This window comes from Typha latifolia, chromosome 9 (assembly GCF_019914945.1).
Source record: "Typha latifolia isolate L0001 chromosome 9, TyphaL0001v2, whole genome shotgun sequence".
In the NCBI taxonomy this organism is placed as follows: domain Eukaryota; kingdom Viridiplantae; phylum Streptophyta; class Magnoliopsida; order Poales; family Typhaceae; genus Typha; species Typha latifolia.
Window position 1 is genome coordinate 9,543,236 of NC_133094.1, and position 128,375 is coordinate 9,671,610.

The 128,375-nt window shown below is 36.1% G+C and overlaps 7 protein-coding genes and 1 non-coding gene across 26 annotated transcripts; 7 read left to right on the plus strand and 1 right to left on the minus strand.

Moving 5' to 3' along the window:
* Positions 1-923: 923 nt before the first annotated feature.
* LOC140794642 (uncharacterized) lies at positions 924-7,137 on the plus strand. Of its 13 annotated transcripts, none has more exons than XM_073146752.1 (7): positions 924-1,230; positions 1,460-1,534; positions 2,007-2,095; positions 2,296-2,376; positions 2,476-2,580; positions 3,721-3,810; positions 6,620-7,137. In XM_073146752.1, the coding sequence occupies exons 2-7, from the start codon at positions 1,510-1,512 to the stop codon at positions 6,833-6,835; spliced, it is 606 nt and encodes a 201-aa protein (XP_073002853.1). In that variant the 5' UTR covers positions 924-1,230; positions 1,460-1,509; the 3' UTR covers positions 6,836-7,137. The 13 variants fall into 13 exon arrangements, with proteins under 13 accessions (XP_073002853.1, XP_073002851.1, XP_073002864.1 ...); XM_073146750.1 differs by having other exon boundaries at positions 959-1,230; positions 6,617-7,137; XM_073146763.1 differs by having other exon boundaries at positions 959-1,230; positions 2,016-2,095; positions 2,304-2,376.
* A 1,338-nt stretch (positions 7,138-8,475) lies between these two features.
* Positions 8,476-14,905, minus strand: LOC140795193 (uncharacterized). Of its 2 annotated transcripts, none has more exons than XM_073147626.1 (6): positions 14,775-14,905; positions 14,173-14,265; positions 13,778-14,083; positions 13,568-13,650; positions 9,012-9,093; positions 8,476-8,758 (listed from the first exon to the last, which is right to left on the minus strand). In XM_073147626.1, the coding sequence occupies exons 2-6, from the start codon at positions 14,228-14,230 to the stop codon at positions 8,628-8,630; spliced, it is 660 nt and encodes a 219-aa protein (XP_073003727.1). In that variant the 5' UTR covers positions 14,231-14,265; positions 14,775-14,905; the 3' UTR covers positions 8,476-8,627. The 2 variants fall into 2 exon arrangements, with proteins under 2 accessions (XP_073003727.1, XP_073003726.1); XM_073147625.1 differs by having other exon boundaries at positions 14,173-14,272.
* Positions 14,906-20,190: 5,285 nt separating this feature from the next.
* Positions 20,191-23,939, plus strand: LOC140795739 (uncharacterized). Its single transcript, XM_073148491.1, has 4 exons — positions 20,191-20,276; positions 20,621-20,695; positions 21,775-21,822; positions 21,902-23,939. Exons 3-4 carry the CDS (start codon positions 21,799-21,801, stop codon positions 23,318-23,320), a joined length of 1,443 nt encoding a protein of 480 aa, XP_073004592.1. The 5' UTR covers positions 20,191-20,276; positions 20,621-20,695; positions 21,775-21,798; the 3' UTR covers positions 23,321-23,939.
* An 8,349-nt stretch (positions 23,940-32,288) lies between these two features.
* On the plus strand, positions 32,289-37,450 carry LOC140795405 (uncharacterized). The gene is made up of 8 exons (XM_073147945.1): positions 32,289-32,574; positions 33,060-33,233; positions 33,694-33,756; positions 34,022-34,088; positions 34,173-34,273; positions 35,806-35,850; positions 35,982-36,455; positions 36,844-37,450. The coding sequence occupies exons 2-8, from the start codon at positions 33,099-33,101 to the stop codon at positions 37,012-37,014; spliced, it is 1,056 nt and encodes a 351-aa protein (XP_073004046.1). The 5' UTR covers positions 32,289-32,574; positions 33,060-33,098; the 3' UTR covers positions 37,015-37,450.
* A 2,556-nt stretch (positions 37,451-40,006) lies between these two features.
* On the plus strand, positions 40,007-99,870 carry LOC140794995 (eIF-2-alpha kinase GCN2). 4 transcript variants are annotated; one of them, XR_012110239.1, is made up of 31 exons: positions 40,010-40,367; positions 42,564-42,635; positions 42,733-42,792; positions 42,875-42,980; positions 43,494-43,598; positions 44,656-45,132; positions 46,429-46,557; positions 46,639-46,725; positions 46,816-46,902; positions 47,003-47,117; positions 52,429-52,546; positions 56,226-56,280; positions 61,403-61,569; positions 65,114-65,301; positions 65,982-66,130; positions 66,319-66,565; positions 70,778-71,057; positions 71,168-71,261; positions 73,063-73,143; positions 73,250-73,306; positions 76,492-76,623; positions 76,701-76,784; positions 77,622-77,730; positions 77,815-77,951; positions 79,102-79,206; positions 95,144-95,229; positions 95,340-95,442; positions 95,530-95,652; positions 97,108-97,248; positions 98,985-99,063; positions 99,514-99,870. XR_012110239.1 is itself a non-coding variant. In XM_073147351.1 (30 exons), the coding sequence occupies exons 1-29, from the start codon at positions 40,249-40,251 to the stop codon at positions 97,216-97,218; spliced, it is 3,783 nt and encodes a 1,260-aa protein (XP_073003452.1). In that variant the 5' UTR covers positions 40,011-40,248; the 3' UTR covers positions 97,219-97,248; positions 99,514-99,870. The 4 variants fall into 4 exon arrangements, 2 of the variants coding, with proteins under 2 accessions (XP_073003452.1, XP_073003453.1); XR_012110240.1 differs by lacking the exon at positions 98,985-99,063 and having other exon boundaries at positions 40,007-40,367; positions 77,622-77,746; XM_073147351.1 differs by lacking the exon at positions 98,985-99,063 and having other exon boundaries at positions 40,011-40,367.
* Positions 99,871-100,299: 429 nt separating this feature from the next.
* Positions 100,300-100,371, plus strand: TRNAT-UGU (transfer RNA threonine (anticodon UGU)). Its single transcript has one exon. It is a non-coding gene; the product is annotated as a tRNA-Thr (tRNA).
* Positions 100,372-104,027: 3,656 nt separating this feature from the next.
* On the plus strand, positions 104,028-105,071 carry LOC140795555 (calmodulin-like protein 3). The gene has a single exon (XM_073148199.1). The coding sequence runs from the start codon at positions 104,151-104,153 to the stop codon at positions 104,862-104,864; it is 714 nt and encodes a 237-aa protein (XP_073004300.1). The 5' UTR covers positions 104,028-104,150; the 3' UTR covers positions 104,865-105,071.
* Positions 105,072-107,239: 2,168 nt separating this feature from the next.
* On the plus strand, positions 107,240-112,559 carry LOC140795729 (uncharacterized CRM domain-containing protein At3g25440, chloroplastic). 3 transcript variants are annotated; one of them, XM_073148466.1, is made up of 5 exons: positions 107,240-107,349; positions 107,432-107,542; positions 108,340-108,655; positions 110,372-110,779; positions 111,412-112,559. In XM_073148466.1, the coding sequence occupies exons 1-5, from the start codon at positions 107,291-107,293 to the stop codon at positions 111,949-111,951; spliced, it is 1,434 nt and encodes a 477-aa protein (XP_073004567.1). In that variant the 5' UTR covers positions 107,240-107,290; the 3' UTR covers positions 111,952-112,559. The 3 variants fall into 3 exon arrangements, with proteins under 3 accessions (XP_073004567.1, XP_073004568.1, XP_073004569.1); XM_073148467.1 differs by having other exon boundaries at positions 108,343-108,655; XM_073148468.1 differs by having other exon boundaries at positions 107,243-107,349; positions 108,362-108,655.
* Positions 112,560-128,375: the final 15,816 nt, after the last annotated feature.

A 128,375-nucleotide genomic window follows, 5' to 3' on the forward strand; every position in this document is an offset into this window, starting at 1 on the left:
CAAGCAAACGGGGGAGAATGAAGAAGAAAAAGAGGAGGATGAGAGAGAAGATGAGAGAAAGTGGTGGCAGCAGCGGCGACCACGGGAGGAGGTGTTTGGGAGGAAGATGAAGAAAAATGATGGAGGGGGTATAGAGGTGAGACTATTTTAATAATTTGATTAATGTCAATTAGTTAAAATAACGTTATAGTGTTAAATAAAAATTATAGAAAAAAAATTAGGGATCGAATTACAAAATCGTGAATCACAAAATAAATAAAATGTAAGGTGTGATTTATAAAATTTTCTTTAATATATATAGGGGATGTTACAAATGCTAAGAATCAACTCATAAAATGCTAATGAGATAGAACTCAATAGGGAGCTCCTTTACTAGACTAGTCAGGTTCAAATTCTAGTTGTATTGATACTTAGCGAGTTGTTAACCAAATTAGACATGTTTTTAAATTTTTTTTCAAAATAGCTTACACTCCAGGCTTAATACTAAAGGGGTCAATTTCACTGTAGCTATAAATAAAAGTGCTAATTTTTAAGCGTTTTATCCAACCAAAAGTAAAATGCTAATCAGTAAGTATTTTTTAAAGTAAAATAATGTAATGATTGAACAGGTCGAAGATTTATTAGAAAAAGAGGATATACATAAAACACTAAAAAAATTAAATATTTTATTGTTAACAAAACTAATAAGAAAGATATAAATAAAAATATATAAAAAAAATTTGTGTATCAATTATCCATTTCAGTCATAAAAATGTCGTTACGAAGATACGAAAGATATATATAAAAAGACCATAGCTCTTTCAAAAAGAAATTTCTTCAATTTTGTCTAAGAAAACAATTAATATTTCAGTGTTTTATGTAGGGATATAGTGACTGAGACCCATTTTAGTATTAAGTTTAAGGTAGAATCTACTTGGAGAAATAAGTTTTAAAATAGAGCTAGTTTAGTCAAAATCTTGGTACACAGTTAGATTTTTCAGTTTTCTCTCAAAAAAAAAAAAAAAAAAAAAAAAAAAACCTTTCATTTGATGTACTTAAAAGTTCCTATAAGTTTTGTCGACGATCTTTAAGGTTCTTCGTCTTCACGTATCCGAGCTCTACTCTCCCTGTTATTAGGGTTTTACGTTCTCAGATCAGTTCTCTCGATTCGAACCAGCGCCGTCAGGGCTCGAAAGATACGATATTTTGGGACTACTCAAGGTCGAGGCCAATATCTTACCGACGTAAGTGGTAAGTAGTAAGTCTTTGGCGATCTGTAAGTTGTTAGCTTGTTATCATAGCTGCGGTTTTGCTCATCTTTATTGCGTTTATAACCTTATGCTGTGGTAGTTGTGGAAAGATTCTTGATCAGGAAATATATTTGAACAATCTCACTATTGTCCACTTTTTGGTATCTAACGTTTATTGGTTTGTATCATGTAGTGATTTGTTTACAAGTCTATGTTTTTGTGTTCTGTAGATCCAATTTTCTGGTTATATCTTGAACATATTTAAAAGCGGTAAACCGCGATGGGTGACAGAACTTTGATGAAGGGTATGTTTCTCTGAGTCTCTCAATTCTTAATTTGTTGCATCTGATACATGCATTAGAAATTGTTTTACAGTGTTCATTACTACTTTAATTTAAAAAAAATAGAAATCTTCTTGAATCCAAATCGTATGTTTTTTTAGATCTTTGATCGCACATAAGTGGCCAGTGTCAGTCTATGTTTGTGCTTTCTGTTGGGCCTCTGTGTCACTACCTTGCTTTGCTGTTGCATGTGCTAAGAAAGGAGATTAACAAGAAGTAAAGGTGACAAACATTTAAAGATATTGGAAACAAATTGCATTTTTTTGATTTCATTAATGTATCAATGCATGCCTATTATGTATATATTCTTATATGGTCCTTTATATGTATATCTGTATGTCTACTGTTATGCATAACATATGGTAGTTGTTTGATCGGCTCACCCAAAAATATCTGTTCTTTTCAATGTTTGATTGAAATCTGCATTTGGCTGTAGCTCTTGCAGGACTTTTCTCTGTTAGTGCATCTGCTCACAACTCGGAAGCTGATGAACTGGGGAGCTTTTCTGAAATTGATGATGTTGAGGTGTGTCATTTGGGACAAATTTTCTCATGCTGTTTTATCCCAATGAACTTCTGTCCTGTTTTCTCTGCGATGTCAGCCAATATTTTTTTCCTTCCATCCAGATATTCCTCCATCATTGCATGAAAGCAACCATATTCGTTCTCCTTTCCTTCTCTAATATTTAGAGTGTTGTTATGTGGCTAACATAGTGAAGTTTCTAGGTTGATAGGTACCTTTATACTAAGGAGGAAAAACATTACAGAAGAATAATCTGGGAAAAACTTAACAAGGAGTATCTTGAGGTGATTTTATTAGTGATTTAATTCTTTTGGTTGATAATTATTTATGTTCTCCTGATCATGGCAGTGCAGATTATTAATATTATTGTTGAATTCTCACAGGAACAAACAGCAAAGGAATCTTCTATAATAAGAGAAATCAAGTTTCTCAATAACTGTTCCAAAGATGCACAGCTGCATGCAACAGCTTCAACGAAAACCAGAAAGGTTATATTAGTTTACCATGCCCTAATTAACCTTGCCTTTTAGCTTGGTTATTTGGCTTAGGGTTTGATACTATGTTATTCTGGTGTCAAATTATTAATTATGTTTCTAGTATTCTTAGTAAGGACATGTTTGAGTATCCTGTACTTTCCTGTTCTTCCGTATGGCATGAACATCATTGAAGAATGTATTGTTTCTTAAGCATAAGTTGAATCCCTAACTCCCGAGCAACTCAAGCTTTAAGCTTGAATGAACTTAACATATGCAGATGAATACAATGTGTTTAGGTGATCAGCAGTTCGACTTCCTGAACTGATTGAAGGAACTTTGATTCTGGTGTCCATAATTGTTCACATCTGCAATCAAGTAGGGTTCAAAACAATCAGGTCCTTAACTCAAGATCAACAATATTAAGGGCCATTAAGAGGAAGAAGAACGTGAGCATTTTAGTTGCAGATGATTTAAAAATTTCCAGCTTGTTTCATTGTAGTCACATAAACGACCTTTATAAGGTTTTTGCATATATGAACTTGAAGAAGTGGTTATTTGGAGTGCTCAAATTTGCATACGTACCCCACGAAATGTCTGATTTTCATGTCTACCAACCTGAATTTCTGATATATATGCTGTACAATCCTTAAAAATTCTTCTTGCATATATATCCTTCAAAACCATGAATTTGTATATATATTCCCTTCAAATGTCTAAATTTGCATGTACACCCTTAAAGTCACATTTTCGCTTTTATGGTACATGATCAGTTAAACAATGTATATAATATTATATTGAAAAAAATATATATCAAGCTAATTCGAACCGAGCTCAAGTGAGCTCGATTAACTTTTCGAGCTAGAAAACCTAGTTTGGCTTAGCTCGTTTGGAGTCTGAGCCGAACTCTAAACGAGCTGATCTCATGCAAATCTATGTAGTCTTCACATAAATCCCACTCTTGCTATTTAAAATTATTGTGAAATGTGTGAAATGTGTTCCTTATACAAGTATTTAATGCAAATCTATGTGGTCTTCACATATGGAATTTCTTCGATTCTATGTGATTGTAGAGCCTCATAAGGTGTAGCTATTTGGACATATTATATCATACCTTTTTTTTTCTTCTTCTCACACTTAGATTTCATTTTCTAGGAAAGAAAGCGAAAACTTGCTGAAGAACCTAAGAACTTGATTCCAGTCCCAGCTCCTTTGGAAGCACCAAGAAACACGCTGATCCAAAAGGTCTTTTCTTCTTTTCCTGCATGTTTTGAACATCTAAATTCTACTATGTTTGCAATATCAATTACAAAAGTTTCTGTTTGATGCAAAATCTGGCTATTTGTGACCATATAACTATAAATCAAAAGCCAAGATACTAGAACTGGAGGAGTTATTTTGCAATTTTTTTTCATTGTCCACATTATTCCTTTTCCCCCTTTGTGCCCCACCTAAGGTAGTTGATTCTTCTGTGTTGTTATGTGATGATGACTTATTGTCATTGTGCACATCAATTATTGTTGCTTGTATTAAACTTATAATATCATGGGAATGCTTATTCTTGTTGACCATGTGATAGTACTGGCATCCCCTATTAATTGAACTATTTAATTTGAACTTGGTTTAATTACACTCACTTCCTGAACTATAGCCTAATATCAAAGTGACCTCCTAAAGTTTTGAAACACTATAACCAAACCCCCTAAACTATCAGGGGATGAGATGGAGTGGACAATGTTAATGGAAAATATTATATTACTCTTTTCTCCTTGTCCACGTGGCATTGTTCTGCATTTCTATTGGCTGTTATCGGAAGCTATAGAAATATTTGTTTTATTCTTCACATTTGTGGGATGGGATGTGGGCGAAGATGGCAGCAAGGCAACTTTCCTCTCTCCTAATCTCATCTCTTTTCTCTCGTTTCCATTTTCAAAAATTCTGCCCTAAAGTCTCCCATTGCTTCGTAAAAAAACCAAAGTGGAAAATCTTCTTTTCCTAAACATAAAGTGGATAAGAAAGAGCACAGTAAATAAACCAAGGAATGTTGAAAATGCTTCACTGGCATCTTGCTGTACCTAGAGGAGCTAAGGTGGAGGATAGGGAAATTTGGGAACTCAAGAGTTAGTTGCAAAAAAATATCAACTTGTTCTTGTGTTATTGCATTGTGCTGTGAAACATTTTGGTTAGTTTTCTAGATGTGTTTTGGACATTTTTATATTAAAAGTGTCTAATACATTGGAATGTTTTGGATGTTTTGTATTGGAGGTGTCTAATACATTAGAATTTTTGGATGTGTGAGACAATATTTTGGATTTGGTTAAGGATGTTCAATTAATAATGATACATTGGTAAATTTTGCAATGATGGAGGAAGGGTTTGAGTTTGAGTTGGGCTTGAGGAAGAAGAAAGGTCTCAGTTAGGGTTGTGGAAGAAGAAGAATTTGTGTTTAGTTTAGGAATGTAGAGGAAGAAGAAGAAGAAATGAAAGGTATTTCGATATAATTTAAAGTATTTTTTCTTCTAAAGGCACAGTAGTCACAAAAATAACTAACTAAAACACCTCATGTGCACCACATGTGACCATTTTTGGTCAGAAAGTGGGACACAGGTATAACGGAAGCGCAAACTGCAATGTCTAACTAATTTAGAGGTTCTAATTGTAACATTTTAAATTTTAGGGGGTTACTACGAGATTAGACCATAGTTTAGGGATTGCAAATGTAATTAAACCTTGAACTTTTATGCCATCAACATGCTGTCAATGGGTCATTCTTATTGATCATGGAGGCATAAGGAACCAAGGGTAGAGCTTTTCACGTTGAACCAATGTACTAATTTTCCTGAGTTCCTACTCACTGGTTTACTTGCTTCCTATTAGCTGTCCTTGATTCATTACTTATTCAAAAGCGATTTAAGTGGTCCTTTATTTTTAGATATCATTCAAGATTATTTGCTTGTGTTGGTGAAGTTATTTTTAGTAATTGGTTCAGTTTGGTCATTTTGGTATCGTGGAGAGAAGTTGAACCCTTTCTTCATTTGAACATTGATCAAGAGAAATAACATACATAGGTCCTTAATTTTTTAAACATTGATACAAAACTAAATTCCATACTTTTAAGATGAACAATTCCCTTTTGCAGCCATGGATTCTAGTTTCAACATTTATTTTTCCCTCTCAGTGCTACTTGGTTAAACTTAGTCAGTTTGTAAATGACATGGAGATCCAACATAGAAAATACAGGATTTTCCAACTAAGAGAAGTAAATTGTGATCCCACCTTATTTCCATACAATAAATCTTGCATAAGAGTAAAAAGGTACCTCATGTACGAGCATGCAGTGTTTCTTTATACTGGAGACTAGTCAATATTCTGGGGGAGGTAACAGCTTAGGTTTTTTTTTTGTAAGCATGGAACTGTCATTAATCAAAGAGCTTACTTTTTCTAAAAGCTAATATATCTTAGCAGTTCTGCAGTAGATGGCAACTGTTAACTTTTGTATGAAACACAGCTCTTTAGTAGTGCATGTGTTCCGAATATGGTCAGCTTCTTCAGCCAAAGTCTGATAAATAGTTATGACATGGCTTCTAATCTGGACATTTTAGAACTCTTTGATCAAATAAGGTAAATAGCAGATTCTGGATTTTTCTGTTGGCAAACTCTGCACCATGAAACAAGAAGTAGAGATAACTTTTATTCCCTATTGAATGTTTCAGATCTGTCTACAACCTATGGATAGAACAGTGAAAGCCTAGTCTGTTATTGCTCTACTAGTATATTTTGATAATTAAATCTTGGGAACAAACTCTTCAGAAATGAAGGTATTACTGCATACATTTTCGCTTACTAGACCTGTATAGACAGGAGCCAATTGTACCAGTTAGTCCTCTTCTTATCACACGGGTGATCTTGATCTTTTTATATTCACGATGCATATTTTAGGTCATCAATTGCATGAAGTTTTTGGTGACAGCTAAAGTGGCTTTAGATTTGCCAAACTTGTATAGTGATATAATTTTATTATGTTTCATTCTTACTCAATCCTCTATTCAAGAAGGATGTGAAGAAACAAAAGATTGAACCAAATGCTGCTGATGCTGGTAGTCACCTCAATGGTATTGTTGATAATGACAAAGAAGACGAGGAAGATGCAGAAAATTATGATGATCCCGAAACATTTCAAGATGATGGTTTTACTGAACCAGACTATGATGACTACTATGAGCATGGGGATGAAGACTACACATACAATGATGACTTTGACTTTGAATAGCAGCATAAGACAATTAAAAGCCAATCAGATTACTTGAATACATGCTGATGAGGTTTACTGCAGATGGCTATTTTACTGCTGAAAAAAGAGAGAACTCATTGAGCAGAGGAAAACAATCGATCCTACATTTGCGCTCTGCAAGATCTCATGGACCCATTGTTTACTGCAGTGTCTGAAGCTGGAGGATTGGAGCTCTTAAGTTTCCACTTTTTCTGCATTTGTCCCAGATATCTTCCTTCTATGTAATCCAGCAAGTGAAATGTAAACAGATTATAAGCTAAATAATTATTTACGTTACAGCAGAATGCGCGGATATATAGGTTATACATCTTCTGCTTTTCTATTCAAGTGTCTTAACTACTGCTGGTTTTCTTTATGACAATCACTATTAGCGGCATGTTTACTAGTGATGTAATGATTCTGAGGTTCATCAGAGAATTAGGGTAATGACTAGTCTATATGAGCAGCTCCCAGAAAGTTTTAATATGAACAATGCAGTATTACAAGTGTTACTCTGTCCTGCCAAAAACATTCTAAAATATGTATTCACCTATTGTAAGTATCAAGGTATTGGTGCTGAGCCATGCCAACTTCATATAGTCTGGTTCAAAGTTTCAGCTTATTATGGTGATTGTTCTAGTTATTCCCTCCCAATAGAGAGAATATTAATTGCTGTAGTATATTAAATGAGAAATCAAGTAAATAAAGTCTTAATATTTATTTTCTTTCCATTAAATGTTGAAAGAATATGTTTTTGGCATTCACTTAATTTAGGTGGATGAGCCCAACTCAGTCTTTAGAAATGATATTTTATAAGATCCATAAACTGAAAACTAGTTTTTATATAGCAAAGCCAAATTACCCTTTTGTGGCAGTGCTATCCTTATTTTATTTATAGAACTTTTTATTTTTCAAATAGATCCATAATTTTGACTCATTGTTTTGCTGATTTACTTTTTAGGGCTTTTTTTTGTGGCCTATATACTTTTCAAAAACCCCTAGAAGTTAACTAACTCTTAAATTTTGATTAATTTAAATGTGAAAAGATAAGAATATATTTATTCTAGTTTTTCAAATATTTCTTAGTTAAGGGTATTTTTTTTGTCTTTTTATTAAATTATCCAGACTTATCTGAGATTAAAAAAAAAACCGTTGACTATAATTGTGCATATTACTAGAGAGAGTGCTGCTTAGGTGCAATTTGTCATTAAGGGGGAGTTAATTCGCAAATAAGGAAGAAAGCTTATAAACTAACTAAACTAGGCCTGTAACAATAGTAAGCATTTCTTCTCATGAATAAAATGCTTAATTTCCACTATTCTTAGCACTGAAGATCACTCTGCGCGTGGAAAATGCAAATATTTCTTTATACACAAGAAGAAATGAGAATATTTCTTTGTAGTATACAAAGAAAAAGAAAACAGAGGTATTATAAGAAAATGAGAATGTAATAACTATAGGGAATTTGCAGATGGACAGTAAAAGTGATCAATATATATTAGTTTTCCCTGCTAAGTATCAAACTCAGAAACAAACATAGTAATAAGACAATGATCCTCAACAAGTCAGCAACATCTTCTGCACTCATCTTTCAGCTTGAATTCAATCAAATAATCAGATGTTATGCAGAAACCATAGTATAACATCAAAATGGTCCAGCATATATACAGAAGAAAAAGTTTACAGAAGAGGGAAATAGTCAACTAGCTATAACAGGAGGTACAACAATAAGGAACAGTTAAAATACTGGTTTTCCTTTCTAGGACTCAAACTCAGATACAAAAGAAAGAAACTAGAGATTTTTCCTCAAGTCAGCAACACCATCTGCACTCACATCATCTTTCAGCTTGAAGTCAACTGGATGCTCAAGAAGTTGGAATTCGTGAAGCTCAGCATCAATAAGATCATCAATCTGTCTGTCATCTGAAATCAAAGAACAACCGATAAAACAAAAGGAACACACAGATCAGAATTGATATTTCAGTTGCAAATGCAGCACAAAAAATGGAGATGTGGGTATATAATATAGTCTGATACTTCAGTGGAAGTATATATACATGGTTAGGAACCGGGCATTCAAGTGATTCTGTTGTGCTTGAGAGTGTGTGTGTGTGTGTGTGTGTGTGTGTGTGTGAGAGAGAGAGAGAGAGAGAGAGAGAGAGAGAGAGAGAGAGACTTGATCCCGAGAGTGCCTTGGGCATTTGAAGAACCTCTGGCTCCAACTCCATCTTTATGTCTTCAAAGTCCTTGGCAGCTTCCTGATTTAGATTAAAGAAGTCAAAAATCAACCAAATGTCACAAAAATGTATTCCACAAGGGATACAACAATAAGCATCTAACTGAAGTTAAAATCTACTGAGGATGACAAGAATATACTCCGACAACAATAAACAACTAAATAAAAATCCAACAAAAAGAATGCACATGCAGAAAAACATGCATTCTGAGTTGAGTATACATGTTTGGAAAAATTCTACGGTGCCACATTATGAATGATAGCCCATTTGATAAGAATTCACTCATGGTACATTCTGCATACTTACTAGGATCTCGAACAAGAAATGTTGATATCATGTATGCAACCTGCTATAAGTGTAATATATAAAATACCAAAATCCTTATTCGCCTGCAGCCACACAATAAACTCAAAGATCTAATGGATAGAGTCATGAAGATTAAAACCATTATTTTTTATTATAAAATAAAGTAAGTGTTTGCCACAAGAAATATCCTTACCGTTCATGTAACAACCCAAACCTAAAAAAAAAAAAAATTTGGGCACGACGTGTGGCCGGCCTCGTGCCCATGCAAGCTGCTCAGCTTGCGTGGTTGGGGTGCCATGTGCCCGATGCCGCTGCCGGAGCCAATGGGCTACGACCAGTTGGCCGCGGCGAGCCCCGACGCCGCCGCAACCCCTCCTCCACTGCCTTCCCTCTCTCTCTTTAAATCTCTCTCTATCTCTATCTCTCTCTCGGTCACTCTCTCACTCTATTCTCTCTACTCTCTCGCACTCTTTCCTCTCCTCATTGTCGACGTCAGCCCGCCGCCACCTTCCCGAAGCCGCCGGTGAGATCCCTCATTCCCCCACTCTTTCCTTTTCTCTCTCTCTCTCTCGCCCGAGCTCAGGCTCGTCGGAGCCGAGCTGTCGGCGAGAGGCCGACTGCTGGCTGGCCAGTAGCGACCAGTGCCCTCCCCGCCGGCCCGGGTCCGCAACCTCCTCTCTTTCTTCTCTTCCTCTTCTCCTCTTTTTCTTCTTCTTCTTCTTCATCTTCTTCTTCTTCTTTCTTTCTTTCTTTTTCTCCTTCCTCAGCTCCTCCTTCTTTATGCACAGTGCTGGGCTCAGCCCAGTACTGATGGCAGATTTAATTAATTAACTATTTATTTATTTATGTTATTTAGGTATTTTTCTTCTTAATTAATGCAAATAGATTATTTAGACATTAACTATTTTAATAATATTATATATTCTTCAATATAATTTTATTAATGATAATTTTTATTAGGTATAAATATAGGTAATACTTATATTTATTTATTTATTTATTTATATATCTATTAGATTAATAGATATATTTGTAAATTATAATTATTAGATTTATATTCTAATACCCTCATCATATATATTTTAAGTATTTCTATTAATTTTATGATTATTCTGCAACAAATAAAATACTAAGCTTATTTAGTTATTTATTTATTATTTTATCGAGTAAAGATTGCATTGTCCCTAATTAATCAAGATAGTGTATGAATTATAAAATTAATTATAATTAGATCTTGTCTATACTTATTTAGCTTTTTATTTTATTTTATAATTATATATTTAGAAATACTCTCATATAAAAGGAAACAGATCTCTTCTCCTTATGTTATAACTAACATTCTATAATAATAATATAATTATAGTATTTGAATCGTATCTATATTATAGACCTAGTTATGTAATCAAAAATAAATAAAAGTGATTCTAAACCTAATAAACCTTTATATTCTAATTAAATTAATTCTAATTAGATAAACGGCTAATATCATACTACTTAAATATTTTCAGATCCCGAACCCCCTTATGTGAGACCCTGTGGACCCTGACGATGAGTTGATGTTTGACTGACGGATGTGAGAGATACGTGGTTTGTGTCTTCTGATCAGACTGTGAGTAGTCTTATTCTCTAGATGCCTTTCTCAAATTAAGATATATTATATCTTATGTACAAGCATGTTTTAGCCTCCAGCATGATTATATGACTTTATATAGAAATGATTTCAGTCAAGCATATTTTATCATGCATTTGATTATGCTGATCTGAGTTATGAATACATTGGTGATACATATAAAGATGATTATACTGTTATGGTTTTATGTCGGAATGATCTCTATCATGAGTATGCATGTGATAGACTAGCAAAAGTATACATGTGTTAGATACAAAATTAGAGTCGACATTGCATCATTTTTCTCTTGACTTCTTTACCACCTAAATTCCTGAGTTGCATGATCTGTTGCAGTACTGAATATATGCATATAATTTATCATGTATAGGAAATTATAAAAATACATGTGTATGTGATGTGATGTAATATGATGTGATGGCTGGAACGGTATCTGGTCCGGACTAGTACTGGACATACTTTTAGCGTATGGCAGAATACAGTGATGACTGATAGTTGTACTCTTAGCGTATGACAGGGTACAACTATCATTGATATATCCTTAGCGTATGGCAGAGTATGATTACTTTCTTCTGAGATACCCTTAGCGTATGGCAAGGTATATGGCAGAGTATGATTTACTCTTAGCGTATAACAGGGTATGCTCTGAGCTTGTGACATGATGTGTATTGAGTTTGGGGCCGGATACCGTAGTCCAGTATGGTGGATGATATTCAAAGTTGAGACGGATGATTGTAATAGTGAGAGATATGTGGATTATATATGGCTCTGACATATACGATTATCTAGTGGTTGGCATGCATCATGTATCATCATTGATGTGACTAGTATCATTACATCATAATTGTTATACATGATATGTTGTTATATTTGGTGATGTTATTTGGTAATTTCATCATGTGATATATTTTTGGTTGAGGATATAATATGCTCATTCATATATATGTCATTGAGGATACATATATACATCCTTATACATGGCATCATGTTGCTTTCGATTCATATTATTCCAGTACATGATTTACTCTCTGTTTGGTATCACTAATTCGGGGTAAGGTCTAATCACTGAGCCTTTTGCTCATGACTCTCCTTATTTTTTTTCTAACCCCCACAAATAATATGATACGTGATACCAACTCGAAATATTCCGAGGAGATATTTTAGAAAGATGAGGTGAGCTATAGATGCGATATGGTATAGAAGATAGTTTAATCAGATATTGAGTTGTACCATTACTTTATATTTGTACTTCATTGTATAGACGATAATTGGTATAATACAGGTCAAATTATAGTGTACTCTTGTATCAGTTGTTTAGTTGTACCTTGATTGTTTGTTGTGGCCTGTGTGGGTCCTGCCAGATTAATCAGTAGTCTAGTGTATATATTATTGTGGACTTGAATATTCACATGTTATCAGGTTTATTTGGTTGATAGTATATTTTATTTGGTGTTGGATTATGTGAGTATGGATATGTTACCAGGTAGTATTTGATGATGTCATGATTGTATGTGCACAGGAAAGTATCTGTGCGTGACTGGCCCCGCTCAACATGTCGCGTGCCGTGTGGGCGCGTGGGCGTGCACATGCCCGTGCCGGGTGGGGGTGTTACAGTTCAATACTTCAACCTACTCCAATGACCACATAACACATGTACCTAGATATGCACCATACACACGAGAACAAATGGCACTACAGTACAACAACAGCCAACTAGTAGACAGATGATGGCATCATGATACAATGTAATGGAATAAAAGAAACCAAGTTTCAAATGCATCTATCTATCCAAGAGTATAAGTTATCTTTTTAAGGAGAATATATGTAACAACTACCCAACTTACTTATTTAACAAGTCCTGCCTACTAATATCAGAGAGAATTGTTAAAAATTGAATATCTAAATAATCTTTACAATCAAAGCGTCCACAAAATCACTTAATTGTTTGATACATGACGTTGCTACTTGCTATATATGCTTCAAACGGTAGCATGGTCAAGTAACAAGATTTAACAACAAGATATGGATCATGTTTAGTGCAAAATCACATACAAAAGAAAAAGCAAGTTGAACTTGCTTTTTTTTTCTGTCTTTATATACCTAAATTTTCTTTAGTTTCTTGAGTTAAATGCCAAACACAGTTGTTTTACATAGTGTAAATCAGATGGTAGAAAGTAGTTCCGCAGATGAGATGCATCAACCAGAGGGAGCTACTCCCCTTCCGGACGTACTAAATTGACAATGCTGAAATTTCCAAGTATTGAATGGTTTCCTGAAAGATCTTTTGGAGTATTCTAAAATTTCTCAATTGCAAAGAGGCCCAATGAAACATCAACCTAACACCTCTATAAGACTTGATTCAATCAACAAATGCAATAATTTTTGCAAACAGGGAAAATAGCATCTCTAGTCATCAAGTGGAAATATCAGGGTAATAAAAAGGCCCTCATTCATGACAATATGTCGCAACTCATGAAAAAGTTTTGAATTTTTGTTTGCATGTAAATAACATTTGGATTTCAGTATACATAATATGTAATCTCTACAGATTTCATTACATACCTCTACTCGATACCCAAGATCATAGATCGTACTTGACCATTCATGCAGGGCGGACATTACCTTATTGACTTTCTTCTTGATCCCTAAGTAGACAAGAGAAAAATGCATCCAAAATATTCACTCACTCTAGTAAAATAGTAAATGGAACAAAGAAATAAAACAAAAGGAAATAGGTGGAAGAATGGGCATTGAGCCTAAATAATAGCCTACTTTTTTCCATTTGATCCTTCTGGAGATTCTGTATGTCATTTCCTGTAAAGTGGGCTTGTTCAATTCCTTCCTTGGCCCATTCCTGGCATCTTTTAATCTCCTCATCAGTCAGGAAACTATGCTTTGGGACATTCTTGATGGCCTCACGGCCATATACCAGAGACTTCCCTTTCAGAGCAGAATCTTTTGTTGCACCAGAAACTGGAGGTTTCCCAGTGTTTGAAAGATCCCTCAGAGCTTTTCGCTCCTGACGCCCAGTTTTTGTTGGCTTTGGCAGATCAGCCTTCATCCCATCGACTCCCTTTCCTGAAAAAAGAATGTATTTTCTCTTATATCATCCAGTTTTTCACAACTAAATCGCAAATCAAAATACAATCACAATTACTGTCCCATACCTCTGTGCATGTGCAGATTTTCATTTTGAACAACAGCAACAGGAGTTCGAAAAGCCATGCTTCAGAATTATCCTTCTTTTGAAAACAGCGCAGCTGGTAACTTTTTCAACCAAAAATTAGATAGAAAATATAGAACAAAGAGGCAAGATAACTATCAAAGAACCAAAAGAAGCTACCAGGTAGAAAATTTGTCATAATATCTTCTTAAGTCTTAACAAGCATAACCAAAAACTAGTAACTTATTAACTTCCAAAGACTGAATAGAGATATTATGACAAAGACTACCCAAGAAACTGAGTAGATCCCATATGGAACACCTTATGTTGACTCAACCACCTCTCTCTTTTCTTCGCGAACCCTCCCAAATTTCCTAAATTGATAATAATATGACAGAAATGGTAAACTTTACATTTGAGGCGTCCTCATCTTCCTCTAAAACCCCACACACAAAAGACCCCAAATATTGTATCGAAAAAAAGAAGAAGAAATAATCGGACCTGAAACACATCCAGGAAAGAGAAACTCCAATACAGAACAAGGGATCGATCTTTGAGATCAAGAAACGTGGAAACGGATGAGGTTTGAGGAAGTTGAGGGCTTACCAGGGAGCGAATCGCGTCCGTTTGAAACCAACACTAGGGGATGGGATCGACCAGAGAAATCACCTTACAAAACCCTAACCCTAATCACCAGAGGAAATCTCTTTTTTGGGATCGGAGTGAATGCTAACGGTAAAATTTCGGAAGAGGGAAACGCCATTTTGAAATATGCGGTGTAAACGGGTCGGATGGACATTGCTACCCGTATCCACTTACCGTTGAGGAATAAGAATTACATAAAAATTGAGGGAAATTTTGAAATAACACCCTACATTTGAGTGATTTTGCGATTAACAAACTACCCTTAGTCCTATAATTTGGTTTATTTAACTCTGTTAATAAAGTTACAAAAATACCCTTGATGCACATTCTAACCTAACCCACATTAACCAAATTAACTAAATTATTACTGACAGACATATTTTTGAATAAATTCGAATATTTTAGAAGTTAAATAAAAGAAAAAAGAAAACAAAATTAGTATTTATATTTTTTTTATCATTCATGAGCCCGAAGGCTAGATTTGGGCTAGACAAAAGGCCAACCCTCTTAGATAAAAATGTATTTAGGCTCCACCAAGCTTTTAGCTACCTAGTCTAGACTTTAAGCCATAGCCGAGCCATCAACTAATTAAGCCAAGCCACTAAACCACCGGTCACTAAATAATTTCTCCACAATATTATTTGGTGCAAGATACTTACCAACTCTACTAGAGTTAGTTAGTAAATTAGTATTTATGTTATAAAACAAGAAGCTGATGTAATTAAGCATAAAAAGATTAGCCAAAAGAACAAAGTATTTTGTACCAGAATATGTGATTCTGCCACCGTTATGGTTGTATAATGTAACCCCCAAAGAGAAACCTGCAAAATTTTTAGTTTTTGAGAGAGTTACGATCTTTGTTTGATGCTCATATGGATTCTCCCACAAAATAAATATATCTTTTACCGTGAGGTACTTAGTTTTCATGATTTTGGGCTCTAATTTGCTAACCATTTATCAAATTGGTTTTATATTTTTACACATTTTTCATATGGTTTCTACCTTTTGTATTCTTTGTAAGAGATTTAAATGCTTACAAATTTTCGTCATGTTAATAACTAATTACTTTGAAAATTTATGTCATGTTAACTTTGTTATGAATCAGATCTGGAACGATCCGTTCATAAAGAAATTTAGGTGGAGGTAGCCTCGTGAGTTAGAGTTCTAATGGCTCTGGTTTCACCTAAATCGGATTCGGGATGAAAAGATAAAAATAAAATAGTGGAGTTAGGTCAGAGAGGGTAGAACGGTAATTTTTGACGTTGTGGCGATTGTCGGAGGGTGGTGGACGGCCGAGGGTGGTGGTGGATGGTCGTGCAGTAGGGTGGCTGCTGGAGGTAGGAGGTGGCTAGGGTATGGATGCTTGAAGGGGATCTACGGTTATGATCTACTCTTATGAAGATAAAGACAATCTAACGGCTAATGTAAAAAGATAATGATGAAAATAATAACTAGCTAGACTCATATTTCTCTCAATGATCAATGATAATTATCAACACATGTCCACCCCTATTTATAGGAGTGAAACCCCTAGCGGATCAAATCCACATGCGAATTATTCGATTTATTTAAATTTTAAAATAATAAGATAAAGCTAACTAACTTGACTCGACTTAACCCATGTGGTCGGATCGTAACAATCCACCACGCTTCTGACACCTTGTCCTTAAGGTGACTAGTCGTTTACGTCCTTATACTCATACAACTTGTCATGCCAATTAGTGGATTCGGGTTCGTTTCCTCGAGTCCGCCTAGGAACATGACGTGGGCTGACTAACGCTTGCATTTATGATCGGGGGTAAATCAGTCATCATAGCAAAAACACAAGCCTTTTCTTCGGCACTCTTCTAAGTCGTTGGGTACAAAGCAGCGCGTGATCATCTGTTGGTTAGGCTGAGTTAGGACAGATGCCGTCTCTAGTGGGCTATGGGCTTAGGCCGCCTTTCTTCTCTCCTCCTTGCGGATCTGGTTCAGCTGATCCAACTTGGACTCCATCAGAATAGCTAAAGAGAAGGCCTCGTCAGAAGTAGTGGGCCTCAAAGCCTTGACCTCAGCTTGAATGTCAGGCCTAAGCCCACTAATGAAGGTACTCTTTAGGGCCAAGTTAGACCAATTAGTGACTCGGTTGCATATCCGCTCGAGCTCCTCCCGGTAAGCTCGAATTGTTGTTGAATGAGTAAGTTTAGTCAACATGGCCTAAAAGTCCTCGTACTAGGTCGGATCGAACCGAGCCAAATCTCATCCGCAAAGTCTTGCCAAGACTTGAATGGTTGAGTCCGCTCATTCGACTAGTACCACCTAATCGCCAAGCCCTCCAAATGGAATGAGGCTAGTTGGACCTTCTGGTGGTCGAGTGTGCCATGGTACATGAAAAACTACTCCGCTAGGTAGGTCTAGTCTAGCGGGTCTCCTCCAGAAAATTTTGGGAAATCAAGCTTGACGGTCTAAGCTTGGATCCCAAAATGTGGTCTGCCATCACGGGCGAAGTGACCTTGAGGTCGAGGCTGGTCTCGTGGGTCATTGGCCCACGGGTTCGGCTCATGTCGCACTCGAACTGCACGCGGGCCCACCGATTCATTCCACCATTCTTCCTCGGGCTCGTACTCGTGCTTAGGGTCTTATTGATAGGTTCCAAACTGGTTCGGACAAGGTGGTCGAGCCGGTTCACGAAAATTTAGCCTACCTCAAAAATCGTGTGTTTTATCTCCTTCATTCCAATAACCTAACCCTAACCCTAAGGATGAATTTGAAATTCGGCCTAGGGGCGCCGCCACAGGGTGCATGGGGGGCGGCGGCTGGGTTCGGTCGGGGGTCACCGGCAGTCGACCCCTGGTTGGTCCTCGCGATAGTGGAAAGGCGGCGAGTGGCGATGGAGGGCCAAACTCAAGCTCAGGCTCGAGCTGGTGCAGCAACGATACTGGTGCTTCGCCGGCTGGTCCACCGCCCCCTGACAGCTACAGAAGGAACTAGTGGCCCCACTGTAGGGGAGTAGTGGCGACGGGAAACTACGGCGAAGCCACCCATTTGTAGGGGTAGCTTCCCGTGGCTGTGGTTGTCGGGTTCGGCCACCCAACAGTCGTCGGCAGCTGCAGCAGCCACCAATGGCCGACAGTCGGCCCGAGGAAGCCAGAAGTGGCCGCCGGTGGGCGTGGGAGCGTCGGACCCATGGCCACCGGCCGCGGATTTGCTACAGCACAAACCACCATGGCTGGCGGTCTTCCAGCCAGTGTCAGAGTGAAAGGAGGCCTGCGCTCTAGTGTGGGGGCCTTGTGGAAGAGACCGGTCGTGGTAGTATGGGACGTGAGCGTCTGGATGGCCGCCGGTGGGAAGCTAGGGGTTTGCGGTCATTGTTGTAGGCGGTTCCGGCGTGGCAGCGGCATCTAGGATGGTCTGCAGAGCAGGAGGGGTCCCCACTGCTGCTAGAGGAGGGGTTGAGGCCGAGATTTGGGCTGACTCATCCCCTCCCTCACGGGTTGGTAATGGTGGTTGCGATTGTCTAGTCCGGCCATGGCCGGCGGTGCTGGCGGCGCAAGGTGGCCGTGCTGAGTCAGGAGTGTTGTCGCCAAGGCTTGAATAGCCTTGTCCATCCTCTCGGCGCTCTCTGCAATGGATCTAGTGATCTCATTAGAAAAATCTTTAAAAATTGCCTTCTCCCATGCCGACGGCTCGTGGTCAACTATTAGTGGTGGTGGCGGGGGTACTAGATCAACTCCCACATAAACGGAGATGAGATCCTGGTCCTCCATGGTTGATCCCTCCTCACAGGTCTTGGATTGCGTGTTTAACATCTTCCGAGGAACGTCGGCTCTAATACCAAATATTACGAACCAGATCTAGAACGATCCGTTCATAAAAAAAATTATGGAAATTTAAATGGAGGTAGCCTCGTGAGTCAGAGTTCTAATGGCTCTAGTTTCACATAAATTAGATATCAGGATGAAAGGATAAAAATAAAATAGTGGAGTTAGGTCAGAGAGGGCAGAACGGTAATTTCTGACGTTGTGGCAGTCGTCGGAGGGTAGTGGATGGCCAAGGGTGGTGGTGGACGACCGTGTAGTATGGTGGCTGCTGGAGGTAGGAGGTGGCTAGGGTTTGGATACCTTAAAGGGATCTATAGTTATGATCTACTCCTATAAAGATAAAGACAATATAACGGCTAATGTAAAAAGATAAGGACGAAAATAATAACTGGCTAAACTCAGATTTATCTCAATGATCAATGATAATTATTAACACATGTCCACCCTTATTTATAGGAATGAAATTCTTAGCAGATTGAATCCACATGCGGATTATTCGATTTATTTGAAATTCAAAATAATAAGATAAAACTAACTAACTTGACTCAACTCGACTTAACCCATGTGATCGGATCATAACAAACTCACTGATTACTTTAAAAATTTAAGGCCCGTGTAATTTATGCCCAAAATTACGTTATTGTTCTATACTTAAAAAAGTTTCAAATTAATCTCTGTACTTGCGATTAAAAAGTTTCAAATTAATCTCCATTTTCAATTTTTATGGACAAAAATGTCCTTTCCTTCTTATATAAGTATTTCTTTCTTTTCAAAGAGGACCCGCATATTTTATTTTTCTTACTTTCTAAATTATGCTAACTATATAGTAAGTTCTATTAAACCTGATTTTTTATGAAATTTAATAGTTATATCACATCTATGAATAAAACAAATATGGGTTAAAAAATCTAATAAAAAAACTCATCTATTTTACTTAATAAACACTACGGGGGTATTTTAGTAATTTAGGCGTGCTCCATTAACTTTGACATATTAACTGAGGGTTTCACTTTTAGTCGTAAGTATAATGACTAGTTTGAGACTTTTTAAAATATATGATAGTAAAGTAATTTTAAACATAAATATAAGGGGGTAAATAATATTTAACCCAAAATTTAAACTCTTTTAGAGAGCAATCGTTTTTACATTTATACGTCCGAACATGAACGGAGTCTCATTTCTTAAAAAAAAGAAAGGAAAATTTGAAGCAAAAAGCGAAAATTCCACGAAGGGCAAATTGGGGAATTCAGCCTCTTCCACAGTCTCTTGTTGGGTCTGACGAGCCCACCACCTTCCGCCGAATACGACCTCACCGTCCACTACGAGGGATAACAAAAGATCTGACGGTCACAAACGACGTTAGGGCTTCCTAAATCTTTCGCAAGATCAAACGGTCACAAACGCATCACTCTTTCCTCTTCTCCATACGAAATTACGAATGTTGACCTCCGTCGCGTTCCATCTTGTATGGACCTAATATTACAAGTTGAGGGTATTTAGGTCATTACCGGATGGTTATGGAAAGTAACAATAACGACCAAGTCGGACGCGGGAAGTCCTTCTCGGACTTCGTTTCGGTGTCGGAGGAAAAGGGTATAAAGTTAGCAGCTTTAAACAACTACGGAAGAATGGCATACTCCAGTGGTCTCTTTTGTCGATTCAGGTACGCTTTCTTCTGTGCTTAAATTCTTGGAATTTATTCTTTGGGTCCTTGAGAAGAGTTTTTATTGAGGTTTTTCTTTGCTGGAAATTTACAAGAAGAATCATAGAACCTAAGTTTCTCTGTGTGGAATTAATAGGGGTGGATTCTTTTTGAACTGTTCTTTTTTTTTTTTTTTTTTGGCCTTCTTCGATGTGTTTGAACTATATTTCGTTCCTTAGTCTTTGGGATCAGGTTTCTAGATGGGTTCTCTTTTTGATAATTTTAGTATAAATAGGTATTCTCATTTGATCACTCTGCTGGTCAAAATGAAAGTAAATTTACTAACCTTTTTTATGGCATTGCAGAGTTCAAAATCACTCGAAAATTGCTGGGTTGCGTCCTCCCTTGCAAATAAGAGGAATTTATTGCTAAAAATTTATGTAATTTATCTTCTGTTCTGAGGGATCCCATAAGGGTTCTGAAACTTTCAGAACATAATTATGATGTTCTAAATCTTTCGTCTCATCTTTAATTTAATTCTCCGGATTCAAAAGAAAATGTTAAATTACTCCCACATGTAATTTCAAAGTTCGGGTTTAGGGGAAGTCGAATGTAAGTTTAGGTTGAAGCCTCTGTTTTTTTGGGGGGTACAAATTTGGGAATGGAGTGATGTTCACAGTGGTCAAATTGAGCTGATAGTATCATCTTTTGTATTGCATCTAGAAATTAGTATTTTTCTTGTTAGATATATACAAAAAGATTCATTCGAGCAACTACTACTTTGATAAGTGCTTCCTGATCCCTTTCCAAAATAGAGTTTGTAAAAAGTCACTATTAGTTTATACTGAAAATTATTTTTTTCTTATTTCTCTTTTGTACCCTTCCACAAAGTAAGTATTGTTAGGTCAGCTTCCATTTGGTAAGAATCGCGACTTCTTATAGGTTTCTCATTTCCTTATGTTGCACCTGTACCATTTTTGGATCCTTGAATTCCAAAGAGATAATTGCAGGAATGTACTTCTACTTAGTAAGGATTTAGAATGTCCTGGGGTTTAATATTTAATGATCTCAACTTACTCTCTCTTATCATACTTGAATCCTCGAAGTCCAAGGAAATAACTTTAGAAAATTGAATCTGACTTATTCCAGGATTATTCAATACTTTCTTTGTACGAGTGTAAAACAAATTGGATTTGAGTATTTGACGAAGAGTTTGGCTTTATCATATTCAATTATGGTATGGTTGTTGATGCAAGTTGATTAGTTCATAACCTGGATATTAAAGTCTGATAATATGTTAAGGCTGACCTTTTCATCCCTTTGCCTTTGTTTCACTAAGCTTTCCATACATCGGTCATCTTACTTGATTTTCTGTAATTATTTTGGTGCATGAGATCCAAATTAGTCATAGTAATTGGTGGCCCAAATTCAATTATTCTATTATCATATTTGGATCTGTAAGGTAATGACCTGTTCCTTGTTTTTGTTTGTTCTCGACATGGATTGAATTTTTATTTAGCTATCTGGAGGTGAAGTCGGACATATGGTCAGTGGCCCTCTGAAGTTAGTAAGTAAATCATCTTCCTTTTATCTTTCCATGTGACTATGTAAGTTATATGCCAACATCTTGACTGTTGAATTCCAAGAAAATGGGCTTCAGTAGCATAAGTGAATCATCAAGAGAAGCAGAAGATGTGTTACCTAGAAACCAATGTGCTATCGATTTCAAAGGTTCTCTGAAAGGCCATGTGGAACATGCAGATGAAATTTACAACTTAAAGGCTTCAAATATTTTTACAGAATCAGATATCGAAGGTGTCGATACTAAGCAGAAGATCAATTGCTCTAAAAGACCATCTGCTAGAAGTGACTGCATCTGGTTGATTTCAGATAACAACTCTCCTTCATTGCTTAGTTCTGATGATTCAGAGATTGATTGTGGTGTTTTGTCTTTGCATGATCAATTCTCTTCAACCTTATCCTTATCTGAAAGCTTTGGCTCTCTTCTGAAGGAGGACAAGGGTGATTCAAGTCTTTATGTGCCTAGAATGAGCTCCAACGATAAGGCATCTTGCCTTGCTAATGGACCATGTGAGATTGTCGAGGGCAAAGATTTGAACAATCAGAAAATTATACCATGGATACATGAAACAGTAGGAAATAAAATGAATGATTCTCCATTTGGATTGTTGGAGAGTGATGACTCTTCTCATGATAGGTCTGTCAGTGAGGACTCATCAGCTGTTAGTACTCCATCTACATCTGCTAATCTTCATGATGATAGACCTTTCAAAGATTTTGACAGAACAGACATATGGGTATCTTCATTGGATCTTAATGAGGATTCTGAGTTGATTGGATATAAAGAACAAGATTTTGACATGCTCTATACCGATTTCCCCAGCCCTTCTTTCTGTGCCACGAGAAATATCCAAATCAGTTCTTCCAACTCTAGTTTCGCAACACCTTTAAGTCAGACAGAGTCCAAGATTGTGTTGGAGGACAAGGATTCTGATGAGCCTATCTTCTGGCCATTGGATTATAGTTCATATAAGAATCCAGAATTTGATAAGTTTCTATGTTTGTCACCTCGCAAGGATATACAAAATGTTGGCCATCCAGGAGTTCGTCGATTGTATCCAATCAGGTCAAGACTTCATCCAAAGAACAGTTGCCAAGCAGACAAAGACACTAAAAAACCAAAGGTTACTGCTTCAGAGTGCAAATCCAGAGGTATTAACAATGGCTTCCAGATGATTGCTCCAATTCCTTCAAGGTTGAGCAGATCAATGAAATGTTCTTCCTTGCAGCAGCAACAGAAGCAGTCCAATGATCCCAAGAAAAGGAGACAGGTCCAGTTAAAAGTTAATGTGGACAAGCACATTGTTGATAAGGAATCATCAAACAAAATTTTGCAAGACCTTGAAGCATGTGATTCAAAGAACTTATTCGTGGACGGAACTTCGATCGAGGAATTACTTGGGCTGAATGAGTTTGATGGTCATGAAGGGATCAATGGGGATGCTAGGGATGATCTGTTTAAATTTTACGTGTCACCTCGATAGAATGTCAAGGTGATCCTTCAAGTAAGTGTTAGTAATCCATGAACAATGGTGGTGACCAAGATGCTCAAGTTCTACCATCAGCTGTGGTATAAAAGCTATCCCAAGGGAGATTATTCTTCAGTAGAGATGCTAATGATTCTTGTTTACACAAATGAATCTTGTTCTCCAGCCAACACCTCAAGAAGTTCTGTGATTGCTGATCGGAGGAATAAACTCGTCCAATCTGGGTCTTGATACCATCCTTAACTAGTTAAAATTTTCATTTCCAATAGCAATCAGCAGCTGATAATCACTTTCTTAGACCTTAGAGTAGCAAGAGCACACAAAGTAATCTGGTTCCATTCTAAAGTTTAGTACCATTACTACATTCCGGAGCCATTGGCTTGTGCGTTGTAATTAAGCATGGCTTACTGAGGATTTGCAAACAAGCAGGTAGCATATTTTACTTTCTTTTGGAACTGAACTACCAGTGCAAATTGGAGCAAAAGTTTTGGCATGTCTTCTAAAAGTATTTAAAAGGAATATTCATCTGAAATACAGTGAAGTTATGTCGTTTGATCTTTGATTCGGTAATCTCAGCAGTGTATATATCACATGAATGATATAAGATTTCCCAACATTATGTTCTTCCTGGATAGGCCTTTAAAGTGCAGTTTTCCATCATAGTATGGTAAACAATTTAATTTACTTAATCTTAGAATGTATTAATGTTACTTATCTATCTCTTTACATCCTTTTTCCTATAAAAATTAGATATAAATAGAAAATGCTGCGCTTGTTCATTAGCCCACTCTTAATTTACCTCCTCTAGCTTGTTTCCTTCATTTATTATCAATCCATTGCCTTTGGGTCAACTGTTTTCATGAATTCAAATGTAATATATGTTCATAATACCCTTGTAGGATTCTAAAATTACATCATTCATAGAGAAATTTTTGGTTCCCAAGTTTTAAGAAACGCTGTTTTCACAAAGCATGCCCACTAAACAACTACTCTAAAAGGCTTAAAGCTAGTAGAGCAATTTTCTATTTAATTGATAAGGTAGGTACGACTGAAGAACTCTTGACTTTCTGCTCTGATATCATGTTAATTTTATTTTAAAAAAACAGATAATTTGTATTACTTAAACAATTAAAAGCATTGTTAATGTTAGCAATCAAATATTGTATATCATGTATAGTTAATATCATATTAACTTATTAACTACTCTTAAAAATTAATTTAATAGAGGAAAAATACTCTTTAGCAAGAATTTCACATTTACAGGTACTGCACAAATTTTAGAGAAACAAAGTTCCAAATGTCGTGATCATGTTTGCATTACCATGACTCGAACCCAGCTAACTCGACTCAATTGCCTCCCCCTATACATAAGTATACTTGTGCCGATGAGAAGAATGGGATCATCTTGTTGTGCATAGCCTTAACACCAACTCTTGAAAGCATTCTTACTCCATGCATGTTCCGATCTCACCAAATAGTAGAAGAGAATAAACTAATTACAGTAAAGTTAGGCATAAGGATATACATGGAAAACTAGGACAATTATAAATCTATCATGCAAGATAAAGTACACGGATTTTAAAACATCGTGAATAGAATAACTTATCCAAAAATACACTTACTTGTGTACAACAAAACTCATACAAGATAGACCATGGAAAACTCTTTCTTATAGCATTTTTAATATTGTATGTATATTGATTTGGTACAAGTATTTATAGGCCATCACATCAGCACTCCGCGATCATCTCACACCGCACATCTCACACACTCTGTCCCTTTGTATGACTCTCTACTCGTTATCACATCTCATAGGGGTGTAAATGAGCCGCCGAGCCTAAGCAAGCCAACTCTGGCTTAGGCTCGGCTCAAAGTTAATTTTGAGCCTTAGAATTAGGCTTATGCTCGGCTTAGCTCAACTCAAGCAGAGTCGAGCCGAGCTCGAGTCTGAAATGAACCTATCATCAAGTCTCATTCAAGTTGAGCCAGATCGAGCCGGACCAAGATAGATTGAGCCCAAGTTGAGCCAAAGAAAAAGAAGAAGAAGGAGGAGGAGGAGGAGGTGGGGTACCGTAGTTGATTGTAGTTGTCGAAGGAGGAGGAGGTGACACCGCAGCGGCTTACCGCTGCCAAAGAAGAAGAAGAAGAAGAAGAAGGAGGAGGTGGCACCGCTATTGCAGAAGAAGAAGGAGGAGGAGGAGGAGGCGGGGCACTACGGTGGCTTCCCACTGCTGAAGGAGGAGGAGGCGGCATTGTGGTGGCTTGCCGCTGTCGAAGAAGGAGGAGGCGGCATTGCGGTGGCTTGTCGCTGTCGAAGGAGGAGGAGGCGGCACCGCGACTACAGAAGAAGAAGGAGGAGGAGGCAGCGGCACTGTGGCGGCTTGCCGCTGTCGAAGGAGGAGGAGGCAACACAACAACGATGGCTTAGTGAAAGAGGACGAGGCAACACTGGCGCACCATGGCAGAGGAGGAGGTGGGGATTTGAGGATTGGGGTTTATCTCATTCCTTTTATACCGACCCTATTGAGTCGAGCCTGAGCGAGCCGGCTCCAACTAAAGCTCAACTCGATATTTTTCGAGTCGGTTTTAGCGGCTCGACTTAGCTTTGATCAAGTCAAGCTGGACTTGAGCTTTAGCCGAGCCAAGTCGGACTTGAGCTTCAGCCGAGCCGAGCCCGAGCCAAGCCCGAGCCGCTCGTCAAGCTTGACAGCCCTACTCATATATGTCGCTTACTCGTCAACCATGGGTTTAATGTGTCTACCGTTGGTCTTTGTTTGCCCTACATAAGCCCTGCTCATTATCTAAAATGTTAGTTCTTCTATGTCTTTATATAGTTACCCAAAATCTCTATCATTTTTCTAGTAAAATAAAAATATACTCTTAGACCCACCACGAGATAATCTCCTAATTTAATTAAAAGAGCTCTCAACGTCTCCTACTTCATCAAGTAGACTAAAGAGATAGATAAACTAGATTTTCTATTCAGATTGGGACTTTGCATAATCCAACACATCTAACATTGATTAAATAAACCTAAATCTTGTGCATAGTGCTCGCATAGAATTCTACTATAACAGCCCCCTATGTCCAAGGTGGAACTAAGAACTTATAACCTCTATTTTGGATCACAAAATATTAACCATTTGGCAAAACCAGTTTTATTTGATAATATCTCATACATCATCCCCTTTTAGATTCTTTCAAGTTAAAAAGGCTATAATTTTTTGTTTTTTTAGTCAATATAAAAATCTCATTTGAATTTGTCAATGTAGACAATAAGACTTTCCACCGACCACTAGTTTGAAATTTTCTACACCTAAGACCATGGGAGAAAATATAACTTTCGCTAATTTATTATGAGATTAAGAGATAGAAATAGGAGTAGGAAGAAAAAAAAATAGCATTATAGAATTTATTATATGAAGGAAAAGATGAAGAAGATGAGTATAAATTTATTTTTCTCTCTTACGGTGTCACGTTAATATTTAATGAGGTACTAAATGACAAAAGAGAAAACTTAAAAAGAAAAAAAAGATTCGAGTGCAATAGAAACCTAAAATAAAACCAATCCATAAAATCGAAAATCAAGTGAATTTTTCATGTAAAAAAAATCTCATATATAAATTGTATGCATTCAATTATAATAAAATGTACATCTAGTGGAGAAAGTTTACTAATTAAAAGGAAGACTGCAAGAAAAAAAATCATGTGAAATTCTAATTTGATTGGATCACAAAAGTAAGTGCATATATCTTTTATAGTCATTACATATTTTATTATAATAGATTGTGTATATATACTAAAATTTATTATTATAAACTAAATACTAAATATAATTAAATTATAAAATCTCTAAATTCTAACACATGACCAATAACCAAGTCAATGGGAGGCCAAAACAAATTTTTTTTATCTAAATAAAATACTCCTCAAATTTATTATTAAATGAGGTATAATTCACTGTAGGTCCTAATAAAAATGCGAAACTGATCAACGTTTTTTCTTAGGCAAAAATGCTGATCAATTTAACATTTTATTTAGTTCGAGAAGTTAATGTAAAAAATTATCTGACGATAAAAATACCGAACTAATTATTATTTTTAAAAACTCTAACTAGTTTAGCATTTTTATTAAAGCTACGGTGAATTAAATCTCATTTGTAATAAATTTAAGCGGTAATTTATTTTAATAAAAAGAATATAAAATGGTTCTAATTTGGTCAAAGACTCCGTAAAGCCGCCCACCAAAACTGAAGTCAACTCCCACGTTGCCGCACGTTGCTTCATTTCTTTTGACCTTTTTATCCACCTCCACACGGTCACTTCCGCCAACCAACAGATACTTTTTTTCGTTTTACTCCCTTAAATATGTAAAATATCTTAATTGTGCATAGGCCCCTCTCAATTTGATATTTACTTTATAGCTCCAATTTAAACACCTCTTTCTTATTCGCGTGTCTCCCTAGAATCCTAGTTATTTACGTATGTATAAAGTTCCATTTAATAGCATAAATTAGGAGCTTTTCTATTTTTTATTCTTAAATAAATTAAATTTCAACTCATAGCTTTCAAAAGTTTCGCTTGTTTATTGGCAAGGCAAGGCAAGGGCCCAAACTTCTTCTATGAAAAAATAGAAGAATTTTTTTTGCTTAACACCTCATATTAGAGTTCTTTTTTTAATCCAACATCTCTTTTTCTCTCTTCAATTTTTATTTAACACCCTACTATTATTTTAAATAACTACCATAATACCGGTCTATGTTTTATGATACTTTTACTTATTAAATTACTAAATAATTTTTAGAGAAATTCTAACTTGGATCCATACTGGCCAAATCATTTTTAAATCATATCACATCATAGCCTGTCCCACCAAATTAAAAATATTTGTTTATATTTAATTTATTCTATCCACCAAAGGATAATATAGGTATTTTAAAAATTACTTTTAATATTGCAAATATATTATTCTTTAGTTAACATCCTTCTATTTGAAAATGGTCATGATAACTTAAGATAGGGTGTTATTAATAATTAGTTATATAATTATAGGGTTGACGAAGGAGTTGGATTATAAATCTATGTAAATAAAATAAAAATATAGGGTGTTATTTAAAATTCACAAGGATTTGAATCTAGGGCACTTATTTCATTTGAAGGTACTTAATAATTTATTATATGAGTACATTAGGATTAAGTGCGGGATGATCATATAAGGGTGGGTCTAGGTGTTTTTTTTTTTTTTTTTTTTTTTTTTTTTTTGTGAAAAATAGTCCGTAGACTAGAGATTTTTATTTAATCCAAAATTATTGCCTACATCAAGAGGCAGTTCAACCTAGGTTTTACATGGTGATATAGGTCAGCCAATATGGCTAACTGATGAGCAAGCTTGTTGCTGCTCCTGCTAGTGTAACACATCTTCACATGAGAAAGGGTGGAGACTCACTTTGATACATTCCTGAGTTACCTTGAGGATAGTCCAATACGTGTCCAGTGAGTCGCTATTAACTGCCAACTGGGAGTCACTGAAAACCCAGCAAGGATTCCTAGTGTCTAGCTTTGAGATCTCCTTAAGACCCAGAATAAGATGCTCTTTAGTCTCCTAAGTAGATTTATAGACTGGACAGCATGTGTCCACCATTGACATATGCCTGTTAAGAGCAACAAACGATTGCACCTGTTATGCACCTCCATAGGAAGGTTTTCACCCGAGGTATGGAGTTGTTCTTGCGCCACACCAGCTGCCAAATGTTGTTGGTGATGTTGTAAGTAGAAGAGCTAGCCTTATCTCCGCTGCAACGCTCCCTATAGGAGGAGCTGCCCGAGAAAGCTCCAGATAGGAAGTGCCTCTAGATAAGCTTGTCCTCGGTAGTAGCTTGACCCCACAAGGATCCTAAGAATGGTGGTCACGATCTCGACTGGAAACACTATCTGATAAGTTCCTCATTCCAAATGTCTTCAACCATCAGATGCTTAACATGCGTGATCCCATCAAGGAGTTGGATCGTCCATCAAAATGCAGTATCCAAGGGTCATCCATAATGGATGTTGACCCCTTATCGTCGATAATCCATCGAGCACCATGTCTGATCCAATCTTTAATGTCCATCATAGATTTCTAGACCCACGAACCATTCTGCTTTGCCTTAGCTTGCCAGAATGGAGTGGAAAATTCTTGGCCTTTATCACTCTAGCCTAGAGAGTGGATGGGTTTGATATCATCCTCCACCCTAGTTTGGCCACTAAAGCTTGGTTGACATGGATCAATTTTTTTCACACCCAAACCTCCATTCTTTAGGGGTTTAGAGTCATTAGATATTAGATTTGGGTTGGGTATAATGACTCTATCATAATGGGTAAATATAAAAAATAGTATATTTTATTGTGCTGAATTTAATGAGCTTATATGAAGATATTTTAGTTGTCTTTCATGAGAACATAGTTATATATTGATATATAGTTTACTAAATATCCAATGTGGGACTAAAAAAAATTATAAGAATATGCATGCATTATGAGTTGAGCTATAGATGAGAGTAGTGGATTGGGCTTTCGGGCCGGGCCAGGCGGGCAAAGGCTTAGCCCATGCCGCCTATTACCATCCCGGGCTCGGTTCGGGCCGGGTCTAAATCGGGTTTGGGCTGGGCTTAGCCTAGTTAATACTAGGTGGGTTCGGGCCGAGTTTGAGCTAGTTGGGCCTAATGATCATGTCTACTCTGGTGGGAGGAAAGTGTCCGTCAGCTATGCCATTTATCTCAACCGCCAAGGAGGTGGAGGAGATACAAGCATGCATTAAGCCGATAAAGCCATCTGAGAAGCCAACAAACTTCAAGGAATCACCAATGTTCCACTCTAAATGATCGAATGCCTTGGATAAGTCCACTTTGATCATGAAGAACCTCGATCGGGATTGAGTGTTCTTGAGAAAACACACAACCTCTTGTGCTATAACCTAATTGTCAACGATCTGCCTTCAGGGGATGAAGTCATTTTGAGCCTTTGAGATTAGAGAGTTCAACAAAGGCTTGACTCTCAAGGCAAGAAGCTTGGCTATGACCTTGTATATAGTATTACAGAGATTGATTGGCCGGTAGTCATTAATAGTTGCCAGAGCTATATGACGATATTGGGTTTATTCAGCTCCTTGTCCATTATCCTAGTGGAGAAAAATTCTCTTACCAAGTCACATATAGTAGATTTCATCGCAGACCAATGTAATTGAAAGAATCTAGCGTTTATGCCGTTCGGACCTGTAGCTCAGTCTGAAATGAAGCTCTTGAGAACAAATTCAATTTCCTCATCGGAGGGGGGAGAGCAAAGACCCTACACTACACCTTGGTTTATTTTGGGCCATTGGATGCAGTTAAGAAGGTGGCGATTGAAAAGGGAAGGAGGGTTAGTGGTGGTAAAAATTGTCTGAAGTGCTTCACAAAAGCTTTCCTGATCTCCTTTTGACAGTGCGTCCACTCTCCATTGCCTAGCTTGAGGCCATCGATCCTATTTTCTTTGGCCAGCCATGGCAATTGCATGGAAGAAGCCATTATTCTTTTTGCCTAGTTCTTTATCATCGCAGAGCCTGAAGATTAGAAGACACTGAGTGATAGTTACTGTAACATTTGGCCTAAACTTCTTTGCAATACTTGAAGGAATCCATTGTAAACCACCAATTCTCTATACGAAATTTGTGCCTGTTCCGTCTTGGTGAAGGAGCAGTGCGATGGAGGACTGGATTGTAGTCATTTGTGATGGCTAGGAGGTGGTAAACTTTAACAGCATGAAAGAGGATATTCCAATTCGGGGAAACAAGTGCCTGATTGAGCCTCTTTTTGATTAAATTGCATGTTGCCCTTCTATTTGACCACGTTTAGGCGGTGCTCGAGAAGCCAAGGTCCATTAAATTTGAGCGCTTGATCCACTTAGCAAATTTTTTGAGTCTTCTGTTGTTGGAGGGGAGACCCCTTTTTTCTCCTCCTCGCATAGTTGTTGAAGTTTCCCATGCAACACACAAGGAGATTAGAAGCTTCTAGATACTAGCTGATCTCACTCCATAGGGAAGAGTTGTTCGAGCCATGAGGGTTATCATACATGGGAGAAAGTACAGTCAAGCAAGCTCTCTGAGGAGAGGAGAAAGCTAGAGGAGGCGCCTCCACCTAGAAGAAAAAGCCATACTTGGTCTAGAAGTATTTTTAGATCCATGCCTATATATCAATGTGCCTCTCGAATAGTTTTTAGTTTGTCTATTCAAATCTTACGATCCTCTTATATTCTCTTTTGCTCGTACTTTTGATTATCAAATCAATGTGATTAATATGTTGACGTGCATTTAATGATGCACTCCAACTGACTTGTATAACTCGACCTACACAAAATTTATATTGGACATGAACTGACTCATTCTGACTTTTATATATGGGTTTTTCCCATTCCAAAGAAGACTATTTGTAAACCATACCTTTGATTTTAAAAATCAGTTAATATAAGGTTAATCTAAGTGTGAGGGAAAGTATTTCCATATAAGTCATATGGAAATTTTTTTCCTTGTACTTAGTAATTTTTTTAACTATTTTTAAATTTTTATATAAGTCGTTTATCTAGTTAACAACTTATATTTAAAAATTATATTTTTAGTCAACGATTTTCTAACTCACCTAGTATTGTATTTAAGTTTCAAAATGAATTAGACACGGATAAACAATTTTGAGACTTAAAATAGTTAAAAAGAAATCTAGAAAAACATCCAAGAAATTATGTTAGTCAACGTAGTGAGGTTATTATTTTTGAATAAGCCACCATGGCTACTATTTTCCGTTGACCAATTAAAACGTGACGAATTGTCCCAGCAATTCCACCCTCAGAAAGGAACAAATAAATTATTCTATGCAAAATAGCCCAGAAGAAAGGAATAATTGTGAAGAAGTCCTTGATGAGTGGAGAAGTATATTCGGTTACGGCCTTACGGGACATTTGTTGGATGAGTCAGCTGCCAAAAGCGCTTCCTGCAGCCATGGGAGAACCATGGAAGCTTCTACTCTCTTTCTCTCTCTCTCTCTCCCCTCTCTCTAATACAATATATAAAGCTCGGTCTTTTGACTTGGATCCAATTCATGGTAGGATATATACGCATTAGATCTAGGGCTAGGGTTCCTTCGCTGAAGCTGCGGTCTTCTCTCTTGCTATTTTAGTTGGACTTTGAAGAGAGGGCTTCTCTTTCTCGAGAACATCGCGTCTTCCCGGATCTTTGCTCCAATTCTAGTACGGCATCCTAATTCCTTTCTTCTTTAATCATTCTTTTAGATGCTCGGCTTGTTGCTTTAGTGTTAGACTTGGAAAGGTGGAAGCTTTGTGCGAGAATTTTACAATTTTTTTGTGGAGCTTATGAGTTCTCCTATTTTTGGATGATCTACTTGTTCTGTATCTGGGTGTTGGATTTCTTTGTTTATCTTCTCGCTAATGTTTGCTGGGCTTTCTAGAAATTGTTGGGCTGTCAATTAGTTGAATTTTTCCTCAGATTATGCTTTTGTTAACTTGTTTGGCTGATCTTGTATCTAATGAAAAAAAAGGTCTCACCGTTTTGCTACTATGAGGTAAATTTTGGACTTCGAAGAGCTGGTTTTATAACGATCTGTGGTTCTCGAATTTTATGCGCTCAAGATTTATTGATATATTTGATTGTTTTGTATAAGGCTATTAGCACCTATTTTTAGCTTATTATTTCTGAATGGGGTTTATTTTGGCAGTTTGACTTTATAATCATTCCGAAGTCTAGTAAGGAAACGATGCGGGCGCCATCTCTCCTTTTCCAATGCTTGCCGGGCTTGTTACCAAATGACAGATCCAGTAGTTGTGCTCCCATTGTTCCTGAGAGGGATCTGCATCTACCTTCACCAGCAGTTGAAATTCTCCCTTCAAAGGTACTCCCTTTTATCATTTATCAGAGGAACTCTTCATTGATTGGGTTAGCAGTTATTTTATGTTTGCAGATCTTATACAATTATTTGTAATGACCTCGTTAGTTATTACTAGTATGGTTTACACTGATACTAAAAGTAAAGTTGCTCCAGTTGTTGTAAAGGACTTGGTAAATGAGATTTTAGTTTTTGAGACTTCATAATATATGCGGATAGTTTATATTAGGGAACTTGATAATGTTCTTGTTAATAATGTCATTTCTAGTCTAAATTCATGAATACTGTAAGTAAAGATGCTTTGTTGGTTGTGAAGGAATTGTCATAATTAATTTACTTTCTTCTACTTATAGAAAATTCAGGTTAATCTATAGGACCAAAAAATATTGTCTTAAAGTGAGAGAGGATTGGATATACTTTCCTTTCTGCTATCAAATAAGAAAATGTTTTCTTGAACTTTTTGCAGAATGCTCATCCTTACAAGTATGCTGGAGAGAAGGTTGATGTGCAAGGTGTAAACATTTTCAAGGTGAATGTTGTGTCCAGGTTCTCCTTGTTAATTCTTTACTCTATTTTAGGTCATGTCAGCAGATCATGAAGAGCAGTTTCTGTTGCATTGTTTAATTTAATGTGATCACCTATTCACCTATATGATATTTTAATGGGAACTACTGCTTTTGGAAAATTGTTATACTTTATTTCAAACACTATTATGGTTTCTGAATTTTCTGTTTAATCTTTAACAGTTAATCTTATTCAGCTTGTAGATTTTAAATGTCTTGTTTGTGCTTCAGGGAAGAGTTAATGTGACCGATATGATTGAATTCCCAAGTTCAGAGGTGATACCTTCAAAATCTGATGGTAAGTTTGATGACCACAGAATTAATTCTGACATTTTCTTTTTCATATAATGATGGAAAGTCTCATTCTACAAACTTCTTTCAGGATCCCTAAAATATTGGGAAAGTTCTATCATTCTTGTAAATATTCTGAAGCATGACATCCGTGATGGGCAGTTGAGTTTTAGGGGAAAAAGTGTTTTAGAGGTAACTTTCTTTACAAAGTCTTTGCCTTTCTATCATTCATAACTGTACCTATATTTTGCTTTACTATTGAAAACTGTGTAGGTAAAAGTATTTGCCAAGAAACTATAACCTCATGTTTGCTTGACTTAGGATTATAGTTACTCAAATTTAGTGCTTCTTTTATTTTCTCTATTCTCTTTGTGAAATCAGTGTGTCTTTGATCTATTCAAATGTGTTTTTTTAGTGCAAAACCATCTTGAAGTACATATTTGGTTAACCAGTAGAGGTTATTAATTCTTCTTCATGATTTGGGTTACTATGTTTAGTGAAGCTTACTTAAGTTCCTCACCCTCCATATTCTCCTTGGATTATCTTGATTCTTGATCCATCTATAATATCCATGTTAGCTCAATAAGTAGTCCATTATGCATCATCTATCTGTACCACTATTAAGCCTTATCTTTCTGTTGTAGAGAACTTCTGCAGTACAAAAGTAAAGAAGCATAGCTTTGGATGGAAATATTCTTACCCAAGTATTCACTACTACCTACATTTGATCCAAATTTTACAAATTATATATATTCTTCTTTCTCATCTTATTTCTCAGGAGAGGTCATCATAGAAACTAGGAGTAGTGTCTGTACTAGCCATTAAGGCTGAGTGCAAACTTACATAGGAAAAGAGCAGTGAATGATAGTCATGGAAAAAGGAAAGTTTAGTTCCTGAATCAGGTTAGGGATCCCTTTAAGGGAATAAGGGTCTATTATGTCCTGTTACCCTTTTTGTTGCTGTATACATCTTACACCATATTACTTTCAATTCTCAGAAAAGTTGTGTGCACTCTTGAAATTAATTATCACTTGTTGGATTCTTAGGAAAGCTTGTTTGCAGTTTCCCAGACCTTTTTGACTATTCATGATAACAGACGGGCAAAGTTATGTGAGAAGCACTCCGTCACATAATTTTGGCTCTTAGAATATAGTACCTTTTGCAATTGAATTAAAAAGAAAAACTTCTTTTCACAGAATACGAGAATACGTAAACCCAAAACCATGTAAATATCCTTCAACTTCTCTTTGCACTTATCAGTAGTTGCCTCACTTGCTCAATGTAAGATTTTGGAGAGCCAATTACCTGGAGTGCACTGCACCCTACCACCTACAAGATTTTATGGAACTTTATTGCATGAAAAGATTTTAGTTGATACTACCTGGATTTTAGAGGTCAGTTACCATTGCTGATACTAACTATTGCTCAGATAATTGAAACTTAGGAGTGTATGTGATGCTTGGAACTTGGAAGTCATCTATACTTTTAGCTACAACTTCTTCCATACTTAGACTCTTTGAACTCCAGGTTTCTTCAGTTATTTCTCAAGATGTATTGGATTCTTGTTTAGCTTCATTTATATACAAATATGTTCTGTTTGAACTTTTCCAAGAAAACTTTCCTAGTTGGTACATTTTGGAGTTAGACCATCTATGTTCTTGCAGGTTATATTTTTTCATGATAGCATTTACTTTCCTAATCATTTTAATTGGCACTTTCTGCAGCTTGGTTGCGGCTTTGGTTTAGCTGGAACTTTTGCTTGCCTGAAGGTAAACTTCTGCTTACATTTCTTGCAGTCAATTTGGTCATTTTTGCAAAGTTACTTTTTCTTTTAGAGCTTCTAAGTTAGGTGTTTCTCCTATACATCCAATGTTCGCTAATTTCTTGAAATCATTCACAGGGTGCCTCCAAAGTACATTTTCAGGATCCAAATGCAGAAACTATAAGATGCAGAACAATACCTAATGTCTTAGCAAATCTTGAGCAGGCTCAGGACAAGCAGAACCGCCCATCAGAGAGCCCCGTCACTCCTCCTCGGCAGCAATTAGCTCCAGATGTACATTTCTATGCTGGGGACTGGGAGGAGCTGCATACTGTCCTGTCTGTGTTGCATGGGGATGATGGGTCATTGGTTGCACCGGCAACTAGCCTTAGCTTCTCTGAGGATGACTTCATGGATGGTTATAGCAGTCAAGATGGAAGTATCACTGGTCGTGAATCTTGCTCCAGGCGGTCAAGGAAGCTCTCTGGCAGCCGTGCATGGGCAAGGGCAAGTGAAATAGGTCAAGAAGATGGTGGTTATGACATTATTTTAATTTCAGAAGTCCCTCATTCTGTGAGCTCTCTACGGAAGCTCCATGCTCTTATAACAAAGGTTAGTTGATTAGTTTCCTTAAATATGATTTGCATTCTAAAGTTAGGCATCATGTTTCTGAGTTCTTACTGAGCACAAGAAATGGGATATTTTCAACCAATGACAAGCACAACGTTGCCCAAATCTGGTGAATTTACTCATTGTTCTAGACTTATATAATCAAGGTACTGAGAGTTTTATCAAACTGCCTACAAACATGATTATCTTGAGAGTTTGAGAGTACATCTGAAGATTCTGAACCTCCCTGTATCCTCTAGATGGTCCCCTGGAAGTTAGCCTGTCCCTAGAATAAATGATTGCCAACTTTTTCATCACCGGAGAGCATGATAGTTACTTTAGGTGCATAATTATAGTTATATCCAGTTCTGACTGAATCTCTTATATCCAGTGCCTTCGACCTCCTTACGGGGTGCTCTATCTGGCTGCAAAGAGGAATCTGGTTAGTTCCAATGGTGGAGTGCGGCAACTGAGAGCTCTGGTGGATGAGGAAGGTATTTTTGGTGTCCATCTGGTTACTGAATTGGGGGACAGAGAAATTTGGAAGCTCTTTTTCAAGTGAGGCGATCATGATTTATGAAATCGGGAATAGAAAATCGTTCCCTGACTTCATAGTTCATACGGTTCATTTTCTTTCATGTTTACAACTATATATACCACCAAATAGCATACACCAGTTCAATTACTTCTTTTATTGTTTGATAATAAGGTCCAATTAATTGACCCACAAGCTTGCAAAAAGTATTGCAATGCTAGCATCATACTATTTTTTTTTATCCCATTTGTACTTAAATATGTTCACACAGATCTATCCATCATAGTTTGTATATTCGTTCAAATCCTTTATTTGTCAGAGTTGTATCTGTGGAGGTTTATTAGAGGAACTAAATCTACTGTTATATCAAATGAGCACTCTTTTGTAAATTTAGACGCTGACATTATGTAATGAGGTTCAATTACATTCTGAGTATTTTTGAAGTAATTGAGCTCTGTTAGAAGACCCTGACCCAAATGTTTTAGTCTCCAACTTTGGTAATTATAGCATGAGCTGCTTCAGAAGTGATGTTATCTGCATAGCTTTGCTGCTCTTTAATTTGATAAATGAATCTGGATTTATGGTGAGGCAAAATTGGCTATTCTTGTTGTCTGGAATAGTTCTGATGACATCCAGTTTACTATCTGGTGACTCTTTCCAAGAGGGAATACTTGAGTACAAATCTCTAAGCAAATGATCCAGATTGCGCAGCGTTAAGAATCTGATTCTAAAACTCACAACAAATTAGATCCAATAAATAAAATAAATAAACTCAGATTAAAGGAAGTTCAAAAACAAAAACAAAAAATGGAATCAGATCGGGCCACGTGGGCGTGCGAGTTAATTTGTATAATATCCACATAGAGTTAATTTGTATAATATTTACTCATAAAAAAAAGGTACCTATTTTTTTACCCTAAAACTTAAAGAAGTTTGACATTTATATGTCATATTAATATTTCTTAATATTTATTTTTCTATATTTTATTGTTATGATATTCATTTTAGAACTAATTTTTATTCACTTCTCTTCGTAAATTTAAATAAGTAAATATATGACAATTAAGTTCTTTGAGCTCTTTTAATTTCACTATTAATCCATCATTAATAAAGTAAACTCTACTTAAACTTTAACTCAAAATTAATAAAATATTTATATCAAATATATAATATCTCTAACAGAGTGCACCATTTGATGTGGGATTTCAAAAGCTAAATCTTAACTAATCTATAGATAATATCATAATACTTTCTCTATGAATAATTTTAAGATTATAAGTAGTTTAAAAGATCTTGGGTCACTTTCTTATCAAATATAAAGAAAGTTAATTTATTTAGGAGTCTACAACGAACAAGTTACATAACTTTCAGAAAAAGGGCCTTCTGGTTTAATTATAGATTTCATGGTTCCCTTTTTTCCCTGGTGGACTGCCCAATCAGTCATCTTGTTACAACTCCTATCAATATGGATCATCTAAACATTTTCTAATCTCTTAATCTGTTCGAAATACTCATGGACAAGATTTTTCACATCCATGGACAAGGTTTTTCACATCCATGGACAAAAGTATCTCCTTCTTATGATGCCTATTGCTTCTATCGAGTACGACTCAATAGTTAGTTATTGTGTTGTTTCCATCATTTTAAGACCCATCCACAGAGCCCACAATTCTGAGAACAATGCCGATTCATTAGGACAAGGCTCCCACATTACTAGCTGCAATCCGGCCAACTCAACCACTTAGGATCTAAACCTCAGAAAATATAAGAAAGATGCTCAGATTTGAATGCTTGACAGCAGATAAAATTAGACCCATAAGAACTACTGTCAGGAGAGTGGAATCCAATCCATTCATGACTGTTGGCCATATATCAATATTATCTTAGTAACAAATATTCAGACTAAGAAGCTTGGTGTCTTCTGTAATAAAGTCCTCCATGAGTAGTCTATTACTAGAATGATCTAAATCAAATTTGTATTCCTTTTGTTTTTTCCCGTCATAAGATGATGGAAACTAATTGCATCCCAATTAAACTATAAATCACCACTGAGTAAAATTAAAATCATAACTAGCTCAATCAGGTGTCTCAACTAATAAGATAGTTGCCAAGAGACTTTTGGAACCCACTGTTTGAGTTTTTGACCAAAATAGCCCTGTTTTAATTTTTTTTTTACGAAAATAGATTACTCCTCAAGCTTATTATCAAATTAAGTCTAATTTATTATAGTCCGAATAAAAACGCTATACTAATCAGCATTTTATCTCTAAATAAAAACGCTAATCAGTTCAGCGTTTTATGTATATAAATACTTTTAACTTAATCTTTCAACAGTTAAATAAAAATTATTTGGCGATAAAAATACTGAACTAATTAGCGTATTTAAAAACGCTTATTAGTTTAGCGTTTTTGTTAGGGTTACATTGAATTAAACTAAATTTCATAATATGGTATATTCTTTTATTTATTTAATTTTTCTTTTGAGATTAAGTGAGCTTGATCTAGTTATATTCATTGAAAAAAAGAAAAAAAAAACAACAAGGGCAAACACCTAGCAAGCTCTCTTGATGCTAGAGGAAGTGCCAGCTCTCCTGATGCTTAGATCTTGCAGGGTAATTGAGTGCATGCCAGATTAATTTTTTTTTTGTGTGCATATATATATATATATATATAGGATTTTTTTTCTGTTAAATTATTAGAATTTAACTTGAAAAATAACTAAATAAATATTTATGCAAATAATGTAATTTTTGAAGAGGCTTTTGTAATTTAATTATATTTAGTTTGTCAATTTATAATAATAGACTATAGTGTTGTTGTATATGTAAATTGTGTGTATTTTATTCTAACAAAATATGCAGACTATATAAAAAAAAATATATGCACTAAGTATTATTGTAATAAATAAATAAATAAAATATAATTATATTAATTGAGAGGTATAAATGTAAATATCATAAAAGTAAATAAGAGATTTTTAAGGGTATTGACGGAAAAAGAAACTCCTAAGAAATCTGTTCTTGGAGTGATCCTTCGTGGAATTTCGCACCTTTTTATTTATATACAAATTCACTGTTTCAAACGGCGAATTTTTACCATTCTTTTTCCCTCTTCCTTCAATTCTCCGATCGTTTCTTTACATCTCCAAACCGAGTGACCCTAACGGTGTTGTTTGAGATCGATATCATTTTCGGTTTCTTTAGGGTTTTTGATCCTACATCTCTCTGAGATTTCGCGAGGTGACGAGAAAATCTTGGTCCGATGGGGAAGAAGAAGAAGAAAAGTAAAGGTGGGCGGAGCCGTGGTAGGGCTTCTTCGAAGGACCATGGGTCCCAACTGGAGGATGATCAAGTTGTCCTCAATGAGGAGTTGACAGCACTGTAAGAATTTTTTTTTGCTGTATATTCTATTATGTTACGATTTATTTGTAAGCCCGTTATTCACAGGAAGATGATGCTTTGTGAGGAAAAGAGGGATATTTTTTGTGTGATAAATCAGTACATCCAGTGTAGAGTTCTTTCATATTATTATAGAAGGGGATCTTTCAAGAAGTGCGGATACGTTTATAGCTAATTGGGATGCTTATGGGTGACAGAGATATATGAATGATTAAGTAGTAAAGGAGAACAGTTGCTTATTTTGTGACAAATTTTATTAAGGGTTTATCTTGTGACAAGATAAACATTTAGTTAACCAAATGCCTTCCAAGTCGCATGTCGCAAGCTTGAAGGTGTAGAATGTGAGTGAGTGAGGAAAGTAAAGCGGTTTGCACTGGAAAAGTTAGCATCATTTGTACTCTAGAGGTTAGAGTTAGTCTTGTGGATGGAAAGTACTTCAGTCAGGGGACCATAGGCTGGAGTGAACAAGAAAAGCTAAGCAAGGAAAATACTTGTCACATAAATTCTTTTGATGTAATCACTGTTTCATCTTGTTCTCTTTAATAGTGGAGATTAGTAGTGTCTTTTCCTTGATTGAACAAGTTTGCTTATGTTGGAGTAGACTCAGGAGAATGCTTTATGCTTTCATAATATGGTGATATGTGGAGTGTTTTTGGAAACTTGCATGAAAATCTACTGAGTTTAAGATGATACATCAACTCTTCAATAGCTATGAGTTGTTAAACGCAATACTAGAAAAAGGTTGTTGAATCAAATGTGTTGGAACTTGGAAGAACAACTAAGGCATAACATATACATATACATATATATATATATATATATATTGTATGTATATGTATATATCAAGAGAATATCATCCTCTACTTTTGAAAAATATAGTTTCTAATAATATGTATCTAGGATTTTGAGTGTATTTGATGTTATGATGTTACTAGAAACATTGACCACTGTTAATTTTGAAGTACATATGATACCCTAGACACCAGCACAATATTTGTCTTATCAAGCTGAACAAAGTTATCTGTAAAATCAGGTCATGCTTAGGAGATCAAGTAGGAGTAATCAGGTCATGCTTCATGATATTTTGGAGTAATACCCTAGATAAGCAAGAAACACTAGCCTAAGCAATTAATAAGCAATAAAGATAAGTTGTGAGACTGTAGGATCACTAATATATTAGTACGATTTGTTATTTCTGAAGAAAAAGAGTTACATTAGAGGAAGAAACCATAGGATCCATGGATTTAAGTATCGGCCAATCCTAATCCATATCGCCGAAATGGATCAGCCGATATGATCGATTTAGTCAATCCCCTCTCCAAATTGTCCGAAAAGAAAGGCCGATAACCGATACGGTCGATACGTATCGTTTTTTCATGCACTCGATCCCGGTTCCAGAACCAATACTTAGAACTTTGATAGGATCACATATTTCCCTCATCGTTTGATTTTTTAATATCTCCCCATGATTCTAAGCCTTTCATGATACATCAGTTTGAAGATTAAAGAGCATTTGAAGACCATAGTGTTCCAAAGCAATCAAATCTTACTAGTCACATGGCTATTTTATTTGCTTTCTCCACAATTGTCAGCTTTCAGACATGATAACATTACACCACCAAAGAGAATCATGAGGCTAAGGCCTGCAGATATGTAGTCAGACATTCGATGTTAGCCTTTATAGTGTACTTCATCTTCTTGCACTTCCTACCAAGGCAATAAGAATGCTTCAGACATAAAACATTACACCATCAGCAAGAGAATCATGAGGCTATCCATCAGAAACTAGCAGTGCCCTTAGGCCTGCGGATACATAATCAGATATTTGGTGTGTAGCCTGTATAGTGCACTCCATCTTCTTACACTTCCTACCAAAGGCAATAAGAATGCTTGCCGTTCAAGAAGAGAAGAAACATGATTATTATGATATGTTCGACTTATTTTTTTTTTTCTATAAAAGAATAAAATATATTTTTCACAAAAATTGGCAGAGGCCAGTCAAAGTTACAATACATCAAATGGGCCTGAATTAGCTTTGCAGAAAATAAAAGATGTTTATCTTGTGACAAGCTAAAGAAAATTAAACATTTTAGTTAATCAAGCAGTTAATGGCATTTCTGCCACTTTTTTTATTTTTTTCCTTTTGTTTTGATAACATCTTATACTCTCTTATTCAAGGGCTGCCATATTTCAAGAGGACTTTAAAATTGTCTCAGAACCACCTCATACACAGTTTAAAATTAATCTCAGGTACTCTATCTACTTGCTTTAGCTCTTTATATATTCCAAACTGTTTGTGGCATCATCATATATTTGTAATTGTTAAGATACATGACCATGCAAGCAGGCCTTATTCTAATGATATGGGTTTCGAAGATCTCAACATTTCAGCTGTTCTTGTTGTAAGGCAAGTGTGGTTCTTCAGTGGTTTTCTTTTAGATTCTTTCGTTGTTTCATATTCTAGTGATCCTTTCATGTTCCACATTTAGATGCTTACCTGGGTATCCTCACAAGTGTCCAAAGTTAAAAATAGTTCCAGAAAAAGGTTTATCTGAGAAAGATGCTAATCAACTACTCTCACTGCTTCTTGACCAGGTAAGACAGTACCACTGTTCAGAAAGCTATTTCTAGGTCAATCTTCTCTTGGATAACATGAAAAATATTATTAATAGTTAACAGCCTTTGCAAATATCGATCACTTTTAATATGTATCTAACTTTGAATAATATTGCTTGATAATGAAAGCTTTAATTGTACAAATTTTTGGTGGGAAGTCATCTATGATGATGTCATGTGATATTGTGACCTTACATTTTGACATTATATTAACACAACTGGGGAATGTGTTAGCATTTAGCAATTCACCAGGGTGAGCCTACACTTAGCACGGCACATGCCTTGTTGAACCAATACAACATGCCTCATGCCAATGGCACATCAATGCTTACTATGTGGCTAATGTTTACTAACACAAATGAATGAATGATATGAGTTCATATGCAAAATCGGGTATTTTCAACTCACTAAGCTGCAGTGTTGTGTCATGTTAGCTGTTTTAGTTCATAATAATTTTTTACTTAAGTTGACTCATCCTTTGATATCCATTAGGCAAACATTAATGCTCGAGAGGGACGAGTAATGATTTATGAGTTGGTGGAGGCTGCTCAAGAGTTTCTATCCGAAATTGTTCCAGTGGATCACTCACTAAATTCTGTAAGTTAGCTACATAGCTTTGAGCCTTTGACATTTAATGTCATGAAGGGTTGGTTATCCTTATCTGTTCTTTTTAAAATTTCTACTAAATTAAGTTTACTTTCTAAAGGCGGAATGTGATTTACATGTAGTTTGTTATTGCTGCCCTTTCCTTCGGATTATTCTTAAGTGCATGGTTCTTGATACATATTCTTATGTAAGAAAAAGAGAATAAGGATAATTGTACATCAGGTTAAGTAGCTATATATTGTAATTACTGTGAAATCCTTTCCAGTTGAAGTTTATGCCAGAATTGGTCACAGCTATTCCCATCATCAAAAGTTCAAAACAACAATTGGGACCTTCATGCTAATGTTATGTGTAAATGATGCTGTAGTCATGATGTATTTAGTATATACTTTGATCTACTTAATTCTGCTCGATTTGCTTATATTCAGGCCTTCTGAGTGCTTTGTCCATCTTTTTGCCACTTCTCTTTGTCTGCCCTAGGCAGCTTCCTATGAGATCTTGGCATGTGGCTACTGTTGGAGAAGTTTAGTATAAAAGAATAGGTTTAAAATAATCTCAAAATAAAAGAAGAGGAGAATTTCAAGAAGTCATTTCTTCTTTATCATTTGGCTCAAGCTGATGGCACATCGCATACATTATGGTTATATGTACTAAGACCTGTTACAAAGATCTGAAGATAAAGATAGATGGCATTATGTTCAATAAACATAAGTGTAACTTGTCAAAAGTACACTTCTTTTATGCCTTTTATAGGCAACACAATATATACTGTTCTAGGTGATGGAAGAAATGGCCTCATCCTCATTTTCCATCTTTTTCTCATCTCTGTTTCCCATTTTTCTAATGGTATATCCTAGTTATCAATACATTGTTTGTTTCTATAGTATATTCATCTTTATGCATTTTATGCATTAACTTTCCATTATCTCTTCTCTTTTGCCTGGTGTTAAATTAGTCGCAGTTTTCTGCATTTATAGTTTATGATATTTATAGACAATTTTTGATATTGTTTGTTTTCTTACTTACTTTTGCTGAAATTCTATTGCAGGTTCTTAGTATGGGCTCAATAAAAAAGGATCAGTCACTTGATGGGAATGTAGCAGGTCAACCAGATGAGCGATCTTATTCTGAGGGTCCTTATGTTTACAGTTTGATTGATCTATACAGTGAGTTGTCTGGTGAAAATGCAAGTTGGGGCGGTCATAGTAGAAAAGTGTCAATTGAGAACAACTATAAAACCTTAAGGGTACAAACTGGGCTAATTGATAAGGACAAGAGGAAGGAAATCTTGTTGCAATCCCATATTTCAGCTCATGTTGACAATCTTATTACAGAAAGTTCCTCCCGGAATGTGGCATCTGAAGTGTTGCGTGCTGCGAAATATACTGTTATACCAGAAGCTGCAACAAAATTAAATGTTGTTGCAGAAGAAAGTGAGACTGATAGCAAAACCACATCTACCAGTGAACGAGAATCAATATTTGGTACTTCAGAGAAGAGTTCCGATTGCAGAGATCAGCTTAAGGTAAGAAAGAATAGGGAAATTTCAAATAACACCCTACATCTTTGTCTTTTTGTGATTAATACTCTGTCTTTGAGCTATAAGTAATCCGATCCTCCTTTTGCCTATTCATATCACACCTTGATTATCTTAAACTAACCAAATCTCTAACAAAACATTATCAAAATAGGAATATTTTGTTAGGGATATTAAGTTTACCTTTAAAATACCTAAAATACCCTTATTTTCTCCTTTCTTTTTTTGGTAATTTCTAAAATATCATTGTCTGAAGTACCATTACAAAATTCAAATTTCTTTGCGGATATCTTTCAAGGGTATTTTAAATTTTTAAGAAATTTAATTAGACTGGGGTTAGGCTGGAAGTGTATTGGAGGTATTAGTAACTTCACTCGGCTAATATGGGCTTATTTAGTGGGTTGTTGGCACATGGTATGAAGGGTGCCAGTGGCATTCTCCTAAGTCAGGTTTTCAGGATGAGTGCCCAGCCTAGGCATGAGGGGTGCCAGATTGTTAAATCTTTTAACAATGCGCTCAAAGCTGATTGTGAGGAAATAAATTACGATTAACTGCCCTTTTCTAAGGTTTGATATGTAGAGGCGAATCTATAATGTTATCATCTGCAAATTTGATGCCGAATGAATTTAATTGTTTTTATCGTCCTATGGATGGTGATATAAGTATATAACTATTAGAATGTCAGATCTTTGCGTAGTGCCCGACAAAAGAATACTAAATGGCGATCATGTTTTGGCCTAAGCATCATATGAGAAAGAATGTGGCAAATTCAAACTATTTTACGTATAACTAGTCTAGAGATGCTTTGACACTTGAAGTTTCTTATGGAAGCTTTCTTGTAAGTTTATAATCTGTTTAGCTTGTACATTTCGTCATGTAAAAGACCTTAGGAGTCACTTGAAGTGACAATTAAGTTTTGTCGCAAGAGTGCTGCTTGTGGTGGTTTTGAGTCATGAAAACAACCTCTCCATCATTGGAAGTAAGGCTAGATATATCTTGCCCTTTGTAGACCCCACATTAGCAGGAAATTTGTGCACTATGACACCGTCTTCTTGTAGAACACTTTTAATTCAAGTTTCCATGACAGGAACATTTGAAAGTTGGAAAGGCAATAATTATATTTCAATGTGTAAAATTATCCAATGATACATTGAATCACATTGATACATTGATATATTTCAATGTGTAAAATTTATCCAATGATACATTAAATTTCAATGTGTAAAATTTATCCAATGATACATTAAATTTCAATGTGTAAAATTTATCCATCTTACCTTGTAGGATGCCAGCCTTGACATAAAACTAAGGGAGGCTGGTTCTGGTTCAGATGTCGGGTCTTCATGTTCACCATCTTTTGCTTCAGTCACCTTTGATGAGGAATCTCAGAACAAGAAAAAGGATCTACTTTTGGTATTCTTCTATTGCTTATGACGTTCGCACAAATCTCATATATCTTCTTGTCTTGAATCTCATTTTCACCTTCTTAATCAGGTACACTTGCTTCGTTTAGCTTCCTCTTCTAACGGATCATTTTCTAGCGCTTTGCCAGAAATATCATCAGAATTATGCAACCTAGGGGTACATTTGCAGTTATGACAGTTATTCATTTTTGCTTGTACTATATTGTGCATTGTCCTTAGCGTGCTGCTTATCTATTGCATAGAGCAGGTGCTTTCAGAATGGGCTAAGAATTTAGTTGCTGCACCTTCTGTGATTTTCAGCGAAGAGTTTGATCATGCTTTCGAACAACATATGGTTTGTCTCCCAGTTGATATTTATACTCTTCTCTTACTTATTTGCAAAGGTGAAATTTACTTTGCTACCATTTATTGTGGTTTTCTGATTAACTGTATAGATCTCTTCGCGATTCTCTTACTTTTGGAAACCAGATGGTAGTTTTCTTGGGGATAACAATTCAACCAGATCAAATTCTCGTTATCTTAATGACTTTGAAGAGGTCCGATCACTTGGTAAGGATGTCACTTCTTTTTATTATTCTGTTTTTAAGACACTATCATTTTTTAGTTTCTCAAAAAGTCAAAATTGGTGCCTTTGAGTTCCTACACTTAATCCCAAAATGAAAGCACTTGATTTTACAAATACAGATCACACTTAGTAGTAATAGTAATTATTGAGTTTAGTTGTTGTAGCAAAAGATTATAGGTAGCAAAATTAGAGAAGCAAAAAGACTATAGCTTCTGTAGCCTTTCTATAGATACCATTCTTAGCTTCTAAACTTGTGACTGACTGGGAATTGAATTGAATTGTACATGCACTAATTTGTCAGTTATTGCGAATAGATTCTTTAGTAATGTGGTTTTTCTTCCCTCCCTTCAAACAACTTTGCATGAAGCCTGCCTTCTAGGACATGCCAAGCTTCATTTACCATTTTTTTTTGTTTTTGGCAAAAGGCCATAGTCCAGTTCCATTAAAACATTAATTACCTCCTGTTCTTTTTGTAGACAGAACCAAAAGAAAGAGTTACTTCATTACCCATGTTAGTATCACTGGCAAGTGGCAAGTGCTATAGATTCTCTAGGCACGTTGTTTGCTTCCTTCCCTCCAAACAACTTAGCATGAAACCTAGCCACCAATCTAGAAGGGAGATTGTTGGATTTTGTTATTCGAAGTTCGAACAACTGTTGGTGTATGGAACATGTCAACTTATTTGTCATCCAAACTCCAAAGTGCGATTGTTAGATGGAAAGAATGTTGTTACTTTTCCTTAACCTGTACTTCTGATTTTGATTTTAGAGGTTGAGGGGAGGATGGTGGGTGTTTTTTAAGCTCCCTTTATTTACCAATTTGAATGGCGGGATGGGTACTATCACGACCCAAAATCATAATCATGATCGGGCATACACTTCAATATGCTTGAGATACACAAAATCTTACTAATACTTTCTAATCACACAATGACAATAATTAATGAGAAAATCTAACTTCAATAATTTAATTCAAGAATAACAAAAATAATCAATGTCATCATTAATGTGTCTCTAAGCAAATTGAATTAACAGATAGTCTAAAACATAAATACCAAAAGAACTGAAAGGTAAAAAGGGTAGATCCTAAGTGGAGATGGAATCCCGGTGCATCCTACTCATCGCCATGCTGACGTTACCTGAAATATTAGAAGAGAAAATCCTGAGTCGACAACTATAGTTCGGTGAGTGAAATCCACCTAAAAGCCAAAAAAATTCAAAATTTACAACTTAAATAAAATCTAAATCCAATGATATAAAATAACAATAATAATAGCATAAAGTCATCTTGTAATATGCTCAGATACTGAATTTTTTCTTAATAACAATAATGTCATTTTTCTCAATTGGGTCTATACCATGTGGATTAACATTAACTAGAAGTCATTTTGAAATGACGCTTGAGTTTTTTCTTCATAGTTGATTCAGTTAGGGTTACTAGGAGGTGTCACTATGTGATAAATATGCCCTGTCTCTTTCATTAACTGTTGAGAGAGATTAGAATCACCTCAGGCATTAATCATTGAGAGAGATTAGAATCACCTCAGACATTAACCGTTAAGAGAGATTAGAATCACCTCAAGAAGTCTTTCGATCTAATCTGAGATTATTTTTTAACCCCGTTAGAGTATTTAAGAAAGTCACTACAATAATCTAAAATTTTTCTGGATTTCTAATTAGACTTGAGTCACCGTGGACAATCGCAAGCGATCCATATCGGGACTGTTCTCTAAGTTATACCAAATACTAGTTATGTTTTTTCCCACTAAAATTTGCAATTTGCACGAAGTATAGCGAATCATTGAGTTACATATTTTGCACATAGAATTATAATAATTAAATTGCACACAGAAAATATAATAAATAAATTTGTACACAGAGAAATACATAGTCTGATAAAAAATATGAAACACAATATGAATAAATATGTAAGTAAACCTACACACTTGAGTTTAGGTAAAATAACTGAAATATTTAATTTCTAGTCCATGCGCTAAAAATCACCACATTTAAATAATAAAGAATAACAGAAATTTAATTTAATCCCTAATACAGTTTTTGAATTTTATAACAAAATAAATTGCTAAAATGGGCTAATTTAAGCCCAAAATTTCGAGGCTGCATTGTAGTTGCTACAACCCAGTCAAACCATATATGGGCCCATGGCCCAAAACCCATTTATTTACCCACGGGCTGGCAGTTGCAGCCCACAAATTCAAAAGATGGATTGGGCTAAAGGCCCAATCCAATTAGCTTACCAACTTAGGTCGGGTTTATTGGGTTTGAATCCAAACTCGAACCCAGACCTGAACCCAAAGGGTAGGGTCAAGTCAAACCAAGCTCTCTTTCACCCGATGGAGAAGAAGATGATGGAGAAGGGGAGGAGAAGAAAAATGAGGCTTGCTCGATAGCCAATAGCGACCTGAGCCACGAGGGCTCTAAAGAGGGGCACCCACGGCATGAGACCAATGGCGCAAAGCTTCTAGTGACGGAGTGGCAGCGACCTGAAGCTACCGGCCAGCGTGATTCGCCGATGGCGCCGCAACCCCACAAATTAGGTATTTCTAATCTACCCTATTAAACTTAAATTACATTTAACGGGTGTGAGAGGATTTATATCACGACCCAAATTGGAATCATGATCGGCCATGTACTTCAATGCACTTGAGATACACGAAGCTTTAACTAATATTTTTCTACATCTTAAAATAATAAGAATTTAATTATGAACAACTAACTCCAATAAATATAATCCAACAAGAAAGAAACACCAATGTCATTGATAATGTGTCACCAATCAAACTAAAATAACAGATGATTTAGAATAAAATGTCTAATACAGTTGATGGACAAAATAGTAAAATTTTAAGTGGAAGTGGGGTTTCAGTACATCTTACTTTTAGCCTCCATGTGGATCAACACCTGAAATATTAGAAGAGGGAACCCATGAGCCAACAATTATAGTTCATTGAGTGAAATCCACTCAAAAGTCAAATAAAGTTGAATCCATAACTTCAAATAAATACAAGTCCAATAATATAAAATCAGAATCTTACTAAGCTTGCTTATGATAACAATAATAATAACAATATAAGTAATAACAGAGTGAATTATATCTCACAACATGGTTCATGTCAATATGTTGAGTTTTTTTCAATATTAATAATAATGTCATATGTCTCAACTTGGGATTGTTCCTAAGGATCCATATCAACTACAAGTCACCTTAATATGCACTTGAGTTTTTTCCTTATAGTTAATCCAATTAGTGTCACCAGGAGGCATCACTATGTGATAAACTCTCCCTGTCTTTTCTACTAACTATAGAGAAATATTAGAGTCACCTTAGGAAGATATCTAATCTAGCCTGAGACTGTTCTTTAAGCGTATTAGAGTCACTTAAATAGATCATATGCTGATAAGGTATAGGTCTGACCCCTGGACTTCAAGGTTGTCTTGAGTCACCACAGGGAGATGCACGAAAAATATCTAGCCTGTGTCTGTTCTCAAAGTCTTTTCACGTATCAATTTTTTTTGTACTAATATTAGATCAATTAAATGATTATATACACTAAGTATAGTAATGTAGTGGGTTTCATATTTTGCACACAGAACATAATAATGCACAAAAATATAATAATGTATTTGCACACTGAATTATACGTGATCTAATAAAAAGCATAAAATATAAAACAAATAAATAAAATAAATACGTAAGTGAACCCACTCACTTGTGTCTAGGTGAAATGACTGAATTCTCTAGTCAATGGGTTAAGAAAAATCATCATATTTTATAATAAATAAATAACATATTTCAATTTAACTAATATTATGATTTCTAAAATTTAAACTAAGTAAATAGCTAAAATGGGTTGATTTAAACCCATTGGATTGGGCTAGGTTGTGGCTGGCCCGCAGCCCACAAGATTTGAATTAAACGGGTTGGGCCAAGGCCTAGCAAATAAATTAGCAATGGACAGGGCTATGGGTTAGTCGCAGCCCATTATTTGCTAATTTGGTTTAGGTCGGGTTTTGGATCCGAAATCCAACCCGAACTCGCAACTAAAAAAAAAACAAAAGGGAAGGGGTTGGCTCGGTCTAACCTGAGCCCTACCCCACCCTTCTTCCTCGAGAGGGTCGACGCGAGGAAGAGAGAGAAGAGAGAGAGTCCACCGGCGATCGCCGCCATCGGTAGTCACCGGCCACATCCTAAGCTCTCCACCACGATCGCAGCCACGGTAACCACACGAGGTGGAGGAGAGGCCGCCGATGACGACAAACGCTTCTAACTCATTGTCGGCGGCGATTTGAGCCATGAGGGCTCCAAGGAAGCACACCTACAACACGAGGTCAACGACATGAAACTCTGGCACATGAGCGGTAGCGACTCGATGTTGCCGGCTGGCTCGATTCACCGACTACACCGCTTTGCCTAAAAAATAGGTATTTTTATTCTAACTTATTAGACTTAAATTAATTATGAGGAATGTGAGAGGGCTAATCTGCGAGTTGTCGAGTGTTCTCCGATCACTTCGGCATTGTACGTGCGACCCTTTTTTTTTTCTTCTTTTGGTTCTCACAACTTACCTACGAGTTGCGTGGTGGCCTTTGATTGCTTCGGCTGTCCAATTCCACGGTGACGACTCCGACGATATAAAAAGGAAAAAGAACGAGAGGAAAGAAATGGTTGGGTTAAAAGAGAGAGATGGGGGTATTTAGGGTTTTATTTATAGAAAGAACTCAAATCTGATTTTGATTTGGATTTGACCAAAACTCTCACGACTTCCTCGTCGCATGCCGGAGAGGGAGAGGGAGAGGGAGAGGGTGAAGGGTGCGCAAGTGCAGTGCATGTGCGCCCCAAGAGATCTTTTTTTTTCCCAATTCTTACAGGTACTCTTATGCTAAGAATCTTGTTCCTTATGGGCCTCTTTCATTTTTCAGACTTTGATTGCTTCAAAACTATAGATTCTTTTTGTGGAATGGTACTTGGATACTTGTGATGAAAGCAAGCCTCATATAGGAAACAAAGTACAGAAGAATGTGAGATTCTTAGAAGTATCACATATGTCTATTCAATTCCAATACAATTTTATGTCAAATGGCATGGGATCTGATCACTGATGTGATATTCCAATAATGGTTAGTTAGTCTTATAATGAAATTATATTGTTTGATGTAAAAAACTTCTCACTACTTTTGCTATTCGATGAGGTTGATTTGCAATGGAGTTTAAACTTTATCTTGACAGTGCATCTGCCTTTACATTGATGGTGTGCTTCTGTGCTGTTTCTGGCAGGTCATGGGGGCTTTGGCCATGTTGCATTATGCACAAATAAGCTAGATGGGCGGCAATATGCTGTGAAAAAGATTCTCCTTAAGGATAAAAGCCCTCATTTTTATGAAAGAATTTTGAGGTTTTGTATTTCCCCACCTTTCATTTTTAATGTTCCTTAGTTGTTTAAAGTTTCATCTATTTCTAATTCGAGATATTCATATTTACTAGTAATCTTGTTGCTGTTTTCTTTATTCACATAATTTAAGGTTTAGTTACCCTCATTTTTATGAAAGGATTTTGAGGTTTTGTATTTCCCCACCTTTTGTTTTCAATGTCATTGTTTAAAGTTTCATCTATTGCTTACTTGAGTTATTCATATTTACTAATAATCTTGTTGCTGTATTCTTTATTCACATAATTTAATCTTTAATTATGTAAGCTAAGAATTGGTGTGCCGGCTTATTTATTGCCATGAGGAAAGAAAAATATTTCACCTTTAAATTGTAGATTTTGTGAAGAGTGTATCGAGTTATTCTTGCATAAACTCATAAATGTATATGTATGTACCTTCTTAAGTAGATAGAAGTTAAGGATTTAAGCTCTTGGAGGCTTGATCGTGCGTACATGTACGACTATCAAAATAATCGAGTGGCTCGGGCTCTGCTCTGCTAGGTTAGAGATGAGCCGAGCTCAAGTCGTCAAAATCAGCTCGAAATTAATATTGAGCCGAGCCTAAGCTGGAGTTGGCTCGCTTAGGCTCGGCTCGATACGCTCTATATAAAATGGGTGAGAAAACCTTAACCCCTAAATCCCACATCCCACATCCTCGCCTCCTCCTTCGGTGCTCGTCCTTCTTCGCCAAGCTGCCACTGCGGTGCCGCCTTGTCCTCCTTCGCCAAGTCGCCACCTCCTCCTCCTTCGGCAATGGCAAGCCGCCGCAGTGCTGCTTAGTCAAGCTGCCTCAGTGCTAGCAAATCTCTAGCGGATCGAGGTGGATCAGCACCTTCACCACACAGCCCTCCGGCGGGTCCCCCTGCACTGTCCCACGGGCCTCAATTTTCTTCTTCTTCTTCTTCTTGTGGCTCGGCTCGGGCTCGATCTGGCTCGGCTTGAATGAGGCTTGATGATAGGCTCATTTTAGGCTTGAGCTCGGCTCGAGCTCGGCTCAAGTTGAGCTAAGCCGAGTCTGAGCCCAATTGTAAGGCTCGAAATTAATTTCGAGCTGAGCCTGAGCTAGAGCCGTATCGCTCAAGCTCGACTTGTTTACTAAGTGTTATAGAAGGTCATGGCCTACCATTCATCAAGACCTAAGAAGCACTGACATATACATATTATTGATATGTTTAAAGAAATATTTTTCATAACTTGTAATATAAGTACATAGGCATGCATATATTATTTATGAGGGAAAAACAAAATATACACAATACAACAAAATAAAAAATGATAATGCTAATAAATTACAATACAATTCAATATTATGAGAATAAATAACTATTAATTTTCTACAATAATTTGCATTAATAGTAATTTTCTTCGATGCACTAACTTGTGATTATTACATTATATTTCTATAGCATATGTAGGAAATTCCTACAATAGATAATTATATTTATTAACTTTTATAGCATATGATAAATTTTATGCCTAAAAAGTGTCTCAAGAGTGTCCAAAAATGTCCAAAGAGTGTCCGAATTTATTAGGTAATTTCTAAAACCTCTGACCATCAACTTAAATGTGAATAATCCATCCTCTATAGTATAGTTTATACTTATAATATATTATTTTGTTATAATTAGTTTATTATAGTTATTCCATATAAGTCTTGCTTTTTTTGTTTTATTCTCTCTTTTTGGAGGCATTTCAAATATGGACCTAGGAGAGGTACTTGGACTTTTTTCTATTCCCATTTTCCTTTCATGCTGGTCTTGCGGTGCGAGGAAGATCCACTTTCAAGGAAGTCTCTTGAGTAGGCATGATCAACAAATATCTAAGTATAGGAAGTTTATTAATTTTTTTTTTGAGAGGGTTTCTATCTCAGACATTGGTACGATCTCTTTATCATCTCGTTTTGATCTTCCGACATCGCCTTACTAGAGCTGAGAGGCAATGTCGGCTCTTGAGCGTCGGTTTTAGAAGTTCAGCATAGTGGTTATCTAGGCAGGGTTTGCTCGGAGTCATCATATTTGGCCATGTTCGTATTGGTTTATCCTCGAGGACGTGCTGCCTGTTGCTACTAGTGGGGCACGATTAGACTAAGAGAAAATCTCTGACGGACACATTGTACAAATGCTCAACAAGTGTTTGAAGAGTGTTGGTGTCCAACAAGTATTGGACACGGACATGGCATGCTATTCGAAGTCCGTGCTTCGTAGATCAAGACGATATATGTCGACCAACCCAGTATCCAGAAACTGTGGCATGTAGACTATTGTCTGAATGATTCATTCCATAGACTAGATGGCAATAGATGTGAACTAGAGATGGATTTCAAACATTTCATACTAAGGTTCCCAATTTCAGCTGATCCCGGTCCAGATTAGCCAAGTTTCGGCCAAAATGAACCGGATTAGCCAAGAGAAAGGGAGAAAGAGAGGGAAGATAGCAAGGAAAAAAGGGAGAAAGAGAGAGAAAAAAGTGAAGAGCTTATTAGAGAGAGGTTGACACTGGATCTACGTCGGAGGTTGATGGAGCTGGATCTACGTCAGCGAAGTTTGCCGAACATTGATGGAGGCTAGAACACATCGGAGAAGCATCACTTAGGAGAGAGAGGGAGTATGAGAGGAAGATGAGTGTGTGGGAGAGAGAGAGGGAGGGAGAGAAAGAGGAGAGGTTGGAATTGTAGGTTTTCTAGAGAAGGAGAATGGGAATAGAGATACTGAGGAGATGGGAGAGAGAGTTAGTGGGAGAGTTAATAGGAGAGAGAGTTAGTGGAAGTGAGAGTTAATAGGGAGAGAGTTAAAAAAAAATATTTGTACGAGAGGGGTGAGAGAGAGTGCATGAGTGGTAGAAAATAATATTTTTATTTTTTGGACTTCATATATATTTCTATCTTATTATTATTTTTTCTAAAAGTTTTAATATTTTTATGTATTTTAAAAATTATTTTAAAATACAAGTTGATACGGATGACCGATACGGCCAATACGAATCATTTTCTCCAACAACCGATTCCAATCCCGATCCCGATACTTGTAACCTTGTTTCATACTAATTTTTTTGTTTATTTCTCATGAGTTGACTACATATAACCAACGATGGCCGTGCCACAGGCACGGCCGTAAGAAAAGGAGAGAAAAATGTACCACCTTGGCCGTCGTCGTCGCCGCTGGCCTTTGCCGCTCCCGGTCGCCGTCGCCGCTCGCCCAAGCTCGCGTCGGGTGCCCTAGCCGAGGGAGAGGGTTTATCGGTTAAAACTTAAGTTGCGGGATCCGGATCCGCAAATTAAGTTTTAACCGATAAATCCTCTCTCTATCTCTCAATCTCTTTCTTCCCCTCCCTCGGCTAGGGCACCCGATGCGACCTCGGGTGAGCGGTGACGGCGACAACGAGCTCGACGACGAGGTCGATGGCGAAGCTATTAAGATTGCAATTTGTAAGCAATCTTACCCCAGCATTGTCCATTACTTGATTAGCAATACATTTCTTATTTTTTGAGAAAGTACTTCTACTCTTTTGCTTAAATTATACAGATTTCTATGTCAAGTTCCTGTAGACTAATGATTTTTCTTTGTTTGCTACTTTAGTTTTGTTGGTTGTTCACTATTTTACTTAACATTTTGCGATGTTTCCTATAACCATTTTTGCAAGGTGTTCAGAGAAGTAGCCACACTGTCTCGCTTGCAGCATCAACATGTTGTTCGTTACTATCAAGTGAGTGCTTCTTCATTTTTGTAATTTACTTTTAACTCTTAATTTTGTCCTCCATCTAATGCTTTTAAGATATTATTTAATTAGAAAGCAATATAAGGTACATCTTTTCTTAAAAGGGTTTGAAAGAACTGAGGTAAGACTGTTTCTTTACCTTCTTTTCTGGGATATTGCTATATTCTTCTCTCTATGTGTATGTTTTCTCATGTAACTTTTGCTTTGTGATATTTCGTGGAGAACAATATAGAAAAGAAGATCACCTTGTATAGACAGATAAAATAATCAAGTTTCTGCATAAACACTCTCCATTTGCCATATTGAGCTGACCATTTAACATTTACTATATAATGATATCTTGGTATGTGTGGCCTAGTGGGTTTTGTTTAATTGTTATGAACTTATGATCAACTCTTATGCTTCTGTGCAAAGATTTAAGGGTGCATTTGTTTGGGGGATATAGATGGTGGGGTTGGATTAGTTATTGATGGGTCCCACATATCTTATGTTTGATATGAAAATAATGGACTTGACTAATAGAAGGGGATATAGCTTCCCATAGGGCTTATTACTATATTTTCCTTAGATTAGAAATAATAAGTTTAGGTATTTAAATACACATAACATTCTCAATTACTTAAATTTTATATTTATATTTCTAAACATTTTATTTATATTTAATTTATATTTTCAATTTTACTTTTATTTAAAGTATTACTTTATTAAAAGGCTTTATTTCTACTATTTTTATGCATTTACATTTTCATATTAACTTTATTTTGTTATTTCTGTTAGTTTATTTTTAAGGATATTTCAAAATAAACCCCTATATTATGGACTTTTTATGTTTCCAACCTTACATTATCCCTTTTTCTAAAAAATCCTGCATTTGAAGACATCCAATTAAAAATATGAGGTCATTATGAGCATTGACGAAGGTAACTTAGAAATTTTGAAAATATCACTTTGAATAAGATAAAAAATTTCAAGTTTTCAACATTATTAGTTATATAAATTCACATTAAGAAACTTAATATGAAACATTAACTCCAATAAAAATAATAATAATCAAATGTCACCACCGATGTGTCTCCAAACAAACTAAAAGAACAGATAGTTTAGAAACATAAAAACTAGGACAACTTAATAGGAAAAGGACAAATCCTAAGTGGAGGTAGATTTTTAATGCCCATATTTATTTGGTAAGCCGATTAACATTTGAAATATTAGAAAAGTTTAATGAGCTAGCAACTTCAGCTCAATGGGTGGGGATCCACCCAAAAGCCAATAAAACCGCAATTTATCCAATATAATATGGAAATCAAAGCTTAACAATTAATAACAATGGTCAGCAAGCTCATAATATGAATAATAAGTATAAGCAAACTTCTGCTCTAGTTTGTGATTATTTTCTCGTCTCGCTAGAGTCACCTAATAGGTCTATCCCCTATATTTTAATATAGACTTGAGTCACTATAGGGAGATGTACGAAGAATATTTAATCTAGATTTGTTATCAAAGTTTCACCTACTTATAATTCATGCTAAGCAAGCTACTAATGATCAATATATTGGCTACCTGCACTAACAATAATGTATGGCACAAAGTATAATATATCATAAAAGCAATAATGATACACAAAGTATGAAGACAATATAATAAAATTATAATACAAAATATATGAAGATAAATACGTGAGTAAATCCCCCATTGGGTTTAGCCTAATTGGGTTTGGAACGGGTCAACTCATCTAACCCGATTATTAAACGGGTTGTGTTTGTGTTTATTACCTCAACCTGATTAACCTGTTTATAACCTGACCCGCCAACCCGTTTATGATCCGCCAATTCGTTCATAATACGATAACTTGTTTTTGACCTGGCTAACCTATTTTTAACACACAAAAAATTTGTTGATAACCCGAATAAACCCGTTTACAACTCAAATAGATCCATTTATAATCCAAAAAACATATAAAAAATTAAATATTTTTTACCACCCAATGACCCATGTAACTAGTTTAATAAACATGTCGTGTTAATGTTTAAAAATTCTGACTTGTTTAATAAACGGGTTGTGCTTGTGTTTGTATTATCATGACCTTACCTGAACCCAACACGACTTGAACCCAACTAACACGGCCCGATTGCCACCCTTAATATGTGTGCAAATCTTTACCTTCGTCCATAAATAAACTCTTATTTTAATTTAACAATAACTAAAGTTTCTGAATTTAAAACAAGTCGGAGCCAACATTGAAGCCCAAAGACTTGAGTTGGGCTACAGCTAGCCCAAAACTCCATTCATTCATGGGCTAGGTTGTGGCTAGCCCTTAGCCCAAAATCTAAAAGGGTGAACTATGTTGGGCGCCTGAGCTGCCAGCCCACAAGGCAAATCGGATTTGGGAAGACCCAGCTGACACGAATCCAACCTGCAACCTAAAACTAAAAGGTGGGGAGGGGTGGGGTTTGGCTTGGGTTGAGCCCTAGTCCGACCTCGTTGTCTTCCTCGAGGGAGCCCGACAAAATGAGTGTAGTCGGCAACCTCCATCACCAACGCCCTGCTGACGAGCCCTTTCGACCACCGCCACTCCTACAAGATGGATGGAAAACGCGGAAGGCTATATAGCCTAACACTATGGCTGCTAGTCATAAAGCTAGTTTCTACATTAATGCGAGCCATGTGGGCTCCAATGGATGGAAACATGGCATGAGACCAACTATGTGAAACTTCTAGACTATTGTGATGCTGACTTGAAGTCACTGACCAACAAACTTAGCCAACAAGGCCGCAAACACCCAAAACTAAGGTACTATACTAAATACCCTAAAATTTCCAAATTAACTTTATGGAATGGGGAAGGACTCACCAGCCGATCCATTGGTGATTGTAATTTACTCCGGTGACACTCCGACGACCCAACGTCAAGGAGGAGAAGAAATTCTCGATGCCTCTTGAGGAGAGGTTTGCTAGGCTTTGTAGTTAGGACATCGTGGAATTCTAGCAATCGCCCCATAACCCGAGTCGGAGAACGAAAGAGAAGAAGAGAAGGAATATGAGAAAGGAAACTACATGTGCCTTATACGTGTCCCTTCTTTTTTGTTTTGAATATTACATATAGGGAGGAGAATGGGGGAGTGAGTGGGAGAGATGGAGAGAAATTGAGAAAATAGTTTTTTTTTTAATTTTTAGATTTTATTTTGTGAGACATTATCTAGTTTTCTATTATTATTTTTAATTTTTTTTGTGTATTAAGATGAACGTTGGATTTTTCATTTTTTTGTGTAATTAAAAAAGAGTCTGATGTCGAAACTCAATATTGATGGTTGAAACAATCAATATATATGATATGGTTGATAAGCATCATTTTTTTTTGTGACAAATTCCGATATTTTGAACCTTGATCTCAAGGAATATGTCATCTCTTGGGATAAGCGTAGAGATGAATTTATCTCTCCTTATCCTATTACCAAATGCATCCTAAGTGCCTAAAGGCATGAGATGACAGATAATCATGATTCACACATGATTGAGAAACTTGGCGTTCCGCAATTCACTGGTGATTAGGAATCTCGGTGCATTGCTGGTACCTGAAATCAGCTGATTCATACGATTTAGGCGATTTTGGACTGTCAAACAGATCCTTAATGACTTATGTAAATGGAACCGTCAGTTTTAGAGATAATGCTATGCAAATTTAGATGGATTATCACTAAAGGGATTAACAAGTTAGTTGCACAATTTTGTATTAGTGTGGTATTAAGAGCAACCTAGTTCTTAATCACATTATCTTTGGACCTTCAAGCTTGTTGAAAAGTTTCACCTTGATACCTGGTCTCAATGTCCCAGAAACAAAATTCTTAAATTAATGTGTCTACAATCTAGGCTCTCTTCCTTTTAGTCGTAGGTATTTTGTTGCAGTTTCTGTGCTATTGAGTTTGCTGAGATCATGGACCAGCAGAGTTCTATTTTATGTTCTTATTTTTTAATTTTTAATAAACAAGAGTTTAAACGCATTTTGAGGAACAACCAGCCATCAAGTTGATTTTTCTAAACTATACTCCTGGTTGAGTTAAACCAACAAATATATTAAAACTGTAAAACATATTTCTTTGCTTGTAGTCTGATATTACTCTTATATTGTCATGTTACAAGGTCTGGCTCTGAATGATGATAGACAATTAAAATTGTTCAATTGCCATCCGGATACACTTTTGTACATAGTATGCCATTCATTTAATTAAAGATATAAAGTTATAGAAGGCCATTACCTGCACTGGATGTAGCATATTTTTTATGAATGGTTATCTATATGAACTGATATATATGTAGCGACTATCAGCAATAACCTCATGGCATGAGTAGATGGAAAGTGAGGGAGAAGTTCCCTTGAATCCTTCATAGTCCTCCTAAGGCCCTACCATTCTATTAGTTTCAATTTATCCTTTTTATGCATCTGCAGTTGCAGATTCTTTCACAGTTGATTAAATTATTACTATTTTTTAACATTTTAGAGTGATAAAGTACTCTCTTGGCAGATTTATGTTTGCCGCTCAATACTGAACTATTGGGGAGTGGATGATCACAAACCATAGTTAATTTTTGTGAATAAAGATATATGTAGCAACTACTACTTCATAGTTTCATGCTAGACAGAAAGTGAGACAAAAGAAGTGTTCCTATACATCTCTTCCAGTGTTAATTTGCCTCCCGCATCTGCAGTTAGCAGATGCTTTGTTTGATTATAGAAATTTTATGAGGTAAAATGCCCTGCAGTTGGCTTCTTGTATAAAGGTTAACTGTAGTTCGCTATTGAAATTACTGAATGGAGTAAATGAAATATTCCCTTTTATTCTATCTACTCAAATGGTCTTAAGCTTAACCTAATGCATGATCTGTTTTATTTATTTTATGGAACTCTTTGCCATATAGCTTAGAAAGTTTACCCATATCTGTCTTGGGCCTAACCTTGGAATTCTTGGCCAAAGCTTGACCTAGTTCTGACCCTATCAGCCCGACTATGACAGCTTTTGTCCAGTTATATTTTGATAATTGTATTCGAGTGCTCATCTTTTCTGGCTTTTAACAATTTAAATCTCTGATCTTTTTCCTTATTTGAGAAATCTAGGCGTGGTTTGAAACGGAATATGGCAATTATCATGGAGAGAGTGCTTGGGGTTCAAAAACTGCAGAGAGCTATAGTAGTAGCTATGCAGGTGTCAACTCTACAGATGCTCCTGGTGATAACAAGCAGGAATTAACGTACTTATATATACAAATGGAGTATTGCCATAGGTATGAAGAATTTTCTCATTTTTATCTTTTATGATCTAGTGCATGTGTAAATGATTTCTTTATCTATATATTCTTGCAAGTCTGCAACATGTAGTTATTCTATTTATATGAAAAATTTGTTTTTAGGGCACATTTGGCTACCATGTATTGAATCGTGTGGTCATTAATCGAGTGGAATCAACACTCAATCCATGATGCTACCTACGTGAATTTAATATTCTTATAGTAAATTTTAAAATATAAAAGTGAATTTAGAAAAGGGAATGTCATAAAATTATTTTTCTTACAAAATTTCTGATAGTCAAATATTTAATTGGATATAATAAAATTACAATTATAATATTATATATACTATCCTTATGTTTTGCACTAAAATTTTAAAATAGTATTAATAATCTGATATTCTATTAAAAACAAATAAACATATATGTTTTTTCATAAATATATTAATATTTAAAAGAAGTTTTTATTATATGTGCCAAATATATAGAGTCGAATGTGAAAAGTATATATATATATTGATAAATTGATATTTATTGATTTAAATATCTAATGTATATACAAGAAATTTTTCATTATTTAAACCAATGATAGTCGTGCTGAAGGCACGTGCCGTGTCATTTCTCAACACGGGGTGTGCCAACCGGCACGCCTTTGCATGCCAATGGCACGCTTTTAACATAGTTTTAAGAAAAAAATTAAGATATTTAAAGATATCTTTGGATCTTCGGTACGCCAATCTTTGTTTTTTGTTTTGAATGTATGTATTAAAACCTACATTACAATTTTTATCTTTAGATTATTTTTGTAGATTATCTATTTTATTAATGATATAGCAATAATCAAATATAAATATTATTCAACACAATATGATTGAATGCATTCAATAAAACTAATATTAATGATTGAATACTTTATAATATGAATTCTCCATAATATAATTAAAAATATAATAACATTTAATACACAATATTAATTGATAATAATTTAATAATTAAATATAGAAAATTTTATAAATCCCACTTTATATTTTACTTATTGTGATTTATATTCCATCTTTGACGAAATTGTAACTCGACCCCTTTTCTTTTCCTTATAGTTTTCTTTTAACACCTTAGGTTATCTTGAACTATACTAACAAAAAAATATTCTATTATAATATATTAAATAATTTATAAAATATTTAAATTACCACCGTCTTCTTCATCCTCTCCTATTTTTTTCATCATTCTCACCGCCTCATCATGCTCAAGCCAAAGGTTTTGATCCCGAAATTATAGTTGGGCGAGATGCTCGGTTTGCTCCATCTTCTTTGGTGAACCCTCGGTCGGAACGAGGATAGGCAGAAGAAGAAGAAGAACAGTGGGGGTATTTTAGAGAGGAGAGGGGGTGGTAGGGGTAATTTAGTAATTTGGATAATGTTAGTTAATCAAAATAATATTAGGGTATCATAAGAAAAAAAATGGTTGAGTTACAAAATTCTCAAAGACAGGGTGTAAATCACAAAATAGGTAAAATGTAGCTGTTATTTGTAAATTTTTTTAAAAACTAATATCTAATTAAATGTATAATGATGAGAGGGATTGAAGACTTCATTTGCCGATATAAGAATAATACGAGAATGTTGTGTTAAATACTATTGATAATATTTAATCATATTGATGATGATGATTTCATTTGTCGACAGAAGAATAACACTAAAGTTGATTGATGAAATTAAATTTTTCTAAAACAATGGGCTCCATATCTGCACGAGTCTGCACGCACCTGTGCCGGACCAGCATAGCGCGACACGCAGTAGTGTTGACCAACACGCACCCATGTCGGTTAGCATGACTCGGCATGGGGGTGTGCAACTATCATGCCCTGTGCCAAGTGCTGTGCTACCACCAGCATGGCTATGATTGATTTAAAATGCACAAATATATCTTATTAAATATTGGAATCTTCCTCTATTTTATAATAATAAAAAGTCAAATTTTTTAGATAAATATAATCAAATATATGAAAGTGTAATATTTTAATATTATCAATAATCTAATATTTTATAAGATGAAACAAAATATACTTGATATGTAGAATAACATTATTTGTTTTATTATATTTAAAATATTAAATTATATATATGTGATATGTAGAATAATATTGTATTGATTTTATTTGTAATATAGTAATATTTGAAAATAATTGTTTTATTGAATAAATGTATATAATAATTTTTTATCAATTTTTTAGATTACATAATTTAGAAGGGTTTAATGTAAATGATTCATCGAGAATCTATGATTCATTTATCAACCAAACAACGTGTTTATCATTCCTATGTGCATCACTGATCAGACATCATGAATCAGTTTCGTGAGTGGAAGCAGGCCTTCATAGATCTCAGGATGGAGAGAGAAATATGTTGCATTGTCTAAATTATTTAAGTTTCTGATAGATATGTGACATTGATCTTTAGCTTCTCAAGGCTTAAGAGAGAAAGTTACATTCAAGTATGTGACATCAGGATAGATCATAATATGTTATATTAGGTTCAACGATGGCCATATCGACAGCGTACCAGCACGTGGCTCGAGGGGTGCTGCCATAGCCCGTCATGCTGGAAAGCTCCATCGATGAAGGCGTTGTCGTGTCCCATGCAGAGATGCCCTAGCCCTAGCCCCAATCCGAGGAGGAAGAAGACCTCGAACAGGTCGGGGCGGGTGAATAAAGAGTTATGTTGCAGATCCGCAAATAGGCTAAACACCTTGTGGTAGGTAATGCCAAGTTGGCAAATAGTTTCGACAAAGCTATGATCATGTGGTGCAAGATTACCTATGCATACAAGACTACAAGTATCATATATGGACAACATACAGGTATATCACATTATTTTGAGCATAAGCTGCAAAGATAGATACTCAATAAGATAGTCTACATGTATATTGACTTCCTATGTATGCTTCTTCTTTTTATTATTTCACTTATGATGGATATATCGAAGCTCGAATTTTTGTTCTTATCCAATTTATTGGTTCACTTTTTGCATACATTACTCTAGGCATATGCCCTTTATATTAATTCTATTTCTGTTTTCCTGTAGAATGTGATTTTATACTTTAGAGAACTTGCAATTAAATTATGATATTTTACAGTTAAAATTTTTAAAAATGCTTAATTACCATTTATTATCTAATTACCATTTATTATCTAAATTCTAAAAATATAATCCTGTGAATTTCATGACTGAGTGATCTCTTTAATACTCTCTTATGATGATGAAAACTCACCACGTATGGGTCTGTAATGACAAGTTGGCAACCTGACGACTTGACAAGTGCAATTGGAATGATTTAATACAAACAAGAGCCATTTTTGTTTGGTAGTGAACTTATTTATCTACAAATCTTGATTGTATCTGAAATGTTGATTGTGGGCCTTAGAACTTTGTTGTCAAGCAAAGCCTTATTCCACATTTAATCCCTTGACATCCAATATAGTACATTTTGGGTTGTTTAATTTCTGTTTTTGCCTTCCTAACTTTTGATTTTGGTGTATGAAGGACCCTACGGCAAGATTTTGAATCATATACTTCCTCGTTTGACAAGGACTATGCATGGCATTTATTTCGACAAATTGTGGAAGGTCTAGCACATATACATAGCCAGGGAATCATCCATCGAGACTTGACACCTAGCAACATATTCTTTGATGTTCGTAATGATATTAAAATTGGGGACTTTGGTCTTGGTAAGTTTCATGCGCTATTTTCTTTTGCTTGTTCATCATTAGTAGCATGAGGTACTCGCGCTGTTATGACCTAAAAGACTTAATTTTCATTATGCCCTTGTTTTACCATATTCTGTCTTTTTTGCAAATATTAGCTAATTAATATATCTGTAACTTTATTATTGAATATGATCAACAGCCAGACCTTCATTTTCTAAATTGGTAATAAGATTGATACAAAAAGAACTCTGAAATCCTTATTACCAAAATGTCCTTACTATGATGATTCCTGACTTTCCATGAATGCTTTAGGTATTCTATGACTCACTAGTCCTAGAGACTGTAAGCTCATCATAATGACAAAGTTTACAATAAGGAGGGTTCTTTCAGTTTTGCATATAATAGATAAAGGCTTGCGACCTGTAAATTTGTAAGTGGAACATCTATTTCTTGTGGTACAATTTGCAACAAATTTATCCATGGGCAATGGTCATTCTTTCTTGCAGATATAAGAAATTAGTGTTTTCCAAGGAAAAATACCTGTTGTCAGTTGTCACATCTCTCTTCAATTGGTTTAGATGAAGTGGTTTCTTCAATCCATGGGAATGTGCTGCATTTCTTCTCTTATAGATTTTTGATCATATTCAAACCTAGGTAGATTAAACACTAAATCCCAACTCTAAATTTCTCATTGTTTTCAGCGAAGTTCTTAAAGCTTGAACAGCTGGATCTTGATCATCCTTTTCCTACTGAGGCAACTGGGGTCTCAATGGATGGAACAGGTCAAGTTGGCACTTATTTTTATACAGCACCTGAAATTGAGCAGAAATGGCCACAGATCAATGAAAAGGTAGTATTCAATTCTTTTGTCATGATTAATTTCTTCACTTGGTTTTCCATTTGGACAGTAAAAGTATGATGACAGAGGATTTCTATATCTGGCCTAATATGTGGATACATTATCTGATATACTGATTTTCTTTTAGTGCTGAGCTAGTCTTGTATCAATAGTAGAGATATTGTGGTTTTCTCATGCAGGTTGACATGTATAGTTTAGGTGTTATATTCTTCGAGCTGTGGCACCCCTTTGCAACAGGAATGGAAAGACATATTGTTCTTTCTGATCTTAAACAAAAGATTATTCCACCTTCCTGGGCTGAAAAATTTCCCGGACAGTCAACTCTACTCTGCCGCTTAATATCTCCAAGTCCCTCTGACCGACCCTCTGCTGTTGAGCTTCTACAACATGAATTGCCTCCAAGAATGGAAGATGAATGGTTAAATGGTGAGTGGTGGTACCTTTGGTTGAGCATCTTTCAGATGTCGAACAAATACAGCTGCTCAAGTTGTTTTTGCTGCATATGAGGGAATTGTTTTGTAACTTTGTTTTGGCATTAACCATTTTTTCGGAGGTCATCTTGCATGCTGATATTTCATTGATAAGAAATGATGTCACAGAACTCTTCAGAGATTTTTTTTTAAACTAGGGATTTAAATGGCACTTGGAATTGTGTGCCAAAATTGGGCTTATCCTGCGCAGCAACGAAACTAGTGTTTGTGAAACAGAGTCACGGCTTGTGGCCTTGTGGGTATCACATGCTAAGTTATGTCGGTTTTAGGTTGGATTAGGGTTTGTTCACCCCAAACCCTATTCAAACTCTCTTCTTATTCTTCTTCCCTCCTCTCTTTCCCATGTGATTCCCTAGACATTGCAGCCCCTAACCAATTTCTCCCCTCCCTCGGCCTCATTCTCTCTGCATCTGCCTCCGCTCCTCCCATGGTTTGAAGTTTCACCTGAGAAGGAATAGCTGCGGCTGAAACTTATTCAAACCAAAAGTTAAGACTTATTGTTCAAGGCCGAAACCAATAAGATTTCTATTTTTACCTTGTTCTCTGATCATTTTGGTTGAGACTGATCTGATTTGTCTCAAATTTCTTGTCCATTCCAGGAGTCAAAATCCAAAACCAACTGAAACTCTTTGGACCATGTCTCCCTTTTCATGGTACTAGTTCTATGCTGGGGGAACTGACTTATGCCGGCAGGGAAGTGGCATGGCACAAGTAGTTTTGACGGCACGTTAATCCTTTACTTGAAGCACATATTGTGTTGTTAATAGCTCGGGGATTATAGTTGAATATTTCATATCATAAAGCTAAAGCATAAAGCATTAAAACTCAGAATGATTAACCGTATTGTCATGTTAGTTTTGTTTTATTCCAAAATGAGCATTATTTTCATCTGCAACACAAAAAGATGTAAGGAGTTATTAGCTTGGGAAGTAAGACAAGCTCATAAGCTGCTAAAAGCTTAAAATACCATGTGTCAACATATATGGGGTCAAGGCATTCATCCTTGCACCTGTGATGAGGTAGAAGCAAGGTTTGCTATAAGAGCATACTTCCCACAGAAAAGAAACAGTTATTTTAGGACTTGTTAAGGGGAAGATTGGTCTCCTCTAGGTTTTGCTCTAACTGGATGGAATATTTATTCTAGTTGGATTCGGTTGTCTCATCTACCATCTCTTTCCATCTGTGGCATCTCTTTGCTTGTCCTATGTACCTTTTCTAGTGTCTCTTTTTTTTTCCTTGAACTTTCCTTTCTCCATTTCTTTTACTATTTGCAATTTCAGACTTTTAATCTGTTTATTTGCTTATAGCGGATTTAACTGCTGCTAGCACACCTCGTCTGACAGGCTGTTGTCATAGTACATACTGATTGGCACATCATGTGGATACCATGCTGACATAGTAAATATTTTAGGAACCTAGAATCACATAAGCAACACAAGGTTGTGTCAGTCTTCTTGTATCGAGCCAGCCTAGATTGTGCTGCCTAACACTTAGATCCATGGTGCTCTTTGGTTAGCATGATTTGTATTATCACAATCCAAAATCAGAATTATGATCAGCCATATATCTCAATACACTTGAGATACACGAAGCCTTAACTAATATTTTTCTAAGTCCCAAAATGACAAGAATTTAAATATAAACAACTAGAATCAGAAATATTAGAAAAGAAATTTTATGAGTTAACAACTATAACTCAATGAGTATAATTCACTCAAAAGCCAAATAAATCCAAAATTATAACTTTAAATAAAATCTAAATCTAGCGATATAAAATGACAATTCCATGAAGCATGTTCTTAACAATAATAATAATAGCACTTCTAATAATAACGTAAATGATAACTCATAGCATGCTTCGTGTCAATATGTTGAATTTTTCTCAATATTAATATTAATATTAATGTCATATGTCTCAATTGGGATTATGCCCGAGCCATATCAACTAAAAGTCACCACAAGATGTACTCGAGTTTTTTTCTTATAGTTAATCCGATTAGAGTTACTAGGAAGGTGTCACTATGTGATAAACGCACCCCGTCTCTTCTCCTAAAGGTCACTAGGATGTGTCACTATGTGAAAACACAATTTGTTTCTTCCACTAACGATAGGAAAATATTAGTCACCTCGGGTAAATTTTTGATCTAGCCTGGGGACTATTTTTTAACCATGTCGAGTTACCTAAGCGGATAATTTACTGATCAGGAATAAGGTTTGTCTCCTGGACTATTCTCTAACTACACTAGAGTCACCTAAACGAATCATATACCGATCAGGTATATAGGTTCATTCCCAGTACTTCAAGATTTCTTAATCGTGCTAGGGTCACCTAAACGGATCATATGTTGATTAGGCATACTTCTGTTCCTTGTATATCAAGGTAGACTTGAGTCACCACAGGGAGATGCACAAAAAATATCTAGCCTGTGTCTATTCTCAAAGTCCTACCACGTATCAATTATGTTTTTTTTTCACTAATATTCACTATCATTTTAATAGCTATTTGCACGAAGTATAGCAATACACTGAGTCATATATTTTGCACACTGAATATAATAATTAATATGCACACAGAAATATAATAATATATTTCCACATTGAATTATATGTGATCTGATTAAAAAACACTAAGTACAAGACAAATAAATCGAATAAATAAGTGAGTGAACTCACTCAACTAAGTCTAAATCAAATCACTGAAATCTCTATCCCATGCGCTAAGAAAGACAAAATCACTACCTGCGATGCTTTTGGTGTTGTTCTCTCACTCCGCCGACTCCTCAATGTCTGAATCAAATAATGGTGGCTCTAACGAGGTAAGGATGTAGAAATAAAAGATAAGAAAAAGAAGTAAGAAATGACCCTTTTATCTCTCTTTTTTTTGTCGACGCCCTTTTTTTTCCTTTCTTGTTCCTCTCTAATCTCTCTTACTACGATCTTTTATTTTCCTCTCGATTGCTACAGTACCACCCCAACCCTCTATTTTCCTCTCTTTTTTATTTTCCTTTTTTGTTGCACAACTCCTCTCTCTCTCTAGGATTTTCTTCTAGGTCTCCCTTTTATATAGCTAAAAAGAAATATAATAAGAGTTCTATTAAGATAATGATTCTAATATCTTTTCTTAGTTAAAGATATACCTAAAAAAATTAATTTGATTTAATCATTGTGGTACATATAACTAAATAACCTACTCTTATTGTGGTACATATACTAGTTGCAAATTTTATAGCTCCTCAATTGTTGTAATTTTTTTATTGAGTTCCCCGTCATTAATCATTTTACTGTTTCCACATATTTTGCATGACTCAATACTGAACCAATTTGAGCATCACTCTGATTTTAAGAGCAGCCCCTACCTGTTGAAACTCTCTATATTAAAGAAGAAATCAAATTCATTTTCTTAAAATATTATAATTGTCAATCTGTCAGTTCTGTCCTCTTGTAGACTGGACAGTAGCCCTTTATATTTAAACATTACTCTTGTCTTCCTCTATTCTCTCTTTACATACCATTTCTACTTCTAGAAGTCAGTCTATGCAACTGCAATAAAGCTGCATATGCATGTTACAGTTGCGTTACCCCATGCGGACATTGAATAATTTGCTCATTGCTCTCAGAGATTTGATTTTGATTATTCATTTTCTTCATAGTTAGTTTATCTTCTTACAGTGTTAATTTGTTTGACACTGTCATTATTAAGTTGCAATGTGATCTTGTTTCTTAAATAATGCAGAAAGATCTTCTCTGATTTTATGTTGATTATCTTATCTGTCTACTTTTGTGTAATATTACATTGTCTAGATTATCATTAACTTTGTTTGGACACGTTTTACACTCATGCATCTGCATACTACATTGGCTGGCATCTTTGCTGTTTGCATATTGCAATAGCCTTTTAGTACATAGCCGAGGATTATAAGCTAACCCTTAGCTGGTCCTGCATCATCAAGTTCTCAAAACATAACATTGTCATGGCCCCAGAAGCCTGAACATAATTCATATTTTGTTCTGTGCAATGCATTCAACTTGCTTGGGCATGTGTTTTGACATTTTAGATGTCTCTTCTTGATATACCAACTTGTTACAATTATAATGCAACTGATTTGGTAATTTCTTGTCATTATCTACAATTATGCTTCTTGTGCAGATGTACTCAGAACAATTCAGACGCCAGAGGACACATATGTTTATGATCGGGTTGTCTCCACCATTTTTAATGAGGAGAGAATGATTTTGAAATCTCACCGCCAGCATGATGACAGTGCAAAATTGATGAGAACTGAGTGTTTTATACGATCAACTGAATTAGATACTGAATTTCAAGACACTGTTGTTGAGGTTAGCAAGGATGTCTTTAAACAGCATTGCGCAAAGAGACTGGACTTGTCACCCTTGAGCATCTTGGATGGCAGTTATCCATTTAATAGGTTTGAGTTTTGCTTCTCCTTGTATCGCCTTTTATGATGACTGTAAGATGATTTTGTTCTTTGCTTGATTTTATTATGGAATTTCTAATTCATAACATTTCACTGAGAAGGAAGTCGGTCAAGCTTTTAACTCAAGGAGGAAATATGCTTGAGCTTCGTCATGAGTTACGCACACCATTTGTTATTTGGATAACTACAAACCAGGTACTCAATTTATGAACTTGCTATATACTCTTGAAAGTATGCAGTAGACATGTGACATGTTAATGTTCTTATGGTTGAGTTGATTCCACAACAACAATGGCTGACGGACAGAGTAGGTAGTTCCAACTATTTTGGATGAATCATATTGATCATTTTACTCTATTCACCTCTATTTTGGGGTGTTTGGTTGTTTCATCTGCTGATGCATGTATCTGGGGTTGCATCATGCATGTAACTGGTGATGCATATGTATGGTAATGTTATATATGATCTAATCCTAGTAAATGATTGTATGGGTGGCCTACAAATTATGCGGGGTTTATAATAATCAAGTAGTAAATAATTTCACTAACTACATTGTTTTACAGTAAATTTTCATTAAATATGCATTATTAATACATCTTTTATATTATATTGTCGTTAATATTGCATTACTATTATTATTATCATTATTATTATTAGAGGGCATCACTTGAAATTCAGCTTTTTCGGAAATAAGGGTAAGTCTCCCCATACAACTTCCCTTCCCAAACCCCTTTGTAAGAAGAAAAATCATGCATTGGAATAAGATTCATAGAATAGTTATATATTTTAGATTTATTGTCTATTTTTCAACAATGGCCGTGCTGACCGGCATGCCCTGTGCCGGTCGGCACTTACCATGTTGCCAACGTGCCGGCACGTGGCAAGGGGAGAGTGCCGCACGGGCACCCTTCGTAGCGGCAATCCGCTCGCCATCGAGCTTTCGTCGTCGTCGACCTTACCGCTGTCATTGTCCGTCGTGCTAGAGAGCTCTGTTGATGAAGGCTTCGTCACGTCCCACGTGAGGGTGCCCTAGCCCTAGCCCCCTCCCAAGGAGGAAGAAGACCTCGGACGAGTAGATATGGATCTGCAACTTAACTCTTTATTCACCCGCCCGAGGTCTTCTCCTCGGGCTGGGGCTGGGGCTAGGGCATACTCGCGTGGGACACGATGATGCCTTCATCTTTGACAGCGAACGATAGTGGCGAGCAACAACGATGAGGTCAAAAAGTGAAGCGTCGTTAGTCTCCCTCCTCTTTCTTTCCCCCTCTCTTGCGGCACGTGTCGTGCCGTATCGTGCCGGCCTATGGTCGGCATGGGTTGTGCCATGGCACGACTATCCATGATGTTTTCTATCACTTATTGATTCGAACTATTAAGGACAGGACAAAAAGTAGCTTCTGTCATGGTGTCCGTTCGCAATGTGCAGAAGCCATAGTGCAATCTTCCATACATCAACATGCATCTTGGGATGAAGCATTCTGCTAGCCACCAAACAACAGGATCTGGCCTGCTATATCCTCAATTGCTCCCTCAGGGTGTTTTAGATTGAATACATGATCATAAGAAAGTAATCTGAGACTTCAATAGCTGGCTAACTAAACTCTATTAATGATTGATTATCTAATTTGCTTAGTTGTAGCTTCTCATAATTTTATAGTCAGTTATTGAAGCTTGAGTTGTAACTTTATTTATCATTGCATCCTCTTCAATAACTGTCAATCTATTGAGCTTTAAGCTATTTGACTGTACATATTTGTTTGAGGGCAATAAAAAGTAATCTTAAAATAATCACGCTTTCTTGTTATTTTGCATATATTGTTGCATGTTTGTATGTACAACTTCACATATAAAATTGGAGACTATCAGGACCTACAAGTTATATTGATCATGAAACTGCGAACTCTTCTTATAATCCTGTTTCTTCTTCATTACCCTTTTTTAATGGAATAATCAATGATTTTTCTTCCATAATTCTCTTATTTCCTGTTTCCTGCAGAAATCATCTTTCAAGCATTATGAAATATCATGGGTTTACAGGAGAGCAATTGGCCGTACAACTCCTAGTCGTTTCCTCCAGGTCCTTGCTTTATTGATGCTAGATGCTCCAATATTTTCTTTCCCTTTTACCATGATCTATGTTTTGCCAATAGTTATAATTACTGGTAAACTTCTGTCGCTCGTAGGGTGATTTTGACATCATTGGAGGTGCTTCACCAATAACTGAGGCCGAAGTAATAAAGGTTTTTCTTTTAATTCACTATAAAGCAACATATTCACAGCATGGTTATTTTGACTTTGGTGGAAATATCTTGAAGAACTCATTAGCAGACATTCATTTTTCCACCTTGATCAGATCAGATGGAAGATCTCTTCCTGAAGAGTTTTCTTACTTTCACATAGCATGAAATCTGATCTCTGTGAAGCTTTCGTTTTGATAGAAGACTTGGATCTTCACCTTTTATATATACAAATGTAAGAATATATAGAAAGTCAGAAACCTCGATGCCTACTGAAATTGCATTATAGGGTAATGTGTTAAAACATCAGCATATCGTGTGGGCTTGTGGAGGGCTATCAAGTCTTATTGACATCAAATCAGTTCTCATCAACTTTTTTTCATAGTTTTGTGGAGTGTGGACTGTATTCTGGCATTTAGATTACCCTGAGTCAGCTTTTATGATAGCTAATTAATAAAAAGTTCACTTTTTCTATGGGTCGATTAGCCCTAGTGGTTTCAGGATTTAGGGGATTGCAAACTCAGATCTTATCTTTCAATCATTGTTCAGCTTCGAGCAATCTCCTCTTGTCCGCCGACATGTTTTCGTCTACTTGTTTCTCATCAGCTTTTTTCATAATTTTGTGGAGTGTCCACTGTATTCTGGCATCCAGATTACCCTGAGTCAGCTTTTATGATAGCTAATTAATGAAAAGTTCACTTTTTCTATGGGTCGATTAGCCCTAGTGGTTCAGGCTTTAGGGGATTGCAAACTCAGATCTTATCTTTCAATCATTGTTCAGCTTCGAGCAATCTCCTCTTATCCGCCTACATGTTTTCGTCTACTTGTTTCTATGAAAAAGTTGTCTTCAGTCTTTTTATGTTCATAGTTGTCATCTCGCCGACTTTTGTTCCCCTGACTGATCTAATTGTATCAACTAAACTTCAAACTTTGCTATGCCGAGGTTTGGACCTTAGCTTTGCATTCATCGAGGAAGAGGAGAGATCCTCTTAGGATATATTGATGTTTCTGAGCACTTATTATATAGAACTTTAGTACTTAGTCAATCTCATATTTTGGTATTTGTTTCATCTCTTGCAATTGCCAATCCTGGCTTTATAATCTATTTTTTAGATGATTTCTCGACCTGATAAATCTTTAAAAAAGAAGAAAACATGTTGTTTATCTCAATAAGTAGTCTTATGCAGTGATGGCCGTGCTAGTGGCACGTGCTGTGTCATGCCACTATCGGCACAGGGCGTGCTGAGCGGCACCCCCTCGTGCCAATGGCACGCCCCTTATAATGTTTTTAATAATTTTTTCAGGATATTTAGAGATGTATTCGGGTCTTTGGTATGTCAATCTTTGATTTTTTTTTGGTCTAAATATATGTATTAAAATTTAAAATCTACATTACAATGTTTTATCTTTAGATTATTTTTGTAAATAACCTATTTTATTAAAGAAAATAACAGTTGAATATAAATATTATTCAACACATAATATGATTGAATACATTCATTAAAATTAATATTAATGATTAAACACTCCATAATATGATTGAATACTCCATAATATAATTGAACACATAATAACATTCAATACATAATTAATATTAGTTCAATAATTAAAACTAATATCTAGTTAAACGTAGAATGACGAGGAGGATCAAAGACTTTATTTGCTAGCACAAGAATAACACGGTAATATTGCATTAAATACTGTCGATATTCTTTAAAACTTATCCACTGATAATATTGCTCATTATAACGTCTCACATAGTCTTCATAGAAATAAGAATTTTATAATTCTTCGATGATATGATATGGATATTGAATATATACGGAAACGACCGATACAGGCGCAGGCACACCATAAGCATATGCAGATTGTGAATATGGAGTATAATAATGGTGTTGTGGCTCTGGTGGGTGTGATTGATATGATGGTAATGATGATAAATTCATATCATCCTGTGGGCGCACCTCTCCTGATGTCCTGCTACTTATAGACTCAAGTCCTTCCCTCATCTGACTATAATCATATTGAGCTTTAGATGGTCCCTTTCCTTTCTTCTATCTCTGATAAATTCGGCTTTGTGGTTGTCTAGGTATAGCAAATGAATTGTCATTCCAATTTTAAAAAATGACAAATAAGTTGTCATTTCAAAAATGACAAATGATAAAAGTTAATTGATGGAAATAAGAAAAAGTAAAAAAAAAATGGGTTCTACATGTCATATCATGTTTGTCATGTTGTTAAGAAAATAAGTAAAGTAGATTTGATAAAGATTGATCAAAATAGAGAATTTAAAAAAAAAGTCTATATTGGCACATAACCGGCACGAGGCTGTGCCAGACGGCACGTGGCCGTGCCGGACCGGCACGGATCGGCACGGCTTGGCATGGGGGTGTGCCACTGGCACACTCTGTGCCAAGTGCCGTGCCTCTACTGGCACGGCAAGTGTCGGTCGGCACGGCCATCCTTGGTCTTATGTGACTCTTAGTTTGAGATTGTGTAGACTACTTTTCAAATTTTAACTATTAGTTAGTGCTACTTGCTACTTTCATGTTGTGAGACCAAGCATCCTTGCCTTAACGAGTTGTATTTTTAATTCTTCCAGTGGCTTTTGATATTACATGGCAACTTGTACTGTTTATCCTTATATTTAAAAACTCAAATCAGCTGGGTGATTTTAGGTTTGAGAAGATAACAAGCACCCAGGATATCCTATTGCAAATATATGAATTTTCTCTCTCTACTATAATGTGCCAAAAACTAGAGTACAGTGAAGCATGGATATGGCATATTAGTTGCCATGGCCATGTCTGAGCATTTGAAGTTATAATGTATGTGCCCTTGTGAATAGGTTGCATCTATCTATATGCATATAATAATTTTCATTTTTCAAGGGGTTTACATGAAAATGCAGTTTTCTGATCAGTTTAAACTTTGAATGTGAACAATTATAATCTGTAAGAAGTTTGTTGTGATAAAAGCATTTTCTGTTTCAGTCTGTGTTTTGTACAGATGCATTCATTTTCTTAGATTATTGATTCCCTTAATCATACTTGAATCTTGATCTTATTACACATATTCTACATGAAGGATGGAGATTGAGAGTTAGAAAGCATATCATCTAGGAAACTATATATTCTATTCTTTTACAAACTAATGACAAGTTTGGTAACCTACATGCTAACTTTTAGGTGGCAATGGATATTGGGAGATGCTTTTTCCATTCACATTCTATAGACATCCGATTGAATCATGGCCAGGTCTTGGAATCAATTTGGTCTTGGATAGGAATCACAAGTGAACTGCGGCAAAACGTAGCGGAGGTACATCACTACCACTTACCACTTACCACACACCAATAAAGAAAGAAGCATGCTGACAATTCTTTTGTTTAATGCAGCTTTTATCCTTAATTGGGCCATCCTCTCCTCAATCTACTAGTCGGAAGTCCAATTGGAAATTTATTCGGCGACAACTTTTACAGGTAACCCATGATAATGTTTTCAGATAATATCAACTTGCTTCGTTAAAACGTGGTATAGGAGGTTTGCACAAAATATTGGTGCAAATAATAATAATACTACCCTATAGCCAAGGATTAATTATTTTCTTCTTTTTCAAAATGAATGAACTAAAAATATTGTACTTAAACTTTTTCTGTTTTTCTATCTTTTGTAATCTTATTTCTTGTGTCCTATACTCCTACTAGTCATATTATGCTTAGACTTAAAGTTGGTATTATTGCAAATGCCTCACACTGTACATATAGGGGTGAAAAGGGAAAACAAATCAAATACACATTGGATAGTGGTAAAACCAGGGTTTAAAATTTTGGTATCGGGTTTGACTACTAGAAAAAACGATATGTATCAATCGTATTGGCCGCTAGTATTAGATCATACCATGGATGGCCATGCCATGGCATGGCCCGTGTCGACCACCGGCCACGCTGCAATAGAGGAAGAGAGAAAAAAAAGGAGAGAGACTAACGGTGCTTCACTCTTCGACCTCATTGTCGTCGCTCGCCACCGTCGTTCGCTGCCGGAGATGAAGGCGTCGTCGCGTCCCCACGCGAGAATGCCTAGCCCCAAGCCCAGCCCTAGGAGGAAGTAGACCTTGGGCGGGTCGGGGCGGGTGAATAAAGAGTTAAGTTGTAGATCCGGATGACTATAGAATGGATTTCAAGAAAAAAATGGTCTAGAATATTTGATAATTATTGCATTACTAAGAGCACAGATGACTGTAGAATGGATTTCAAGAAATAGATGTTCTAGAATATCTTTGCATCAACTACACATGTGCTTACTTTATTGTCATTCAGGATCTTCATCTTTCTGAAGCAGTTGTTGATAGATTACAAACAGCAGACTTAAGATTTTGTGGATCTGCTGATCAGGCCCTTGCTAGGTTAAGAGGGGCCCTTTCTTCTGGTACTCATTTAGCAGTGTATGTGTTCTATACTTATATTTACCACAAAGCAAGAAGAGAAAATTATTGTCATGGTGATATTGCAGATAAAGCTACTTGCAAGGCTCTTGAAGATTTGTCAGCCCTTGTCAGCTATTTAAGAGTGTGGTCTTTTGAGCAGCATGTCTCTATTGATGTACTCATGCCTCCCACAGAAGTTTACCACAGGGATCTATTTTTTCAGGTGAAGATATTCATTCTTCTGCTTTATGTCTTAGTCTGTTGGTATAAACATTTCTTTGTCATTTTTTATATAATTTATAACTTGTAAGTCTTTGGCCTGATTAGGCTGTCAACTAGTTCCTAGTTTTTTATGATAGCTATTTGTGATGATAAGGCATTAAGATTTGTCTTTGCATCCAAGAAGTCATAGCCTCACAGGTTCAATCTTGAAAATAGATTTCTCAGAAAAGAGGAGGGTAAAACACTAGGACTATGTAATCTCCTACCTCTTCATTCCCTCATGTAGGTGGTAGCCTCGTGCATAAGGACGCTAATTTTTTATAATAGCTGTGTGTTAAAGTCTTTTACCAATTCAAATTATGAATGAGTTTCTTAAGGAGTTCTTGTCTGTCCAGTATTTAAACAAGATGGTCTCATAATAATTGTATGGATTCACTTACAAGAAATGAAAAAAGAGGACCCCTCTTTTTTTCTTCCTTCATATGATGCAACTACTGGTACGAGGCTTCAGAGTGAGTCCCAAATCCTAATATTTTATTTTCCCCTCTTTTGTTCTTTCTGTACTTGTTTTCTATATCTTTTTATCTGCCATTTTCTTTATGTATTTACCAGTGGAATCTGATCAGCCAAATTTGGATTGATTGCACCAGATCCTGCTGAACATAACCCTTGTGATTGCCCCCTTTGAACCCATCTTCGCAAGATGCACCTGAATCAGGCCTTTGTAGAAATTTTTTATCATTGCCTTACTGGTGCTCTGTTCTCTTTTGGTGATTCTTGCTTCCAGAATCAAACTAGAGCATCAAAAGTGATGGTTTCGAAGTTTCGGTTTTGGTTTCAATTGGTTTTGTTTTAACCCCTAGAGAAAAAAATGAAAAAATTGGGCCAAACTGATAGTAGTCCAAAAGAAATGTCAAAATCAACAATCTTGCAAGTTTCGGTCTTAGTTCTGAATATGTTTCAGCCGGTAACCGTTCCATTTCGTGCAAATCTTTAAGCCTCTTAAATTCTTTATAACCAATTCCTACATCTACACTATGATCCAATAAAATCCACCAAGTCTTTGGTTCTCTATCATTTTAGAATCTCAAGTCATTTGGTGTCTTTCTTTCCATCTTTTTAAAGCATGATCCTAACCTATGTTAAGACAGATATACTTGAAAGAGACTATTCCTGGACCAAGTTCTGAGGCAACCTTGCTGGCTATTGGTGGGCGCTATGATTACCTGATGCAGCAAATGTGGGATCAGCAGTCTGTAAGTTATACCTAATAGACTTAATTCATTCTACTTTTAAGTAGCCTATCGGTGATCATTCAATTCTTGGTTTTCCTTTCCTCCAACAACTAGTCTTTGAAAGTATTTGGTTTTGATTATAGGCAAGAGATCTATTTTAAATGGAGGATTAAGATCTTACTCGTGGATGCTTTACAAAAGTTATTTATCTTATTTCTGGTCATATCGAAAATTTAACTTTGCTCCAAGTAGATTATAATAACGAATTACAAGTAATATAAATGTGCATTTGTCATCTTTGATACCAAACATGCCTATACTTGTTCAAATAAGATCTATAAAGTATAAACTAGCTGACCAAAATTCCACACAGATCAGTCATCCCTACTGTAGATTGGCTCCTTAGTCCAATTACTAGTTATGTGATGAGTAGGATGGAATTCTTGATGCAAAGTGCTTCTATTTAGGAGTATTGACCTAATCAAGAAAGCTATTATAACTTCCATAAACTGAAGCCAAGGTCCTGGCTATTTATTCCTAACTTTTGAGATATTTTTAGAAAGACATACCCCAAAAAAAAACTCCAGGCAGATTCAGGTTTAATATACAGTACATGATTTTCTTGACTCACTTCATCGCCATTTTAGAATCATCTCCAAATAGAAAACGATAGTGATCAATGTCACGACCCAAAATTAGAATCATGACAATGCACTTGAGATACACGAAATCTTAACTAATATTTTTCTAAGTCAAAATAAACAAGAATTTAAATTATGAACAACTAACTCCAATAAATATAATCCAATAAATATAATCTAATAGTAAAGAAACACCAATGTCATCGATAATGTGTCACCAATCAAACTAAATAACCGATGGTTCAAAATAAAATGTCTAATACAACCGATGGATGAAATAGTAAAATTTTAAGTGGAGGTGGGGTTTCGATATCTCTCTTAGCCGCCATGTGGATCAGCACTTGAAATATTAAAAGAGGGAACCCATGAGCTAACAAATATAGCTCAGTGAGTGGAATCCACTTAAAAACCAAATAAATCCGAATCCATAACATAACTTTAAAAAAATTTAAGTCCAATAATATAAAATTAGAATTTTACTAAGCTTGCTTATGATAACAATAGTAATAACAATACAAATAATAACAGAGCAAATCATATCTCATAACATGGTTCGTGTCCATATGATGAATTCCTTTTAATATTAATAATAAAGTCATATGTCTCAACTTGGGACTGTTCCTGAGGATCTATATCAATTACTAGTCACCTCGATATACACTCAAGTCTTTTCTTTATAGTTAATCTAGGTAGGATCACTAGGAGGTATCATTATATGATAAACTCACCCTGTTTTTTCCACTAACTATAGAAAAATATTAGGGTCACCTCAGGGAGATTTTTAATCTAGCCTAGGACTGTTCTCTAAGTGCGCAGAGTCACTTAAACGGATCATATGCTGATTAGGTATAGGACTGTCTCCTGGACTTTAAGGTAGTTTTGAATTACCACAAAAAAATGTACGAAAAATATCTAGCCTGTGTATGTTCTCAAAGTCCTATTATGTATCAATTATGTTTTTCCACTAATATTATCGATCATATAAATGATTATATATATACTAAGTATAGCAATGCATTGAGTCTTATATTTTGCACATAGAACATAATAATGCACAAAAAATATAATAATGTATTTGCACACTGAATTATACGTGATCTGATTAAAAGCATAAAATACAAGACGAATAGATAATATAAATACGTAAGTGAACCCATTCACTTGTATCTTAGCTAAAACGACTGAAATCTCTAGTCCATAGGTTAAGAAAGATCACCACATTTAATAAAAAATAAATAACATATTTTAATTTAACTAACATCATGATTTCTAAAATTTAAAGTTGATTAAATAGCTAAAATGGGTTGGTTTAAGCCCATTGGATTAGGCTGGGCTGCGGCTGGCTAAGGCCCACAAGATTTTGATTAAACAGGCTAGGCCAAGGCCCAACAAAAAAAAAATAGTAATGGACTGGGCTGAGAGTTAGCAGCCCATCATTTGCTAATATGGTGCAGATTGGGTCTTGGATTCTAAATCCAACTTGAACCCGCAACTAAAAAAAACGAAAGGGGAGGGGTTGGCTCGGTCTAACCTGAGCCCCACCCCACCCTTCTTCCTCGAGAAGATCAATGCGAGGAAGAGAGAGAGAGATAAGGAGAGAGAGAGAGAGAGTCCATCGACGACTGCCGTCGTCGGTGGTCATCGGCCACATCCTATGCTCCCCGCCACGATCGCAGCCACAACAACTACACGAGATGGAAGAGAGGCCGTTGATGACGACCAATGCTCCTAACTCAAAGTTGGCGGCGATCTGAGCCACGAGGGCTCTAAGGAAGCACGCCTACGACACGAGGCCAACGGCACGACACTCCCGCACACAAGCGGTAGCGACCCGAAGCCACCGGTCGACATGATTCACTGAGAACGCCGCTTCGCCCCAAAAATAGGTATTTTTATTCTAACCTATTAAACTTAAATTAATTATGAGGGATGGGAGAGGGGTTACTAACGAGTCGCGTGGTGGTCTACAATTGCTTCGGCAATGCTCCGGCGGTTTGATCCCACGTCATGACCTCGACGGCAAAGAAAGGAGATGGAGATGGAAAGAGGGAAGAAGAGGGCTACGATCTCTCTCCCATCGAGGATTTTGGGGTTTGATTTATAGAGAAGAATCCAAATTCAAAATAGATTTGGATTCGGCCGAAAAACTCGTGGCTGCCTAGTCACACGCCGGTGCAGGAGAGAGAGAAGGGTGCCCACGTGCCCTCCAAGAGTTTTTTTTTCTTTGTTCTTACAATCAAAGTTTACCGAACTCCTTGGGCTATCCTAGTGAACTGATCTAAATAGAACACTAAAATGAAAGAGTTCATCAATAGGAAAGGGTACAAAGGGCATTGCCCAACCGTCCTTCTAGGAAAGGTCATCGTAATGACAAACCAACAACAGTCGTGCCAACCGGCATGGGACACTAGGGGTGTCACATGACACCCCTCATGTAGCTCGTCGCTGCTCGTTGCCATCCTCGTCGTCACCGCTTGAGAAATGGTTGTGGGTCAAGTCAAGTTGAATAAGAACTTAACTTGCGGATCTAGTGCCTCGAGCTTAGGGGGCAGTGAGGACGGAGGTGAGCGGTGACAACGACGAGTTGAAAAATTAGAAAGGGAATCACATGAGCCAACAACTATAGCTCAGTGAGTAGAATCCACTCAAAAGCCAAATAAATTTAAATCCATAAATATAACTTGAACTAAATCCAAGTCTAACAATATAAAAATGATAATTTCACTAAGCATGCTTATTGTAATAATAACAATGGCACAAATAATAACTGAGTAAGTTATATCCCATAACATGCTCTGCCCCAACATACTGAATTTTTCTTAATAATAATAATAATATTTTTTGTCTCAATTGGGTCAATACTCCATGGATTCACATCAATTAGAAGTCACCTCAAGATGGCGCTTGAGTATTTCTCTCATAGTTGAACTAGTTAAGATCACCGGGAGATGTCATTATATGATAAACACACTCTGTCTTTTTCACTAACCGTTGAAAGAGATTAGAGTTACCTCAGGAAGCCTTTTGATCTAACCTGAAAGTGTTTTCTAACTCCATCAGAGTCACTTAAGAAAGTCACTACAATGATCTAAAATAGAACTTTCCTTTGGACTTCTAAGTCAATTTGAGTCACCACGAAAAGTCGCAAGCGATACATACTAAGACTGTTTTCTAAACCATGCCAAATATCAATTATATTTTTTCACTAATATTTTTGTTTATTAACAATTGCTATTTGCACGAAGTATAGCAATTTATTGGATCATATATTTTGCACACAAAATATAATAATTAAGTTTGCACATAGAAATATGTGATCTGACAAAAAGCACAAAATTCAATATGAATAAATATATGAGTGAACCCACTCATCTGAGTCTAGGTAAGACAACTGAAACCTCTAAGTCTCTAGTCCACGTGCTAAAAATCACCACCTTTAAATAATAAAGAAATAACATAAATTTTAATTTAATCAGTATAATAATTTTTGAAATTTAAACCAATTAATTTCTAAAATAGGCTAATTTAAGTCCAAAAGGTTGGGCTGGGCTGCAGACCAACCCGTAGCCCATATTTTTACAATAATCGGGTTGGGTACTATTAATAAGGATTGGGTCGGGTCTTTGGGTCCGAAACCTAGACCCAAACTCGAGAAAAGAAAAGGTTGGGCTCGAGCTCGACGAGAATGACAAGGGAAAAAGAAAAAAGAGAGGAAAATGGAAGGAGAGAAAGGAGAAATCACTGACGATCTCTATCGTTGGCAATCCGCTGACCTTGCTAATGCCCTCGATACCTCGATGACTTGAAAGAGGGGAGGGAAAATCGGTTATGGCAATCAGCGGTGGAAGACCTTCCATCCATGGCCAACCGCGACCCAAGCCACGAGGGCTCCAAGGGAGAACTCCTATGGCACAAGGCCAAAGATGTGAAGTTTTTGGTGACGAAGCAGCAAGGACCTAAAGTTGCTGGCAGGCATGATTTGCCGATGAAGCCGCAACCTAAAATTAGGTTTTTATATTTTAACCCATTAAACTTAAACTAAATTTGAGGGGTGAGAGAGGGCTGACTTGTGAGCTGCATGGTGATCTCATTGCTCCGGCGATGCTCCTGTAGTCTGATCCTACTGCGCAAGCTCCAATGTGTTTAGGAAAGAGAAAGAGAGATCTGTGTAGGGTGTGAAATAATAGAGTTAGGGTTCATATTTATAGGTTAGGTTTTTAAATCCGAATTTGGATTTGATTCAGAGTGGCTGGAAATCTCACGGCCACCTCTCCCGTCGCGTGACAAGGAGGGAGAGAGAGAAGGGGGTTGCACGTGTAGTGCATGTGAGCCCTCTTTTCTCTCGTCTCTTTTTTTTCAGTTCTTACATCACGCCTAATCTTAGCCACGATTCCTATTTTGGGTTATGATAATAAGAGTCACAAATGATCACACAAAATCTAGTGGTAGAACGACAAGTGGTAGAATCAGTAGCCCAACTAGCATTAGAATAAATACGACAAATGGGAGAGGAATAAGCAAACATCAATAGAGAGAGAATAATAATCCCTCGCACATATTTGACAATTTGGAGTAGCTGCATAATGAATAGATCGAGGAGCTGCCACAAACTAACTATGCTCACAGAATGAGAAATGTCTAGTTTAGTGATACATAAGTACATAAGCTGACTAACAAACTGCTTGTATCTAGTCGGATTTGCCAATGGCATTCTATCCGTAAGACAGCTTCACATGAAACTCAAGAGGTGTATCAGTTGTCCAATCATTAGATATAGTTGCCTGACTAATTAAATCAGAAACATACTTTTGTTAAGATACAAGTATGTCTCTCTCATTGTGAGCAATTTCAAGACCAAGAAACTAAACTTGTTGAGATACAAGTATGCTTCTCACTATGAGCAATTTCAAAATTAAGAAAATAGCACAGATGACATAAGTCTTTCATCTGAAAATGCTGAGACTTGGTGTTTCTACAAAGACTTAATAGCAACTGAATCATCACCTGTAATAATCATATCATCTACATATAGTAGAATAACCTGTCCCTGTGGAGAAATGTGTGACATAGGGTGGACATGATCATTTTTCAACAAAACTAACCTCTATCATAGCTTGACAAAACTACTCAAACCAAGCACGAGGTGGCTGTTTGAGGCCATAAATGGCACAATAAAACTGGTAAACATGGGATAGAGGGACTGACAATCTAGGTGGAGGCTGCATATAAACTATTTGTATCAAATTACCATGAAGAAAATCATTCTTTACATTCATTTCATACAAAGGCCAGCAATGAATGGCAGCTACCCAAAGAAGGGTATGAACAGTAACCATTTGAGCTATAGGGGCGAATGTCTTTTCATAATTAATGACATACTCTTGAGTGAAACCTCTAGTAAATGTCAATAGATTCATTAGGTTGCCTCATGATTTTGCAAAACCCATTTACAACTAATAAGTTCAATGGCACATGGTAGAAGAACAACATTCCATGTCTGAGTGTTTGCAAAAGCTTAAAACTCCTCATTCGTAGCATGCTGCCACTCAGGATAGACAACAGCCTCCTAAGAAGAACTAGGCTCACGATTAGCATGAAGAGCTAGCAAGAAGGTGTAAAACTGAAAAGAATAACATGTAACATCAATAAATCAATATCTCTCAGGACGATGCTCATGCTGAATTCAACAAGGGCCCATAGTACTAACAGGAGGAGAGGGTGTAGAATGTGACGTAGAAGATGAAACAGGAGATGCAAATAAATGAGGTACAAGAATAACCCATCGAGGGTACTCCTGAGTGATAGGACACGAAGGGAGAGGATTACTAGGATATCCAACAAGAGGCTTATTTGGAGAATATGAATGGGCACAGTCCCAAAATGAGGCTGAGGAGAAGATGTCAAAGATAAAGGCTCAAGGAATGTGAGATCCTGAGACTCATGAGCGTAATAAGGAATATCCTCAAGAAAATAGACATGATGAGCTGTCACGACCCGAAATAAGAATCATGACTGGCCATGCATCTCAATATGCTTGAGATACATGAAGCCTTATTAATACTTTTTAAGTGTACGATGGCAAAAATAAATAAAGAAATAAATGAAGAAGATCTGGTTTATTAAATTAAACTAATTATAATAATTATAAGGGATTTTTACAAATCACACCCTACATTTTGTCTATTTTATGATTCGCACCTCGTCTTTGGGGATTTTATAACGCGACCCCTCATTTTTCCTGTAATATTCATTTAACACCCTAACGTTACTTTAGCTAACTGACATTAACCATATTATATGGTTTATGTGACTCTAGTTCAAAAATGACTAAAATACCCTTAAGAAATCATCTTTAAAACCTAAAATCCCAAAATGGGGTTGAGTTGTCTTTAAATCCTAAAACCCCAAAATGGCATTCAACCAAAAATAATTACAGAAACTAACCCCAAAATCCCAACTTAGGAGGAGTGATGTAGGCTTGGAGAAGCTCTTGCCGTTTGGGCAACTTCGGAAGGCAACCTCCTTCAACCTTTGACTGCTTGGTGTTTTGGTGATGTAGGCTTTGGGAAGCTCTAATTCCAAGCTGCAACCTTCCGACTACAAGCTCCTTCAACTCCGATGGCTTGGTGTTTGGGGAGCTATTGCTTGGGGTTTGGAAGCTTTGAGGTCAGCTTGGCATTTAGGGATGTTCTTCATAGTTTGGGGAGCTATGAGATGATAAATTATAGAGGTTTAAGTTATGAATAAAATTAGAGATGAGTACAAGGGTAATTTAGGAATATTATAAATTATATAATAGATTATAACAGAATATTCTCTTTCTGGTATCGTTCTGTTTGATTATAGTTAGGTTAAGTTAACTCAGGGTGTTAAATGAACATTACTATAAAAAGGAAGGGTCGCGTTATAAAATCCCCAAAGACGCGGTGCGAATCACAAAATAGGCAAAATATAGGGTGTGATTTATAAAAATCCCTAATTATAAAACAATGTCATTGTTTTTGAGTCTCTAAACGAAATAAATTTAACTGTTAATCTAAAGCATAAAATCCAAAAGAGTGAAAAAATAAATAGGTGGATCCTAAGTGGAGGTATAGTCCGGGTACATCTCGCTCAGTCGCCCCGGTGACTATTACCTGAGATAAATAAATAAAAAAGAATTCATGAGCCAACAACTATAGCTCAGTGAGTGGAATCCACTCGAAAACCAAATAAATTCTAAATTTTATTAATGTTGAATAAAATAAAATTTAGAACTAAAAAAAATCAACAATATACATAACAATTTGCAATAGGCATGCTCTTTAAATAATAACAATGATAACAATAGAGTCACAACTTGTAACCTTGCACGGTTTCAACATATTAACATCTTTCCAATAATTATACTACCATATGTCTTAATGAGTCTATACCCTATGGATCCACATCAACTAGAAGTCATCTCGAGATGACACTCAGGACTTTTCTTCATAGCTGATCTAGTTAGGGTCATCAGATGGTATCACCATGTGATCAACACACTGTCTTTTCCTCTAACCATTGAGAAAAGTTAGTCACCTAGGAAATTTCTCATTCATCCTAGGATTGTTCCCTAACCTCGCTAGAGTCACCTAAAAAAGTCACCACAGTGATCTAATTTAGGACTTTCCCCTGAACTTTCAGTAGAGTTGAGTCACCACAGAAAATCGCAAGCGATTTATACCGGGACTGTTCTCTAAGTCGTACCAATACTAGTCTCATTTTTTTTTTCACTAAATTTAATATTTGCACAAAGTATGGTGATGCACTGAATATAATGATTAAATGCACATAGAAAATATAACAATTAAATTTTTTGCACGTAACGATGAAATAAATAAATTTGCACACAGAAAATTTACATGGTCTGACAAAGGTACGAAATGTAATAAAAATAAATGTGAGTGAACCTACTTACCTGAGTCTAGGCAAGACAACCGTAATCTCAAATCTCTAGCTCACGTACTAAAATCACCACCTTTAATAATAAATAATAATAAATTTTTCATTTTGAATAATATCAATATTTTTAAAATTTTAAAAAAACTAAAAAGAACTAAAATGGGTTAAATTACTTATTAGATTGGGCTGGGCTATATCTGGCCCGGCCTATTCCAAAAAAAAGAACTAATCGGGCTGGGCCAATGCCTAGCTAAGATAATGGATTGGGCTATGGGCTAACCCGTAGCCCATCCAATTTAATTGGTTCGGGTCGGATCTGTGGATCTGAAATCCAAACCCGAACCCGAACTCGTAAGAAAAAGGGGTTGGCTCGGGTTAAACTCGAGCCCAACCAAACCATTTTCTTCTTTCTCGCGATCGACGCGAGAAAGAGAAGAATCGAGGGAGAGAGTGACCGTCGGCGACCTTGCCGGCGGCGGTTCATGACCACCCTCAAGCCCCTCGGCTCTCTCTCTCTCTACTTCGTCGTCCTCACGAGGTGGAGGAGAACTCACCACCGACGATTGACTTCAAAGCCGACGACGACTAGAGCCACGAGGGCTCTCCCAGAAGGCAACCATAGCGCAAGGCCAATGGCTTGGAGCTCTTGAGCACGAGTAGTAGCAGCCCAAAGCCGCCGGCCGGCATGAGTTGCTAACGAACCTGAAATCCCCCAAATTAGGTATTTCTAAATTACTTCATTAAACTGAAATTAAACTAGAGGGATGAGAGAGGGCTCACCAGGGAGGAGTGTGATGGTCCCTATTTACTCCGGCGATGCTCCGACAGGTCGAACCCACGTCGTGATTCCGACGGTAAGGAAGAAGGAAACAAAGAAGAAGAAGAAGAAGAAGAAGAAGAAGAAGAAGAAGAAGAAGAAGAAGAAGAAGGAAAGGGAAAAGGAGGCTTGGGGGGGGGTTGAGGAGAGAGAGAGAATTAGGGTTTAATTTATAGATTAAAAAGCAAAATTCAAATCTAATTCGATTTGGATTTAGCGAGATCTCCGCTGCATCTCGTCGCGTGCCGGAGAGGGAGAGGGGAGGGGGTTGCATGTGCACACTCCTCTCTCAACCTTTTTTTTTTTGGTTCTTACACGAGCAATCTGCATTCGATGAGTTGAAGGATCATAACATTGATAGTATGTGTTCAAAATTGTACCTAAGAACACATCACACATATCGAGTTGACAGCTTGTCACACTCATGAGCAAGTAGTAGAACAAAGCGAGTACTTCCAAAAACATGAAGATGATTGTATTTGGTTTAACAGAGAAAAGAACCCCATAAGGAGTGCGATCTTGTAGGAGAGGAGAAGACATGAAGTTAATAAAGTTAACAAAGGTTAAAAGAGCTTCTATCCAATAGGAACAAGGGACAAAGGAACATGCAAGATATGAGGTAGAGTAAGACAAGGTAGTGGTAATCGATCCATCTTAACAAATGGAAAGAAGAGATCTATTTATAGTTTGACGTGATGCTAATTATGACATAGGTGAGCAAGCAGTAAGGAATTGGAGTCATATGCTGAGTGTCATGAGTACTACCAGAAGGAGCAGACATGGTTGAGTGATTTATGAAAGAAGCAGGCATAGTGGAGACTAGGTTCTGCAAAAGAGACTAAGGAGTTTAATCTGCTAAATATGATCTGGTGGAGCAATATGCATAAAAGAAACATTGGAGGATATCTAAGAAGAAACATTAGTAGCCACAGATGTATTTGGGCATGGACAACTCTTTAGTTTGTGGTTTTTGCATTTCTTGGGATACAGTTCTCAGTATGTCTCAATCAAATGCTTGGCTTGTGACAATGAGAACACTCAACGACAACGAGAGTATTTAGCAGCTACGGCCCTAGGAACCTAGTCCATCCCAGTCGAAGGGAACACCACTAGTGGAGCATATCGAGAATGAATTGTACAAAGATGCGTCTCCTCAGCAACTAGCTCAACAAGAGCTAACTCTAAACTCGGCAGGGTGCCACGATGGACCAAAGTCCCTGCCAAACTCCTGGTGAAGAGCACACAAAAATTGGTAAAACTGGCAATGCTCTCTAAAATTCTCATAAGTTAGAGGAATGTTAGAAGGCTCTAAGGTTTGCAACTCACGCCAAATATCACGCATATGATTATACAACTGCTAGATATATTGTTCACCTTGCAGAGCTGTTTGAGTACATATAAGGTGATACTCTCGAACACCACCAAGACTCAACAAAACATGACCGAAGATGGCGCCAAGATTAGCTGCAATGGTAAATCAAATAAAATCCAAATAGAGCTTTGTCAATGGAGGTGATCAAATATGCTTCAACATGATGATGACAAGCCTTCTAAGTAGCATATTCTTTGGAGCATTAGAGGGGCATGTGAAGATAAATGTCGAGCTGACAGGAGAGACCCCACCCCGTCCATCAAATTGGTAGACCAATATGGTCAGTCAGTAGTTAGTGGAAGAAAGAAGGTAATCACGGGCTGTATAAAAATGTCATTGAAAGCAACAATAGTAATAAATTCAACAATAGTAATTAAATCTTGATTAGAGTTGGTACAATTAATTCAAGGGTAACAATTTATTCTTAATCAAACTTCGGATGAGCAAATCCAACCAGCAAAGTGAATGAGCAGAATCAAATCCAATCCAACCATCAAACAGTAGAAAGGATAGTCCAACTAGCCAATCCAATCAATTGATTGAGAGAAAAAAAATCAAAAGAGAGGAAAAGGACACCTTGCTTGGATAAGAGAGGAAAGGGACGATTGATCGGAGAGCTCCGTTAATGTCGACAATAAAGGCCTCGATGGAGATCTTCCAAAGGAGGTTGCACTTAAGGGAGGAGATGATCGAAGAGCTTCTCAATGGAGATCTCGCTCACGAGGAGCTCCTTCCAAGTCAACGGTGGAGGTCTCGATGGAGATCTTCTGGAGTAGGTCCTGCTCAAGAGAGGAGATGATCGGAGAGCTCCACAACGGATATCTCACGCTGGCCCTCGAGCTGCAGAGTCAACAAAGATCTCTAGGCGAGTACGAACCTCAACAGGAGGAGTCCTCAAGCTCGGAGATGAACCTCAAGCTTGGAGATTGGGTATTCAAGCTCGGCGATGTCCTTTGACGGGAAGAGTCCTCATCGAGTGAGCGTGAAGGCCTCGTAGACGACTCGAGCTCAGAGATGAATCTTGACTTTGACCACTAGGGTGATCGACCGACTCGGCATGAGGTTGCCGACAATAAACCTAGGGCTCCAATAGCATGAAATAATTTGAGAAAAAGTAATCATCATGTTCAAGCAAGTTGAAAGATAAATGCATTAAGAATAGCAACGAGTGATTTTATCTTAAATGAATTCCTCAGTTGATGATGGTTTAGAGGTAGATCCAGAGGTAGATCATAAGAAGAAAGATAAATGCATCATATGTATTTAGAGAAATCTATAGCTCTTTGAGAAAACTATCTTTGATATATGCAAGGGAAAAGGTTGTTAGAAAGCATACAATAATTGACTTCTCTAGGTTAATAAATGTTCTTAGTAGTCAGTCTATAAATTGATAGGCTTTATTCCATCTTGCAATTTAATTACTCAAAATCAAAATATTAGAATTTTATGAGTAAGCAGGTTTAGGAATTAGGACCACAAATGTAATATGGCTCTCTCTTTTTCCCTTCTCTTAGTTTTGTTCCCGTGGTCTTCTTGCATTATAACTTTATAAGTGATTGCCCTAGCCTTAGCCCTTATCGGGTCGTTTTTATTCAACCTGCGTTACCTAGCCCTTGTCGGAACATTTTTATTCGACCTGCATGCCCTATGTCATGACCTAAAAATTAGAATCATAACTGGACATGTACCTTAATGCACTTGAGGTACACGAAGCCTTAACTAATATTTTTCTAAGTCCCAAACTAATAAGAATTTAATTATGAACAGCTAACTCCAATTAATATAATCCAATAATAAAGAAACATCAATGTCATCGATAATGTCACCAATCAAACTAAAATAACAGATGGTTTAGAATAAAATATCTAATATGACCGATAGACAAAATAGTAAAATCCTAAGTGGAGGTGGGGTCCCCGTGTATCTCGCTCATCGCCAAATGGATCAGCACTTGAAATATTAGAAGAGGGAGCCAATGAGCCAGCAACGATAACTCAGTGAGTGGAATCCACTCGAAAGCCAAATAAATATGAATCCATAGCATAACTTTAATAAATACAAATGCAATAATATAAAATGAGAATCTTACTAAGCTTGCTTATGATAATAATAATAATAATAACAATAATAATAATAATAATAATAGTACAAGTAATAACAGAGTAAATCATATCTCATAACATGGTTCACATCAATATGCTGAATTTTTTTCTATATTTATAATAATGTCATATGTCTCAACTTGGGATTGTTCTTGAAAATCCATATCAATTATAAGTTACCTCAATATACACTTGAGTTTTTTCCTTATAGTTAATTTAGTTAGAGTCACCAGGAGTGTCACTATGTGATAAACTCATCCTATCTTTTTCACTAACCATAGAGAAAGATTAGAGTCACATCAGGGAGATTTCTAATCTAGCCTAGGACTATTTTCTTAGCGTGCCAGAGTCGTCTAAATGGATCATATGCTGATCAGATTTAGGACTGGCCCTTGGAGTTCAAGGTAGTCTTGAGTCACCACAGGGAGATGCACGAAAAAATATCTAACATGTGTCTGTTTTCAAAGCCCTACCACGTAACAATTATGTTTTTCCACTAATATTATCAATCATATAAATGACTATATGTATTAAGTATAGTAATGCAGTGGGTTTTATATTTTGCACCCAGAACATAATAATGCACAGAAAAAAAAATATAATAATGTATTTGCACAATGAATTATACGTGACCTGATAAAAAGCACAAAATACAAGATGAATGAATAAAATAAATACGTAAGTGAACCCACTCACCTGTGTCTAGGTAAAACAACTAAAATATCTAGTCTATAGGTTAAGAAAAATCACCACATTTAATAAATAAATAAATAAATAACACATTTCAATTTAGCTAATATCATGATTTCTAAAATTTAAAACTAATTAAATTATTTAAATGGGCTTGTTTAAGCCCAAATGGTTAGGCTAGGTTGTGGCTAGCCTACAGCCCACCAAAACCCACTAAATAGTTTGGGCTTAAGGCCCACACTCAATATTATTCATGGGCTGGGCTGTAGTTGGCCCGCAGCTCACCCAATAATCCATTTAAATGGATTGGGCTAAAGGCCCAATCTCACTAATTTAAAAGAGTTGGGTCGGGTCGAGTCGGGTCTAGTCTTTTGGATCCGAAATCCAAGCCCAAACCCAAATAACATAAGTGGGTTGGCTCGGGTTGAGATTGAGCCCATCCCCGCTTCCTTCCTTGAGGGGATCAACAATCGAGAGAGAGAGAGAGAGAGAGAGAGAGACGATGATCACGTCGGCCAGAGGTCCATCGATGGCACCCGACGGCTCCTCACCACCACAGCCACATGCTCGAAAAGGGAGAAGGTCGGATCGATCATTGACGATCGGAGTCAATTTCATGGCCAACAGCGATCTAAGTCACAAGGGCTCCAAAGGAAGTACCTATGGCATGAGGACGATGACACGAAGCTTCCGGAGCAGGAGCAACAGCGGCTGAAGGCCACTGGACGGCGAGCTTCGCCGACCCGCAAACGCCCAAATAATTAGGTAATTCTCTTCTAGTCTATTTAATTTTTAATTAACCTTAAGGGGTAGGAGAGCACTCACCGACGAGTCGAGTGGTGGTCTGCAATTACTCCGGCGATGCTTCGACGGTTTGATCTCACGTTGTGACCTCGACGACAAAGAAGGAAGAAAGAGATAGAGGTGGAAAGAGGGAAGAATGGGGGGCTGTGGTTCCTCCCCCAGAGAGGATTTTCGAGTTGATTTATAGAGAAGAATCCAAATCCAAAACAGAGAGAAAGGTATGCACGTGCGCTCCAAGAGATTTTTTATATTTTATTTTAGTTATTTTATTTGGTTCTTACACCCTAGCCCTTGATGTATCGTTTTTATTCGACCTGCTTCCATCATCTTCTTCCTCAAGCTAGGGCAACGATGAGCAGAGTAGGTGACGGTGAGTAGCCTCCCTCTCTACTTCTTTTTGTCCCCCTCTCTTGCATGTGACGACGGTAGGTGGAGCCTCTTCTCTTGCAGTATGGCTAGCACGTATTATGTTGTGCCATGGCCAACACAACGATTCTTGATTTGATGTATTAAACTGATAGACAGATCGGGTTGCTTTCCATCCCGACTCCTATTGCCGAGAGAATGATGTGATTTCCCTCCAAATGAACAAGAATATTGCTTTTTGACTGACTGACTGACTGCACCGGACAAGAATGAAACATTTATTAAACTGAATTGCCATGGATTGATGTTCCCCTCCCGAGGGTATAAAGCCCTCACTTAGTCTCACTTGCCTTCTAGGCCTGACCCCTTACCTTAATAAAGATCGAACCAACACACTCCTAAGTCCTAACACCCTCGTTCATTCTACCATGTGGACACAATCTTTAATGGAACTTTAGCTTTAGCTAGTGCCACCGATTTTGCTTGATGGGCCAAGAATGTCAAACTTATCAATTTGTCTGGTAAACTACTTGAAGCTCATGTAGTCCATGCCAGATTAATTGTATTCTGGGCCGGAGTAATGTACCTATTTGAAGTGGTTCATTTCATACCAGTAGTTTACCTCATGTAGTCCATGCCAGATTAATTGTATTCTGGGCTGGAGTAATGTACCTATTTGAAGTGGTTCATTTCATACCAGAAAAACTCATTAATGATAAAACTTTGGGAAAGGAACACCTCTCTAGCCTTGAGTTGTGTTTCAGGATTGGAAAGTTATCCCTAACTCACCTTTTCTCACCTTGACATGAGGGTTTGCAGATCTCAGCCCATCAAGGGCTGAAAGTTGTTAAATCTTCCTCAAAGATTTGACATGAAGTTTTTGATGTGATCATTGCATCTCTGGTGAATGCTGGTAGCATGAAAGTTGAAATCCTTCCAAGCATGCCAAGAAAAACATGATGTAGCCCTATATTTTTCTAATTTTTGTTTTGTCAAACTCCCTTTTCTTGATAAGAAGTCTAGATATACTACTGCATCTCAGCTCTAAATATTATTAGCAATTGAATGAGGTAACTACAGCAAGTTCACTATCATTTAAATATCTCAATTGATTTTGTTATAAATTTCTAATGTTTAGCTTTTTCTGTGAACACTTATTAGCCATTATCGTGATTGAGCCTCCTTAAAGTATATGATCAGGTAGAATGCTACTTATAGTAATGGTGTGCCTATATTTGTCCAGAAAACTAATCCTCCAGGTGCAGTTGGAGTCAGCATTGCATTGGAGAAAGTTCTTATTCATTGTTCTGCAGATATCAGGCCACCAAGGTGCGATAAACATTTGATTAAGTAGTTCCTCTTTTGTGCATTGAGCATCCCTGTAAACCTTTAATTTTATGTTTTCCTAGAGTAGTATATCTTCTTGTCTTGCTGTCCAGGATCGATACTAGTGTCAGCGTGCTTGTCTGTTCAAGAGGTGGTGGCGGACTGCTAAAAGAACGCATGGAGTTTGTTGCAGAACTTTGGCAGGCAAACATAAAGGTCAGTTTTGCAGGCAAGGGTTCATATTGATATTTTGGTAACTCTAGGCATGAACTTCTAATTGCTCATGGTACGTGACTATCTCAGGCAGAGTTTGTACCCCAGTCAGATCCAAGTCTGAAAGAACAGTATGAATATGCAAGCGACTATGACATTAAAGTTCTTATCATTGTAACTGAAGTTGGTCTCTCTCAAACTGATCTAGTGAAGGTAGCATCTCTCTCATTGGATTTCTTACTCCATATCAATTTTTCAGTTGCTTGATATTCAGTTAAAGCCAGAAGGCCTAGAAGGCTAGAACATACCAAAATTGTTTACCAACTATTGTCATGAAAGATTGACATTCTCTTTTATTTATTTATTTTGCTTGTTCAATTTTGTTATTTGTTATATTCTAACCATATGATATCATCTCTCTAGTTTGGTATTTATAACTTTATCCAAGGTTCCAAAGCTCCAAATTGGGATCCCAATCGATCGTTTGTAAGACTATTTTTTAATTACGTAAAATTTTAAATATTATTTTTAAATGATAAAATTTTAAAAAGTAGAAAAATGACGGTAAAATAAGAAAGTAATAATTACTCATATATGGAGCCTAACATGCCGGTGTGTGTCATGCATGTATTGCTTGTATTAAGTGATACGGGCATAGTATCGGGTGGCACCACACCCCTTTATGTGTCATCCGATACCCATTGGCTGCAACTTTCCCAAATCAGGAGTAGGTGGAAGAGAAGAAGAGAAAAAATAGAGGAGATCTAGGAGGGATTTATAAGATATTTTCTTCAAACTCTTGAAAAAGTATAAAAAAGTTTCATTCTCTTAGGCATTTTCTTTATTTTAACTTTAGCAACTAATTTGGGATATATAAATGATAAATCTAGGTTAATTTTGCTAGATTTGTCATTTGCAAAAGTCATTATATATAGATCTAGCATTATGAAAACTACTTTGTAAAGTATAGGAATCAAAAGGGAAATTTAATTTCCTCCAAATTTTGCCCCAAATTAGAAAAATTAATACGTCAAATTTATTGAAAATGAGTCAAACTTAGTGTAGGAACATGTTAGATTAATTCCATATGAATTTATTTGAAGTTTTGAACCCAAATTTTATAATTTTGAGCTGAAATTTCTACACAATTAGAAATTTTTCCCCAAAATATTTCACTCACAGAATACGAATTCCATTTAACTTGAAATTAAACCTTTTACAACATTATTTAGGGATAAAACTATAAAAGTTTTTAATTTAGGCTCCAGCCACCTAAGTTCTCATGCAATGTGATTAGCAACAACATCGTTGTAACACTGTTTATCTTCTGCCCTATATGTTATTCATAGAAGAAGCTTGAGTATGAGATATCTAGCAAATTTCCTACTGGAGAAGGAAAATTAAACCTTGATTAGTTCGAAGTTGGGATCGAAGATCAAATCTATATAAGAGCATCTTGTCCTGTGTGTTATGCTTAATTGACCACCTTGTATGATAATATCATGCTTTTCTTTGATCCATAGATAGTGGAGAGAGTATGTTGAGGATAACTTTTGATATTTTAGATGATAATTTGCTTCTATTGTCAATCAGAAATTTTATTAATTTTAGCTATATACTACCTTGCTAGGAATCATTTTTAAGTACATATTATGTCTCTTTCCTCAGGTTCGCCATCTTGAGCTGAAGAAAGAGAAAGAGGTTAAGAGAGAGGAGGTTGTTAAGTTTCTATCAGATGGAATGTCATCGCAGTTCAGAAATCTCGCTATCTGGAGTTGATTATGTCTACATTTTGGCCTTATTTTTCTGGTTTGTCCTTTAACTATTTAAAGATTCGTCAATAAAATCTGTATTCTATGTGTAAATCATGGCCTACCATTTATAGTGGATCCTAATACTAATCTAATGGAGTGCAGCATTGTAATTTCAGGAAGTTTTCAAATAACAAACCTACATTTTCGTCATTTTCTACCCTATCCTTGAAGATTTTGTAACCAGATCTCTCTTTTTTCTTTATAATTTTCATATAACACTCTATTATTATCTTGACCAATTACCATTAATCTTAGTATATGGTTTATGTAACTTCACTGATTAAATTATTAAAATGCCCTTAGAGAATTTTGTCTTAACTCACCTTTTTAAGCCATAACCCACCCTAGCCCCCCACCCCCACTAAATTAAAAATTCTAAATTCTCTTCTTAGATTTAATCACCATATTCTACCTTACTAAAAGATAATTCAAGTATCTTAGAAATTATCTTTAATATTCTAATCTGACATTTCTTGGTTGACACTCTTCTATTTGAAAAATGGTTAGGCTTAGTTAATTCAAGGTATCAAATAAAAACTATAGGAAAGAACGAAAGGTTGAATAATAAAATCTTTAAAGACGAGGTGTTAATCAGAAAATGGTGAAAATGTAGGGTGTTGTTTAAGAATTCTCCGCTTCTTTTTCAATACCAATTCTTCTTATAGCTCATTTTAATTGTTGGGATTACATCAGAACAAGTAGATGTGCGTGAGTTGGTAATAATATAGCTTTATAAAAGAGTTAAGAAGACCATCTGTAAGAAAAAGCAATCATATTATTAACTAGTCGTGATAAAAATGATCATGGTGAAGAGGAATTAGCAAGTTTTTGGTTCATGGTATATATGAGAGAAACAGAGAGAAGGGGTATAAATGAGATTGTTAGTTCGACATATTTAGTCAATTGTGTGATATTTGCCTTAAAAATGAAGATAATACACTGAATCCAAACTTCTCTCTACCTGAATATATTAAGTCTATAGGAACCATTGCAGTTTTGTGCTTAGGTTTCATGCGTCCACCTGCACCAGATAAGAGTGCTATTGCAGCCTTTCGCACCATATGCTTCAGTAATTACTGCAAGAAAGTTTTGACTGATTTTTCTTTGCTTAGGAATTTTGAGTTCAATTTTGGGAGTGTTGCCATTAAGTCAGAGCAGTCTTATGAATTTGTCAGTCTTTTTTGAGACCTATCAATTTTTTAGTTGTGTAACTTATTCCATCGATTAAGATCCATTATTATTTGGTTATCTTGCCTTGGAAATGACGCAAATCCCAAAACAGTATTATCATCTTTCTTCATCTAGTCTAGAGGCCTTACTAGAGGTCCTTTTGTTCAATGAAGTTGAATTGCAACGCTACTCCTCCAAATAACCTTGTTTTTTATGCCAAATCACTCTATTATCTGATTTTTCTTTGGGTAGTAATTTGGCACTAATATTTTATGGGTTCATTTCTAGGACAGTCTTTCACAAAAAAAATTAAGTTCTTTTGAGCCTTATCATCTTTGAAATTTACACCAACTAATACCATGTTGTTGGGGAAGTCTTGGATGATGAAGATCTGGCCAATCCCAAGTTATGGGGAAATCTTGCATGTCGATGACAATGTTATTAATTATGATCATGAATTCATGATCATGTGGGGTTTCTTGTTTCTCTTGAAAGAACACTTCTTTTGTCCTAGTCATTTGACAAATATTGATGATTATGGTGATGTTGGCATTCATGCAGGACAACCAGAAGATAGTATTATCTGGCCTGGATATCTGACCTGGATATCTGACCTTAAAAAATTGTAATGTGGGAGAAGGTAATATATAGATTTTGATGAATTACCTAAAGGCGAGTTCATCAGATAAACACCCAAGAAGCTCTTTTGGATAGTTCATTAAATTGATTTATTTGTATCTAGATTCTCTTAGCTCTCTAGATTATATGGAACGTCACTTGGTGTGGCGGTAAGACTAGCCTCTTGTGCCCTGAGGTTATGTATTCAGGTCTTGGAAATAGCCTCCTCAAAATTGAGGTTAATTATATCTTCCTCCCCGAACATCGCGTATCAGGGGGCCTCGATTTCTTCTAGTGTCCAGTAATGGCTGCAGTTTTCTGGACTCATGACAAGTGCCCTTTTCAATTCTCTTTATAGTACTTATCAGTTGTTTCTTTTGATAATGTAGCTGATCTTATTATCTTAACAGAGGAGTATTTCTTAAATTTTGAACTAATTGCGCTCACTGGTTTGTTTATTCAATTCTTGCAGGTGGTTTATTAGGCTGGATATACCCTAAAATGCCCACTGCCATTAAGAGGGGATCGGCTAAACAAGTAGGGGAGCATTTGTGCTTTAATCTCACCGCCAGTCACCTATTTTTGTGTGATGATGTTTGAATTTTTGTAGCTCCATTTTTTTTCTCAATCTTTTATTTAGTGTTTTTTTCCCATTTGAGTGCATAAAATTTTCCTTTGGTTGACAAAAGAAGAGTGAATTTTGTAATACAATAGAAATATAATGTCTGTGAGATCCACTTTTTGCTGCATCTTGCTACATGAACAGTGAGCAATTTTGATGTCACTAAAGTTCTTGTAAATATATCTGGGAAATATATTTCCTTCACCAGAGGATTTCTTGTGCACTCTTTTCGTATTATTTGGCCACTCTTATGCTCATAGAACAATTTCCAAATATTAATACATTGTACATAGAGGTGAAAGCAGGTGGGATTAAATCCAACCAGATCTAATTCTGTATCCTGAGTTTTGTTGGGTATGAATTTATATTTTTTTCGTCTTAATATCCCAATTTCGTATCTCTATTTGGATAGTCTATGCATATATGGATATTGGTTGAAGATATTGAATAATATTTAAATATTATGTAAAGCGATTTAAAGGACAAATAATTTTATATGAATCTCCAATTTAGTTTTTGTATTTATTTGTTGAGTGTTTATAAATTTTAATAATTATGTTAACAGATCTTCTGTGCAGTTAGAAAATTATAATTGAGTATATCCAAGAAAATTGACGATAAATATGCTACAAACCAGCCCTTATAGCTCAGTGGTAGAGCGTCAGTCTTGTAAACTGAAGGTCCGTAGTTCGATCCTGCGTGAGGGCATTAAAGGAGATTTTGTAAATTTTATTTCAGTTTTTAATTAAATTAGAACCCCATATTTAGATCCTCAAAGGAACTGGACAAAGAACACAAAAGAGAGAGAAAGAAAAAAGAAAAAGAGAAATTTATATTAATAGGATTAAACTGTGTCATGGGTTCTATTTTTTTGGTATTTTATTATTTTATAGGAGATGAATTTCTTTGTGTGAAGGTGGGTTTAGGTCTAAAGTTATTTTGTCAATTCCTAGTCATGGGTTCTATTTATTTGGCAATTTATTGGTTTATAATTATTGTGTAGTAATTGAGCTTAGTTAAGTTAGTTAAGTATCTAGAGAGAGGTGCTCTTGAAATATTTGGTAAAATATAGGGTGTGATTAAATAGATAGTAATTTCCACTTGGTTGAAGGTTCCCCTATGACTAATCTAATTCTATGGTTAATATTTTATAATATTAGTAATATTGTAGATACCAGACCTCTTATCCTTATTTTTCTATTCCAACTTAAAGTTTGAGTATTATATATTATTTATGATATATTTTATTCTTTAACCAAGCGAGTATTTTCTAACATGAATGTTTCCATTTGGGCAATTACGGAAAGAGCGAGGGCAATTACGTAAAAGTTTCAAATCGAACCGATAAAACCCTAACCCTACCTCTATAAATAGTAACCGCCGCCTTTTCGCCAACAGCTCAACACTAAAACCCTAAAACGAAAATATTCTCCAAAGTTTTTGTACTCTTTTTACTCTAATTTGTTGTTTTTTTCTTCTTCTTTTTTGGGTGGGGAGATCGAGCAAAGCAAGGTCAGCTTCTTGTTCGGATCTCGAAATCCCTCCTAGTCGATTTCGATTCAAACTTGCGAGATGGAATCCAGCGCAACTCAAAGTGGATCTGATCGAATCCGTGATTCTCCGGGCCCTTCATAGGTGGTACATCTGCTTTCCAATCAAGTTTTTTTTTTTTTTTTTTCAAAATCTCTGGTTTCGATTTGGCGACTGATTTCTTAGCAAACTCACTCTGTCCCAAGACAAATCCGATGTTTTGAGGCAATTTCTTCGTTTGCGAGAGGGATCGGAGGCTTCCGATTCCGACATTCCTCGTCCGCGAGTGAGAGATCTGCTATGATCTTGCGGGAGGTTTAGTTGGATTACATTTTTTTTTTTTTTTTGGTTTTCTTTTTCGCCTTTTTTTTTAACTCCCTTCGATTGAATCTTAACAATCTCATGAGATCGTTTTTGAAACGATCTATTCTTTCTCTGGACTATGAATTCTTTTAGTCGGTCATCTTTGATGCAGGGAAGAATGACTGCATGAGGAAGATGAATCAAACTTTTGATATATACTAGTAAATATCAAAATAAAGGCATCAAATTTTAAAGTTAAAAAAAAAAGTGATAAAATGCTTTGATAGAGAAGAAATCCACAATTAAAAGCTAATTAATTGCATGAGTTCAGAGTAAATCCCGTTAATGCGTTGTGAGAAAGCATCTTATCTCAACAAATGTCTCAGAAAGCGCCATGAGTTGTAGATAACATTTTAATACTCTAATAAATTAAAATTAAATTACTTGAAATACCTCTCCTTTGATTTTAAACTTGGATCCTTTTATATTTATGTAAGAAAAACTAATGGATGGAGAGAAGCAGAGGTGAAGAGAGAGAGTCGAAATAATTCTGTTCTTTAAATTATATTTTAGGAGGAAAAGTGTGAAAAAGTGAGGGAAAAGAAGATAAAAGTGAGAAGAAAAAAGGTAAGAAAAAAATTCACCCCCTAATATATTTAAATTTATTTTTTAACGAGGCCCAACTGAGTATTATTTAAGAAAAGTAACTACTAACTATAAAATAATTTTATTTTTAATGACTGTTAACTTTTTCATCGAATATAATTAAAATAATATAAATTACCAAAATGATTTATATGGGAAACTACTCCTACTTCTCTCTCTTTGAAGATGAAGGAATTTTTGTTCATAAAATATAGAAAATTTAAGAGAAACTAATTCTGAAAATTTGAACGAAAAATTTAATGGTTTGTCTGAGATTTTTTTAAATATAGAAAATTTAAGAGAAACTAATTCTGAAAATTTGAACGAAAAATTTAAGAGAAACTACTCCTACAGGAATTTTTTTATTCGACCCGTTTTCACCCCTATTTGCACTGATTTATTTTAATAATAAAATATTAAACAGAGGGTATAATAGTAACAAGTTACTTTCTTTTCTATATTCTCTCCTCCTTAAACCATTAAATCAAAGAGAGGAAATTTTTTTATTTTCTCTTCTAAGTCTTACATATACTAAAAAGTTATTTTCTTCTTTCCTTTATTTTCTCTAAAGCCTATTACCGATCTTTCAACTCTCTTTCCTTCATAGTCTGCTATCTTTCAATCTCTTGACCAAGACTTTTTCTGAGTCCCCAGGTCTAACCCTCTTCTTTCAATGATACCGGCCTTAATGGTCCTCATTCCTATAAGTATGTTAGAGAGAGAGAGAGAGAGAGAGAGAGAGAGAAGGTTCGTTTAATTAACTAAGACTTCTCAAAGGCCTTCTAACTCCAGGTCTTATAGTTTGAGAGTGCAGGTCTTATGGTTATCATCATCAACCTTCAAATTACTCTCATTCGATTCTCTTTGAATTGGTTTCTTTGCTCCAGATCTCATTCATTTTTTCCACCGGTACTATTTTCTATCAGACGTTGACATTTATCCAGAAGAGCGTTTACCAAAGTCGGGTCTTGCAAGGCTGTGATGACAACCATTGACAGAATTATCTTTCTTATTCTATCTCCCCATTTTCCACCATTATCATGCATGGAAGGTATACTCTTCTCTCTCTCTCTCTCTCTCTCTCACTCTATCTCTCTCTCTCTCCCCCTTCGTCACAATAATGATAGAGAATTGTCTAGCAGAGACTTTAACACACTCATTATTGATCAACCTTCTCCCCCCACCACACAGCTCACTTCCAGTTCGATGGGTGGTTGTCTCCTCGACCTATTAATATATATCCGTTTTCTTATTAGGGGAACTTTTGCAGGTAACACCCTATGAATAAATAAATTTTCAACAACAACTTTGACCGTTTTAATACTTAGTAGCAAACAGTACCATGAAAAAGAATCTTCATGCCCTTCTTGACATTCCGTACTAACGGATATATTTCTCAAAAAATACTGGATTAAATTACATACAGGGTGTTATATGTAAATTTTCTTTAATCTTATAAAATTATTTCGTGGTTATCAACAACCAACAAGAAAATTATAATCAAATAAAAGCGGGCAGATCTCTGCTCGCTGTTCGACGAACAACACCAATAAATTAGACAAATAAATAAACGAATAAAGTAATTGGAAGAGAAAAAGAAAAAATCAAACACCGGAGACGAAAACACACGTCAGCAAACTCGGCATCACTGTCCGCATCCCGCCCCCACGTCCTCGCCTACGTGCCCTTTCTCCTCCACGCGGCGTCCATCGGGCCGTTTCGTACGACATCCAACGGCCCTCCTTGGCCGTCCCCAGCTTTTAGTGCGTTGGCCCAGATCCGCGTCCAACGGTCACTAGAATTTAAAAACCGAATAAATAAATAAATAAATAAATGTATATATTCGCATCTCCGAGACGCGCTTTTCCGGTACAAAATTTTAAATTCTCTTTAGACGCGTCTTGAGGCGACTAAGATTAGTATAAATCCTCGAAAAAGCCAACAATTTTCTCTTCCTAGCCGTTAGAAATTCTCAAGATCTCCGCCTCCAAATCCTCGTCGCCGCACAGATGGCATCGGGAAGCCAAACACTGTCCAACCCCCCGATGCCGACGGCGCTTATTCCGAGAATCTCCTTTCTCGTCCACCTCCTCAACGCCCTCTTCCTCTCTCTCCTCCTCCCTCTGCTCCCCTCTTCCTGGCGTTTCTCCGGTCGCCGAGAAGAGGGGTCCCGGAAGATCCCGGCGTCGCTTATCGTCGTCGCGCCCTCTCCTTCCCCGGTCTCCCGCGTGGGACCAACAATGGCGGCGGCGCGCGCGGAGATCGACCCGGCGGAGTTGAAGCGCGTCTTTCAGATGTTCGACCGCAACGGGGACGGGCGGATCACGAGGTTAGAACTGAACGACTCGCTTGAGAATCTGGGCATATATATCCCCGAGAAGGACCTGACGGCAATGATCGACAAGATTGACGCGAACGGCGACGGGTGCGTCGACATCGATGAGTTTGGCGCGTTGTACCAGACGATCATGGGCGAGAAGGAGGAGGAGAAGGAGGAGGAGGACATGAGGGAGGCATTCAATGTGTTCGACGAGAACGGGGACGGGTTCATCACCGTCGACGAGCTGCGGTCCGTCCTCGCCTCACTCGGGATCAAGCAGGGGAGGACGGCCGAGGACTGCCGGAAGATGATACGGAAGGTGGACAAGGACGGCGACGGGATGGTCGATTTCAACGAGTTCAAGATGATGATGCGCGGCGGTGGGTTCGCGGTGTTGAGTTAACAAGTAATCGAGAAATAAACAACCAACCAAACAAACAAAAAATCTGGAGATGTATATATTGCTGAGAGAACGGTGAAATTGATCGAACGCTATGAATTATATATATATATATATATATATATATATATATTATTTTGTTGGTTTTTTCTGGCTTGGTTATTGTTGTGAACTCTAATTTCTTTTTAATTGGACTTCCTTCTTCTTCTTCTTCTTCTTCTACTTCTACTTTTGTTTACTACCTACCTCACAGGTTTGTAAAGCTAATAAATAAAGCTCCCAATTCACTAATAACACAACTGTGGTGATTAATTAAACATATTTTACTGCTATCTTTTTTTTTTTAAAAAAAGAAAAAGAAAAATGTTTTATTTAATCTTTTGGTTTGGTACGTCAACTCATTGAGATCTGTGGAAAAGTGGTGAGGTGTTGCCCAGTCTTTTCTTCATTTGATTGTTTTTTTGTTCTTTGGAAAAGAAATGGTATTATGTTGGGCCGTAATGCACAAGTTCTATATTGCAACAAAACTTAGCCAAAGACTTTGCTTGCCGTAGTAACATGGATTGAAAGAGTCATTGCCTTTTACCTTTCTACGCTGCTAGTTGATGTAGCCTCTTTTGTACTAAGCTTGTGCTGGATTTTTTTTTTAATTTTTTATAAATTATATCTTATATTTTACTTATTTTGTGATTCACACTTTGTCGTTAACTAAATTATTAAAATATCTTCACCACTTATTTTTTATATCCCTCTACTATCTTCCCCACCTACCTTCTCTTCCTCATCTCCTCCCTCAGCTCTCCTCTCTCATTTTCTTCTTTCTTGTTTTTTTTTTTGGAAGGAGAAAAATAAGATAAAAAAATTTAAATATTTATAGATTATTTTGTTTATTATAGTAGAATAGTTTTTTTAGTAGCGTATAAGTTAATCCGGAGTATTAAATGAGAATTATAGGAGAAAAAAATGAGTTGATTTATAAAATCCTATGAATCACAAAATAGGTAAAATATAGGAAGTGATTTTTAAAAATTCTTTTCTTTTTAAACATAAAATTTTCATTAAAGAAAAACGAGAGGCTCATAATACAATATAGCTGTACAGGAAATAACACATCTCAAACACATTTTTAGTCAAAATAGTTTAAAAATTTAGATATCCCTGAGATGTTTGGTATGATGTTTCTAAAAATACTATATTAATATATATTTTAATAATGAATTTATTTATGTACTAATCTAAATTAATATGTTGCATTTTGACATTCATTTAATTAATTAAAATGGACGTCAACCTATTTCTCCTGATAAGGAAGCTTTACCTCATTGGAAATGAGCTTATACCATCTAATTAAATGGACCATTTGTTGTTTTAAATTTCATCGTGACCAGCTTATATATATATATATATAGTAACGTTTTAGCGTTTCGAGAGGCTCCTTGTGTTAAGATTAGGGTTCTTATTAGGATAAATATAAAATTAATTAAATTTATAACACATATATAAGACAAACAAATTAGAGATTCACATTAAAAAAATATAATTTAACTATATATATATATATATGGTTAAATATATTTTACCACCATATACTTATGCCCAAAATTATTTTATCTGTCATTGTACATATGACTAAAGTGAGACTGTTAGTTTATCTGTTAAACTTAACTAAATGGTATCAAAATGACCAAACAAGACATATAAAATTTTAAAATAATATTATTAAATGACCAAAATAACTATGATACTCAATTAAATTTGATAGAAGAACTAGCCGTCTCAATTTTGTTTTATTTATAATGATTGGTTTTATATTTTTTAAAGTACAAAAGGATAAAATGATTTTGGGCATAAGTAGGTGGTGATAAAATATATTTAACTAATATATATATATATATATATATTCTTTAACTAAACATTATTTAGGGTGTTAATTAGGTCAGATCTTATTAGCTTAGGCTCAGACAAATTCAAACCAACATAAAATTGACCAATTTTATTAATAAGGTCTGAATACTAAAGACGAACGTACCTTGTTTATATAATTTATTTGAGTTATAAATAAATATTTTCAAATTAATAAAAAAATTATTCAAGTATATGCATATTTTTTACGTATTTATTACGAGCACAACTCATTTAATAATTAAATTAGACATATAAATTTATTTATGACCCGAATCTATTATACTAAACGCAAACTATTTAATGTCGGATTATGTTATAGGGTCAAAAATTACCACCTTAGTTCATAGCATCCAAAGCTCGAATATAGAATAATTTAATAGAACCGAATCGGATTGGATATTTATCCGACCCGTTTTCCACCCCTAAATACCCGGCCCATTTAGTCTATTTCATTCCTTTAGTACTTACTACCAAGTGCCAAACCCCTTCTTCCTCCTCTACTAGTAAAGCATACCAATCCAAGTATGGTGAGCCGTTTACTCTCGCGTTGGAGGCCGAGGACATCGCCGTTTCCCTCTCTCCGGTGAGTATATCTCTTCTCGTTTCCCATCGTTCCCTTTCCCTTTAAGATAACCTGTTTCCCCTCTGCTTTCATCTCTTACCAGTTCTATGCCTGATAACTGGTCGCGAGTTTTGAGAGACTCGGCCTTTGGCTTCGAAAAGCTTGCGACTTTGCAAGAAAGACGCGATTTTCGGACTTATATAAGATCAATGAGGTAAGAAAGGTTGCTCCTTTATTGTATTTATTGTTGTGATATGTATGTAATCTGTTTAACGTTTTGATTTTTATGTGGTTATTGTTTTTTTTTTTTTTTTGGGATCATTCTGGCTTTTGGTTTTCCTTGAATTGTTCTAAAGGTTTACGGTTCTTCCTTTTTTCCTTGCTATTACTTTTGTTGATATTGCAATTGAAGGAATTGAAGCTCAATTTTGAAACTAATTTCTTGCCTTGATGCCAACTACATTTTATTTTCTCACGAGTGATTTATATGTTTGAAGGTGTTTGTTTAAAGGCATCTGTGGTATCCTCTGAAGGAACTGCTGTAACCAAGAAAAAGAGATGCTACAATGTTATGTATAAGATTTTCTCAGACTCCTTTTGTCATGTGTAGCGCAGACCATATTAACATATGTGGGAGTAATGAAACAAGTGCTTACTTATTGTCTGAACAGTAACCAAAGAAAGAGGGGCTGAAGCTATATAATAATTGAATTTGATTAGTTAATGGTATGATTACGGTAAAAGGCAAAATATGTATTATGTTCTGAACTTTTATTTTCGTTGTTGTTTGTTTACACGGTATGAAATAGTTTGAAATATTATGGGATTTATCTGAATAAAAAGCTATTTCTTACTTCTATACTTTCTTTTCAAGTGCCATGTTTCTCTTAGCTTGTATTACTTATCTTAGTCCATGATATTTGACGCAAAAATCATACTTGGGCATTAAAGAGAGTCTGTGGATTCCTTGCTTTATATTTCCATGTTCTGGAGAAAATTCTCATTTTGCAGTAGCTCTGATATTTCCTACAAGGTTTACAATCAAGGGCCTGATTTCTCCAATAACTTGAAGCCCGCCCCTTTTAATGAGTGCTGTTATATACACACGATCCAGTCACTTAGAAGCACTTGTCAGAACAAGGTGGAGCCTCAAGAAAATACTGGAAATATGGCATCTATTGATGATTCTAGTAATGTAAAAGCAAAGAGAAAGAAGTTGAAAGGGAAAAGGGCAGTTGTAAGGTGGTTAAAGTTCTTCAGATGGAAAAAGAAAAAGGAGTATGAAAGAATGACAGCCGAGGAGAAGATTTTGTACAAATTGAAGAAAGTAAGTCAATTCTTGGCTGGGTTAGCCATTTATAATTTGTTGTCAACATTTACTTTCTATTTATACTATGTATGAGTGATAAGTCAGTAATGTATCTACTAGATATAATGCCTTGTTTATTTGACCAACAGATGCTTTAGGATGAATCTCTTAGGAAAAAGAAAGGGTAGAAAAAAGAAGAAGGAAAGAATCTTATTTGGCGCACACACACACGCCATAACTTACTATATGCCTTCATTTCCTGAACTTCCTGCTTTTTGACTGCCATCCAGTGTTTCATGTTGTTTCCAGCAGGATTCAAATTCTTCCACCATTTTTATTATCAAACAACAAACAATCAGTATTTTCTGTCCTCTGCTTGCTTCAGAACTTTTTATTGCCAAAATGGTGTGAGGTAATTTTTTTTTTGTTAGCCTGATTAAGAGATTTCTTGGATTCATCATTTGTATGTTTTCAGTTTATTATATATCTTAGAGCTCATTCCTTCACCTGATATTGAATTGGAAAGAGCATTATCTTATTAGCATTTCCTTATCACCTAAGCCTTTCTTTTCCAGCAATGTGTGACCGGCTTGAGCACAAATAAGAAAGTGAGTACTCCAAAAGATTGATAAATTTTTATGTTCACATGTTAACCTAACAGGAACCTTCTGAATTTTTGCCAAATTCCTGGCTATAACAAACTCAGAAAATAGTGGGATTCATTACAAAAACTATATCACACTAGGCAGGGAGAATAATCTAATTTCAGCAAAGTCTGCTGGAGGTTGGAATTGTCTAGACAAGAGGAAAATGACATCTTTTGATTTAGTGACTTGCCTTCATCTGTAAGATATGGTTAAGCCAAAAAGAGTGGAATGAAGATTAATTAGAGTCTTATTAATATCTGACATGAAAAACCTTAACAGACATGTAGTGAAATCTTTTTTGGTAGAGCATATGATGTTTATGTCTCTTCCAAGGAGTTTCTTTTCTCTTCATTGTCCTTCAAAGTAGGATGAATTTGATCCCAATGTCACAATGTATTGGATACCCTGCATTTTCATTACCCCACTTTTGAAAAGAGGAATTCATCAAGCCCATACTGGGACATAAAAAATCTAGGGGCTGAAAAGAATGATGTGCCAGTCGCTTGTGCCATGATCAGCTCTACCTCTTCTGCACAGAGAAATTGTCCCCACATGATGATATCCTTCAAAACGCCTAACAAGAAAGATGCTAAGCCTTTCACCATAAGGTAGCTCTTCAGATTTGATCATTTCTATTTACCTTGCATCCTTAAATGAGTTTCTTGAGATTACATCTAGTCAGCACTAGACCTTTTTGCACCAAATTCTTTCCTTTTGTTTGTGTCTGGCATCTGCAGCGTTCAGGATTGAGACTATAATGACCACACATACTGAATACTTTTCTTGACTTGTAATAGGTTTTTCATTTCCTGAATGTGCAAGTATGTATTTCTTTATATAAAAGGATCCGGCTTCATTTATCTTGATAACATTCGGGAATCATCAATTCTCAGATGTTGTACACATTGTTCATGAACTTATTTGAAACAATTGTTCCATGTTCGTTTTAGATACTGGGTTTCTTTTGTACTAAATGCTGATTCTTCTTTGGTTAATTTTTGTTATGCTGCTAGATTTTGTACCTTTGGTAGGCTCTACATAGAAAACTAATACTTTGTGAATATCCCTATTTGTGGTGACCATGAAGGCCCATAGGAAAGAAGAACGAATTGTCAAGGCTTTAAAGAAAATTGAACCATCGGACTCATTGGAAGCTACTCATGACCCGGAGATACTTACACCTGAAGAGCATTTTTTCTTTCTCAAGATGGGCCAGAAGTGCAAAAACTATGTGCCTGTTGGAAGGCGTGGTATTTTCCAGGGAGTGATCCTGAACATGCATTTGCATTGGAAAAAGCATCAAACATTAAAAGTTGTGGTCAAGACATTCACTCCAGAGGAGGTTAAGGAAATTGCAGCAGAGTTGGCCAGATTAAGTGGAGGAATTGTGCTTGATATTCATGAAGAGAATACTATTATTATGTACAGAGGAAAGAATTATGCACAGCCACCAACAGAGATCATGTCTCCAAAGGTTACACTTTCTAGAAAGAAGGTATTTTTTTTTTCTTTTCCTAACATGTTAGCTAAAAGGAATTAACACTGAAGATTTATGCCATTGGACTTGCACATTTCAAATGGACATATTCATACAACATTACGACGGATATGTGTATACGTACTTGAATATATACGTATAATTATCTATTTATTGCATGTATCATTTCCCTATAGTTGGGACTAGTGACTTTGACTTCTCTGAGAAAGCCAACCGTCGACTTAATTTCACGCAGTAATGGTTATTCTTTTTCTTTTTTACCTTGACAAGTCCTACAATCTCCACATAAAAAACGTGAGGAGATTCCCTTTCACTGCACAATCAGCAAATATGAGAGTGTGAAAGACCAGATCAATCGTTAAATACAGCTATACCTGTTAATAGAAAGTGGCAATTCCTTGCATTCTCATCTTTTTGTTCTTTGCTTCTTCTAGTTGTGAAACCATCATGGCAATTGGATGGCTCTTCTATTTTGCTTCCTCTATTAATTATTTGGGTGGCTATAGGATGGTTAATTACTTCTAGAAGCGGTGAATAGCTTGTGGTCTACTTGTCCTTGATCCTGCCTTACTCTTCTATTCCATTTTTTTAACACTAATATGTAATTTGACTCATAATCTTTTATCCAGGCGCTGGATAAATCAAAGTATAGAGAAGGCCTTCGAGGTGTTCGGAGATATATTCCACGACTTGAACATGACCTTGAAGATCTTCAAGCACAAATGAAACAAGGAGAGAATAAATGCAAGATAATAGCCAAAGAAGAAATTGCTAGTGCTGATGATAGAAGAATTGTGTCTGAATGCCATTTAGAGAGCTTTGTGAAATTTGAGGGTCAAAAAGTTGAAAGGAATACACTTGATGAAGATGGGTCCTCAGCGGATTCCAGCATTTTTTCGGAGTCAGAAGATCTCTCTGACATTTTTGAGACAGATTCTGAAGGGCAGATTCAGGAGGAAATGCGGTGCCCTTTATATTTAGATATAGTGGAGAAGTTTCCATCGAAGAACAATGCAGAGCCAGAGGACTTTGAGGAGCATCTGCGTCAGATAGCTGCTGCTTCAAAGAGGGACAATTCATCTGAGAAAGAACTAAAAGTGTCCGAGCTAGATGAGATCGACAGAATTTTCTTAAGAGCTAGCTCATTGTTGAAGAAAAGAAAACCTTAATTCTGAAAGAAACAATTGTTTCCTTTCCTTTTCAAAATCATGTAATATTGTTTAATATTGTTAGCTGTTAATCAAGATGTGTGCTCCTATTGCAGGAATTTCTCTCCCTCGTCTGTATTGTTTAGATAATGTAGCTGCAGTCATTTTCGCAAAACTTCTTGCACAACAATGCATGTTGTTGGCTTGTTGCATTCTTTCAAAATCTGCAGCCAAGAGAATGTAGGATCCTCCACCCACCAGAATCCATGGAGAGATAAGCTTGACGACAAGGATGACCTGATCACAACGCAGGCCAGCCACCATGATCAAACACAAGGAAGTTGAGGACATGCTAGACACTTGCACAATCCGTTGATGCTGTCTCATAAACTATCGAGTACTTGCTGCAATGGAGGGGTTTACTGCCAGGCGAGGCAAGATGGGAGAAGGCTGGACACTCATTGAAGAGTTCAACCGAGGTGGGAGAGAATATAAACCATCACCTTACCATAGAGTATGTAATAGTTCTTTTTATCAATTAGGAATCTTTCTCTTAAATGTAACTAAGGAATTTCTGTGATCAATCTTGTAATAGCTTTTGAGATCAATAGAGGAAAAGTTTTCTACCATGAGCTTGCTTCCTTTTTTTTCTTTTTTTTTCTCACTGTTGTATTTGTGAAAGTTTACTTAGTTATGTCGAGGGGATGAAAGAAGGGAATTCTCCCTAAGTTTGCGACTTGATGCTACAAAAGAAAATTACTAGAAGAGTTCATTCTCATGAATGCCCAAGTTAAGGTTTAGAGCTTATATGGGTGAGCTATTTTTTTTTTGAGATTGGATTGTTAATAAAATTTACTCTAAGTAGGTTGGTGATTCTACTAAGATAAAGAATGAATATGAATTTGTAATGTTTTAAGGTTTATGTAATGATGGAATTTATAAAATTGAGTTTTTTTATTAATTGATTTAAATAAGGATTTGGAAAACTGGATTGAACAAATTGCTTTTGAAACATATGATTAAGTCATATTGTTGAATAATCTATTTTTTAGGCCTATGAGCACTTTATTATTTTCTAATGTGGTTGAGCAGCCAACCATATGCTCTATTGGATCTAATATAAATCATAATGGGTTATAAATAGGCTAGGTCCTCTCTCCAAACTATAATCCTAATTTGCTTGTACTATTGAGAGCCGACATTGAAATGGAGAAGGAGAGGAAGATAATTATTTTATATGTGGTATCTAGATGTATAGAGGTCTAGAAACTTTTATTTTCTCAAGATTATCTTTGATTAAGTTATTAGATAAATTTTTTTCGAATCATAAAACATAAATATTAATTTTCGTAGTTACTAGATATTAATAAGTGAAAAAATGATATATGTGGATGAAGCAATATATGTTTGATTAATTTGACTAGGTTTAGACATATGTATGTATGCCCAATCAATATTATTTTAGATATATTAGAAAATTTATCTAATTATTTATAACTTTATTGCTCTTCAATTTTGACCTATAGATTGGTTAAATATGATAAAAAAAAGGTAATTATTAAAGTGATATAAATAAAACTATAGAGGGAGGTGGGGTGATAGGAATGTTAAAGTGAATTTAGGCTTAACCATATAATGAGGGAGTAGTTTTCCCTTCTTTTAATGATATTTGCTTTGGTTTAATGTTATTTTTTTGGTTTAGTTGTTTAATTTTGTCTGACTAAGTGTATCAGAATAGTGTTGTGGCAGAATAGTAAAATACTGAAATGTTAAGCATTTTAAAAGGAAATTCCAAAAATAAGTCTTATTAAGTGTTCTAATATAAATACTGAACTACAAAACAAAATACACATTTTTGTTCAAAATAATTAGTGCATTTTCTTAAATGAGCTGCAGAATAATTCTATCGAAACAATATTGTGTGGAAGAGTAAAATGCTAAACTTACTAGCATTTTTATTTGAAACTCTGAAAAGTTTACTTGAAATGCTAAGCATTTCAATGTTTTCTATTCAAAACACTTCGTGTAGTTTTTTTTTTTTTTTTTGGCAAATGGACTATCCAACTTTTTAGCATTTTATTTTAAAGTGAATGCGCTTAAATTTTTAAGTGTTTTACTATGTAATAAAAATAGATTATCATTTCAGTGGTTTTAGGTCAAGTTGCTGACTTAGGCCAAAACAAACCTCAATTATTAATAAGTTTGCTTCATAGTCAAGGTAGCACCGGTTAGTCAAAAACTCTTTCATATTAAAGTTTGAAAATAAATTATTATCATCTTTAAGTTTTTGGGAGAGTTATGTTCAAAATTTGCTATTCTAAAATTTAGCAGGTTATGAAACACCCACCACCAAATACACATGTCTCTCACGTGGGTAGAACCCACGTAATTTTTACGTGACATGTTAGTCAATATTTCTACACCATATACTAGATAAATATTTAAAATTTCTTCAAATAATACCATAAGAGAAACTCAAAATACCACAGGCCATAATAAGCCCCCAAAATATATATACATACACCTTAATAGAGTAAATGTCCGCGTAGAGGCTACAATCTATTTGACTTATTTACAATAATAAAATAGACAAAAGAGACTATACATAACTTTTCACTAACTCTTCCATGGACTTGGGGTCATCTACTAATCTGAAAAATATTTTCACTAAAGGTGGTGAGCACGAGGCCTAGCAAGTATATACATCTACAGTCTAAAAGTAGTGTAAAAAAATATGCCACATAATATATATGTCAACATGATAATATATATGCCAACATGATAATAATAATACATTCATGCAACATGTCTATCATTTTCATATCTACAACTCACATGTAATAATAAGGGACACATATTATGTCATCGTATAAATTATAAAATTATTTCTCTCATACTCCCACAGAGCCAAAGCTATAAATTATCATTATAAGCTCATCGAGCTATCCACCACGTTATAAACATATACTCACAAATGATCTCGTACATTAAGGAGGGATAGACATTTAGCGATAATGTTGCTCGTACATATTTGACAACATTGCATATGACTAGTTATCTATGGCCAACAAATTAATGATCCTAGTCATAAGCACATATCTCCCTCTTTAAAATCATCACCGCTCACAATAGAATAGTTAAGAGCACTTAGCTCATCAGTGGACAACATGACCCTACGTTATCGAGTACCACTAGGCCTACGATCCTTACCTTCCAATCATAGTTTTAGATCACTCGTGTCTAGTCTCCAACAAGGCAATGTGATTGCCTAAATGTCACTCAGGCTAATGGCCTTAGGCATAGACCATTTAGTTCATAAGCACCATATAATAAATTCTACCCTTAACCCCGGGCTATGTTAGTGAAGGGCACTACGTAGTTAGAACTTAACTATGTGATAATACGTGCAAGTGGTGCAATGATCAACATCATCAATCAATGATGTGCACATACTCAGATATTCACCAACAATCTATAAATAACTATGAAGTTGTAAAGTAAATATAATTTTGCTGAATAGTAAATAAATATTTGCAAACGTATAATATGCATATCATGAATTCATAAAGTCAAATATCACTTTAATATTACACTATTCCTAGACTACGGAAGATTCACTTGACTAACATTGTTTCCAAGTTAATTAACTCTAACTATGCCAAGGATCATCCTTGCATAGTACGGAGTCCACCTTGATAATGAAAATAATAAAACATAAGTACCATAATCTTGACACTAATTAATTAAATAATCCTATCGACATCCGCTATAGATTTGGGTAGGTCCACCTAATAATTCTTATATTTATTAATCAGATAGAGTTATTTAAGCTGTACTAAGGTCTGAGGCGTCATTAAAAATAACCACAAACATTATCCTCAAGTTTATTGATCCATAATTATTATCATTTTAGAATAAAAGAAAATGATGACAACTAATAGATCCTAGTAGGACAAAATTAGAATTTAAGACATTAAATAGTAAATAATCACATTAGAGGCATGGATTGGTTCAGATGCGTATGTAAATGGATATAAGTGTCAACACTTATTTTAGACAGAAAAACTCCATATGTTCTAGTATGATGTCACTGTGATAAAGATGAATTCATTTTGGAAGTTTAAATAGTAAACATGATGTCTTAGCCATCATAATACTCACTAGTATACTAAGAGATATTTGTAATAGAAAAATTAAGAAATGAGAATCTAGTTTCAAATAACGATGGAAGAGAACGGTGCAATAAAAGGTCTTATTTACTTAGTGGAAACAAGAAAACAACACATGAAACTGCGTACCGTATTAGAGTATATGATGTCAAAGGGAATTATTGTGTAGAATTTGGAAGTCATGAATATGAATATTTACATATAGTATGTAAGAACACTTCTCCACTACCAAAGCAAAAGAAATTAAAGTTAACATATCTACAGTTTGCCAGGCATGAACTTATTGCATCTTAATTAACCTTAAGAATCAAAAGCTAAGACATGATGAAATATAAATAATAGGGTACTAGGAAGTTTCATTCCAAACATACTATAAGGGAAGGATTATAATATTATAGATGTTTAACATTCTCAAGAGATTTGGACAGATTTAAGTGTATTAAGCATATTTAAGAGATTGTTGCACTATATGAACAAAATAACATTGGAATGCCATCACTAAAATGAAACAACACTGTCAAAATGGGAATAGCATAAGATTGAGTTGAAACTTTTCAAAGGCAACCCTGCTCCAAATCGTTGCATCGAGGCAACTGATAGCACGCACAAGGATCCTCCTCGGCCGTGGCAACACCCAGTCTCCATATCAAGCTCGAGTGAGACAACGCGAAGAGCATAACTAGCTCGCACCTCGCGCTACTCTCTACCTCCTCCTTCCCTACTACCATCTCGCTTTCCTTCTGCCCCAAACACCATCTTGCCTCCTTCGATCACCGATGTCCTCGATCTTGAACTGCAGTTGAGGCGATGTATGTGGCGAAGGAGAAGCTCTCAAGCAAGCGATCGATCTCAGAGAGGAACCCATCATTGACATTGAGGGAGAGAGAAGATGGCGGTTGAGGGGTGAAACCAAAAGGAAGAAGAAGAGGTGGAGGAAAGAAATTAGGTGGTGTTGGTGAGCACGTTATGATGCCCCATCAAAATTTTAGTTAGTTCAAGAGCATCAGCGATGCAGTAGCAAAGCCTGACTTAAAGGATACTGCAGTATTTTGGTCAGACTTGATCTTATCTACTATTGGACAGACTTCAAGCTTATCCATTGTTGGATTGATAGGGACAAAGGACACCTTTTGATCTTATCTATTCCCTTCTAAATATCTAGGAAAGATATTTGTTAGGGTAACATAGTAGCTAAGTTTTTTTTCTATATAAAGGGTTTGAATCCACTACTTGTATTTTATCTAAAATTTGAAAAAATGAAAAGAAGTGAGACTTCATCAAGATAGCTCTTCTTTAAGTGTTAGTAAATGCTTTATCTCTTTCTTACTTCTATACTGATTTTAGTTCAGGCCTTACTTCATCTTGCGAAAAAGTTGGAGTGCCGCGTGGACTTGCCAAAATGCTCAAAGACGTTAAGTTCATGACAACATGCTCACTTAGGGTGGTTTCTTATTTTTGTTTTTTTAACGGGGTGTTACAGGTTATTAATTATAAATTCTCACACCGAAAGATATGACTGACTCTCCATCTTCCTTGACAAGCACTCTTGTGGTGCCTCGTAAGAAGCCCCCAAATCCTCCAAAACCTCTTGGTGGAGACAGTTCTGTCCAACCACATACTTCTGTTGTCCTTTTTTCAAAGATAGTTAATATTGTCAAACTACCTTTCCATAAGGTAGTAAATGAGATATTTTCGTCTGAGCATGTAAATGTATCCTTGCCATCTAAAAGCAATATTTTGAAAGGCGGCTGCGGATAGCGAGCGGTCACCCCGCCGCCTAGCGCCAAGGCGAAAAGCGGGTGACAAGGCGGTCTAGCATTTTTATATTAAAAAAAAAAAAATATATATATATATATATATATATATATATATATATATATATATATATATAATTTGTAATGATGCACTATGCCATAATATCAAATAACATAATCACAATTCACAATTCACAACTATAACAAGTTCACAAATATCACAACTAAATATCCAAAACAAATAACATGATCAAAGATTAAAATTTATCAAATTCATAACAAATTCCCAAGAATCACAAGTTCACAACCAAATGTTTAAAATAAATAACATGATCAAAGATTCAAAATTATCAAATTCATAACAAATTCACAATCATCACATCCAAATATCTAAGTATCTAACAAGTTCACAATCATCCTAAGAATCACATTCATAATAAGTTTACAATCATCACAAGAATCACATTCATAATAAGTTCATATTCAAAATTAGAATTCTAGTCTTCTTCACAATCTTCGGGTGGAGCTTCATTTGTCAATAAATTATCATCTGAATCATCATCAAGCTCTAGCTCAACATCGTCATCATCCTCTATTTTCTCATCCGACTGGATCAATTGCTCATCTAGAGAAGTGGAAGGAGTGCTACTAGTAGTAGCTTGAGCAACTCTAGCACTCCAAAAATTCTTCCGCGCTTGATGCTTCCGTCACCATTTCCTGAGTTAACCTTTCATCTGAGAAGACCTCTTGCTCTTGAGGATCATTATCCAACCAATCAATTACATTTTTTTTGAAGTCACATGATTCTTCCCTTTTGCTATCTTTCGATCTTTCATCATTGCATTAAATTGTACATAAACTAAATCATTCAATCTCTTCACTTCCAATCTATTTCTCTTCTTTGAATGAATCTGAAAACAAAGACCAAATTAATACGAGTCTATTATAATTTAGAATTGACAACTTAATCAATACTATGATACATTACCCATTCAAATAAGCTCTAATTTCTTTCACACCTGGACGAGCTACATGTCAAATTAAGAATCTTAACTGTCATGTTTTTCAGGTGAGGGGCACCAGCTCCATATACACTCCACTAATAAGTTAATAACCATACAAATTAGAAAATAACTTAGTAACATATTAACATACAAATTAGAAAGACATATGTTTTATTACATATGTTAAACTATTAAATATACCTCGGTTGAATTCATCATTATTAACTTCTCTTGCCAATCTTGCTAGTGGTCTCGCAAAAATTCTAGTAGCATCCTTATATGCTTTCATCTCCACATTTGTAATGTGCACTTGAATGGACAGATTTGGAGAGAAGTTCTTAATACAACTAAGAACACTCTCCATTACATTTACATTACTCTCAATTTCATTATAATTTTTATAAAAATAGTATGTATTTAAATAATATGCAGCAGCATGGAGATGCGTATCAACCTTTCCATTTATGTAGTGATCAATTGCATCGAGGAAAGGCTTGGAAAAAGTCTCATTATTACTGAAAATATTCTTAATTTCCTTCTTAACATCCTTCAACCCACTATATATAAATCACATTGTGGCTTTCTTTCACCATCAACAACTCGAAGTAACTTCACCAAGGGAGTGAAAATTTTAACTACTAATGACACTTGCCTCCAAAATTGATTATTGAGAATAGTAAAATAAGCTCTCTTATCTTTAGCAGTTTTTGACCATTTGCATGTTGAATATTCATCAGAAGTAAATATAAGTCTTAATTTTTCTTTCTTCTCCAAAAGACTCTGTAATGTGAGAAAAAAAGTTGCAAATCTTGTAAACCGGGTCTCATGATCTTTATTTTTTCTATGAATTGGCGCATCATAGTTAATGCCTTATGATGTCCATAAATAAATACTATGACTTCCCTCCTACGTTTAATTATACCTTTAATCATTCCTTCTTTGAATATCCTCTCCAACATTAAATCTATACAATGGGCGGCATAAGATGTTTAGTGTATGCGAGGATATTTATCTTTTAGCAACCGTGCAGCTACTAAATTAGCGGCAGCATTATCAGTCACAATTTGGAGAACATTCTCTTCTCCCATTTCTTTGATACCATCAACAACAATATTATAGATGTATTCATATGTATGTGAGTCTTTAGAGCAATCAACAAAATGTAAACAAACTAACTCCTAACTCACAACTAATATATAAATTCATAATACTTCTTCCTTTTCGATTTGTCCAAGTGTCAGTCAAAATTGAGCATCCATTTTTTCTCCCTGCAATTTTATGATTCTCCAAATCGTCATTTATTTTAGCCACTTACTGCTTCAAAAGTGGCTCACGCAATTCATGCAGAGATGTTGGCTTATACCCTAGGTCATATTGACCAACTACTTCTATCAATATATGAAATGATTTATCATTGATAGCATTAAAAGAGACGCCATATTTATAAACCCAACGAGCTAAGTGGTTGTTCACTTTATCTCTTTCTTTTTTTGCAAAAGAATCTTTTATATTCGTTTGTACTACCATCTTTCCTTGCTCTCTAACTACAACTTCTGGATTAATAGAAGTAAATTTATCTATAGGACCTCTACTCCTTGGTCTTTTACTGCCAACATCTGAAATTTCTAAATCTTCATTCTCTCTACATATATTTACTTCTGCCCTTTATTCTGCTGCCTCTCTTAATTTCTTTTTTTTTTCTTTCTCCTTTAGATGATCCTTGATAATTTTTTTGGCCTCATCACTAGCTTTTGGACAAGGCGCAACATCACCTCTAATATGAGCAATATGCTTTTTAAATCCACTAATTCCTCCCTTAGTGACCTTCCCATAGAATCTATATTTCACTATATTGACATTATTTTTATTAGGAAGGTATCTATATTTACATCTTGGATTATTAGAGCCAATAGGCACAAAATATTTAGATGATGTAGACCCAGCCACAGACGCTGTTTGAGAGAAACTAGTTGCCATATTTGATTAGTTTTACTCTGTATATAATATTGAGGTCATTGGGTAATTCACAAATTAATTAGCATATGAGATTAACAAAATAACTAGCAGTCTAGCATATCAGATTAACAAAGTTACAAACTAACTACTTAACTAGCATATCAGATTGTTAATAGTAAAAAAAAATTACTAACGGCAGAAGTATTTCTAATTAGCAATTTATTCTTCTATCATAATAATTAACAAATTAACAATAATTAGGTAATTACTAATTAAGCAATTAGAAAATCAAAACTAACAATGATAGTCAAAGAAATCCACTTAAATTACTACTTACAGTAATTAGTTGTAACGCCCCCCGCCCGGCACGGCACGTGCACGCCCACGCGCCCACACGGCACGCACGGCGCACGCGATAAGTCGGGCGAGGCCCGTCACGCACAGATACTCTCATGTGCACATATAATCATGACATCACCAAAAAAATATCCTGCTAACCTATCCATGATCACATAATCCATCGCCAAATAAATCATACTCTTAACCAAATAAACCTGTTAACATATGAATATCAAAGTCCGCAATAATATACACTAGACTGCTACACAATCTGGCAGGGCCCACACAGGCCACAACAAACCATCAGGATACCATTAAACAACCGATACAAGAGTACACTATGATTCGACCTGTATTATACAAATCATCGTCTAATACAAAAGAGTACAAATATCAAATACTGGTACAACTCAATTTCTATATAAACCATCATCTATACCATCTCGCATCTATAGCTCACCTCATCATCACTCTAAAATATCTTCTTAAGATATCTCAGGTCGCTATCATGTACCACAAATCTGAGGGGTTAGAAAATAAAATAAAGAGAGTCATGAGCAAAAGGCTCAGTGAATAGACCTTACCCCGAATCAGTGATGCCAAACAAAGAGTAAATCATGTACTGGATAATATGAATTAGAAAGCAACATCATGTCATGAATGAGTATATGAATGCATCCTCAATAATACATAATTGAAAAGTAGATAATATGTCATACTGGTAAAAGTATACAATCCTCGACAATGAATAAATAAATCTCCATGTCATATGATCATCATAACTCTCTATCAAATATGATATATGATGCATGCCGACCATGACCATGCGATGATATCAAATGCAACCATGTATGATATATATTGACCCATCAATAATCAGGTATGTCAGATAAAAATGAAATCATATGCATTTCTCAACATCACGATCATCACCGACATCTCGGTATAATATCATCATACTAGACCACTGTGCACAGTCAATACCCGGTACCCGGTCTCAACATCATGCCCGAAGGCTCAGAGCATACTCTGCCATCCGCAAGGAGTATCTCAAATATAATCATACCCCACCACCTGCTAGGGTATCAACACACATCCAGACCGGGCACACACATAGTTGATAGAAATCTCGGTATAATATCATCATACTAGACCACTGTGCACAGTCAATACCCGGTACCCGGTCTCAACATCATGCCCGAAGGCTCAGAGCATACTCTGCCATCCGCAAGGAGTATCTCAAATATAATCATACCCCGCCACCTGCTAGGGTATCAACACACATCCAGACCGGGCACACACATAGTTGATAGAAACCTCGTGAGGATAACTCGCCACATATGCCCTGGCAAACGGCATGTGTCCGAATATCTGCTGTGCACACAGACTAACGACCTCAGACGTAAGGCCAACAGGATCGCGACCATGTCGAGCGATCAATCATCCACCAAGCGCGTCCTAACCCTCGCGCCCACTCGGGTATCCTCACGCTTTCTATCAATTATCCTATCAATCACATTTCATGCTTTCCTTCTAAATGACAAATCATATGCATATATCCAGTACGATAACAAGTCAATGCATAACAGGAATTTAGGTGGAATAGGAATCAAGAGAAAATGATGCAATATAGTCTCCAAACCGTATCGTCAACACATGCATACTCATGCTAATCTATTACATGCATACTCATGCTACGAGATCAACTCGGTAAACAATCATAACAAAGTAGAATCATCTCTGATTATCTCTATATATATCACCAATGTACTCTTATTCCAAATCAGCGTAATCGAATGCATGATAAAATATGCTCGACTATAATCATCTCTAGATAAAATAATATAATCATGCTGGAGGCCAAAACATGCATATACACAAATATATAATGTAACATAATTTGAGAAAGACGTCTAAGGGATAAGACTACTCACAGTCTGATAAGAAGACACGAACCACGCATCTCTCACGTCCGTAAGTCAAACATCAACTCATTGTCAGGATCCACGGGGTCTCACATAAGGGGTTTGGGGTCTGAAAATATTTAAATTATATGATGTCAGCCGTTTATCCCATTTAGAATTCATTGGTGTAAAATATAATAAATTATTTGATTTTATTAAATAACTTGATATACATTATATATATATATAATTATGATAACCTTATTCAATTATTTGGCAATTATTACTTTTACTTAACTAGTTACTAATCACACATATATTAATCATTATTCATAAAATCAAAAGTAATTATCTGAGCTCAGCATTTTATTGCATAGAAAATAATATATAATAATAATAAGGTGCTATAAACACATTGAATACTCAAATGTATTAAATATATGCATGTATAAGCATACATAAACGTTAATAGAAACTTATAAAATTTAATTATTTTTAATAGAACTAACTATATAAAATATAAGATTATTATCAATATGATTACATGTATTAATCTAATAAACAGTGGCAAAACTATATATAATCATATGCAAGTACTTATAACTATAATTAATAAATTATTATACTAATAATACTTAGCTAATACTTATGTTAGTGAGTATAAATTATCAAAATAATCAATCATCTAGATAATTGATTTACCTATATTTTAGAAACTAAATCATATGATTAATATAAACAAATTAAAAAGGAGCAATCCCTTGTCTGATCTTTGGGCTCAAGATCGCTGCTCTGATGCCGGGCCGAGCCCGGCACTATTGCGAAGGAAAGAAAGAAGCCGAGGAAGATGAAGAAGAAGAAAGAAGGAGAAGAAAGAAAGAAGAAGAAGAAGAAGAGAAGAGAAGAGAAGAAAAGAGAAGAAGGGAAGGGAAGGAGGAGGGAGGTGCGGACCGGCTGGGCGGGGGAGGGCACCGCGGTGGTGGTGGCCAGTGCTGCCGGCCTCTCGCCGGCGGCTCGGCTCCGACGGGCCCGAGCCCAAGGTAAGAAAAAAAAAAAAAAAAGAGAGAGAGAGAGAGAGAGAGAGAGAGAGAAGAAGAGAAGAAGAAGAGAGAGGAGGAGAAAGAGCTCAGAAGGCGCTCGTGGAGGTGGCGGCGGCGGCGATAGTCCGCCTCGCCTCGGAGAGAGAGAGAGAGAGAGAGAGAGAGAGAGAGAGAGAGAGAGAGAGAGAGAGAAATTTAAAGAGAGAGAGGGAAGGCGGTAGCTGCGGCGGCGCTGGGCCCGCCGCTGCCAGACGGCCGCAGCTGGTTGGCTACGGCGACGCGAGGGGGGGGTGCGAGGCACCTCTCCCACGCAGCCCCACTGCATGGGCACGAGGCCGGTCACACTGTGGCCGGCCACGTCGTGCCCATGCAAAAATTAATTTTTTTTTTTTTTGGGGATTGGGTTGTTACATTAGTTTTCTAATTACTAATCAGAAATTCAAAATTTAGAAAACTAATCACTGTAAATAATATTTATTATTTAATAATTATATTGAAGCAGTTAAGCAGTTAATTAGTGAAACTATGAAAAATATTAAAAACTAAAGAAAACTAAAGCAGTTAAGTAGTAATTAAGTGTTAATTAATCAAACCCTTCTTCTTTAGTTAATTAATCAAACCCTTTCCCTGCTTTTATAGTTAATTAATCAAACACTTTCGCTGCTACAATAAATCAGTAATTAAGCATTTAAGTGTTAATTACTGATTTACTAGAGCAGTGAAGAAAATAGAAAGCAAAGCCAACGGTGAAAGGGAGAAAGAGAAGGAGAAAGGGAAGAAGAAGAAAAAAAAATCTCGGTGGGCAAGGATCATCTAAAGGGATACTTTAGTTGCCGCCTTGCTGGTTGCCGCTCGGAGCTATGAAAAGGAAGGCTGTGCTCGCCGCTCAGTGAAGGGAATGGTTGCGCTCGGCTGCTCGCTTGCAGTTGCTGCTCGAAGCCTCGATGAGACCGAGAGTAAAGAGAGAAGGATGGGATTTTTAGGGTTTGAAGAGATTGAGAGAGAGGAGGCTTCGGGAGATCAAGAGTGAGGAGAACGATGGGCTAGTTATTTAAACGGTTAATAGGTTAGCCTCAAGATCTGACCTAATATCGATTTAAACCCAAAACCACTAGGCTCTCTCGCAAAATGATTTAGTGGGCCGCCTAACCTGCTACGCGCCTTGGTGGACCGCCATGCGATTTGGCGGCTGGCCAAGAAGGCCTAGGTGGCCTCGGCTACCACCTAGGTTGTTTGCGGGGCGGCCGCCTTGACCACTATTTAAAACATTGTCTAAAAGTAATAAAGCATCCCCAGAAAGGGACCAAAATGTGGAAAGAAGTATTTTCATCCCAACCTTATAGGCCCAACTTTTTTAGGGATCCCAAAATATACACGAGACATTTTTGACCTCCTCAGGTTGTAGATCTTTTCTCCAAAGACTACCAAAGTCTTCCACTAACAAAGTGGATTTCAATCTAGTAAGACTACAAGAAAGTCGGATAGATCGGACATTTAGTCTGATTGGGAAGTTCTTTAGTAATCCACCTCACTCTTGAGGAAATGACTCACGAGTGGAAACCCGTATATATGCTTAGGCAATTGATATGGCTACAATTTTTTTTTACATTTAAATTTTTCTTTGAGGCAAACGTGATTTAATATGCTAATCGACGGTCCTTGGACTTCTCGATGGTTAGTCCTTAACCTTATGCCTTGGAGTCCTAACTTGCAACCTCTTATTGAGAAGATCTAGACCACCCTAGTTTGGGTTCAAATTTATTGGTAATAGTACGACTATCAAAATCTGGACTAGCCATTGGCTCTATTCAATCCCTCTTAATAAACGAAATACTTTCATAAATATTTTATCTTATCATGACTTAAACTTCATTTTGATGTTACCGAAAATAGGGTATGATAAGAAAAGTAACTATTCAAACTTTTAGGACTGCGCTATGTAAAAGAACTTTGCCATCCATCTTCTTCTAGGTGATAGATCTAATTATTGCATCTGGTATCCCTATTTGATAGGTATAGCGACTGTCAAATCTATTTATTATTTTCTAAAGAGTAGCAATACCTCTTGTTAGTCCTAGTGGAATGGTTGGATGATTCTTTGGGGGTTGAATATCCCATCTAAAATTAAAAAAAAGAAGTATGGATGTTGTGCTTAGGATGCCTACCATGGATAGCCTTTGTAGCCTTCACTTGGGACCTGAAACAAATTGTTAGAATTATGGGTTGGCTAATGAATTTAGTGACTACCTCTTCTGTCATTGTAATTTTGTGTCTTAGCTAGTGGGGCCTAATTGTAGCTAGATTTGGCTTATTTAACTATGATCCCTGTTAGTGAAAGTATAGGAAGTGGTTAGGGCTAGCCATGAGTCTATATAAGAAAAAATTGGCTTTATTTTGAGGTTTGGTTGGCACCGCTCACTGGTTGCTCTAGGAATAAAGGAATGAGGTCCTTTTTAATGCAACCTACATAAACATTTGTGAGATATGGGCTAAAGCATTAAATCTTATCTATGAATATTTTAATCAAATTTATGTCAAGCGATAGAAACCAATCTCCTTTGATCTTCAATTCAGATGAGACCTTCCCTCTAGGATCAAAGTCCATATTAATAAATCCTTTTTGGGACCCAATGAGGCTGGAGGGATTGGTTTTGCAACTCAAAATTCTTATAATTCACCACTTATTATAGGGACTTAATGTAGATGTATCAAGTTTGTGCAAGAAATAGAGGCTTGTAGTAAGGGAGACTTTTCTTGTCTTGAAAATTTTTAATATCCCTAACTTTATATTGTTAAACCAAATGGGAAGACCGGCAACTAGCTCGATCTATAGATTTCTGAGCCCAGAAGGTGGGGACCGGTGGGATGGGTGAAGGTTTTTGTGGAAAATTAGAGTGGCACCTAGGGTTCGACTATTCTATTAGAAATAAGTTTGGCAAAGAATCCTCACGACGTCCTATCTTGCGCGAGCCTCAATATAGGTATTGAAGATAAGTGCAGGCCATGTGGCTTTTGCAATGAGACGACAAAACATTTCCTATTGGCATGCCGTTTTAGCAAGGAGGTGTGAAGGCATGTGGAGGAGACGATGAAGTGCATAGGGGTGTTAGTTGACGTGGTGGACCTGGAATGGCTCGCCAAGACCTGGCAAGGGCTGAGGAAGAGCATGGTAAGAAGGAAGCGCGCCCAAGCCAAGTGGCAGCCTCCGAAGCTAAGCAGAGTCAAGTTAAACTCTGAGGGGGCCTAAGTGGCGAATAGCTGTCAGGGTGGTGCTGGGGCGGTGCTGAGGATGGAAGAGGAGAGCCTGTAGAAATTGAGTGGGAGTCGGTGTCGGCGGACTCGACGTTGATGAGTGAAGCCTGGGTGCTACGCATGGGGCTGAGGATGGTTGCGGTCTATGGTTATCGTTGTTTAGAAGTGGAGACTTACTCCTCCCTTATTGTCCAATTTTTCTCTAGGAAGGCCGAGTGCCCATGGAGGATCAAGACGATCATCATTGAATATATAAGGTTGGGTGAGTGTTTTACGGAGTTCAGTATGACTCATGTATACCGGGAAGGGAATAGGGTGGAAGATTGGGTTGCCACTTAGGGTCTGCATGTGTCTGGATTTCGATCAGTGGACTTGGATGAGGACCTCGCCAACGACTTGTGTAACCTCATCTATTCTAACAGCGCAGTAGCTATGACCAATTTTGCTGCTTAATTTCAATTGGACACAACTATTTTTGATCGAAAAAAAACTTTATTCTGTTAAACACTCTAAATGGAATACATTTAACTAAGCTGCTTGGGCTATTAACACCTTAGTATGGGACATTTATTTTTCTTACCAACTTTACACAAATTGTAAGGTCTCTCATATTTACAAGCTCACCAATTGGGGTAAAACTTTTGGTTTTGGGTGTTGGAAGTATTTTTTTGGAGTTTTTGACCAAATTATTGTTATCGTATAAATATTTCCTAAAATATGCAATGTTCAAACCATTTTCAAACTAGTACAACAGTGAAATTGTTGTCTCGGACAATAATTTTTAGTGGATTAATTAATTTTTTAATATATTAAAAAATTGTTTGGAAAATTGTTATCTTAGACAACAAATTTTTTTTACCATTGCTTTTATATAAACCGCTTTTAGAGAAAATGATTTCTATATAAAACGCTTTTAGAGAAAACAATTTATATATAAATCACTTTCATGGAAAACATTTAATAAACTATTATATAACAAATTTGAAATTAAAAATCTGGAGGAGTTATGATCTTTATTTTGCGATTT

Coding starts and splice junctions, on each gene's coding strand:
- LOC140795739 (XM_073148491.1), top strand. CDS start 21,799: ATGGTCAGTGGCCCTCTGAAGTTA. Junction 21,823..21,901: donor TCAGTGGCCCTCTGAAGTTA/GTAAGTAAATCA, acceptor TTGAATTCCAAG/AAAATGGGCTTCAGTAGCAT.
- LOC140794642 (XM_073146750.1), top strand. CDS start 1,510: ATGGGTGACAGAACTTTGATGAAGG. Junction 2,581..3,720: donor CTTCAACGAAAACCAGAAAG/GTTATATTAGTT, acceptor TTCATTTTCTAG/GAAAGAAAGCGAAAACTTGC. Junction 3,811..6,616: donor GAAACACGCTGATCCAAAAG/GTCTTTTCTTCT, acceptor CCTCTATTCAAG/AAGGATGTGAAGAAACAAAA.
- LOC140795193 (XM_073147626.1), bottom strand. CDS start 14,230: ATGGCTTTTCGAACTCCTGTTGCTGTTGTTCAAAATGAAAATCTGCAC. Junction 13,651..13,777: donor GAAGGATCAAATGGAAAAAA/GTAGGCTATTAT, acceptor TTGTCTACTTAG/GGATCAAGAAGAAAGTCAAT. Junction 9,094..13,567: donor ATCTTGGGTATCGAGTAGAG/GTATGTAATGAA, acceptor AATCTAAATCAG/GAAGCTGCCAAGGACTTTGA.
- LOC140795555 (XM_073148199.1), top strand. CDS start 104,151: ATGGCATCGGGAAGCCAAACACTGTCCAACCCCCCGATGCCGACGGCG.
- LOC140795405 (XM_073147945.1), top strand. CDS start 33,099: ATGCGGGCGCCATCTCTCCTTTTCCAATGCTTGCCGGGCTTGTTACCA. Junction 33,234..33,693: donor TTGAAATTCTCCCTTCAAAG/GTACTCCCTTTT, acceptor AACTTTTTGCAG/AATGCTCATCCTTACAAGTA. Junction 36,456..36,843: donor TCCATGCTCTTATAACAAAG/GTTAGTTGATTA, acceptor TCTTATATCCAG/TGCCTTCGACCTCCTTACGG.
- LOC140795729 (XM_073148466.1), top strand. CDS start 107,291: ATGGTGAGCCGTTTACTCTCGCGTTGGAGGCCGAGGACATCGCCGTTT. Junction 108,656..110,371: donor TTTTGTACAAATTGAAGAAA/GTAAGTCAATTC, acceptor GTGACCATGAAG/GCCCATAGGAAAGAAGAACG. Junction 110,780..111,411: donor TTACACTTTCTAGAAAGAAG/GTATTTTTTTTT, acceptor TCTTTTATCCAG/GCGCTGGATAAATCAAAGTA.
- LOC140794995 (XM_073147351.1), top strand. CDS start 40,249: ATGGGGAAGAAGAAGAAGAAAAGTAAAGGTGGGCGGAGCCGTGGTAGG. Junction 43,599..44,655: donor TGGATCACTCACTAAATTCT/GTAAGTTAGCTA, acceptor ATTCTATTGCAG/GTTCTTAGTATGGGCTCAAT. Junction 47,118..52,428: donor TGAAGAGGTCCGATCACTTG/GTAAGGATGTCA, acceptor TGTTTCTGGCAG/GTCATGGGGGCTTTGGCCAT.